At 43.1% G+C, this 144,179-nt stretch overlaps 3 protein-coding genes across 6 annotated transcripts in view; 1 reads left to right on the top strand and 2 right to left on the bottom strand.

The window, feature by feature from the left end:
- The window catches only part of LOC137645944 (BTB/POZ domain-containing protein KCTD9-like), a 131,717-nt gene extending 123,365 nt beyond the window's left edge, over positions 1-8,352 (top strand). Inside the window, exon 9 of the mRNA XM_068379016.1 lies at positions 8,164-8,352. Within this exon, the coding sequence (XP_068235117.1) occupies positions 8,164-8,289 (126 nt within the window). The 3' untranslated portion in view covers positions 8,290-8,352. The remainder of the gene's footprint in view (positions 1-8,163) is intronic.
- A 15,306-nt stretch (positions 8,353-23,658) lies between these two features.
- LOC137645449 (serine/arginine repetitive matrix protein 1-like) lies at positions 23,659-24,543 on the bottom strand. The gene has a single exon (XM_068378253.1). The coding sequence runs from the start codon at positions 24,541-24,543 to the stop codon at positions 23,659-23,661; it is 885 nt and encodes a 294-aa protein (XP_068234354.1).
- Positions 24,544-31,273: 6,730 nt separating this feature from the next.
- On the bottom strand, positions 31,274-135,272 carry LOC137645943 (phosducin-like protein). 4 transcript variants are annotated; one of them, XM_068379012.1, is made up of 9 exons: positions 135,124-135,272; positions 131,466-131,658; positions 118,230-118,355; positions 103,013-103,137; positions 100,325-100,430; positions 66,974-67,087; positions 64,420-64,544; positions 55,875-55,977; positions 31,274-36,610 (listed from the first exon to the last, which is right to left on the bottom strand). In XM_068379012.1, the coding sequence occupies exons 2-8, from the start codon at positions 131,625-131,627 to the stop codon at positions 55,878-55,880; spliced, it is 858 nt and encodes a 285-aa protein (XP_068235113.1). In that variant the 5' UTR covers positions 131,628-131,658; positions 135,124-135,272; the 3' UTR covers positions 31,274-36,610; positions 55,875-55,877. The 4 variants fall into 4 exon arrangements, with proteins under 4 accessions (XP_068235113.1, XP_068235115.1, XP_068235114.1 ...); XM_068379014.1 differs by having other exon boundaries at positions 131,466-131,651; positions 135,124-135,265; XM_068379013.1 differs by having other exon boundaries at positions 131,466-131,664; positions 135,124-135,254.
- Between the last annotated feature and the right edge of the window lie 8,907 nt (positions 135,273-144,179).

Below are 144,179 nucleotides of genomic sequence, written 5' to 3'. Positions count from 1 at the left end.
TTATTAAGGTTACCCGGTGGATCCCCTCCCGGTACCACCCCGGCGAACTTTTCCTTGTTGCAATTAAGCATGGATAACAGCAGATAGAGTAGTTTTGGGTGGGGACTTTGTTACATACTGTATATGTATACTCCTTTTTAGAAAGGAGGGAGGGTCCTTCAGGACGACATGGCCATATCATCCAAAAATAGATTTTTCGCTTTTCTCAAAATCCGTTTTTTGGGGTCAGCCATGTTGTCCTGATGGAAGTTTACTAGAGAATTACTTGAAAGTATTATATCTGTGGGTTTGTATTAGTGCCTTCACTTTGAACGAGTTCCTTATATGTTGTCCTAGACCTTTATATATGACATTACCGTTATATGTCGTATCCACTAAGCTTGGAACTAGCTTAGCGCTTCCTGCCCCCTGCAGGGAAAGTGTCGACTTCGACTATAAGGATTCAAGGTTTGTATCTCCATAGGGATGGACGGTAAATCTTAGAGATTACCCTTTATCCTTTGGAAATCTGTACTCTGATTTCAAGTTGGGCCCTTCTTGGGTTTAATTAAAACTCTAGTATACTTTATTCATCTGTTACTGAGATAGCAGCAATAAGACACAAATACGTTAAGTACTTTACCTTGTAGCTAAATTATCAATTGTAGTTACAATCAGGTATGAATCTGATCTGGCATTGAAAACACATCAGGGTCCATATTTTCTCCTTTTGGGAAAATATGTAATTTCATCGAAATGATGCCACTCAATAGAGATGTGAAACCAAATCTGACTGATTTGTACAGATTTTGGAAATGTATGAACACCGTGACACAACGTTCACTTGGCACTAGTGTTATCGGTCAGATATGCACCTATGTGGAACAGTGTGTTAATCATAGTTGTGATTTGCACTTGAGGGTAATGTACCCATGCACCCGATGCACTGGAAAGTCCCAAAGCAGTTCCCTGTTTGTCGCAGGTTTAAACGACGAGTTCTTTAGAACTACCCGCCGCCACCACAACATGTCTTATCTTATGTACTTGCTTCGAATAGTGTTGGAAGAAGTTCCGAAAAGAAGCAATTTTCTTAGGATCATGAACTGCAGGTGAGCTGTCAGGATCCGCTCTGCGAATAAGTAGGTGAGCATTGCTCTCAGTTATTTTAGGCATAGATTTTGATCCTGAGGTATCGCCTTGGAAGAGGTGTCCCTCCTTGAAGTCTGAAGTTCTACGAAGATAGACCTTAAGACACCCTAATGGGCATAGGGAGACATCCTCCCCCAGTGGGCAGATTCTCCAAGGACCCCACCTTTTGGTGGGCAACCCGTTTTTGGCGAGAAAAGTAAGATCGGGAAAGGATTCAGTTCTCCCTCTTCTGTGAACTGAATATGGCCTACATCCTTGATAGGGCCAATGTTTCATTAACTCCAGCCCCTGAGGCTATTGTGAACAGAAAATTGACTTTCTGTGTTAGCTCCTTTAGAGTACAATCCTCATTGTTTAGGTTCGAAGCATAGTGTAAGACTTTCACCACCGACCATGTAATGAGCTGTAGAGGGGTTGTCGGCTTGGGTCTAGTGTATGCTTTGGTACCTTAAAATAGGTTTCGCTTATAAGGTCTGTCTCAAAGGCGAATAGAAGTCTAGTTAAGGTGGACTTACACGTGGTTATCGCGTAGGTAAAAGAAGAGAGAGGGACAGAAACCGGTTGAAATTTCTGTTGGTCCCCTTGTTTCCACGAGGGCTGCCCCCTTCTTCCAAGACAATTCACATTGTCTCCTGGTTGGACTTGACTTGTACTCTATAATGAAGTCGGCCACATTCTTCGAGATCCCGAACTTTTGTTCGCTGTTAGGGCGAAAAAATCCTGAAATGTAGGTTGTTGGTTCTCGGGGATGAAATGTAAGAGCCGACTTCTGCACCAGTTGTGATAAAGTTGGGTACAGTATAGGAAACAGCTACAGTTTCAATTCTAGAACTAGAGTAAACCAATTGTTTTTGGGCCATTTGGGGGGCCACTACAGGAGCTGTTCCTTTGCTGGATACTAGCTTGTCGAGGACTTTTAGCAGGAGATTGGTTAGTGGAAGCAGATATATTCGATTCCATCCGTTCCAGTTGAAAGACACGACGTCTATCGCTTCTGCTTAAGGTTCTCGTAAAGGGCTACTAGTTCTTGTTGTCACTCGTTGCAAAGAGGTCGATCTACAGTTCCGGGAATTTTATCGAGAATAAAGGAGAATGAGTCTGCGTCTAGGGACCATTCTGTCTCTATTGGCTTTCGCCTGGATAGAGCATCCGCCGTCACATAGCAGAACCCTTGAAGGTGAACTGCTTGATAATGCCATCTACTCTTCCTTGCCAGGCAGAAGATGGCTAACATCACATGGTTGATGTGAGGTGAACTCGAGCCTTGTCGATTAGACATAATACTATCACCTCGTTGTTAAGAGCCAATCTGATGTGGACTGTTATGCGAGGGGATATTCTCCTCAACGTCAGGAGGACTGTCATAGCCTCCAAGATGTTGATGTGAAAGTTTTTGAACTGGAATGATCAATTTCTTGCCCTTTCCTTTCATACGGATGGCCTCCCCGTTTTTTCAGGGAGGCTTCCGTGTGTATCGCCACTGATTTTTGTGGTGGTTGCAAGAAAATTGTCTGTGCTAGGCTCTTATTCATTGACCACGGCCTCAATAGCGTGCGCAATCAGGTCGGTGTTAACCTTGTCAATTATTTTGAGTGTTTGATGCGTATCTTCTCCAGACTCCTGTCGCATCCTTTGGCTGTGCTTCTTAGCACCGGGTCTGTCACTACTGCGAACCGGAGAGAGCCCAGTGCTCTTTCCTGTTGGCATTTTGAAATCCTCTTGTGTTGGATTAATCTCCTGACAGATGCCGCTATTTTTCTCCTCTTCTTTAATAGAATGGAGAGGTGTTGTGACTGCAAGTTCCCATGGATTCCCAACCATTGGAACTTGTGAGCTGGAGAAAAGCGAGACTTTTAGCGACTGGACTAGAGGCCCAGGTGTTCCAGGAACTGGATCACCTTTCCGGCCGATTGCAGACAAGTAGTCTTGGATGCTGCCCGCACCTGCCAATCGTCCAGGTATGCTACTACCTGTACTCCTTCGGAGCATAGGTGCTGGATGATCGAATCCGTCAGTTTTGTGAATACCTTTGGGGCTATATTTAGTAAAGGGCATGGCTGTGAAGGCAAATTTTGTCTTCTGTAGCCTGATTCCTAGGTAGGAGGAGAGGGGGTGACTGACTGGTAGGTACCGGTAAGCATCTGCCAGGTCTATTGAGACTATATATGCCCCTTTTTTTTTGTTAAAAGGGTCCTTATGTGTAGCACTGTAAGTATCCGGAACTTGTTGTTCTCGATGAACTTGTTGAGTAGAGGCAAGTCTAGAATGACTCTGAGTCTGTCCGAGTCCTTCTTGGGAACATAAAACAGCCTTCCCTGGAATTTTGATGGACTTCACTTTCCTCATTACCCTCTTATTCAAGAGTTCTGAGGCATATTCTTCCAATGGGGGGGGGGAGTTGGAAGAATTTTGGGAAGGTGGGGTGGATTTCATTCCATTTCCAACCAAGTCCATTCATAATTTGGCTGTGGACCCAAGGATCGAAGGTCCAACGATCCCAAAAGTGGAAAGTCTGCCTCCTACCTGGAACCTCACATTGTTTAGAGGTTCCTGAGGATATATTTCCGTGACGACGTGCTCCTCCACCCTTGGGGGATTTCCGGAGGATCCTCTTTACGAGCCCTTACCTTGTAGGGCCGAAAGGTGGTCAAGTGCCTTTGAAAGCCTGGATTAAATACAGGTGACTGGCTACCATCTGATGAAAAACCATTTAGAAGGTGGTTTACGGCTGGGCTACCATTTGAGGCACCGTGATCATGGTCACGGTCGGAAATTGTGCAGTTCTATTGATGATTTCCTCTTTGAGGACATGCCCCACTTTTGGAGCAGGTTCCCATTCTCCTTGGTGGCTTTGGTAATGACTTCTTGGACCACTTCCTGTGAGAAAGGGTCTATGCCCCAGATACCTGATGAAATCAGTTTTCTGGGTTCGTGTTTCACCGTTGATGCAGCAAACACATGGTCTCTACCGGTCCTTTTTTGACCTGAGAAAAACCTACAAATCCATCACAAGGGTGGGGCATTAATAAAGGCCTGCACACATTTCTTAAGCGGTTCTGATGAGACAGGGAGGCGACAAGCTTATCTTTTGTCTCCTGTTCCCTTCTCAAAGGATGGTTTGTCAACTTTGGAAGGTTCTCGTTAAACTGCTGACCTGCTATCTTCGGATCCAACTTCAAGATGGAGAAAGTTAGATGTACTTCTTTCCACTTCTCCTCGCAGGTGGGCATAGCTAGAGATTATGGTTTGCCTTTCTCTAGGATTGGGCAGGGTTTGCCCTCTTCGACTGCTCTCCTGACCCTTTCTAGAGCTTTCCCCGAAAGGGGGAAGGCTCATGAGGAAGGAGCAATGATGGTTGGATGCTTCTTGTTTAATGCTGAGACTTTAGAGTTATTATATACTGTATAGAGTTATTATATCCGGCCCCTTTCTGGGTCTTGGTAAGGATGGCTTGGGCCTTGTCATGTTCGAGGACAATGACTTCCTTCGCGGGATATAGGTTCATTTCGTAGTCTCACAAAGCAATCTGGGTGCGCTGAAAGCTGGGTCAGAATAGAAGCTTTTCAAAGGGATTGGGCCCTAACTTCTAGGAGATATAAAGCTTCCTATTCAACCTGGGCATGTGCTCCGTCTACCCACGGGTTGGTTCGGAACAGTGAGGGAGGTCAGATATTTTAAGGGGCTTTTCGGAGCCCCTGGAAGCGCCAGGGCATTTCCTTCCCTGTACCTCTCTTTTCCTCTCTTTGAGATCTTGCTTATTCTCCTCTCGTTCCTTCTGGAACAGTGTCAGCATCTGCTGGATCGACTCTATGAGCGTTTCGCTCCTGCCGAACTGTCTAGCCAGTTGGGGAGTTTGGGGTTGAAGAGGTTGACGGCATAAGTTAATATGCCGGCACAGTGAGCTGAGATGCCTCAGTCATCGTCTAAACAGATCATTCTTTCTCCGTGGGTGGTTGAACCCCTCCTTATTTAGGGCCTTCTTGCAGTAGGTCCTTTCTGGTGTCAATGGATGCCTCTGACATCCGATCTTGGTGGATGTCCAAGCCCTGCAGTGCCTGTTGATATCCGTGTCCACCGTCCATTGGATAGAGGGAGGCTGGACCTGTGCCTGAGGCACAAACGTATTCGATTGAGCCTTAGAGAACAGTAGGTACTTCAAAGATTTGTTAGGTAGGTAAGGTCCCTGAAAGTTCTTCTGGAAGCCTCATACTCACCTTTGTTGGGTTTCCTTTGCTGTATCCCTTGACTCCGTAGTGTCAGGGATGTCTTTTACAAAGCCGTCAGTCAGCAAGGTCAAGCGATTGGAGTGACCTTTCGGGTCCCAGAACCTCAGAGATCCAGATACGATGCGGCAGGGGCATAAGACCTGTACACCGGATGCCCACAAAAGTTCTTACTCTTGTGGTTGCAGAACACCACTGTACACTTCGCCATCGGCTCCTCCTGTAAGGGAGAAAAGGGTGAATGAGTATTAGGTTATTTGTATTATTGATATAATATATGCTAAAAATACGGGTTACAGTACCTCAGGGATCCAAATACGATGCAGCGGGGGCATGAGACCTGCACATCTTGTGGCCACAAAAGGCCCTCCTTTTGCGGTTGCAGAACATGACTGCACACTTCACCTTGCCCTCCTCCTGTAACGAAGGAAAGAGTGAAATGAGTATGGGGTAATTTATCATACTGATAAATATATTCACATGTATTAAATAGTAATCATTACTTTTATAATTATAGCTTAGGATAGTAAGCTAGAAAGGAAATAGGAAGGACACATATCAGTGTTTCCTGTCCAGGCAATTGCTGTGACCTCCCTCAATATTAATATTTTAAATTTCCTTATTAGGGAAATATAGGGTAGCATAGCTCTAATACTTAGAGCTTAAGTCAGTGTATACTAACACTAACTCCTCACAAGTGAAATATTAATACTGTAGGGTAAATATATGTGTTCCAATGATCTAGGATACATCAGAATGTTGAAGGAATGCTTCACCTCAACATTTACTTAGCAGTCTCAACAGTGGACTGTGAAAGGATACGCAGAGTATGTTGGAAAATCATACTATTGTATGTCATATACTGTAGTTTTCTAACTGCTGTATTTGCTATACTGCAGGAATACTGGCTACTGTATAATCTTATACTGTAGATCTGCCGGTGTACTACCGGGCTAGGCTAGTACCTGGCGGCACTAGCCGACAGAAAGAGAGAAAGAATGGAGAGAAGGACTACCGTATTATTATAGTTTAATACAATAATTAGGGTTGTAGGGACTACTGTCTCTACTGCCTTCTTTTCAAAATGAGGATTCAAATGGACGGGGAGAGAATGTATTAATTCTAGCTTCCATCCAGCCACAATATCTGTTGCCGGCTGCACTGCCGGTTACAGGGTTTGTGGATGGCAGTCCAAGGGAGGACTGAAGAATACTCAAAGTTGTAATGGGTCTCCCACCGGCAGCCGTCACGGCCGGCAGAACCTTTCCCGGAGCCTGTAGGAGCCCGGCCGGCATCGTAATCAGCCCGGCTAGCGGGGTGATTGTAGAATACCGGCCACAGGGATCGTGACACTAAAGGACAGATGGGGGAAGGGAAGGGGTCTTATGATTTGCATAGAAGGAAGGCGGCAGGTATGCCTCCTGCTTTCGGCTGCAAATGTTTCCTTGCCGGTGCCGTCTTTTGCGGCAGAGGAATAACGATTCCTTAGTCTAAGACATTGCCAGATATAAGACATGTCTTCTAGTCCACAAGGGAGAAAGGTGGCGGCAATTGTACTACCACTTTCGGTTGTGGACTAGGGAAGCCGGGCTTCCTATGCTGGCAACGGTGTAACCGGCAGGGGAATGACTAGTCCCCCCCCATCGGTAGTGTTTCCGGCAACAAGACTAAATACTCGTGAGTTACTGTCGTATTTCAAAGCCGGGATACTCACCGGCAAAGAGGATGGACAGAAACACTATCTCAGTCAAGCTGGAGTACACTACTCTAAGATAGGGTTGCCGCCTAATGGCGGCACTCGGAGGGAAGGAAGGGTTTATCCTTATATCTCTAAAAGAGAAGAGCATCGAATTGTAATAGTAATTCTAGGAGATGTTCTATCTCCGCTTGAATTAATAAAACGATACGAGAGAATAAACGGGGATAACGTTACTAAAGTATACTAAAACATGTTAGGCTAACCTAACCCGAGTCGGGATCTCGCCTACCTATATCACCGAGGCCCTAACGTATACTATCAAAACGTTTTAACAGAAGAGGAAATATTACATGTGTAAATCTTATCTTCACTAGTATGATTTGCCTAAATAGCTACAATTCATTATAGTTAAATACCGGGAACGTCGTACTACTAACTAAATAAAGCATTTATGGTGTACGACAGCGGTCCAAAGTGGCCGCCTCGGTGATGGCTCTGCTCCACTAAACACATCTAAACTATGCTAATTCAACTGTGAGAAGGGACCCAAAATTTATACACTGGAAAGATTAAATACTCAACTTTCCAGAGGATGAAGATGCTGGAGATTGCATTGTAATAATCCTTTATAATAGTAACAACACCTAGAGCAATTGGGAGAAACACCGTGCTTAATTCGCTACTACTAAAGGAATGGTTGGCTGGGGTGGTACCGGGAGGGGATCCAGCGGGTAACCTTAATAACGGCTCCCCTTCAATTTTGCGACTCTTCCCCCTCAAAGCGATAAATCTTTACGGGGTGAAGATTGCCATGTGTCGTATCAAGTAATACGTCCCTTGATATTATGCGATATCCTTAAGAGTTGTATTAAGGATACTCACGCCAGGAGTTAGAATTCTGGAGACCTATGGTCAATTCTCTGGGAGTATGACTGTAGCCAAATATCCCTTAGAAAGCTGCCTTAAGGAACCTTCCATCAGGACGACATGGCTGAGCCCAAAAATATTTTTTTTTTCTTTATAGAATCATTGTGTAAAGAATTACCATACTTTTTTCCAGTATTTGCAAGTACAGTATGACATTCCCATTAAAACTTTTTTTTTTTTCCACAGAATTGTGATTTATCCGGGAGTGATTTGCAAGAGGCCAATTTACGAGGTGCTAACCTAAAGGATGCTGCTTTTGAATTAATGCTCACTCCTCTTCATATGTCTCAAACTATGACCTGTGACCTTTAATTAATTTTATAGTTTTAAGGTGAATTTAACTTTTTTTAGGTAAATATAAATATGAATGTGTATTATTTTACTATAATTCTCTTTCAAGTGTGTGTTGATATAAGTTCCGTATGATCTATGTTATTCCAGATATTTTTTCAAGGCAAGATTAGTTACACTGTAACAGTAGCTTTGGTTAATTTTTCAGGCAGTACTAAAAGTACTCTAGTACGCTTCAAGATTAAACCAGAAAATATTAAAATTTTGATAATAAAATTTCACATTTCCACACTCACCTGATAATCATATTGCTTCTCCAGAAGCCAAGTTTAATTGACACTTTGCCGTAAAATTTCTAAAATTTAAACATTATCCCATTTTTGTTCACTTCATCAAATAGTAATGCCCTCAAAAAAGAAACAGAGGCCTTTAGCAATAAGTGGTAATACGCCCAGGTTGCTGCGTTGGGTAGTACTGTAAAGTCTTCAATTTTGAAGTCAATATTATCCCTCCTCTTGATATACGAGTTAGTGGGGAGGAGGGCAGACATGTATATGAATATTAGGTAAGTATAGAAATAAGTAATTTTATTATTAGAATTCTTATTTCTGTGAATCTCCCCATACAGGTAGTCGCCGACTTACGACATTTGCGACTTATGACTGTTTGACTGTATGACGACTTTTTTACTGTGATGATGTCACAAGTTTGTCTGAATTAGGACGCTTATAGGAAAAATTTTCTTCCCGCCATTCTTCGTCAATTCGTGCCCACAGCATCTCAGTTGTGACATACTTATCACCACTGTACTCCTTACTATGCTTGCCCTTCTTGTTGCATCATTTTCCAATCTTTCAAACAGTCAACATCATATCTTATTGTGCCAATGCTGAACCCACAGGAGGTGTTTGTTGTTTGCCTCTCTGAGGACTTGATCTGTGAAAACTAGCTATGAGGTCCCAATGATAGTCCCGTAATCCAGCTCATAAGACCAATTAGTACAATACCTATCCTATTAGTAGCTTCAGTGTATCCCCCCAAAAAACACTACTGTTCTAATAGGTCATTATAATCAATCATCTGACTACTGTCGTATATGCATAAGTTTGACACTAGTGTTCAAACAGTTTGTCTTTTGACTTTCGCTTAGAAGTCAAAGTCAGTAATCTGGGGTATCTTTGAAAAAGAAAGAAAAAAAAAAACTGCTTGCAAAATTCAGGAAATGGATGCAGTATATATGTTGACACTGGTGATTTTATTCAAGAGGTAACATTTTGATACTGCTGCCATTAATGGTCTCATATAGTAAAAAGGTCTTTGCCACCAGAAGGGGTTTAGAGTCATCCTCTTGTTCTGAGATTCCCTAAACATTACTGTTAAACAACTGTGTATATCTTTGTTATGGGAGGGAAGGCATCGGCAGTGTTTTGCATTCACTACCTATGTTCTGGGATCTGGTATTAGATAAAAAAGACTTCTAACTTACTTCTGAAACTTGTTGCAGACAAGTTTACATTGGATCTATTCTAAAACTTACACAGATCGAGACTCTCTAAGGAAAGGAAAGATCAGTAGTTTGGAGAAACCAAATTTTTCGTGCTTAGCTGGGTGCATGATAGGGTAGTGGTGTTGTCAAAACTACTACCACTTTGTTACCACCTGTATTTTTCTGAAATAATTTTTATAACTGTTTTGCTAGTAACTAGACAATTGAGGAGGGAGGGAGGAAGGGAAGGAGAGAGTTGGACGGGGTACCGTATTTACATTCTTCCGTACACTACGTCGTGCAACAAACTTAAAATTAACTTAACTGAACTTATGCCTAATGATTTAAAAAAAAAAAAATTATTCATATCTACTTATGTATTCTTATCTTTTTATATTTTTTTTCTTTACTGTTCTTCTCTTGTATTAGATCTTTTTGCCTCACTTTCACTTGCTGCAGGCCTTTAAAAAAAATACCTATCCAAGGACCTTTGTTCCTGTCTTCCTTACCTAGACATGATGGTTAGGACTTTGGAAGGCTTTGTGCTCTTAATAGCATCCTGTTTGAGGATGGTACATATCATTGATGTACTCTCGTAATATCGGGCCAACTCTCTCACTCGGACATCACGTTCATCTTCCCCAACTTAAATATCAAGTATTGCAACACAATCAGGGACTGTATGTGGGAATACAGTCTATATGTTTTAAAGAGCCAATGAGATACGGCCGAGTAAGCAGACTAATTCTGCCTCGATACTAACCTTACCAAGGTTATAACAGATAGGCTAATGTACACTTGGTTGGGATTCTGAAACACTGAGCCAATAGGCATAGGAGGAGATGATGATGGTGATGATTATGAGCCAGAAAATTACTACAGTACAGTACAATTAAACAGTAATACTCACCCTTAACTGATAAGGCAGACTATAATGAGGTTATGCTAGCCTAACCAAGGCATACATCCTCGAACTAAATTATCCCTTTACTGTATATTCATAAGTGTAAGAATTGGAACTTATTGATAATGAATGAAGTTACCCAAAATGGTGCCGGAAGCCTACAACCCCCCTTTATATTACTAAGAGACGAATGTCTAAGATGGTAAAATTACTTGTGAAATATTCGAAATGCAACACTAAACGTTTGGGAAAGCATAAACAAACAAACACAAATAATCGAATGCTGACGCTAACCAAACATGCTCACATCAATAATAATGATTAGAGAAAAATAACTGACTACTATTACATATATTAATAATGTTCTTGGAGATGATCACACATAAAACGGTTTCCTTCGATGGCATTAAATTGAATGATGGTTGTGGGTTTGTTGCGATATACAGTAGGTATGATGGCAAGTACTGGAGCAATGGTTTCTTTCTGGGACGCCGTACATAACGTCACTCATAGCAGACAACCTTCAGCTCTTGAGGTACTGTGTCAAGTTAAAAAAAGGCTGAACTTCTTAGGTCTCCCCTATACACATTGAGGCCATGCCTTGCATGTTGTTACACTGACCCTAGAGCAGGGAGACAATATTTCTTTGGTATTAATGTCATATTGGATTTCATGTTCTAGTTTTTATAGTTTTTGAAGAGTTGAAAGACACAGGCTTACAAAGCTGAGGACTATGAAGTGTGTGAAATAGAAAATGATGAATGGAGAATTATTGATTTAAAAGCTCAAGATAGAGACAACTGGCAAAATTTAATCAAGGTCTTTTGTGTCAATAGGCCTAGGAGGAGATGATGATGATGATGATGGTGAGTCCTTAACAGGACAAGTCCTTGGAGACCACACCGCACTTTAACCCTAAAAATATATAAAAATGAATTAAAAACACAATGAAAATTGCTAAAGTACAACTTTCAGTCTCAAATAAAAAAAAAATCAATATGGAAAAAAAACGCTAGTAAGAGTTTGAAGGACACCCAAGACATTGTTTTAAGTATTAAATCATATGTAAATTTAGCAGGACTTTAAGTCTGGATAGAAAAAAAATTAATCCGATAAAATATAAAAAATAAAAAATATTTTCTCAGTGGTAGTACCAAACCATGTACAGACCTCCATAATGAAAAATAATTGAATAATTTACCCATAGAAATAAAAAGCACTGCCTTGGATATAACATTACTTCTAGATAAACCCTTAAAAATACTACAAGTTCATTAAAACCTTTGGATAGTTTCCAAAGTCTGAAAGAAGGAAGATTTGTAGTAGCTTGAGGTCTTGTTCATGTGGTCATGGACATTAGTCTCGAGGTATAGTACCTAGTAACAACTGGCTCACTTCTTGAGCATTCTGAGCAACTGGAAACTTGAAGATGGGTATGGATGAGTGGCTGGAACCCATTTCGAAGGTGAATACTTATATTTCATTGCAAAATAATTAGATATGAAGAGATCAAATAAATTCAGTATTAAAAGTTATGACATAATTCAGGAATTTATAAAGTTGATTTTTTGGCCTCAAGCCATGTTGTCCTGATGGAAGGTTCCTATAAGTAACTTCCTAAGGGATATTTGACTGCAGTGATATTCCCAGAGAATTTACCTTTAGGTCTCCAGAATTCCAACTCCTGGCGCGAATATCCTTAAAATTTCTCTTAAGGATATCACATAAATCAGGGGACGTATATCTTGATACGACACATGGCAATCTTCACCCCAAATAGCGTTTTTGTTTCGAGGGGGAAAGTGGCAAAATAGAAGGGGAGCCGTTATCAAGGTACCCTTCCTCCCGTACTTCTGAATATCTAGATGGCGCTGTATGTCAACCCAGCGTGCTATTCCTATAGTTGTAGCAGTCTCACACGGTGATTTTCCCTGTTGCTCTTTCGTTACGCTCTGGGTTTTTTATTTATCATGCAATCTCCAGCCTCTTCTGCCTCTGGAAAGTTGAGTATTTGATCTTTACAGTGTATAAATTTTAGCTCCTGCCTCACAGTGAAATTAGATTAATTTTAAGAGTTGGAGCTTCGCCGTCACCGGAGGCGCCATGGGTGCTGTCGTTCATAACGCATGTGTTATTTAGTTAGTCTGAATGACTTTCCCAGTTTTAATAGAATGAATATTTACGAAGCTATTCAGTTATAATATTCTAGGAAGTTATATATTATGTCGATTGTATTCTTTAGAGTTTCGGCGAATTAGGTAACCGAACCTCACCCGCGCTAGGCTTCCTAGCCTATGTGCTTTAGTTTACCTTCATGCATGATATAGAACGACATTCCTAGTTGTAATAGCATTTAAATATGAAGCTATTTAGGCAATTTATACTTGAAAGATTTATTGATTGCATATATTTCCTCTTCCTCATCGATTGTATACGAAAGAGTTTCGGCGATTAAGGTAACCGAATCTCGCCTGGCACTAGGCTACTAGCCTAGGTGCTTTAGTATACTTTCATACATGTTCCCAGTTATCCTCGTGTATCGTTTTATCAATTCGAGCAGAGATAGATATCTCCTAGAATTATTATATAAATCGATACTCGTCTCCAGTGGAGATTTAAGGGTAATCCCTCCTTCCCTCTGAATGCAGCCATAGGCTACAACCCCATCTTGGTCTTGCCATTGAGTAGACACTCCGGCTTGACTAGGCTAGTGTTTTCTGTCTCTTTCCCTTTGCGGCAGATAGCCGACTTTGGGTTTTTGACAGAACCTCAGAGTATTTAGTCTTTTGCCGGTGGCTGGCCAGCAGAGTGAGTAGTCACTCCCCTGCCGTCCTCAGCCACCGGCATAGGAGGCTAGACCTCCCTAGGCTGCACTTAAAGTGGTTGTAAGATGCCGCCACCTTCTCCCCTGCGGTCTAGAAGACTAGTCCTGTGCTGGCAGACCCTAGGCTGAAGAATAGACATTCTTCTGCTGCCTAGGATGGCGCCGGCACTGAAACGATGTTTCTCCCCTGTTGAGAGGGGGCGGCAAGCCTGCCGCATCCTCCTAACTCTATTTCGGCAGACCCTAGGCTGAGGAATAGATATTTCTCTGCCGCCTAGGGCGGCGCCAATATTGAAACAGAGTTTCTTCCTTGTGTGGTAGGGCTGGCAACCCTGCCGCCTCCTTCCACACTTTATACAGGACCCTTTTCCCTACCCCCTCTGTCCTTTAGTGATGGCCTAGCCATCGCAACTCTTGGCCGTCATCCTACAAGCTCACTGCTTGCCGGCGGGTTGTGGGGCCAGCTGGGCCTCCTACATAGCAGCTGTTTAGTTGCTCAGCCTTCCCTTATGGACACAAGGCTCCGGGAAAAGCTGTGCCGGCTGTGGCGGCTGCCGTTGGGAGACCCTTATTCCTGTAGAGTGTTCTTCAGTCCTCTCTTGGACTGCCATCCATATACCCAGGGCCGGCAGTGACCGGCAACAGTTTGTGTGAATGGGTGGAAGTCTGAATGATATATTCTCCCCTTCCATTTGAACCCTCCTTCTGGAGCAAGGCAGTAAGGTTAAGTTCTTACACCTTTATTTATTGTTAACAAACATTCAATAAGGTATCCCTTCACTCCATACTCTCTCTCTCTCTGTCAGCTAGTGCCGCCAGGTACTAACCCAGCCCGCAACATGCTGGCTGGGCCGGTGTCGTCAGATACTAACCCAGGCGGCTTCGGTGCTGCCAGGTACTACCCCATTCGGCGTGGATCGTGCCTCCGGGTGCTAGTTTAGCCGGCAACATGCAGGCTAAACTACAGTATATGATTATACAGTAGCCTGTATGTTTGCAGTATAGATCATACTGCAGACAGAAAACTATAGTATACATTATACAGTAGTTATTTTTCAACATACCCTGTGTATCCTTGCACAGTCTATTGTTGAGACCAGTTATATACTGAAGGAAAAGATTTCTTTCAACAGACTGATAGATGATCAGTTACCATTTACCCACATTATTAAAACCTTGGGAAAGGTCAGTGTTAAGTTACACTTATCTACCCCTAGGAGGAAACCTTCCCTTGGGTTTCGTGAATAGGAAAACTCTAGGTTTTAATTTTGGGGGAGGTAGCAGCACTTGGCTGGACAGGAAACACAAGTATGTGTCTTTCGTAGTTCCTTTCTAGCTTGTCTATCCTAAGCTATAATGTTAAAATATTAATGATAATATTTTATTAGTTTATCAGGCGAGATAAACTACCGCATACTCATTTAATTTTCCTCTCTTTAAAAGGAGTACCATCCAAAGTGCTTGCAAGTCTTCTGCAATGTCAGGAGCAAGGACTTCTGTGGACACGCAGAGTGCAGGGCTCATGCCCCCTACACCACTTCCCAGGAATCTCTCAGGTATTGAGACCCCCAAGATTGTAAGATTTGTAAGGCCTTGGTTACCGAGGCTTTTGATGACCCCAAGATAACGGAGTCAAGGGATGCAGCATGAGAGAAGCTGCACAGATGGGTTCATGGTTTTAAGAAGAACGCCACGGGACCTAACCTTCCTCGTGAACGGATGCGCTCCTTGCTGTTCCCAAAAGCGGGTGTGGAAGCTGTCATACCCCACCCATGACCTGAGATCCCTTGCGTCCAGATTGCCGTAGATACAGATGTCTCTGACGCAATGAAAGACATCCACCTAGACGAGAGGATGTCAGTGTCTAAGGACACCGAGAAGGACCTTTTAGCGGAAGGTCTCGAGAAGGAGTCCACTTTGAATCCTGAAGAAGAAGAAGAGGACAATGTCGAATCGGAGTCCCTTTCGTCAGTTCCAGCTCCAGAGCTGTTACCCTCTACATCTTCTGCCCCTCCATTAGATGATAAGAGACAGGCAATGGCTAGTCTCATGGCAATGATGGAGAGCCTTTGCAAGTAAGGCGAAGAAAGGGAGGCTAAAATGAAAAGGCAAATGGCCCAACTCACCGCCTCCCGTGGGACTCATAAGAAACTTAGGGTACAAGACCTTCCACCTTGCTCTGATATTAATCCCTGGGGGTATGCAGAATACATGCCTATGGCAAGATCTTCATATCAGAGAAGTGTGGGACAGTCCCTATCGAGGAGGTTGAATTCTGGCCCAGACTTCAGGCCTACCCGGACTGCTTCATCCGTCTGAAGACGGAACCATCATCCAAGGAGGAGACAGAACCTAAGAAGGTCATAGTACTTGACCACGATAAAGCTCAGGCTCTCTTGACAAATAGCCTGAAGCAGAAGGGCTTCACTAACTCGAAAGTGTCAGCCCTTAGCAAGAAGTATCCCACCCTTCTTGCTCCAGCTTCGTTAGCCTTTCCCTTTACGTCAAAGGGTTTTAAGGCAGTTATGAAGGCAATAGAGGCAGGCAAACCTTGCCCTACACTCGATGAGTGTAGACCATTATCCTTAGCCCTGCCCACCGAAGATAAGGACTGGCAGGAGGTCCACCTTACCTTCTCAGTTGGGAAGATGGAGGCAGATATCGCTGGACGTCAGTTCAGCGAAAATCTCCCTAAGCTGTCTGACTTTCTCTTGCGTAGGGAGCAAGAGACTAAAGAAAGACTGGCCGCATCTCTATCTCCACAGATTTGTCTAGAGACGATGGGAAGTAATAGTAACACCCCAGATATGAACATGGTTATGGCCAAAACGCATTTGGCTACTGTGGTAAAGGACCTGTATGGCTTTGTCAAAGCCAGACGAGCATGTAGAGAGTTCGTGTTTGCTTCTGCTTCAGTAAAGCACGAACCCAGGAAGCTGATAACTTCCAATATCTGGGGTAAGGACCTCTTCCCGAGCGAAGTGGTCAAAGAAGTCATAGACAAAGCCGCCACGGAAAATAGAAACCTCCGGAAGTGGGGCATGTCGGCGAAGAGGAAGTCTTCCCCGGATGAGGGTCCCCAGCCTAAGAGGAAGACAAAAAGACCCAGATTGCCCTCTCGCCCTGCCAGACAGCAGCAACAACAACAACAACAACAACAACAACAACAACAACAACAACATCCCACAGTTGCCATGACCGCGGTGGCCCAGATGGTGGTTCACCCCCAACCAACTTATCAGATGGTGCCTCAGCAGCTGATTGCCCAGTCACCAGCGTTCGAGAGGCAGACCACTACCTTTCGTCCCAAGGGTAGAAGGTCTAAACGGGCCTCCTCTAGATACCCCCCCAAGAGGTAAAAGGGGGTAAGGAAGGACGCGGTCAAGGAGGTAAATCCTCCGGAAATCAGAAGCAATGAGTTGCTTCAAGTAGGAGAGACACTCCAACAATTTCAGGATTGTTGGACCTTCGATCCTTGGGCCCACAGCCTAATCAAGAATGGACTTAGATGGAGCTGGAGCGAGGCTCCACCACCATTTCCTCAATTCGTCCAACACTCCACCCCCGTACTGAAAGAATACACCCTAGAACTTCTGAGCAAGCGGGTGATAAGGAGGGCAAAGTTCATCAAATTCCAAGGAAGGCTGTTCTGTGTTCCACAGAAGGACTCAGACAAACCGAGTCATTCTGGACTTGTCGCCACTCAACAAGTTCATAGAAAACAACAAGTTCAGGATGTTAACCCTTCAACACGTAAGGACCCTGTTACCAAAAGGGGACCCTGTTACCAAAAGGGGCGTACACAGTCTCGATAGACCAGGCAGATGCCTACTGGCATATTCCAGTCAACCGCCCCCTCTCCTCCTACCTAGGATTCAGGCTACAGAAGAAGAAGTACGCCTTCAGAGCCATGGCCTTCAGACTAAACATAGCCTCAAGGATTTTTACAAAGCTTGCAGACGCAGTCGTTCAACAACTACGCCTAAAAGGTGTCCAGGTAGTAGCGTACCTGGACGACTGGCTGGTGTGGACAGCATCCAGGACGGAATGCATGCAAGCATCCAAGAAAGTGATCCAGTTCCTGGAACATCTGGGATTCAAGATCAACGTCAAGAAGTCTCGATTATCTCCAGCTCAAGAGTTTCAATGGCTTAGAATACATTGGAACTTAAGGTCACACCGTCTCTCCATTCCCCCGGGGAAGAGGAGAGAGATAGCAGAATCTGTCAAGAGACTACTGAAATTCGACAGTATCTCAAGACACCAACAGGAAAGAGTACTGGGCTCTCTCCAGTTCGCATCAGTGACAGACCCAGTGCTAAGAGCACAGCTAAAAGATGCGTCAGGAGTCTGGAGAAAATACGCATCAAACGCTCGAAGGCCAAGACCTTATAGAAGACTGTACCCTTGCAACCAACCACCTCCACCTTCAGTCGCCATCCATACGGACGCCTCGAAGGAAGGATGGGGAGGTCACATTTGATTTCAATAAAAATATATCAGTTTTATTACCCTTTAATAAACTGCATATATTTCTTACGAACAATATGTATAGCTAATGCCTTTGTTCTTATAAGTGTTCCAAACATTATCTGGTAATGCTTGTTCCAAATAGTTATACATACAGCGAGACCTATATGTAGTTGATGCTATGTTTGTTCATATGTTATATGCAAACCTTGAGACTCCTTTCCTACGTCTAGTATGACTCTTCCCTGTAGGGGGCAGGAAGCACTAACATGGTTTATGCTTAGCAGTAATGACGTATAACGGTAAGGTCATATGTCTCAATGGTCTGGATGACCAAGGATAAACTGTCCCGAGGTTAAGGCACTTTAAAAATCCACAAATACAGTACTTTCTAATAATTCTCTGGTAAGCTTCCATCCGGACGACATGGCTTGAGCCCCAAAAACGGGTGAGATAGCCATGTCGTCCTGATGGACCCGCCCTCCTTTTCTGCAAGAAAAGGCCTTGGCAGGAGCCCTCCTGGAATTACTATATCTGTAGCACCATGCTCAACGCTACAAGGAATAGCGCGCTGGGTTGACATACAGCGCCATCTAGATACTCAGTAGTAGTACAGGAGGAAGGGTACCTTGATAACGGCTCCCCTTCTATTTTGCCACTTTTCGCCTCGAAGCGAAAACGCTATTCGGGGTGAAGATTGCTATGTGTCGTATCAAGATATACGTCCCCTGATTTATGCGATATCCTTAAGAAAAATTTTAAGGATATTCGCGCCAGGGGTTAGAATTCTGGAGACTTGAAGGTAAATTCTCTGGGAATATCACTAGTCAAATATCCCTTAGGAAGCTACTTATAGGAACCTTCCATCAGAACGACATGGCTATCTCACCCAAAAATAGATTCAGTTATTTAATGTCATTAGAATTTCAAAGGATTGAATAATTTTCTCACTTTCTTTTGTCCTTTCATTTTATTAAATTGCTTATAATATTCCCTACATTAACCACACTTTCCATTTCCATCACCTTAAAGAATAACAGCAAAGGTGTCATCCTATACTGTTTAAAAATAGAGGCAAAAGTAAGAGAAAAGGTAAAATCAGGGACAGTGACAAGTATAAGAAGGAAAAAAGCAACATACCTACCTTCACCTTATCAATGTGGTTACAATCACAAATTTTAAGTAATTTGTATTTTTCCTAACAGTACTTACCTCAAACTACTTTCTTAGGAGTATCTGGGATCTCCTCCCAACCGACCATAATTTTGTGTAGTTTACCCTATCTCCGTTTTCTATGCCGGGGAACCTCTGGCGGAAGGATACGCGCCATGAGGCGATCCAGGGTCAGAGATCGTGCTAGCTCAGGTCTCGACCTTCAGTAAGTTTTATGATAGATAGGTTTCTAATAGTCCTGTAAGGCACTTGGGGCAGGATGGGTGGGCCATAACCCGAAAGTAGTCCGAGGTAAGTACTGTTAGGAAAAATACAAGTTACTTAAAATTTGTGATTTGTTCCAACACGAAGTACTTACCTCGAACTACTTTCTTAGGAGACTTATACCTTAGGAGGTGGGAGTGGCCTTTCGGACCTAGAGACTGTGATGAAGGGAAAAAACGAACCTAGATAGGAGGCTACGTTCTGCTGACCCAAAAATAGAAACGGGAAATGAGGGAAAACAACGCAAACTATCTTAGTGTCTAAGTAACTCACCTCTGTAATAATCCTCGGAGATGTATTCATTCGCTGACTGTGTATCCCATGGAAGGTGAAGGAATCAAGGGCCACGTAGGGGAAAGGTAAGGAAGGAACCTGTGTCTCTTGGACTTACCGCCCACGGCTTCCCCGGGGCTACACCTTAAATCTTCTGGAGCGCAGAAATGACGGGACCACTCGAGAAACCATCCAAAGATTTCCTAGAACATTCCTTTAGGTAGTGAGCGTAGCCGTAAAAGTGGACTGTCTTGACCAAGTGCCTGCCCTCAGGATCTGGCCCACTGCCATGTTTCTCTCGAAGGCCAAGGAGGTACTCGGGCACCTGATGTCATGAGGTCTCGGTTTTCCCGAAAGGGAGACCCCCCGAACTGCCGTAGGCTCTCATGATAACCTGCCGTAGCCAGAAGGAGATCGTGTTCTTAGAGACCGGCTTCTTCACTAGTCCTGAGGAGACGAACAGACTCTTGATCCCAGGTCGAAGTCTGGCAGTCCTCTCTAGGTACTTACGTACCGCTCTGACCGGGCACAGTAGCAAGTCCCTCGGGTTGTCCGAACGCGGAATCATTGGCACCGTGAACTCTTCAAACCTAGGGTCCCAAACTGCTGGGTTCTGGGTCTTGGCTACAAAGTTAGGTAAGAACCTGAAAGTTGCTTCTTACCACCCCTTCGAGTGTGAGACCTCGTATGACAGCCCATGGATCTCACTTACTCTCTTCGCCGACGCAAGGGCTAACAGGAAGACCGTCTTGAGGGTGAGCTCCTTCTCTAGGATATCCTTGAGGGGTTCGAAGGAAGGCTCCGAAAGCACTTTCAACACTCTAGCCACATCCCACTGGGGCACTCTAATGGCTTGGGGGGAACACGACTGCTTAAAGCTCTTGATGAGCATCGAGATATGTCGGAGGCTCCTAGGTCGATACCCTTCAGTAGGAAGACTTGGCCCAACGCTGCCCGGACTCCCTTGATGGCTGGTATGGACGTGTCCACTTCATCCCTCAGATAGACCAGGAAGTCGGCTATCTCGTGAATGGAGGCCACTAACGGCCTGATGTTCTTCGAGGTGCACCATTTTGTAAAGGAAGCCCACTTTGCTTGGTATACCGCGACCGAGGACCGTCTTAGATAACCTGACATCCTTGACGCGGTCTTCGACGAGTATCCTTCCCTCCTCAGGAGACGCTCGATAACCTCCACGCGTGAAGGTGGAGGGACTGAGAGTTTTCGTGCCACCTTTGGAAGTGAGGTTGCCGGAGGAGGTCTGGAGTGTCTGGAAGGGGCCAAGGTGGAAGGCGCGCCAGTTCCTTTAGGTCCACGAACCATTCTCTCTCCGGCCACCAGGGCGCTACCAAAGTCATCCACAGGTTGTTCGCCCGCCTCACTCTGTTGAGAACTTGTCGGAGCATCCCGAAGGGAGGAAAGGCGTATATGTCGAGATTGTCCCACGGATGTTGAAAGGCGTCCTCGAACGCTGCTGTCGGATCTGGCACAGGAGAACAAAACCCGGGGAGCTGTGCTTTCAGCCTCGTAGCGAAGAGGTCTATTACTGGAGAGCCCCACTTCAGAATGATGGTCTGGGCCACTCCCGGGTGTAGGGACCATTCCGACACTACTACTTGACCCACCCTGCTGAGGCCGTCGGCTAGGACGTTCTTCTTTCCAGGAATGAACCTGGCAGTGATCTTGATCTGTTCCTCCTCCGCCCATTCCAGGAATTCCGTTGTGAGACTGCACAGCTCCTTTGACTTCAGTCCTCCCTGCTTTTTCACGTAGGCCACCACCGTGGTGTTGTCGCACATCAGAGACACGGTGTTTCCCCGGAGTAGATGGGCAAATTCTCGGCATGCCCTTTGCACAGCCATCAGTTCTAGCACGTTTATGTGACGGCTCCTCTCCTCGAAGTCCTATTTTCCTCTCGCTGACTTGTCGAGAAGATGGGCTCCCCAACCTTCCTTGGATGTGTCCGTGAACAGCGAGGGGCATTCCTTTGAGGGTGTTTGTTCTGTCGTACCACCACTTCAGAACTTCCTTCGTCTCCGGGGACACCGGGACTATCTTGTGCGGGAAGTCCCCCTAGTTCCAGAGCTCCTTCAGATTCCATTGAACACCCGAGTTTGAGCCTCCCCTGGGGGACTAACTTCTCCAATGACACTAGGTGGCCTATCAATCTTTGCCAGTCCTTGGCTCTCCTGGGCTGGCCCGCTAGGAAAGGGCCGGAGAATCTGATCTAGGTTGTCTAGTCTCTCCGAGAAGGGGAAGGCTCGCGCCAACCGGGAGTCTAGAACCATCCCTAGGTAGGTCATCCTGGTGGAGGGTATCAGCTGTGACTTCTCCAGGTTGATGGTGATACCCAGGACACTGCAGAACCGCAGAAGCTTCGCGCCTTGCTCCCTCAGTTCTCCCTCTGAGGCTAAAAGCAACAACCAGTCGTCTAGGTACCGAATCAGGCGGATGCCCTCTTCGTGTGCCCAGGCTGAGACTGTTACGAAGACCCTCGTGAAGACTTGAGGAGCTGTCGACATTCCGAAGCAGAGGGTTCTGAATTGTAACGTCTGGGTACCCTATTTTACTCTTAGGAACTTCCTGCTGGAGGCGTGGACAGGGATCTGGAAGTAGGCGTCCTTGAGATCTATGGACATCATGTAGTCTTCTTCTCTCAAGGCCGCCAAGACCGACTTCGGGGTGTCCATCTTGAAGTCGATCTTGCACACGAACTTGTTGAGGGCCGAAAGATCTATGACCGGTCTCCAACCCCCTGTCGCTTTCTCCACTAGGAAGAGTCTGCTGTAGAACCCCGGTCCTGAATACCTGACTGGTTCTACCGCCCCTTTGGCTAGCGTGGCCGATACTTCTTCCTGCAATGCTGTCCTTCTCAAGGGGTTCTTGGACGCCAACCACTCCGCCTGTTGGTCCGCTAGGAAGGGCAACCTGTACCCCTCCTTCAGTACTGCTATGGTCCACGGGTCCGCTCCGTGGTCCCGCCAAGCTTGCCAAGAGTGTTTGAGGCATCCCCCTACCTGAGGCTTCGGCAGGAGTAGGGGGGCTCCCTTCCTATCTCCTTCTAGAGGTGCGGCTGGAACGCCCTCTCCTGGAGTTAGAATAGGAAGACCTGAAGTTTGACGTTGAGGCCGAGGTACCCCTACGGGAGGGCTGCGAGGGCTGGTGCCAAGACACCGACGGGGAGTCTTTTCTAGGCTGAACCGGCGAAGCGGGGGTGGGTGAGGGACATCTGAAGAGGATCTCCTGTGGGCTGGTCGTCTTGCAGGTGGGGGTCTGGGATCTCCCGCTTCCTTGAGCTTCCTGACCCTCTCCATAGTCTCCTCTACTTCCTTCAGGGGGGAACACCGACTCGCCCCACAGAGGTAAGCTCCTCAAGGCTCTCGGCTCTCGGTCGGGCAGTCTTCTAACTAGCTTGCTCAGGATGGTGTCCCTCTTCCGCAGGACCCAGTTGGCTGCCTGAGAGAGGGACTGGTATGAGAGGAACTTGAGTGCTTTCCCGCCCGAACTAATCAGTTCCCTCAGCAAGGACTGATTCTCGGGGACGGAGAGGTCGTGAGATGCCTGAAAGCCCACCAACGTGCAGGCCCAGCAGTCCAACCATGAAGATTCCGGACCATATCCTCCATCATGGAGGTTTCTGACGGGAAAAAACACTGGAGCGGAGGGCATCCTCCGCCGCTCCCTGGTTCAGAATAGCAATCGCTGGCTCAACCATACAGGGACCTCCACGACGCCCCTCCGGGAGATAAAAGCATTTCTGCGTTTTCAGACCCTGGAGGAGTTTGGAGGCACTGATTCCTGGGGGCGTCCACCTGGCTGGCTATGAACCTATCTATGTGGTCCATACCCAGCCTAACATCCCTCGCCAGGGGAAGGGCCAGCGAAGACTGCACCGGACTATCCTCCATCCTGCTAAGTTCCGAGAGCCAGGCTTGTTCTGTCGCGGGTTTCGGCTCATCTAACCTATGATGACGCCTGATGAGGGCTAAGACCTTCCTATAGGAGGAGACCTCGTCCGTCGAGCATTCTCGCCCCCTCCACGAGGCCTTCGGCTATCTGGTCCTCCGCCTGAGTCTCCACGTCGAAGACGGAGGGTTCCGTGTGAGGGGGAGGCACCTTCCTTTCGTGCCGAGCCATTGGCGGGTCGACTCGCTGCATGGGCAGCTCCGCTGGGACGAGAGTAGCCGTCATAGGTCTACTCCCTCCTGCAGGGTTCCATGGAACTGCGGGCTTCCCTGTGCCAGCTGGCTGGTTCTTACGTTCCGGGAGGGCCGTCGAAGGGCCGGAGGCCGGGACAAAGCTGCCAGGCTGAAGGGGTGACTCTCTCCGCTGGGCGGATGAAGTCGGAACCTGCGCGGACTTATGCTTGTCACTCGAGCCTTGGTGCGATGACCTCCGTCGGTGATCGGGTCTGCTGGAGGAGCTGTGTCGTGAGGGTGGTGAAGGAGCTCTAGGGAGCCAGCCAGAGGTACTCGGGGCTGCTGAGGCTCCTAGGAGGTGGCTACGGGGGATGGTGACCCACACCCATTCGCCTTTCGACGAACGGCTCCTCTTGTGCTTCCTCCTGGGTGATCTGGAACGTCTCCTGGCGTAACGGGAACGGGACCTCTTCCTGCGGGACCTCTCCCGTCTCCACCTCGAGTCCCTCGGTTCTTCATCCTCCGAGGAGAAGGAGTCTGACCTGAAAGAGGAGGCTGATGACTGGTAGGAACGCGAATCCGCTGAGTCGTCCGAAGCGTCTGGAGTTGCTGGTGGGGCTTCGTGCCGGTACGCTGACGAAGAAGATTGAAGAAAGATGGGCAGGAGCATTGCTGACGGGGGCGGGGGAGAGCGAGGCACCTTGCGGGCGAACCAGGTGTCAAACTCCTCCTCCAGTCTCATGGGCGACCTGAAGGGCGTCCTCGGAGGTGCCTACGCGAGGGGGTCCGAACTCGCCGAATCTTCCTTCTCAGCGTCTTCCCCCAGTCACTGACGTACCTGAAACACAGATCCAGGATGCAGGGGAAGAGGCTGTAGCGGGGTTCCCCCACATCGGATTGTCGGTAGAGATGGGCCCTGCTGGCACCTGGATCTCGTCTCCCGAACACACTCCCGTCCCTCCCTCAGGCCCCCCACTTGCCTGAACTGACACAACATCCCCATCAACAGACATCACAGACTCCTGGGGAAGAGCAATGGGCCGCTTCCCCGCAACGGACTTACCTCGTCCCCTACTCTGGGTAGGGGAAGGCGGCAGAGAACCCCTCTCCGAAGAGACATCGGGCGACACTAAGGGCGAGGCAAAGCTAGACTTCTTCGGCGATCTCTTGGTCGCCTTCTTCTTCTCAGGGCCGTAGCGCACCCACTGAATTTCGTTCCAGGACTCGCACTCCGGACACGTGGCTGTAGGGGAACACACACTGCCCCTACACGACGAACACAGAGTGGGGATTGACTTCCGGCTTGGAAAGAAAGGCCCCACAAGATTTACCGGCCATGGGCCCAGGGCAACGGCGGGGATGCTCCATAACGCAACACACAAGCACCAATCGACACAGGAACACCGAGGGAAAGGTAGGATAAGGTAAGGTTTGAACACGAGGGTACCACGTGAGACACAAAGGGTCGCACTGGGTGAAGAGAGCGCGGCGTGTAATCACGTCGCGACCAGAAAACTTACTGAAGGTCGAAACCTGAGCGAGCACGCTCTCTGACCCTGGGTCGCCTCATGGCGCGTATCCTTCCGCCAGAGGTTCCTCCGCATAGAAAACGGAGATAGGGTAAACTACACAAAATTCTGGTCGGTTGAGAGGAGATCCCAGATACTCTTAAGAAAGTAGTTCGAGGTAAGTACTCCGTATTGGAACAAAGAAGGATTACTGTACCTTACATATTAAAAGTATTTCTAAGTGAAAATGGAGAAAGGACACTTGTTACAATAATAATAAGTCTGAAAGCTTACCTGTTATTTGTATGATTAATAAGCACATAATCAGGCAAGTTGTCTTTCTATAGACAGGTAATATAATGAATTTATCTTGACAATAGGCATAGCACAGATGTTTTGCTTTTGCTAATGAAATATACAGCATATAAATATGAGCAGCTATACTGTATTGTGATAAAGGCATAGTCCATGACCCAACTGAAATGCTAATCTCTACAGAGACTCAACGGGTGATGTACAGTATCTTGAAAATCTTCTATCTAAATATAATACAAAAATTCTTCTATGTATATAAGACCTTACATCATGGTTGGCCCCGAATACCTTTAAAAACATAAGCTTTTTTTTTTTGACTGATCAAATTGCTATGTCAGGGATCAAGATAATCTGAAAAAGTTTCACTGTCAATAAAAATGACATTAAGTATTTTTTAACCAAACTATTGTACTAAATACAAAGATATTGATTACACCTAGGAGAGTATTCTAAAATTATCCTAATATTAGCTGACAGCTTCAATTACAATGCACTTTAAACTCTCATAGAACAGATATTTATAGTACCAAAATTCCTTACACTATCATAGTAGCATATACAGTATTCAAGTAATTTATACAGTCAAAAACAATGAAAATGCCGTATTTTACAATTGACAGCAATATGAAAAATCTTCAAGTAAAAAGAACAATATCATGCTTAGTGTCAATATTCTTTCCAGTTCATAAGTAAATACACATTTTACTGTTTTCTACAGCTGTTATGTATGCATACAATTAGTGGAAAAAACATGGAACAAAACAAAAATAATTCAGCTGTGCCAAGTAAGTGCAGGAAATGTTCAAATAATTCTTGCTAAAATTACATTGTACAAATCATATAAATATAATGGATGGAGAGCTAAACAAAAAAATATCTGAACAGGTTTTAAAAACAATAGAATGACTAGTGCTCATACAGGTTAGAAAAAGGGGTATACAGTATTATCCACATCAAGCCAAGAAATATCACAAATTTTTAAAGTGATTTGTATTTTTCCTAGCTATACATACCTGAATCCTTTATGTAGGGATATTGTTTTGGTGCAAGCTGCAATTAGTCATTGAAAGTTGGACAAAGAGCAGTTATCCAACTGGGTAGGGAGCAGGGTTAAGAGCCCCGGCCCTCTCCCAGTCTGATACTCTTCACTTTTGTTAGATCTTTCAGCTCAGGTCATAGAGGGGTGGTTGAGGAGGGAAGTTTATATTAAACAACTCAGGTTTGTATAACTAGGGAAGTTAAAAATTACTTTAAAAAAAGATTTTATTTGTCCCTAAGAGACAAACCTTCATCCTTTAATTAGGGAGATTCATTGCTTGGTGGGCTAGAAGTCCCTTGGAACCAAACTACAAGGTTCAATTTCTTTCCTGGAAGTGATCAATGCTCAAGCTGCATGGGTTTAAAGTAAGGTCCCTTGTCAACCCCTATCTGTCTGCCATATGGATGAGAGACTGATAGGTTCTGGGATGTACATAAATATGTACTTGATCAACACTGGAGGACCCTTTTTCTAAAAGGGGATGACAGAGGCAGATATTAAGTACAGTATATGATTAATGAGTCGGCATAATACCATCCTCCGTTTGTTACAGGGGGGATGGAGGTACTTCTCTAAGAATAAAGAATGGTGCTCTTAAGTGTAACTTACACAGCATCTGGTCCGACCAGCTTGTAACGTTTGAAAGCTTTGTCCCCTATGGGGGGAACAGAAAAAAGGAGGAGGGCCAGTTATACTACTGTACCTTTCATTCCAGACTTGCATCTACACGCTACCAAAGACGAGATGCATCTTTGTCCCATGTGGGAGCTGGGCTAGGTACACAAAAATTTAAGCAACCCCCATTGTAGCATAAATACCAGCTCTTATTTAATATAAAAAGAATAAAACTCTGAACTCAAAACTAAAAAGGCTTGTTTCATATGGAAAGACTTATTAAATAACCAAGGGGGTGTCAAGGGACTTGAAGGTACAATCCCACAAGTAAAAGACCACGTAGGTGGTTTGTCTCTTCCAGACACTGACATTCAACACTAGGCCCACTGACAGGTTTCTCCTGGAAGAAAGGGTGGAGCCAATACGTATGACTTCGTGAGCTCTAATCCTGGCTGGCGTCTCGACATCCTTGTCAGCCTAGGCATAAGCTCTACGTATCGTCTCGTGAAGTCAGAAAGAGGCAGTGTTCCTTTACACCTCTTTTTTGGATCTGCCAGTGCTAACGAAAAGTATCCCAATGATCAGGCATAAGGTGTCAGGTCCTTTTTAGATAGCACCGCAGTGCTTTCACGGAGACAAGAGCATCTCTTCTCAGTTGCCACCCGTTGCCTCCCAAGGCGTTGACTGAAGTCCTTCCCATCAGAGGTGTCAAGGGAGCCTCCCCCAGGCCATTGCACTCATGGATGTATGCAAGGACGTTTACGAAAAAACTCTGACTCTGGTAGTCTTCCTCAGTGGGCTCCAGACCGTGGTCCAGAGTCCTCCAGCCATCCTGCCCCCGAGCACCCTCATGCTTCGCTAAGGCCAAGAGTGAGGCAGCATGCTCTGAAGACTCAGCTCCCCCCACGAATACGACCATTCTGTCCCAAGGAAAGAGCCGGGAGTATAATTGGGGGTTGCTAAAGGGCTGCGCTGCCCAACGGCAACCAACAATATCCTGATTTGAGACCTGACTGGAACAGGAAGAGTACCGGCAGGTACTTCTTTACTTGCTGGTTGATTAAGAGGGGCAACCATGGCCCCGTGCCGCAGTCCTTCGCCTACCATTGTATACCAGCTAAAATGTGCATGAGCTTGAGAAAGGTTATGAATTGTACCCTCCTCTCTATCCTCTCCATCAAATCAAGAGACTAAGCTTCAATCGAGAGTGGAGCAGGTGTCTCATGTCCAAAAGGTAAGGGAGATGGAGGTTGACAAAGCTCATTCTTTGACCTTGGAATAGAGAGAGTTAGAGTATGGCGTCGTACATCTGTGTTCCACCCGGCTATTGGGGTTACCCAACCTACATGGGCAGCCGTGACTGCTGGGACCGACTACGGTTGGCCTACCTGAAAGACCAAGCGTTCCTAAGGTCAGACTTATTTAAGCTGAAGGGTTTCCAGTCTCTGGAAGGAAGCGGCCAACACCAGGGGTTCCCCACACTCCAGCAAATGTAAATCAGTCCTACTTGCACTTGTAGCATGCTCCCCGGGGACCAATACAATGGCACAAGCAGAGGCATAACAGCAGCAGCGGCCCCCTGAGGAGACAAAAACGGAGAAAGACTTCCACGGAGTGTTGGGCGTTTCCCAGTTCGACCCTGACGAACGCTTCGCAAGTTTCTTCCCTTTAGTGCATAAACCTGGCATTACACAGGAGGCCATGATCTATACTCGGTACAAGACGATGACTGCCTCTACTAGAGGCATAGAGGGAGTGAATATCAACAGCCGGTTTAGCCATGAATCGTTTGAAGTGTCCTTCCTTTCCTGCCAAACATGAACTTCTTGCTTCCATTCCATCACAACCGATAACAATCACATCCACAAAAAGAAGGAAATTAAGAGAGTTACAGAGCACTATCTGGTATATCCATCCACGACAGTGGTTGAAAAGAGAGTGAAGAATATCCAACTGAAAATGGGGGGGGGGGGGGGGGGGGGGGGCTCCTTGCCCCACTCATTACCCAGTTGGATAACTGCACGTTATCGAACTTCTAACAACTGATTCCAGCTCACATGGATATAATATCCCTAAATAAATTAAGGATGAGGGATTGTATACTGTGTGGGCACAAATATAGAGAAGTAGGCTTTGAGATGACAAAAAAATTGAACTTGGAAAGCTTTCTAATTTTCCCAGTAACTGTCTACATGCATATTCAAAATGAAAATAATTTGTATAAAACCTACTTAATGAAAAAGTAATACAGAAATTAAAATGTACTAACATATTCATCCTAATCTTCTTTCACTGCATTTTCAAATTGTACAGTAATACCTAGAAGATCGAATGCCCAGAACTCAAGCAATTTGGTAATCAAAAAAAATTTTTTCAACATATTTACCTAGGAAATGAAAAAAAAATTAGACATTGAACAACTGAAAGAACCTGTATGGGTCAGGATGCTTTGCTAAGGTAACTGATGCATTCGAGGCAAATGCCTCTGGCCTAGTTTACATGTCTCACCCAATTCAGCACTGCAAAACATTTTGTTGGATTATTTGCTAATTTCCTTTGTTTCAGTGTGTTTAGAGTTTATCCATGACCCCTAAAATTATTATTACTGTATTAGCAATGATTAGCCAAAAAGAAAAGTTTTGAGAGCCACTATAGAACTAAGGAGATACTGTAACTGGGAAGGGAGAAAAAGGTAGCCACTTGACTAACAGTTAGTGAGAGACAGAATTTCAGAGACAATCATGTGCAAAAAGGAGAAGTAAATACAATCAGACATCATTAAAAAAAAGGAAAATTGATGAAGCAGATTCTAGTGAAGTTTCTGGTGCTAGCCAAGGCTGTTTGATAGATTTAAAAAGAGAAGTGGCATTAACAATGTTTTACGGCATGGGAAGGCTGCCAGTTCAGACAAAGCAGCTGTTGAGAGCAATGTTTGGAATTTATTAGTTAGTTTCCCTCAAGTTTTCAACTTTAATAAAAAATCCCTTTTGGAAGAAAATGTCAAGGATATCTTACATCACACAGAAAAAGAAGGCCTTGCCAGGGGATAACTACATGAAAGATGGGCTAACTCTGCTGTGTGGGAATGCAAGAAAGGACTTTAAAGTCAAGCCCCTACTTGTTTACTATTTGGAAAAACTCAGGGTTTTCAAGAAGAACATGATTAAGACAATGTGAGGGTGCTTTGAAGGTCCAACAGAAAAGCCTGAGGACCTAGATAGGTCTTTATAGAATGGATACATAGAAATTTTTGGATCAGTGTGGAAAAATACCTCCAGGAAAAAGTTACCACTCAATGCCCTTCCTGTCATGGACAATACACCTGCTCCCCCTCACTGTCAGGTTTCTGCTCCCTAATAGGACTCCTCTCACAGCTTATGGAGCAACAGGTCATTTCCAACTTTACGAAATCCTACATGACAGCCCTTTTTCAAAGGTGTTTCAATGTTACCTCTGATACACAATCAGCACTTGGAGAATTTTGCAAGAACCACTTTGGAGTTGTGAAGAACCATGGCACTGCAATGACAACAGAGGAACTTCAAGACCTCTACGATGAGCAGTACCATATACAGTAGCAAAAAAGAACAAGTCTTCAGAGGAAATAGAGGGAAGGGATTCTGTAAAGTACTTAGTTCAGCGATAAAGGAAATGATGGCAATAATGACTGAGTTATACTGAGTTGATAGGAAATTTCATCTATATAAAGTTATTAGAGCATGTGATTTTTATAATGACAATGCATTAAATCACTTCAGAAACCTCATGAAAGGGAATGACAGACAAACCTCTTTTGATAAAAGTTTAAAGAAAAGGCCTTAAGTGAATCAGTGCCTGATAAAAGTTGAAAAAGAGAAGAAAAAACCACAGCAAGGCAGTTACCCACTGTGTTAATGAAGAGGGACTCCACTTCCAAGCAAAACTAACAACTCATCCTCCCTACCTTCCATCCTTGCCATCCACTCTTCTTACTACAAGTGAAATGAAGTTCAGTGTTCATTTATCCTATTAATCATAAGTTTTTATTCTTTTTGCTATGTTTTAAGTACTGTATTGTCTTTTAATATCTTAAGCTTTGAGTAAAAATGGCCCTTAATACAAGCATCCTTGGGAGTGTAACCAATTACAATAATACTATTTTCACTTATTATTAAGGGGAAAACTAATTTAATGTTTGCACAATTTGGTGTTTGAACACGATTTTGAAACAAATTATGTTCGATCTCCCAGGTAAAACTATAACTTGGGTGGTGAAAAAATATTTCAAAATAGCTATTTATGATGGAAACAGAAAAGCTTTGTTCTCAAACAAAAAAAGGAAAAAAGCAACAAAAGCTTAGGAATGAAAAATCAGATAGGTCAAAAGAAAGTAAAAAGAAGAATGACTACTAAAAAGATAATTATTCTGGCCTTGAGGAAGGAAAGATGAAAATGAAGGAATTGAAATGGAGTAAGGGATAGATAACCCTCCCCAACCTGTAAATATTCTTTATATTACAAATAAATTGTTGTTGTAACATAGTAGTGATAACAAAAGAACCGATTGTTTATATTGCCTTGTGACTTCATTTTTACTCCTACTTAACTACTACTACCTTAATTTTTCATCTGGCACTCTATTTGTACATTTATACTATAATAGAAAATACAGTATCAGCTTACCTATAATTCTTGATTTTAGTACTAGCAAAGTGATTCTAAACAAAAGTAAAAACTTATTGAAGAAAACAATTTCAATATTTCCAAAAAAACTTTACATATAGAACTTTTCATTATATGAGAGGACAAAAATCAGAACATTCCAAAGCTACAAATTTCCAAAGAAAGCACAGTTGTTACTGGAGTGACGGTGAACTAATCTGGTGGAAAAGGAGCCTGTTGAGATTCTAGATAAATAATTGAGAGTTTTCCCACTAAACAGCTGGTTAATAATACATGCTAGCTTAACCAGATCACTGTAAAAAATTTTGCATGTGCTAGTTGCCACTTAGATTGGCCATCACAACAATTATTCCCTATCTATCATATACAGTCCATTATTTCCTCAAAGGTCTAAATCCTGTAAAGGAAGGCTTACTAATCAAGAAATAATGTAAACACTTGCTTTCCTCCAGAATCGGTCTTCCTTCTGTTTAGCCTTTAACAAAAAAAAAGAAGTCTTTTGTTGTCCACAAATACATTTGCAAATAATAAGTGTATAGAAATTTAAAGCAGCTTCTGTTATTTGATTATTCAAACAATTCTACCAGTAAAAAGAATTTTGATATTCGTTGTTGTTAACCTATGTCTACTACCGAGCAAAAAATTGATATAATACTTAGAAAAAGGAATTTATGCACTAAAAAAAACCTGCTATGCAGTATTAGTTCTACAGGTTCCACTGCCAAAAATCTTTAAAGTAATCCTAAGAATAACCTAACCTGATGTGTTCATCATTTCAGATAGTCAAAAGGCAGAAATAACTTCATGGTAATATATTAACTAACTTTGGCAGTCTAGCATCATGAAAAAACTCCCAGACCAGTCAGGTTATTTCTGAAGGTGCATTGTCTCCCATCCCAATCAGTTTCCACACCAGTATGGTAATAAGGCACCTTTCTGGACTGTGCAGCAGTGAATGGGCCTAGAACAGAAGTGGTTACAAGCACATACTGGCCTACAGCAATAAAGAAGCTAAAGTTCACAAGTCTCTGATACATTAAGAAATATAAAATTTCTGATACATTACAAAATATAAAATTTCTGTTGAGTTCAATTTAGATATTTTACTAGAGCTAAAATGGAACTTCAAGCCTTAAACCTTTTACCCCCAGGCTCTTTGGAAATTTCCAACCCTTAACCCCCAAGGGGTTATTTTTCCCCCAGCACATTGTGCAGTATATTTTCTTTAAATTGCTCTAACAGCCTTAATTTTTGTCATAGAGAGGTCAGGTTGGTGTCATTCTCTTGGAAAATGCCTGAATTTTCTCAAAAAATTATCAAAAATATGAAAAAAAAAAATTTTATAGCATTTTTTTGCGAGGACGTACCGGTACGTCCATGGGGGTAAAGGGATGGCTTTTGTGAAACGTACCAGTACGTCCTTTGGGGGTAAAAGGGTTAAATAATGTATGCACAAAAAGAAAAGTGCTCAAGTATCAGGGAAGGTATCATAGTTTATAGTAAAAGAGCAGGGTATACACGAAGCAAACAATTAACATACTGGTGTTGGTAGAAATTATAACTCTAGCCACAACAGAATAAACATGCATAATAATGCTAATGACTTCTCAAGGATTGCAAATGATGCTGTAGATAATAAATGAAGAAACACTATCTACAGCTTTAATAAGTAATGTCTGCTTCCTTGAAAGACTGGCAGTGAACAAGACTTGGTTGCTATGACCAAGCTGTAACTCCACCTCCACCAAGAAAGCTCACCCCCAAACTAGTAGCCACCACAAATGCTGCTTAGTTAATGTCAACTTTGAATGGTCTTTTATTCATGTTCTTATTTTATAAAAGCACATATAATACAAATTAAATGTTATATTTTAGGCAGAGGGTAACATTAAGGTCAGTTATGCAACGTTCTTCAACCTTTTCCCCATTCATACATTTGGAGTGTGTTAATGACATGATGCTGTAAAGTGATGAAAAACAAGTAAATATGGATTTCTAATCTACTAACGATGATAAATAAAAATTGCTATCAATGAAAATAATTTTAAAAAGGCTTAAATGGTCATTAGTTTTGGCACTTCATACATTCCACATAGTTGGACCTTATTGTTTTTGGGGATTAGGTAACAGACCCACTAGTAAATGTTGAAAATTTGTGAATATATAGTACCTCCTTAATAACACTTCATTTCCAGACTCCTAACTTCCTAATACTGTACTTCAAATTCTCAAGTACTTTATATTATAACATTGTAAGTTACATTATTATGAAGTTCTCAGTGTATCAGCAGAAAGAACTGAGCACATGTCAGACTAATGATAAAGCCTTTTTGCATCTCAGCCTTGAGAAAGAAACATAACTTCAATAGTAATTTTAGTTATTTATACAACACCAAATACAGAAAATACAATCTAGCGCCATCACAGAAAAGACAAAAATCCATTATTGCGCAAGGGCTTCAAAATTCATTTGTATAACAATATCAGCTTCATCAACCTACTCTCCTCTGATACTTTTATATATGTAAGTATGAAAACTATAGCTTTTTATATTTTATTTAAAGATTCGGTTGTTTATTGATACCATATAATCATTATGAGTTGAAAAGCTCTCTTGGAGGAGAGCAAGATTGGGAAGTTAATACTGTTATGTAAGTGAATTTTGTAATAGATTTTTTGTCTTTTAAGTTAAGGCACATTCACACTTATATAATTGTGAATGCTTTCCTGTATTCCCTAATATGTAACTGTGAACCTTACAAATACCCAATATTTGCAAATTACCTAAGGTTAAGGGCCAGCTGTAACTATAGATTAAAAATTCTTCTTTCCCAAAAAATGAATTATATGACCAGGGAAAATTTAAATATTTTAACTTAATATTCTGGATCCTTTTCAATAATTTCATAGTTTCTCCAATATATCGACCTTAAAATCCATAAATTTCTTATAAATCTTAAATCTTCCTATCAGAGATGACCTAAAATCTTACAATGTTAACCCTACTAATTTCATGTACACAAAATGCAATGTTTGTGAAGATACTGATATACAAAAGGCACTTATCTAATTTTAATCTACTAAAATGTTATGACCAAAATGAGCTACATTATTTTTACAGCAATAGCTAACTTTAAATTGCAACTATTTATTGCACAAACCCACACATGTTCACAAGCTTACTGTGTCATTCCCAAAAATAAGCCAACAATTACTTTGGCATATTTTTTTTCCAGTCTTAATGGAAATAAAGAATTTCTTGATATGGGAGAAAAATATATTAATTGTTTATGAAATTTAGGTGCTAGACTTCATATTTATATGATCAATAATTGAATGGCATAAATGCAGTTATCTATTCACAAAAAAATATTAAATGCTGAAAACACCCAAATTTATAATTTCCATATTCTAAAAACGAGAAGCAAAACTTCTTTTTAAAATAATACACTTCTGTTACATGCCAAGCCCTAATTACAGCATTGTTAATTCATTTGATTCTATTTCTAACTGCAATCACCGTAAAAAAGAAATAACTTTCTTAAATTCAGAATTGCACAGGTAAATACTGTACATTGAATAGAATAAACCAGCTTTTCAGAAGCTTGGTCACTGATAAATAGATGAATAAGTTTAGTAAAGCAATAATAAATATTTATGAAAATATAAATTATTCATATTCTAACCAATAATAGTTTAAATAGCACATTTTTTAAATACAAATTCTAGTAGATATTTAAGACAAGTCAAATCAAGATGTCCAATTAAGACAGGTTGACTTTCCTTTATTTATATTTTTGTCCTATTTTCTCTCTTTTACACTCTTAATCTATTTTGTGGAAGATTATTTTATAAGTTAATGACTTTTGAAATTTTTATTCCATGTGAATTTTATTTCTTTACAATAAAAATTATTATAGCAGAAGGCAATTATAATAATAAGAATAATGCATTAATAATACTAATCATATAAAATCTTGGTAATGAAGACTAAAAATATAATACCACAACTAAATGCAAGACTCCCTCATATCTTAAAGATGTGAAAAAATACAAGATATTTTACAAAATACATTAATAACAGGGCATGGACTAAATCATATGTATCTGAGTATTCAATTGTTTTCTATCTTAATTTACAGTATATAGTAATCCCTAAAATTTGTATTTAATATCACTGAAAGCTGTATTTGATAAGGTTTAAGTTACAGCTATCAATTTTTTTTTTTTTTATCTTCAAGAAAGTATGAAAGTATGCAAACCTACAGTCTCTAACAACCGATTTCTTTTGTAAATTTTCCAGAAATCTAAATTAGCATCCAATGGTATTACTAATTTTTATATGTTCAATTGCACTCTCTACCTTTCTTTTCTGCAAACTTTGTTAATATACGTGGATGAGGCAGAAAGTGTTTTTTTCAAATGCTCAGACAGCTGTGATGAAATGTCTTTACATATCAATGTACTAATTATGAGCTTCTCTTGTAGCTGTAGGGGAAGACAGTTTGTAAAAAATAGAAAATGATCTTATATGTATAAACACATTAATACTTAACCATTTTAAATATTTTTGCAAGGTACACAAACCTGTATGAAATTTGGTCACAATTGCCCACTTTCTACTTTGGAAAGGCATCCTCATAACTTGCTTCTTTTAGCACCTCCAAAACCTAGAAATTTTAAACAATTTTACTGTTTCAGAATTTACAAATGGACCTTCTACAAACTTTATAAACTGCCAGTTTTTTATCAATATAGATTACTTAGGTTACTGTGTATCAGATAACAAAAACAATTGTGAACATCCTTCATAACTTTTCTTCAATCCATTATTTTAGATATCTGACTGGCATAATATAGAGGAAGGAGACTGAAACATAATTCATTGCACCAGAAAAACATCATTCACTAAACTGGCAGCTCAAAAGAAAGACATGTAACAAGCAAGCATAAAAAGTTTTCAAAAGTGCCTCATACAATATACTGTACAAATAAATTAAGCTGAAAGGTGACATAACTATATTCTGAAGGTATACTTATTGTCTTTTATCTACAACAATTCTGATGTTATGAGCAAAAAAAGAAATAACAAGTTTTTTATAAAATATGTAGTCTAAACAAACCCGTCAATCCTTTAAAGCCTTCAATCATGGTCTGAATGTCACAATAAAGTACATTCTTCTTTATACAGATTGATGAGAAACAGAAGGAATGGGAGGTAGCCACTTTATTTATAATTGAAAGGTTTGAATGATAGAGCATAACAAATTTTAAAAGTAATTTGTATTTTTCCTAGCCATAGAAACCTGCATTCTGCAATTAGGGATATTACTGGAATCGGTTGTTGAAATGAATAATGAGCAGTCATCAGACTGGAGAAGTTGCGCGGTAAAGCCCTACCCCTCTCCCAGTTGGTTCTCCATTCACTTTTGATACTTTGACCCAGGACTTAAGAAGTAGTTTGAGGAGGGAAATTATATTAAAGGACTCAGGTTTATATGACTAGGAAAAGTACAAATTACTTTTTAAGCTTTCTATTCGTTCCTATGTGACATAGATACCCTCGTCCTTTAATTAGGGAGACTCACTGCTTGGAGGGTTGGAAGTCCCCTTGGAACCAAGACTGGAAGGTTCTGTAACTTACTGGAAAGTGTTCCAGGCTTCATCTGTGGAGAAACAAAGTGAGGACATATCAACTCCTATCTGATTACCATAAGGATGATAAACATAGTTCGTAAAATAAATTGTACCGTATCATTTAAAATGAAACCTTATTCCAGAAGGGGATGTCATTAAGAATCAAATACTAGGTATAATTTACCATCCCTAAGCTCACATGGGAAATGGGGAGATGTACATCTTTGGTTACAAAGAACAGTGCTCTGAAATGTAAGTTATCAGCATCTCATCTGAACAGTTTGTAATGCCTTAACCGCTAACCCCAAGAGGGGGGCAGGAGAATGAAAGAGAAGAGCCAGTTATAATACATTTCATTCCTGACTTAGTCAAAACATTACCACACATGAGATGCAATCTGTCCCAAGCATAAACGTGTCAAAGGACTTGTAGGTACATTCTTGCAGATAGAAGGCTGTGACGGTGGTCTAACTTTTCCATAAGCCTGCCTTCATCACTTAGTTCACCGAAAATGTTATTTTCATTAGTAAAATAAATTTTTGAATATACTTACCCGGTGATCATATAAGCTGTCAGCTCTGCTGCCCGACAGAAAAACCTAAGGACAAAATACGCCAGCGATCGCTATACAGGTGGGGGTGTACATCAACAGCACCATCTGTCGAGCAGGTACTCAAGTACTCCATGTCAACACAGAACCAATTTTCTCCTCGGCCCACTGGGTCTCTATTGGGGAGGAAGGGAGGGTCCTTTAATATATGATCACCGGGTAAGTATATTCAAAAATTTATTTTACTAATGAAAATAACATTTTTCAATATTAAACTTAGCCGGTGATCATATAAGCTGATTCACACCCAGGGGGGTGGGTAGAGACCAGCATTATATGTTTACATTTAAGAGCTAAGTATTTTGTATTTCATTTTAGCAGTTATTCAAAATAACAAACATAAAATAAATAAGTACCTGGTAAGGAAGTCGACTTGAACAATTACTCTGCCTTTTTAAGTACGTCTTCCTTACGGAGCCTCGCGATCCTCTTAGGATGCTGAGCGACCCCTAGGATCTGAAATATCAAGGGTTGCAACCCATACAACAGGACCTCATCAAAACCTCTAATCTAGGCGCTTCTCAAGAAATGACTTTGACCACCCGCCAAATCAAGTAGGATGCGAAAGGCTTCTTAGCCTTCCGGACAACCCAAAAACAATAATAAAACATTTCAAGAGAAAGATTAAAAAGGTTATGGAATTAGGGAATTGTAGTGGTTGAGCCCTCACCCATTACTGCACTCGTTGCTACGAATGGTCCCAGAGTGTAGCAGTTCTCGTAAAGAGACTGGACATTCTTAAGATAAAAAGACGCGAACACTGATTTGCTTTTCCAATCGGTTGCGTCGATTATACTTTGCAGAGATCTATTTTGTTTAAAGGCCACGGAAGTTGCGACAGCTCTAACTTCGTGTGTCCTTACCTTCAGCAAAGCTTGGTCTTCCTCATTCAGATGGGAATGAGCTTCTCGTATTAACAGTCTGATAAAATAGGATAAAGCATTCTTTGACATAGGCAAAGATGGATTCTTAACTGAACACCATAAAGCTTCAGACGGGCCTCGTAAAGGTTTTTAAATAGAACTTAAGAGCTCTTACAGGACATAAGACTCTTTCTAGTTCATTTCCAACCATACGATAAGTTTGGAATATCGAACGATATTGGTCAAGGCCGAGAAGGCAGCTCGTGTTTGGCTAGAAAACCAAGTTGTAGAACATGTAGCCGTTTCGGATGAGAATCCGATGTTCTTGCTGAAGGCATGAATCTCACTGACTCTTTTAGCTGTGGCTAAGCATATCAGGAAAAGAGTCTTTAAGGTGAGATCTTTCAGGGAGGCTGATTGTAGCGGTTCGAACCTGTCTGACATAAGGAATCTTAGTACCACGTCTAAATTCCAACCAGGTGTAACCAAACGACGCTCCTTCGTGGTCTCAAAAGACTTAAGGAGGTCCTGTAGATCTTTATTGTTGGAAAGATCTAAGCCTCTGTGACGGAAGACTGATGCCAACATGCTTCTGTAACCCTTGATAGTGGGAGCTGAAAGAGATCGTTCTTTCCTCAGATATAAGAGAAAGTCAGCTATTCGAGTTACAGAGGTACTGGTCGAGGATACGGATACTGACTTGCACCAGTTTCGGAAGATTTCCCACTTCGAATGGTAGACTCTAAGGGTGGATGTTCTCCTTGCTCTAGCAATCGCTCTGGCTGCCTCCTTCGAAAAGCCTCTAGCTCTCGAGAGTCTTTCGATAGTCTGAAGGCAGTCAGACGAAGAGCGTGGAGGCCTTGGTGTACCTTCTTTACGCGTGGCTGACGTAGAAGGTCCACCCTTAGGGGAAGTGTTCTGGGAACGTCTACTAGCCATCGAAGTACCTCGGTGAGCCATTCTCTCGCGGGCCAGAATGGAAGCAACTAGCGTCAACCTTGTCCCTTCGTGAGAGGCGAACTTCTGCAGTACCTTGTTGACAATCTTGAACGGAGGGAATGCATATAGATCTAGATGTGACCAATCTAGTAGAAAGGCATCTATATGAACTGCTGCTGGGTCCGGGATTGGTGAGCAAAATATTGGGAGCCTCTTGGTCATCGAGGTTGCGAAGAGATCTATGGTTGGCTGGCCCCAGGTGGCCCAAAGTCTCTTGCATACATCCTTGTGGAGGGTCCATTCTGTTGGAATTATTTGTCCCTTCCGACTGAGACAATCTGCCATGACATTCAAGTTGCCTTGGATGAACCTCGTTGTTAGTGAAATGTCTAGACCTTTTGACCAGGTGAGGAGGTCCCTTGCGATCTCGTACAATGTCAGAGAGTAGGTCCCTCCTTGCTTGGAGATGTACGCCAAAGCCGTGGTGTTGTCCGAGTTCACCTCCACCACTTTGCCTTGAAGGAGAGACCTGAAGCTTTTCCAGGTCAGACGTACTGCCAGTAGCTCCTTGCAGTTGAAATGCATTGTCCTTTGACTCGAGTTCCATAATCCCGAGCATTCCCTACCGTCTAATGTCGCACCCCAGCCTACGTCCGATGCGTCCGAGAAGAGAACGTGGTTGGGAGTCTGAACAGTCAGGGGAAGACCCTCTCTAAGGTTGATATAGTCCTTTCACCAAGTCAGACAAGACTTTATCTTTCCGGAAACCGGGATCGAAACCGCTTCTAGCGTCTTGTCCTTTTTCCAGTGAAAAGCTAGATGGTATAGAAGAGGACGGAGGTGTAGTCTTCCTAGTGACACAAATTGATCCACGGATGACAGTGTCCCTACCAGACTCATCCACAGCCTGACTGGGCAGCGTTCCTTCTTCAGCATCTTCTGGATGGATAGCAGGGCTGGGGGTTGATCGTCTTGTTCAGCAACGTCCTCATCAGAGGGTTCCTCATCCGAAACTGATGAGGAAACGGCAACGGAGTGGGCAACGTCTGACTCGCTGAATCCGGTCGCACTGGTGGATGCGTGACGGAGCCGGACGCAATATCATGGCACTGCTGCACAGTCTGTGAACTGTCAACAACCATGGGTGCGCGAGGAAGTACAGCGTCAACCCAAACTGTCTAGACTGTCTGGGTTGTGCAGTCAACACCCTACCGGGTTGCTGAGGTTGACGCACTGCGTCACAACAAGTCACCTCTGCTGGTTGTTGAACGTCTTCCTAGTGACACACTGAACGTCAACAACCACCTCCGAGCGTCGCTTAACGTCAACGTGCGACTGGCCACCCACACTGGGTCGCATCGGTGGAGGAACCACCTCAACTGGCAGACGCGAGTAGGATACCTCAGCGTCAACAGGGCGCACAACCAACCGGTTGGAAGGTTGTTGGCCAGAAGGTTCTTCTCCGCATTTAAGTCCTCTATCAAGGACACAAGCTTGGACTGCATGTCTTGCAGCAAAGCCCATTAGGGTCTACGGGAGCAGGTGTGGCAACAGACGGGGTTAGCGACTGAGGCGGAACCATTTACCATCCCTGGAAGCCTTGTTATGTGTGACATAATAGTACAGCAAAACTTCAAAGGCTCGACAAAAGTGAGAAGTTGACCTGTAAACAACTTGGAGCGTCTCCTGGCTAGGCGCCAGGGCGAGTCTACCAGAATTGAGAAATCCATCTGGGCAGAGGCAAGAACTCCCAAGCCGAGAACTTCTCTCGTGTCCTATCAGACTCTCGCTCTATAAGCCAGTTTAAAAGAAGGGAAATCAAAGGCTGTATCCCTAAAACTCCTCCTGGTGCAAAAACCAGTCGCCTAGCCAACGTAACGCTCTCTAGGAGAGCGAGAGAGCACTAGCTTAACAACAACGGCTTCGAAGTAGCTAGGCCTAGTGTAAGTTCTGACGTTTAGGCGAACGAGGAGCAGCAGTTACAAGATCCGGACGAAGATCCTTAAAAAATCATCATGATTTAATTAAAGTCCATAGGAGGCTAAGCAGCTTAAGGCTCCTCTCCAAATGACAGAGTCCTCAAAGGAATATCAGTAGGAGGGAGAACAGCACTTTCTCATCTACAGGAACCTTGTCCGATAAAAGCTAGGTTATCTCAGTGAGTCTCTCACTGGTGCATTAGTAGCAGACCAGAAGGCAACGTCATGTAACTGCTTGACAGTCTGTGAACTGTCAACAACTGAACTGTCAACCACAACAGGTGCGTGAGGACATACAGCACTGGTGCATTAGTAGCAGACCAGAAGGCAACGTCATGTAACTGCTTGACAGTCTGTGAACTGTCAACAACTGAACTGTCAACCACAACAGGTGCGTGAGGACATACAGTGTTCACTCGAGACTGCTTTGACTGTCTATACTGAGCAGTCAAAACAACTCTAGAATGCGGAGGTTGACGCACCGCGTCAAAACACGGCAACTTAACTCCACCCTCCTGTTGTTGTGGTAACACGCGAACGTCAACGGAGGGTTCCATGCATCGGTGAACGTCAACATGCGTCTGGCAGGGTCGACTGCGCATGGGTGGTGGAACTCTCACAGCTGGAGTGCGGGAGCAGGTAGCCTCAGCGTCTACTGGACGCACAACCGTGGTTGGTTGTAGGCTAACGGGTGCAGCGTCAACCTTCTCCGCACGATACTCCTGCATAAAAGAAGCTAACTGTGTCTGCATAGACTGTAGCAAAGACCACTTAGGGTCTACAGCAGCAGGTGCGGCAACAGACGGTGTTACTGCCTGTTGCGGTACCACTTTGCCTCTCTTAGGAGGTGTGCAGTCGTCGGAAGACTGCAGCGAGTCCGAACTGACCCAGTGGCTACAACTGGGCCGTTGGACTTGCACGGAAGGGACCGACTTGCACTTAATAAGCTGCGAGACCTTGGTCCATGGTTTCTTACGAGAAACCTCTTCCGCAGACGAGAAATAAATGGGCTCTCTCGTCTTTGTGTGGGTGGGGCGATCTTGGGTAGATACGCCCGAAACCACGGAGGGAAAACGTCTGTTCGTTGATCAAGGCCTGACGAACCCATAAGTCGTTCGACATTACTTCTCCCCTGGGCTTGGGAGCTTGCAAGAGGTCCCGGACTAGGTGAACGACAGGCACGAACAGACGAACTCTCGGACGCAACACTGTAACACTTTGCGCATATCACTTTATCACTTTGATTTTCTGTTTTGCACTAATTTCACTGAAATCGAAACTTTTACTGATTTCTACGTGAAACCTGCAATTCTACCCTTCATTAAAAGGTAGTAATTGCGAAATCAGTCGTATAATGCAGCACATTAATACTAGCAAAAAACAGAAAACATATAAAGCTAAAAAATTCAGTGGCTGGGAAAGAGACTAAACACTAGTTCAAATAAACTACGTTTACAATCTCTCACCGCACATAGCCTGGGGACAAGAATAAAACCCTAGAAACGTTTTACCTTCTTCCCCGTACAGTGACTAGGGAGGAGAGTAACACGAGAACAACGTTACCCGCTTGAACGGAACGTTTTCTCTCCTCTCTCTCCCTCCGTCTCTATCTCTCTCTCTCTTTCTCTCTTGATTTCGCACCTAAGAGAAGAGCCCAATTATAAATCGTCAAAAAAACATGTTATTTGACTAAAAGGAACAAACTGAAAGGTTTTCCAAATAAAAAGTTCCTTTAATTTAGAATTTAAAACATTTAAGTTAAGAAAGAATGAACGAAACGTCAGAAACTATTTACTCTTAATGCAAAGTGAAACCGTGATACTCTCTCTCTATCGTAACGATAGAGCGCATGTTGAACGTCCTGAACGTCAACAACTGCGTAGTCTAAAAACTAAACGTTAGTTCATCTTTGAAAACAGTACGAAGACTATCAAAGAGATTCTTTCATAAAACATTAAATTTAAAAAGTTTTAAATTCTTTAAAGGCTAACGGGCTCAACGTTGATTAACTTCGGTTCCAATTTCGGACCGCCTACTATAAGGAAAGGTCGCATATAAACAAAACATAAAAAATTTTTTTCTGGGCTCGAACCTGTGCCGCCCAGTGAATAAGCTCCATTTAGCACTTATTCTTAGGTAAATTACTGCTAAATATACCAGAGAAAAAATGTAAAGGAGTGCTAGGTTAACTAGCTCGCTCACCTATTGGTGTCGGTATAAAATTGGGCGTATATTCCAGAGGTCCCGCACTATTTAGATTAATCCACGACAGAGAACCCCAATAGAGGAGAGCCGTTCAACCTCACTCGGTACTACTACAATGCATCCGCTCAGAACCCAACTCCTTTTAGCACAACGTGCAAAGTAACCCGCATTTTTCTAGTGCTCTCGATTTTTGGATATTTTCTAGTGAATTATGGCTTCTTCGTCGGTTTCCCAGGAGACACCGTCTAAGTTAAGTACCAAGCTGGGTTTTACTGTGTTTTGAGCAACCTAGATCGTTTAATATTTACATTATAGGAGTTTATTCTCTTAGTTCATACCGATCTTGCTTGATTTCACTACAGTTGGTACTCCTGTTTTTGAGAGCTTTTAATTTTCACTTGCGGTGTTACTATGTGTATTATTTTTATTATCAAATATTATTTGTTATTGTGAATATTCATTATTTAGCGTTTAGAATCCTCGTGGTTCAATTTTTGGGCCGATATCATTTACGTATCGCTATGGCTGCCGACCGTGCTAAGGCGGCAATGTTATTTTAGCCATCAGGTGTGTCTTTTGTGATTTAATTATTTATGTTGCATGCCTTGCCCAAAAATTTTCTATGTGTTTATTCATATATTTAACGCTATTATTATTTTTATAATGAATATTTGTGCCATTACTCCGTTTGATCTGTCTGGTTGGGGATCGTCAGTTGGTAGCCCTGCTGCCTCGTATCACGTGATCCTCCCCCACGCTCCCCCTCTAGCTAGGTGGGAGGCTAGGCTTCTCCCCCCTCCACTAAGGGACCGTTGCCTTCCCTCCTTTTAGAGGGGGTAGTTCAGTGTTTATGGACTTTGTCCTCCGGGTGGCCCGGCGGTTTAGTCTCTGTCTAGTCTGGTTGGCCACCGGTCAACAGAGTTGGATCCCGGTGCACCCTATTTTATATTCACTTTTCATTCTGGCTTATGTTATACGAAACCCTCCTGGTTCGATTGGCAGTTCTTAGTTACAGTTCCGCCCCCCTATTATTTTATAACATTTCCTATGATGATTATATATGACAGTTCACTACCCCGGAGTCTCTAAAGGAATTGGTATTGAATATACCTTTATTTCCCGGCCCGGGGTCTACCCCACCCCGGGAAATCAGACACTATGTGTCTTAATTCCTTGTTATTGCATCCTTTTTTATGCTCCCGGCTTGACCGGAATGGATGGCTATACTTTAGTTTCAAGTTAGACTTATGTTTAGGCCCGGGACCCCCGGTCCCGCCCCTATGTAAGAATATTACAGTTAAGCTCTAACCTTGCGTTAGACCTATGTTAGGCCCGGGTCCTCCGGACCCGCCCCTAATTAAAAAAAAAAAAAAAAAAAAAAAAAAAAAAAAAAAAAAAAAAAAAATTTATTTTTATTTTTTACAGTTAAGCTCTAATCTTGTGTTAGACCTATGTTAGGCCCGGGTCCTCCGGACCCGCCCCTACTTAAAAGAATAGTACAGTTAAGCTCTATTCTTGTATTAGACCTATGTTAGGCCACTTAAAGAATAGTACAGTTAAGCTCTAATCTTGTGTTAGATCTATGTTAGGCCCGGGTCCTCCAGACCCGCCCCTAATTAAGAGAATTACAGTTTCTCATATACTATTCTTTTTACAGATGGTGCATTGTCTGACGCCGGCCTGTGCAGCTGTTCTGCACCAGCCTTGTGGCCACTCCGTCTGCCGATCTCACGCCCCTTGTGGGGTTCAACTGGAAGACGTTGTGGTATGGCACCCGGATAACTGTGTGATTTGCTTCGACCTCATCACTACCCTTGGATCTGACTCGGTGAGTCCCGTTGGCTATATTGCCTTCTTATTTTATTTACTATTAGTAAGATATCTATGGTCTTGAAGGACCATTGGGAGTCTCCCTTTTATAATTCCCCCTATTATTTCAGGCATCCCCGGAGCAAAATTCTGCGGCTCGGGCCACACTGAAGGTGTGGATTGGTGGGTTTGCCCGGAATGTAAAGTCTAAGCGGCCGTACGTCCTATCTGAGGACTACTGCACCATGGTTTACCCCAACGCCAAATCTTCAGCTGCTGTGGCTAGGCATGTGGCAGCTCCCATCATTGCCCACATTGATGCCACTATAACGGGTCTCATCGACCCAGAGCAAGATCCATCGGACGCCCCCGGAGGTCTGGAGGACAATGTTGCCTCCATGAACCTGGACGTCGAACCAATGTTGCTAGACGAGCCGGATACAGGTAGGGTGGTAAGTGAGGCAGGTGTGTCCGGCGCTGAGATTCCTATCCTCAGCCCCGCTCTTTCTTCTTCTTCTGATCGCTCTTCCTTTCTTGGATTTTCTGGGGACCGTGATTCGTCTCAACGTTCATACCTGGTTCCCCCTAAGGATAAGTCTACTTCAAGGACCTTACCCAAAGCTCGCAAGCCTCACAAGACTTCTCATGGCTCTAAACATGATACGAACCCATCTTCAAAGACCTCTGGTTCCTCCTCTAAGTCTCACGACCCGGCTCCCTGCTGCTAGCCCGGGCCTTTCTGAATCAGCTATGCTTCGCATCGTGTCGGAGATGCAGGCAAAGTTGGTTTCGGAGACGCAGTCGAGGATGGACACGATGTTCTCTAACTTCGGTCAGAGAATTGGGGCTTTAGAGCAAGGAGCTCCGGAGAGAGTCCAAAGCTCTCTCATACCGGATGCCTCTAAGCTCCCGCCGTTTGCCAAGAACAACCCCTGGCGGATGGCTCTTCATTCCCCGTTCTCAGACGGAATGTTGACTCTGGAGGGCCTTGGCACTCGTCCTCTAGAGGACTTTGAATTCTTTCCTCCGGGTCTGGCATTTCCATTTCATGGTTATGCCAGACTTACCGAGGAAGCTTTAGTCCGATTAGACAAGGTCCCCAAAGAGACGGTCATCTTCCCGAAGGAGCAAGCCCAATCTGTTTGGGCCAGATTTTTGAATGACATCGGCTGCACTAACACCATGCTGACGCCTCATAAAAGCTCCTTTACGATGTTCTTAATGGACAAGACCACCTTGACTCCATGTGTCAATAAGGTGGCAGAGCTTGCCTTTCAATATGCTCTGGAGGAGAAGCCCTTGCCTCCCATCCGAGAGGTGGATCCAATCTCCCTCCTTCTTCCCTCAGGTATTGAGTGTTGGGACAACGTCCATACCACCTTTACCTCCGGCAAGCTTGCAGCAGACTGTGCCTCAGTCTTGTTTAGTGAGAAGCTTCCCCGTCTCCCGGAATCTCTCATTAAACAGGAATATGATTCCCGCCTACGTGTGGGCCGTACTTTAAACCTGGCCACATCCACGGAGTCGATAGCCTTGACTTATGATACGGAGAGTATTTTTAAGTCTCTCAACAAGGCTACGTTACAGTCGTTATATTATGACTTGTATGACTTCGCTACTGCTAAACGCAGATGTCGCAAGCATGTTCTAGCTGAGGCGACGATTAGGCATGAACCTAATAAACTCATCCGGTCCTCCTGTTGGGGTTCAAATCTTTTCCCCGAGGATCTCGTAGAGGAAGTCTTGGCGGAGGCCACTAGGGTTAATCAGAGCCTTAAAGCCCGTTGGGGTTTGACCCCTAAACGCAAGTATGACCCTGCAAATTATCAAGCCCGGGGTAGGAAGAAGCTTAGACCATATACCTCCACCCAGTTCAGGCAACAACAGAGTGCTTCATCCAACTTCCGGCTGCCTCTTCCTCCATCTTCTGTTGCCCCTGCACAGCCTTCCACCTCTCGGGCTCCTTCGGATGACTATGTCACCGTTCTGCTACCTAAGAGCCAGCTTTCTGGTGCCTCCGCCACTTCCCCTGCCTTTAACCAGTCCTTCGAGGCTCATAGCTCTTCCCAGAGTTATGGTAGAGGTAGAGGCTACCACCGTGGCTCTAACCAGAACAAAGGCAGGGGAAGAGCCTTTCGCAGAGGAAAGAACTTCCGAGGCGGACGTGGAGGCAACTCCTCAAATCAATACTGAGGTGCAGCAGGTAGGGGGGAGGCTCTATGCCTTCCGCAACAAATGGAGGTTCAGTCCCTGGGCGTTCAGTATCATCTCCAAGGGACTGGGGTGGAGTTGGATTCAAGGACCTCCTCCTCCGAACAAATTTCGTCAACATTCCACTCCGGACCTGGTCGAATTTGTCCAGGATCTTTTACAAAAGAATGCCATACAAGAAACGAAACATCTGAAGTTTCAAGGTCGGCTGTTCAGTGTCCCGAAGAAGGATTCAGACAAGAGAAGAGTGATTCTAGATCTATCCCTTCTCAACTTGTCCATTCAATGCGACAAGTTTCGAATGCTTACCGTCTCGCAGGTGCGGACCTTACTTCCCCGTGGGGCCGTCACCACCTCTATCGATCTTACAGACGCCTACTATCACGTCCCGATAGCGAGACACTTCCGTCCGTACCTAGGCTTTCGCTTAGGGGACAAAAGTTACTCCTTCAAGGTGATGCCTTTCGGGCTCAACATTGCCCCAAGGATCTTCACAAAGCTAGCAGAAGTCGCTGTTCAGGAACTCAGGAATCAAGGGATTCAAGTAGTAGCCTATCTGGACGACTGGCTCATTTGGTCAGACACCTCCCAAAATTGCCTAAAAGCCACTCACAAAGTCATCCATTATCTTCAATCTCTAGGCTTCCAGATCAACTTCAAGAAGTCCCGTCTTCTTCCAAAATCGAAGTTCCAATGGCTCGGCCTGCAATGGGATCTTATATCTCATACTCTGTTTCTTCCCAGACCCAAGAGGTTAGAGATTGCAAGGAACACCAAACGCTTTCTCAAAGACAAAGTAAGTTCCAGACGGCTTCAAGAGAAGATTCTGGGGTCCCTTCAGTTTGCCTCAGTGACGGATCTTCTTCTGAAGGCAAAATTGAAAGATATCAATCGTGTCTGGCGTTCGAGGGCGAACCGGAAGCTCCGGGACAGGAAAGTCCGCCTTCCTCCCATTCTACGGGAAAGACTTCTTCCTTGGACAAGAGCAAACAGTCTGTCAAAGTCAGTTCCCCTTCGATTTCCGCCCCCGGAATTAATCATTCACACAGACGCATCCCTATCAGGTTGGGGCGGCTATTCTCAGCTCAAGAAAGTTCAAGGTCTTTGGACTCCCTTGTTCCGCCATTTTCACATCAATGTGCTAGAGGCCATGGCAGTTCTTCTAACCCTGAAACGTCTCGCTCTTCCCAAGAAACAACACCTTCGTCTGGTCCTCGACAGCGAAGTGGTGGTCCGCTGCCTCAACAGAGGCGGGTCAAAGTCAGGGCCTCTGAACCATGTTCTAGTAGCCATATTCTCCTTAGCAGCCTCGAACCGTTGGCATCTTTCAGCTGTCCACCTGGCGGGAGTCCGGAATGTAGTGGCAGACGCCCTGTCCCGGACCTCCCCTCTAGAATCGGAATGGTCACTCGATCTAAAGTCATTTCGGTGGATTCTCTCTCAGGTTCCCGGTCTCCAAGTGGACCTCTTCGCCACGGAATCCAACCACAAATTGAGAGTATATGTGGCTCCCAATCTAGACCCTCAGGCTTACGCCACAGACGCCATGTCACAGAATTGGGACAACTGGGAAAAGATTTATCTCTTTCCCCCGGTGAATCTTTTGCTGAAAGTTCTAGACAAACTGAGATCCTTCAAGGGACAAGTAGCCTTGGTCGCACCCAACTGGCCCAAGAGCAACTGGTATCCTCTCCTGCGGGAGTTGAGATTATACCCTCACCCGATACCCAATCCGGTTCTGTCTCAGATAGTACAAACACGCGTTGTGTACGCTTTCTCAAACATTCAGAGTGCCCTAACTTTATGGACTTTATGAAGTTTGCGGCTATGCATGGTGCCAATATTGATCCTCAAAACACCTTGTTCCTAGAATCGGATAAACGGGATTCCACCATCCGTCAGTATGACTCTGCAGTTAAAAAGTTGGCAAAATTTTTAATAGACTTAGACGTGAACTGTATGAACTTGAACCTTACAGTCACTTTCTTTAGATCTTTATTAGAATCAGGTCTGGCAGCCAATACTATCACCACTATTAAATCGGCTCTGAAAAAGATCTTCCTAGTGGGTTTTAACATAGACTTAACCGACTCTTTGTTAGCTTCAATTCCGAAAGCTTGTGCCAGACTGAAACCGGTTACTCGTCCTACCCCGGTGACCTGGTTCCTTAATGACGTACTCAAATTGGCTTCTGATACCATTAACAGTTCTTGTGATTACATGCCCCTTCTCAGGAAAACACTTTTTCTAGTGAGCTTGGCTTCCGGGGCAAGAATTTCTGAATTGGCAGCCTTGTCGAGAGACCCGGGTCATATTGACTTTCTGCCTTCAGGAGAGGTCCTTCTTTCTCCTAACAAATTCTTTTTGGCTAAGAATGAAGACCCTCAAAACAGATGGACCTCCTGGAAAATTGTTCCCCTCACGCAAGATCCGTCGCTGTGCCCTGTCACTACTCTTAGGTCTTATCTATCCCGGACCTCCTCTAACTCCTCAGGGCCTCTATTCGTTAGAGAACAAGGCGGTACCATTACTATTAAAGGGATCAGGCAACAAATTTTGTATTTTATTAAACAAGCTAACCCTGACTCTTTTCCTCTTGCACATGATATCAGGGCGGTTGCCACCTCGGTGAACTTCTTTCACCACATGAATTTTACAGACCTTTCCAGGTATACAGGGTGGAAATCACCGTCAGTGTTCAAGAAACACTACCTTAAACATTTGGAAGCCCTAAAATTTTCTACAGTAGCCGCAGGGAGCGTAGTTACTCACGAGTAACTCAGGTTAATGCCTTGACTCTTTATCTCTCCCTCTTACCTGCCTCATTTATACCCTATTGTATTCGTTGGTCTCGCACCTGAATACTGTTGTTATATTTGTAAATTTTATGCTCCTGAGTATCTGTATATATTATCACTCACGGCATTATTATACCTACCTTATTGGATTTATGTTCATATTTAAGATACCCTTATAATTGTTTTTTGGTACTCATCTGATTAAAGCATCCTGTATTTCTCTTACGCTTATGTTTTTTCCTTTATTTTGCAAGTTTGGTGACATTTTTCTCTTGTATAGATTCACTGGGCGGCACAGGTTCGAGCCCAGAAAAGGGATTTTGACGTAGGAAAAATCTATTTCTGGGCGAAGGACCTGTGCCGCCCAGTGAACCCTCCCAGCTCCTCTCCCTTGGAGTCCCCAAACTTTGGGTGCTAAGGAGTTGGGTTCTGAGCGGATGCATTGTAGTAGTACCGAGTGAGGTTGAACGGCTCTCCTCTATTGGGGTTCTCTGTCGTGGATTAATCTAAATAGTGCGGGACCTCTGGAATATACGCCCAATTTTATACCGACACCAATAGGTGAGCGAGCTAGTTAACCTAGCACTCCTTTACATTTTTTCTCTGGTATATTTAGCAGTAAATTACCTAAGAATAAGTGCTAAATGGAGCTTATTCACTGGGCGGCACAGGTCCTTTGCCCAGAAATAGATTTTTCCTACGTCAAAATCCCTTTTTATATGTTTATAATAAATGGAAAGTTAATCGAAGAGGCCTAATAAAGGCGGAGAGATATAAAATATGTGGATCTATAACGTGTTAAGCAAAATTACTAAAAACCTAAACACACTTCCTTCTAAGGGAAGGGTCGGCCATTTAAAAGTGAAAGAGAGACCATACTCTCTTTGTCACCATAATTAAATCTATCCATAACGAGTTCAAGTTTTGAGATGAAGATAAAACACCTGCATAGCGAAAGCTCAAAACTAGAATAGTGTACTTCACCAAATAGTTGTGAAAACAAATCCAGTTAGTAACAGCGTATTTAGTAGGTCTTGCCAGTGGCACGACAGAGAGAAAATTGGTTCTGTGTTGACATGGAGTACTTGAGTACCTGTTCGACAGATGGCGCTGTTGATGTACACCCCCACCTGTATAGCGATCGCTGGCGTATTTTGTCCTTAGGTTTTTCTGTCGGGCAGCAGAGCTGACAGCTTATATGATCACCGGCTAAGTTTAATATTGAAAATGTTTCTTTTAAAAACATGAGTGGGGGCAATACCCCTTACTCTGTGATCCCTGATCCTGGCTAGCACCTCGATTCTTTGTCAGCCTTTACAGATCATCTCATGAAGCCAGAAAGAGACAATGCTCTTTGTTACCTTTTTCTGGACCTGCTAGTGATAACTAAAAGTCTCCTACACTCAGGTTTGAGGTGTAAGGTCCTTTTCAGATAGCACCACAGAGCCCTCACAAGAAAAGAGCATCTCATCTCGATCACCTTCCAACGCCTCACAGGGAGAGGGTATGGAAAAGGATTCGAATCTGGAGTAATGCACCGTCGGATTCTGAGTCTTAGCCATGAAATCCGGGACACAACTGAAGGAAATCTCCTTCCACACCTGTGTGGGTGACTACATGAGAGAGACCATGCAACTCGCTCTCTTCCCCGATGCTAAGGCTAGTAGAAAGACTGTTTTGAAAGTCTGATATCTGTCTGACAACCTTCTCAAAGCTAGGTTCGAATGATGTATGCACCAGACCCCTGAGGATTAAGGTCACACCCCACTCCGGGGGCCTGAGATCCCGGGGTGGACAAGACTACTTAAAGCTTCTCAGGAGCATAGAAAACTCTCAGGCACCAGAGAGATCCAAGCTCTTCAGCCAATAGACCATACCCAAGGCTGAGCAGTAGCCTTTGATGGCCACCATTGAGAGAGACTTCTCTCAGAGAGGAAAGACAAAGAAATACGAGAACTGTGGTAAAGACGCTCTGACTGGAGAAATACCTCTTCTATAACAACAATCGCAGAAGATGGCCAACTTAATCAGCTAGACATCTGCACCAGAGATATCCAGACATCTTCTGTGCAGTGCTTTACAAAAGGCCTTTTGCTCTGAGGAAATGCTAGCTAGTAGCCACTAGTGAAGAGCTATGAGTCCACGGATTGGTGGTACCTCTGTGGGTGTTGCTGACAGAGAAAAGTGGGCCACAGGGGTAGTTCTCTCAGAACTTCAACAAGAAGTGCAAGTAAATTGAGATACCACTCGGTGTTTGGCCATCTTGGAGCCACCAGGGTCATCCTTATACCTGGCATAATCAACATTGTTGATTACTGGCCAGATCAGGCTGAAGTGGAGAAAGGCGTACACATTATATACACTGCAATTCATGCAGGAACTATGGGTACTATATGGGATATTTCTCAGGTATTGTAAGCTCTACTTACATGTTAGAGCACAATAACTTTTGAGACCGCTTTGTAAATTACTGCACCATTTATGCTCATATATTAAGGAATCTCTCATATGCAACCCTTAAAATTTTCTTTCAAAAAATAAACCTTTAAATTAAACATTTTTGTTATACAGTAACATCGAATATTCATTGCTATTTCTTCAATTTCTTGTTATAATATCATATATTCATTGCTATTTCTTCAAAGAAGTTTGAAAAGTTCTACAATCATGAAAATAAAAAGTTTTCCCTTACCTGGCACAGTAGTTGCCCCAGTGAAGAGTTAAGTCATTATCATAAAACATGAATGTCCTCACCCAACTCACAAATAAATCCTTTATAGTAAGTAACATGAACAACCAATAAGAAAATATCAATAAAAATGAAGAGACGTGGGAGAGAGCCCTATAGGTATCAAAAATAACAAATTTAAGTAATTTATTTTATCCCAGCTATACAAACCTATATCCTTTAAAATAGGAACTGGAACAGTAATTGAATTTGTTAACAAGGTAGTTAACAATAGATGGTTTGCTTGATCAAATAGCCTCTTCCCTCATTTTGTGTAAAGCACTTCACTTTTGACCTTAAACTCAGGACTGAAAGGGGTGGTTGAGTTGGGAAACTTTAATGAACTTACATTTGTATAGCTAAGGTAAATACAAATTACTTTTTAAAATTGTCTTCAACAAGAGTTTGAGTGGTACATGCAGAAGCTAGGGTTAGATTTCAAGGCCCTGCTAACTGTTGACAACGCTCCTGGACATCTATAATCTGAGTAGGTTCTGCATGACAATGTAGATGTGGTATTCTTTCTTCACAATACCGCATCACTTATCTAGCCCATGGACTAGGGAGTTACTAAAATTTTTAAAGCTCATAATAGAATACATGTGATGGCCAAACTCCAAACAGCTATGGAATATTAGAAGAATTTCATTATTTCCAACTACCTTTCTGTGGTCGAGAAATCCTTCAAGAATGTGGAGCCGCAGACAGTAAATTCCTGCTAGAAATGTGTGGCCCAAATATGTGAAAGACTTAAAGGGCTTTGGTCTTGATAATTCCTGGCCAATCAAATACACCAATAAATACTGATAAAGAGTTACTGGGTTCTTTGACTGGCCAGATAGTACTGCATTGGATCATTCTCTGTTTTTGGCTATTTTTTACTTTTCCTACACATACACTGAATAGTTTGGCCTATTCTTTACACATTCATCTCTTTCTTCATACACTTAGCTACACTAAGATAACTGAAAAATTCTTCTACACTAAAGAGGTTAACCACTGCACTATAATTTTTCAATTTTTCTGTGGCTATTTTCCACTTGGTAAGCGTAGAGGAGACTCCTTAGCTATGATATGCAGCTCTTCTAGGAGAAGGACACTCCAAAATCCAACCATTACTCTCTAGTCTTGGGTAGTGCAATAGCCTCTGTACCATGTCTTCCTCTGTGTTGGGTTAGAATTCTCTTGCCTGAGGGTACTATTATTATTATTATTATTATTACTTACTAAGCTACAACCCTAGTTGGAAAAGCAGTATGCTATAAGCCCTGGGCCTCCAACAGGGAAAATAGCTCAGTGAGGAAAGGAAAAAAGGAAAATAAAATATTCTAAGAAGAGTAACAATAAATATCTCCTATATAAACTATAAAAACTTTAACAAAACAAAAGGAAGAGAAATAAGATAGGAGAGTGTGCTCGAGTGTACCCTCAAGCAAGAGAACTCTAACCCAAGACAGTGAAAGGCCATGGTACAGAGGCTATGGCACTACCCAAGACTAGAGAACAGTGGTTTGATTTTGGAGTGTCCTTCTCCTAGAAGAGCTGCTTACCATAGCTAAAGAGTCTCTTCTACCCTTACCAAGAGGAAAGTGGCACTGAACAATTACAGTGCGACAACCCCTTGGGTGATGAAGAATTGTTTGGTAATCTGTGTTGTCAGGTGTATGAGGATAGAGGAGAATATGTAAAGAATATGCCAGACTATTCAGTGTGTATGTAGGCAAAGGGAAAATGAACCGTAACCAGAGAGGAGGATCCAATGTAGTACTGTCTGGCCAGTCAAAAGACCCCATAACTCTCTAGCGGTAGTATCTCAACGGGTGGCTGGTGCCCTGGCCAACCTACTACGCTCAGCTACACTATTCTATATTCCTTATTTCCTTTTTCCCTGTTGGAGCCATTGGGCTTATAATATCCTGCTTTTCCAACTAGGGTTGGTTGTAGCCTAGTTAATAATAATAATGAAACCATGAAGATGGTGGAACTTACAGAGAGTGACCATCGAAGGCTTCATAGCATAATGGTATTAGAATAAGTAACAAGGTTTTAACTCTCAAGAACATATACTAGTATTGTCATTACCAAAGATCAATGCAGAGTCCATTTTATTGGTCATAAAAATTAATTAGAAAATGGAAACTAGTTTTCACAGAACCTGTTAATCATCCAAGCTGAAGTCACTGTCATCATCATTGTCTGGTATTGAAGGTCCTCTGATGCCTGGTGGAACTAGTGAACGATCCATTAGCATACCATGCCTAAAAAAGAAGAAAAGAAAATACAGTGAATATAATCTGCAGAATTTCTCAACAAATATACAACACAATCACAAATTTGACAATATACAGTATGTATTTGGTATTTAGTAAACTATTTAAAGACATCTATCATATCTTCAGTGTGGATAATACTGAATTAGCCACAAACTACTAATAGTAACATCCACCTTCTTTAATACAGCACATTTGTTGTTAAGTAATTTGTGAAAGTGAACCAGTAATAATCACTCTTAAAGAGGAGACATATTCTCAAAATGTTGGTGAATTATACTTTAATCACTAAACTGCTGTATTTCTTTTACTTATTACTATTTAATGACGAGCTTCAGATATCAATTGCAAAATATCCTTCCTTTCTATGTGATATACATTAGATAATTTTTTGGATAATATATGAATAAAAGAAAACTATAAAAACATGTGACGGAACTATAAATTTTCAGTTGAAAAATCCAAGTTAAATGCTATGAGCCATAAAAGATTAGGAATGATAAATTATGAGGATTCTTTTTGGGGTTTACTTTTCTTTTCAAAAGACAATGAACTTCATACCTGAATTTTCTACTATAATCTTAATTCTGAACAAGATAAGCCTGGAATGTAATTTCCTCTAACAAAGGCAAAGAAAGTAGACAATTTTAAACAGATATAAATTACAAGCAAGTTACTAAGATGATTACCGAGCGAAGGTAAGCTACGGCGGAGAGGAGGGTAGACACTTCACGATCAACTACAACCTTCTACCATAGCAAGGTCAGACTCCAGTCATCCCTTCCCAACTCTTTCTCTGACTTCTATTAGATATGAGCAAAGGAAGACATTAAACCATTGTTACTTTGGCCTATTGAATTAATAATACAGAGGCAATGATATGAGGATCCCTGCCTGTGACCTCAGCAGCAAATAATTGCAAAACACCAATGGAAAGATATCCCAATATTAAAAACCAATACTTATGTACTGCAATTTAATATTTTCTAATTTCAACATTCTTATTTAACATAAAGTTGATAGGAAATATGAGATAAATTTACTTCATATGGGGGGAGAGTGCACCTTCAATACATTAAAATATCATAGTTATTAAAGAAAATTTTTCAAACAATACCTACTGTTTCATTTTAAACTTACCCAAGAATCTATAACTTCCAAGCTTAAGCTTGTACACAGAAATTAAAATTTGTTTAAAAAGTAACTTATTTTTCCAAGCTATCAAACCTCAGTCCTTTAAAATAAGGATATGTCTTTAATGGCACTGGAGCAGCCACTGAATCGTCAATAAGGTAATTGGTTGGGTAAGCCGAACGAACTGGTTGCCACAGAATAGTCCCTTTTGTCCTTAGGCTTAGGACTGACAGGAGTAGTTGAGGTTAATTTTTATTTAAAAGACTCAAGTTGGTTATTATTAAGGCAAATGGCAGAAAGAGGCATTACCTACTCTATGCAGTTAAGTATAAAATCCAGAAAAATTATATTTTAATTATAAAATAAATTTTTGAATATACTTACCCGGTGAATATATAATAGCTGCAACTCTGTTGCTCGACAGACAAAAAACAGTAAAAACTCGCCAGCGATCGCTATACAGGTTGCGGGTGTGCCCACCAGCGCCAACTGTCGGCCAGATACCACTCTCTCGATGTAAACAAAGACTCAATTTCTTCTCATCCCACTGCGTCTCTATTGGGGAGGAAGGGAGGGTCGTTTAATTATATATTCACCGGGTAAGTATATTCAAAAATTTATTTTATAATTAAAATATCATTTTTAAATATTTAACTTAGCCGGTGAATATATAATAGCTGATTCACACCCAGGGTGGTGGGTAGAGACCAGTTAAATATGTTTACATCGTATAAGCTAAGAGTTTTTTATTTCATTTTGACAGTTATCAATATAACAAAACCAAAATAAATAGGTACCTGGTAAGGAAGTCGACTTAGACGATTACTCTGCCTTGTAAGTACGTCTTCCTTACGGAGCCCCGCGATCCTCTTAGGATGCTGACAGACCCCCAGGAGCTGAAGTATCAAGGGCTGCAACCCATACAACAGGACCTCATCAAATCCCTAATCTGGGCGCTCTCAAGAAATGACTTTGACCACCCGCCAAATCAATCAGGATGCGAAAGGCTTCTTAGCCTTCCGGACAACCCATAAAAACATTAAAACATTTCAAGAGACAGATTAAAAGGATATGGAATTAGGGAATTGTAGTGGTTGAGCCCTCACCCACTACTGCACTCGCTGCTACGAATGGTCCCAGTGTGTAGCAGTTCTCGTAAAGAGACTGGACATCTTTTAAGTAACATGACGCGAACACTGACTTGCTTCTCCAATAGGTTGCGTCCATGATACTTTGCAGAGATCTATTTTGCTTAAAGGCCACGGAAGTTGCTACAGCTCTAACCTCGTGCGTCTTAACCTTAAGCAAAGATCGGTCTTCCTCACTCAAGTGTGAATGAGCTTCTCGTATTAACAATCTGATAAAACATGACAAAGCATTCTTTGACATAGGCAAGGATGGTTTCTTAACCGAACACCATAACGCTTCAGATTGGCCTCGTAAAGGTTTAGTACGAGCTAAGTAGAACTTAAGAGCTCTAAGAGGGCATAAGACTCTTTCTAGTTCATTGCCTACGATCTCCGATAAGCTGGGAATATCGAAAGATTTAGGCCAAGGACGAGAAGTTAGCTCATTTTTGGCTAGAAAACCAAGTTGCAGAGAACAAGTGGCTTTTTCTGACGAAAATCCGATGTTCTTGCTGAAGGCATGAATCTCACTGACTTTTAGCTGAGGCTAAGCATACCAGGAAAAGAGTCTTAAGAGTGAGATCTTTCAGGGAGGCTGACTGTAAAGGCTCAAACCTGTCTGACATGAGGAATCTTAGGACCACGTCTAAATTCCACCCAGGAGTAGCCAAACGACGCTCCTTAGTGGTCTCGAAAGACTTAAGGAGGTCTTGCAGATCTTTATTGTTGGAAAGATCTAAGCCTCTATGCCGGAAGACCGATGCCAACATGCTTCTGTAGCCCTTGATAGTGGGAGCTGAAAGGGATCGTCCTTTTCTCAGGTATAAGAGAAAAACAGCTATTTGGGCTACAGAGGTACTGGTCGAGGATACAGAAACTGACTTGCACCAGTCTCGGGAGACTTCCCACTTCGATTGGTAGACTCTAATGGTAGAAGCTCTCCTTGCTCTAGCAATCGCACTGGCTGCCTCCTTCGAAAAGCCTCTAGCTCTCGAGAGTCTTTCGATAGTCTGAAGGCAGTCAGACGAAGAGCGTGGAGGCTTTGGTGTACCTTCTTTACGTGTGGCTGACGTAGAAGGTCTACTCTTAGAGGAAGACTTCTGGGAACGTCTACTAACCATCGAAGTACCTCGGTGAACCATTCTCTCGCGGGCCAGAGGGGAGCAACTAACGTCAACCTTGTCCCTTCGTGAGAGGCGAACTTCTGCAGTACCTTGTTGACAATCTTGAATGGTGGGAATGCGTAAAGATCCAGATGTAACCAATCTAGGAGGAAGGCATCTATATGTATTGCTGCTGGGTCCGGGACTGGAGAGCAATAGATTGGAAGCCTCTTGGTCAGCGAGGTTGCAAAGAGATCTATGGTGGGTTGACCCCAAGTTGCCCAAAGTCTCTTGCACACATCCTTGTGGGGGGTCCATTCGATTGGAATTACTTGACCTTTCCGACTGAGACAATCTGCTAGGACGTTCAAGTCGCCCTGGATGAACCTCGTTACTAGGGAGATGCCTCGATCTTTTGACCAGATGAGCAGGTCCCTTGCGACCTCGTACAAAGTCAGTGAGTGGGTACCTCCCTGTTTGTAAATGTACGCCAAGGCCGTGGTGTTGTCCGAGTTTACCTCCACCACCTTGCCTCGAAGCTTATCAAGGCCAGATGAACCGCCAAAAGCTCCTTGCTGTTGATATGCATGCTCCTCTGACTCGAGTTCCACAGACCTGAGCATTCCCGACCGTCCAGCGTCGCGCCCCAGCCCAAGTCCGATGCGTCCGAGAAGAGAACGTGGTTGGGTATCTGAACTGCCAGGGGAAGACCCTCTCGTAGGCTGATATTGTCCTTCCACCAAGTCAGACAAGACTTTATCTTTTCGGAAATCGGGATCGAGACCGCTTCTAGCGTCTTGTCCTTTTTCCAGTGAAAAGCCAGATGGAATTGAAGAGGACGGAGGAGTAGCCTTCCTAGCGAGACAAAATGCTCCAGGGATGACAGCGTCCCTACCAGACTCATCCACAGCCTGACTGAGCAGCGTTCTTTCTTCAGCATCTTCTGGATGGAGAGCAGGGCTTGATCTATTCTGGGGGCCGACGGAAAAGCCCGAAAAACTTGACTGTGAATCTCCATCCCTAAATACAGAATAGTTTGGGATGGGACCAGCTGTGACTTTTCCAAATTGACTAGGAATCCCAATTCCTTGGCCAGATCTAGAGTCCAATTGAGATCCTTCAGACAGCGATGACTGGAAGAGGCTCTGAGAAGCCAGTCGTCCAAGTACAGGGAGGCTCTGATCTCCGATAGCTCGAAACTGGTACCCCACATTCCTGTAAACAAACCTCAGAAACGGTTGGGAATCCGGGTGTATAGGAATGTGGAAGTATGCCTCCTGAAGGTCGAGAGAGACCATCCAGTCGCCTTCCATAAATGCTGTCAAGACAGCCTGGTAGACTTCATCGTGAAGTTTGTCTTGACAATGAACACATTGAGCGCACTTGCCTCTTACGTACTCTTGCAGTGAACATGGCTGCCAAATCATGGAGCCATCCCTGAGGGACTTATCCCTGCAGAGAACATGGCTGTCAGATCATTGGAGCCATCCCTGAAAGCCTTGTTTATGCATGACATAATTGTACAGCACAACTTCAAAGGCTCGAAAACAGCTGTGAAGTTGACCTGTAAAATCTTGGAGCGTCTCCTGGCCAGGCGCCAGGGAGAGTCTACGAGATTTGAGAAGTCTATCTGGGCAGAGGCAGGAACTCCCAAGCCGAGAACTTCTCTCGTGTCATATCAGACTCTCGCTCTATAAGCCAGTTTAAAAGAAGGGAAAGCAAAGGCTGTATCCCCCAAACTCCTCCTGGTGATAAACCAGTCGCCTAGCAAACATAAAGCTCTCTAGGAGAGCGAGAGAGCACTAGCTTATAAAACAACGGCTTTGAAGTAGCTAGGCCTAGTGTAAGCTCTGACGTTTAGGCGAACGAGGAGCAGCAGTTACAAAAAGATCCGGACAAAGATCCTTAAAAATCAGCATGATTTATTTAAAGTCCATAGAGGGCTAAGCAGCTTTAGGCTCCTCTCCGTCTGACAGAGTCCTCAAGGGAATATCAGTAGGAGGGGGAACAGCAACTTCCTCATCTAAAGGAACCTTGTCCGATAATAGCTGAGTCTCAAGCAAGGGAGAGACCTACCGTGGTGGCAATGCTTTACAAGCAGAGTCCACACGCACTGGTGCATTAGTAGCGGACCAGGACGCAACGTCATGTAACTGCTTGACAGTCTGTGAACTGTCAACAACAACAGGTGCGTGAGGACGCACAGCGTCCACTCGAGACTGCTTTGACCGCCTAGACTGAGCAGTCAAAACAACTCTAGAATGCGGAGGTTGACGCACAGCGTCAACTCCGATTGTTAGCGAAGGTCCTGAACGTCAACAGGAGCATCAGCAAGTGGCCTAACGTCCAAATGTGGCTGAAAATCCACACGAGACCGCATCGAGTGTGGTTCTAAACAACCTGACTGACGTAACTTAGCTACGACAACGTCAACAGGACGCACAAAGGAACGTTAGGTTGGCTGAAAGCCAGGATCTCGATGAGATAAACGGCTAGGCTCAACGGACTAATCGGCAGAATAGTCTTCCATAAGGGAGGCAAGCTTATTCTGCATGTCTTGCCGTACAACCCATTTAGGATCAACGGAAATGGTTGCGGTAAGAGACGAGGGTAACGTCTGTGACCGCAACACTTTGCCAACAAAAAGACTCTCGGAGTCTGTGTTACGCTTTTGTTAGGCGGCGAGCAGTTATCCGATGACTGCATAGGGTCAGAGCAGTCCTAATGGCTGCAACCAGGACGCTGGACCTGTCCTGAAAGGACTGACTTTCGCTTAAGGGCCTCGAAACCTTGTTTCAGGTTTCTTATGCGAAAAGCCTTCGGATGACGAGGAGAAAATTGTCTCTCTCGCCTTATGGTAGGGGAGATCTTGGTAAGATACACCCGATACCATAGAGGGAAAACGTCTGTTCGCTGATCAAGGCCTCTCGAACCCATAAGTCGTACGACATTACTTCTCCCCTGGGCTTGGGAGCTTGCAAGAGGTCCCGGACTAGGTGAACGACAGGCACGAACAGACAAACCCTCGGACGCAACACTGTAACACTTTGCGCAATATCACTTTATCACTACGATTTTCTGTTTTGCACTTATTTCACTGAAATCGAAACTTTCACTGATTTCTACCTGAAGCACGCAATTCTACCCTCATCAAAAGGTAGTAAATGCGAAATCAGTCGTATAATGCAAGCACATTAATACCAGCAAAAAAACAGTAAACATCTTTTAAGATAAAAATTCAGTGGTTGGGGAAGAGAATAAACACTAGTTCATTCAAAACTACGTTTTCAATCTCTCACCGTACATTGCCTGGGGACGAGAATAAAACTAAAAACGTTTTATCCTTTCTCCCCGTACAGAGACTAGGGACGAGAGTAACTCGAGAACAACGTTACCCGCTTGAACGGAACGTTTTCTCTCCTCTCTCTCCCTCCATCTCTATCTCTCTCTCTCTCTCTCTTGATTTTGCACCTAAGAGAAGAGCCCAATTACGTTTCATCAAAAAAACATGTTATTTGACCAAAGGAAAAAACTGAAAGGTTTTTCAATTAAAAAGTTCCTTTAAAATAGAATTTAAAACATTTAAGCTTTGAAAGAAGAATGAACAAAACGTCAGAATCGATTTACTCTTTCTGCAAAGTGAAACCGTGATACTCTCTCTCTCTATCGTAACGATAGAGCGCAAACTGCGTAGCATAAATAAACTAAACGTTAGTTCATCTTTGAAAACAGTACGAAGACTATTCAAAGAAAATCTTTCATAAAATATTTATTAAAAATATTCATTTAAAAAGTTTTGAATCATTAGCTCTTTAAAAGCTATTTACAATTGAAAGGGCTCAACGTTGTTTAACTTCGGTTTCCAAGTTAGGACCGCCTACTCTCAGGAAAGGTCGCATATAAACAAAACATTAAAATTTATTTTTTATGTTTATTATAAATGGAAAGTTAATCGAAGAGGCCTAATAAAGGCGGTGAGATATAAAATATATAGAGGAAAATCTATAATTAATTTATAACGTGATATTACTAAAAGCCTAAACACACTTCCGTCTAAGGGAAGGGTCGGCCATTTAAAAGTCAAAGAAAGTCCATACTCTCTTTGTCACCAAAAATTAAATCTATCCAAAACGAGTTCAAGATTTAAGATGAAGATAAAACACCTGCACTGCGAAAGCTCAAACCAAAATGAAGTACTTCACCAAATATGTTGAGAAAACTCCAGGTTCTACAGCGAGTAAAAGTACGTCTTGTCGACACGTCGACAGAGAAGAAATTGAGTCTTTGTTTACATCGAGAGAGTGGTATCTGGCCGACAGTTGGCGCTGGTGGGCACACCCGCAACCTGTATAGCGATCGCTGGCGAGTTTTTACTGTTTTTTGTCTGTCGAGCAACAGAGTTGCAGCTATTATATATTCACCGGCTAAGTTAAATATTTAAAAACTTGTATTTTTTCTACTTTCTGTTGAAAATTTTACACTTGGAAGCATACAGTATTTGAATAAAAGGGGACATATTAAAATAATATGGATTAGAAAGGTTGCTTTACAATATTGCAGGATGTTTCTGATCTGTAAGGAAGAAGTTACCTTAAGTGAGGTTGTACAATGAGAAGATTAAAAGAATTTTCATTCATCAGAATAAAAAATATGACAACAATAATGGAAAATGCATGATAAATACAATACATTTAAGGGAAATTTCAAAAAAATTAATTTACACTCCACCAAAAATTGGAGTTAAAATCTTACTGAAGCTAATACTACATCACTCTAGGGTAACTTATTCTCTCAATGTAACAAGCAATTATATCACACGTAGTTTATTGCCCAAGAAATAGATTATATATCTATTTATGTTAAAATACTGTAGATAGTGCAGTACCTAGTAAAATTTTGGTGATTGCTTACCAATTTAAAAAAAATGAATAAATAAAGATTTAAGATTAAAAAACTCCTGGATGAAAACTAACTTACATGGGTTATTATAAATTAAAAGTCAATCAAAATATACAGATACAGGAACAGCTACAAGGAATAATTGAAAAAATCAATTATACACTTACTCTATTAAGAAGGATTCCACATCAGTTGCATAGAAATCATCACCTAGTTCATCTGTGAGACGTACAAAATTACCCATCAGAGTCCCTTCTTTATACACTAGTAAGGCTGGCAATCCTGTTACTTTCTACGGAAGATACCAAAATGAAAGAAAGCTGTATAAAATCATTTTCATTATGAAAATAATAATTTTACTCGTATATACACTTTAAAAGACCCTTTGATTTCATATTGATTGTTAGTGACATACAAATTATTAAAAACATTTAAGTACAGTATACACACAAAATTACTTTATTTCACCTAAAACTCATTACAATTAATCATCTAGTTTCCTTGGTCCCTTGATACTTTACTGTAGAAGCTGCAGTCTTCCTTTTATAAGTAAATACTGTAGCATTCAGTCAGTAGACATACATTTGACTATCTCACTTCTTTTGAGTTTGTTCAACAACACACTGTAAATGAAAAGTCTCCTGACTAACTTATTCCATTCTTTTCATTTCCTTCATTAGAGTTTTTGTGTTAATGCAACAAAGAATTGATTGAAATTTGGGTTTCATCGGTTGATAAATAATTCTGCAGGCTAAAGACTATTCCTACTTGGGTGAGGGTAGTTAATGACATATATTGTCGTCAACAATATTTCAAGCTTGTTTCAGAGGCAGAATACTTTGTTCATTATAAAAATATAACTTATAATTCCAGGTAGTCTTTTCTTTTGAAAAGGAATCCTGGATGCTTTAATCCCTCATATAAAGATTAAAGATAGCAGCAGTCAGCAGCAAATCTTGTTCTCCCATTAGAGGGCCAACAAACCTGAGATAAAACAATCCCTCACTCTCCATTTGTCCATGCAAGTTTTCACAGTAAATTCTATATATATTAGGTGAGATCTATTAGTTAGACGATTGATTGGACAGTAGTCTACTACAGGTGTAAAAAAGTACTAACATTCTTCAGTTTTGAGGTTCCAGACAAGATTTTTTTCATTAGTTAAGATTGCATCAATTACATTACTTTTTTAATGCTATTAGGACTTTGTTTTAGAGGTAACCTCATTTGGCATTATAGAAGATGCTAAGGAAGTCACCACAACTGATGCTATAACATTACTATAGCTTCTGTTCAGGAATAAAAAACAGGAAAGCGAACCAAATCTTCGTAATGGCTGGGCTCTAGTTTCCTTTTGGCAACTTTAGTAAAATGGAAAAAAAAATACTGCTTTATCATGAGAATCAGAGCTTAGAACACCTCCAGCAAGACTAGACACTTTAATATTTACAGGGTGTGATTGAATCATGAATTTGATGTGCTGATGTGAAGATGGGTTTAAAAGGTAATACTATACTTAATAAAATGGAATTTTCAGATTAAAACCAATATCAATAATACTTACTGGATAATTCACCTGCCCCTACCTAGCTTTTGCCACATATGTCATGCCAAAACTGATTTTCAAGGTGAATGGACAGCAAACAGTGTTGCCAATAGGAGGACATAACAAGAAGTAGTAGGGTTAACAATGAGGCTAAAATTTAGTCAGTTTTTTAGGTAAGTATAATTAATATTTTTATCATGAAAATTCCATATAACCAGAAGAAGTGTTGTCAAGCCTTTATGGGATATGTCATCTACTTTTGGTGTACCTAACAGGAGCTGCAGACTGCAGGATTAGCATGAGTAAACTGATTTATTTGCATAAAAAATAAATTTTATTTAAAATAAATCATACTGTACTTTAAAAGTAAAGCTTATATAATGAAGCTATGGATGTTGAAAGTTCTCAATAGCCCTGCCCATCTCTACTTAATCACCTTTGACAAACAATACTTTAGAGAATACCATATAAATTGCAATAAAAAACTACCTCAAGGATCACAATTTTAAAAGATCTTAAAAAAAAAGAAATATTACTTCTACCACACACTGTATGGTGCCATCATCCTCAGTGTTCATGATTTAATGTTAAGATATATATATATATATATATATATATATATATATATATATATATATATATATATATATATATATATATATATATATATATATATATATATATATATATAATTAAACTTATAAAACACTTTAATAAGATACTACATATCTGGCAAAATCAACATGACATACATACAAAATATCATGCTGAGTACATTTAATTCATGATACAGAATAACAAAACATGACAATATCAAAATAATTAAGACCTAATCTATGAAATTAGTCACTGGCAGCAATAAAGTTTAGCAATAGACACAAAATATAGAAAGAAGAAATGGCAAAGGGGAAGTAGACATGCTTAATAATAAAATAATACAATTTTAAGTGTTATGGATCAGAGCAATCCATGTCCAGCTAGTGGCAGGTAATGATAATGCTCTCAATTAACCAGTATGAACTATAATAATAGCTTTATTCTCCATGAAGTAAGAATATCAAGAAAAACTACACGTATATTTCTACTAATTCAGACAACTTATTCATGATGATACTAATAAACTATTTTCCTCCAACATCTGTTTCATCAAAATTAAAATCAATTCTAATACTTACAAAATGACTGCTAACACCAGCTGCTGATGCTGGCAATTTACAGAATTTGACATATGGGTAATCCTGTGCTAGGCATGATAAGCAACCATTCATAGCTTCACAACCCAAAGCTTCCTGGAGATATAATAAAGAATAAAATAGGGTAAATTCAATTTCTAACATGATAAAATTTATTTCTGGATGTATATCAGGATAATGTCCCTCCATCCAGTGCAACATTAAGTATATAACTATATTGATCATGACTGCAATCATTTTCAACATATTTCAGGGTTATTTACTAAGCAGTGATAAGCTAATTCCCTCAAATCCAGAAATATATACGCTACATATACCAAATGCCAACAGACTAGTAAGACATTGCAAGTACAACATACTCTCATTAGCATACTTTCTGGGCAAATTTTATGCTTTATTCATATTTAGTTATTGTCTCTGAAACTTTATGCATCTTTCACCATAACCATAACATAAAAAATATAAATTTCTGGGCTCGAACCTGTGCCGCCCAGTGAATAAGCTCCATTTAAGCACTTATTCTTAGGTAATTTACTGCTAAATATACCAGAGAAAAAATGTAAAGGAGTGCTAGGTTAACTAGCTCGCTCACCTATTGGTGTCGGTATAAAATTGGGCGTATATTCCAGAGGTCCCGCACTATTTAGATTAATCCACGACAGAGACCCCAATAGAGGAGAGCCGTTCAACCTCACTCGGTACTACTACAATGCATCCGCTCAGAACCCAACTCCTTTTAGCACAACGTTCAAAGTAACCCGCTTTTTTTCTGGTGCTCTCGCTTTTGGATATTTTCTAGTGAATTATGGCTTCTTCGTCGGTTTCCCAGGAGACACCGTCTAAGTTAAGTACCAAGCTGGATTTTACTGTGTTTTGAGCAACCTAGATCGTTTAATATTTATATTATAGGAGTTTATTCTCTTCGTTCATACCGATCTTGCTTGATTTCACTACAGTTGGTACTCCTGTTTTTGAGAGCTTTTAATTTTCACTTGCGGTGTTACTATGTGTATTATTTTTATTATCAAATATTATTTGTTATTGTGAATATTCATTATTTAGCGTTTAGAATCCTCGTGGTTCAATTTTTGGGCCGATATCATTTACGTATCGCTATGGCTGCCGACCGTGCTAAGGCGGCAATGTTATTTTAGCCATCAGGTGTGTCTTTTGTGATTTAATTATTTATGTTGCATGCCTTGCCCAAAAATTTTCAATGTGTTTATTCATATATTTAACGCTATTATTATTATTATAATGAATATTTGTGCCATTACTCCGTTTGATCTGTCTGATTGGGGATCGTCAGTTGGTAGCCCTGCTGCCTCGTATCACGTGATCCTCCCCCACGCTCCCCCTCTAGCTAGGTGGGCGGCTAGGCTTCTCCCCCCTCCACTAAGGGACCGTTGCCTTCCCTCCTTTTAGAGGGGGTAGTTAAGTGTTTATGGACTTTGTCCTCCGGGTGGCCCGGCGGTTTAGTCTCTGTCTAGTCTGGTTGGCCACCGGTCTACAGAGTTGGATCCCGGTGTACCCTATTTTATATTCACTTTTCATTCTGGCTTATGTTATACGAAACCCTCCGGGTTCGATTGGCAGTTCTTAGTTACAGTTCCGCCCCCCTATTATTTTATAACATTTCCTATGATGATTATATATGACAGATCACTACCCCGGAGTCCCTAAAGGAATTGGTATTGAATATACCTTTATTTCCCGGCCCGGGGTCTACCCCACCCCGGGAAATCAGACACTATGTGTCTTAATTCCTTGTTTTTGCATCCTTTTTTATGCTCCCGGCTTGACCGGAATGGATGGCTATACTTTAGTTTCAAGTTAGACTTATGTTTAGGCCCGGGACCCCCGGTCCCGCCCCTATGTAAGAATATTATAGTTAAGCTCTAACCTTGCGTTAGACCTATGTTAGGCCCGGGTCCTCCGGACCCGCCCCTAAAAAAAAAAAAAAAAAAAAAAAAAAAAAAAAAAAAAAAAAAAAAAAAAAAAAAAAAAATTTATTTTATTTTTTACAGTCTAATCTTGTGTTAGACCTATTTTAGGCCCTACTTAAAAGAATAGTATAGTTAAACTCTATTCTTGTGTTAGACCTATGTTAGGCCACTTATAGAATAGTAGTTAGGCTCTAATCTTGTGTTAGACCTATGTTAGGCCCGGGTCCTCCAGACCCGCCCCTAATTAAGAGAATTACAGTTTCTCATATACTATTCTTTTTACAGATGGTGCATTGTCTGACGCCGGCCTGTGCAGCTGTTCTGCACCAGCCTTGTGGCCACTCCGTCTGCCGATCTCACGCCCCTTGTGGGGTTCAACTGGAAGACGTTGTGGTATGGCACCCGGATAACTGTGTGATTTGCTTCGACCTCATCACTACCCTTGGTTCTGACTCGGTGAGTCCCGTTGGCTATATTGCCTTCTTATTTTATTTACTATTAGTAAGATATCTATGGTCTTGAAGGACCATTGGGAGTTTCCCTTTTATAATTCCCACTATTATTTCAGGCATCCCCGGAGCAAAAGTCTGCGGCTCGGGCCACACTGAAGGTGTGGGTTGGTGGTTTTGCCCGGAATGTAAAGTCTAAGCGGCCGTACGTCCTATCTGAGGACTACTGCACCATGGTTTACCCCAACGCCAAGTCTTCAGCTGCTGTGGCTAGGCATGTGGCAGCTCCCATCATTGCCCACATTGATGCCACTATAACGGGTCTCATCGACCCAGAGCAAGATCCATCGGACGCCCCCGGAGGTCTGGAGGACAATGTTGCCTCCATGAACCTGGACGTCGAACCAATGTTGCTAGACGAGCCGGATACAGGTAGGGTGGTAAGTGAGGCAGGTGTGTCCGGCGCTGAGATTCCTATCCTCAGCCCCGCTCTTTCTTCTTCTTCTGATCGCTCTTCCTTTCTTGGATTTTCTGGGGACCGTGATTCGTCTCAACGTTCATACCCGGTTCCCCCTAAGGATAAGTCTACTTCAAGGACCTTACCCAAAGCTCGCAAGCCTCACAAGACTTCTCATGGCTCTAAACCTGGTACAAACCCGTCTTCAAAGACCTCTGGTTCCTCCTCTAAGTCTCACGACCCGGGAGTTCCTTCCGCCCCTCCTGCTGCTAGCCCGGGCCTTTCCGAATCAGCTATGCTTCGCATCGTGTCGGAGATGCAGGAAAAGTTGGTTTCGGAGATGCAGTCGAGGATGGACATGATGTTCTCTAACTTCGGTCAGAGAATTGGGGCTTTAGAGCAAGGAGCTCCGGAGAGAGTCCAAAGCTCTCTCATACCGGATGCCTCTAAGCTCCCGCCGTTTGCCAAGAACAACCCCTGGCGGATGGCTCTTCATTCCCCGTTCTCAGACGGAATGTTGACTCTGGAGGGCCTTGGCACTCGCCCTCTAGAGGACTTTGAATTCTTTCCTCCGGGTCTGGCATTTCCATTTCATGGTTATGCCAGACTTACCGAGGAAGCTTTAGTCCGATTAGACAAGGTCCCCAAAGAGATGGTCATCTTCCCGAAGGAGCAAGCCCAATCTGTTTGGGCCAGATTTTTGAATGACATCGGCTGCACTAACACCATGCTGACGCCTCATAAAAGCTCCTTTACGATGTTCTTAATGGACAAGAACACCTTGACTCCATGCGTCAATAAGGTGGCAGAGCTTGCCTTTCAATATGCTCTGGAGGAGAAGCCCTTGCCTCCCATCCGAGAGGTGGATCCAATCTCCCTCCTTCTTCCCTCAGGTATTGAGTGTTGGGACAACGTCCATACCACCTTTACCTCCGGCAAGCTTGCAGCAGACTGTGCCTCAGTCTTGTTTAGTGAGAAGCTTCCCCGTCTCCCGGAATCTCTCATTAAACAGGAATATGATTCCCGCCTACGTGTGGGCCGTACTCTAAACCTGGCCACATCCACGGAGTCGATAGCCTTGACTTACGATACGGAGAGTATTTTTAAGTCTCTCAACAAGGCTACGCTACAGTCGTTATATTATGACTTATATGACTTTGCTACTGCTAAACGCAGATGTCGCAAGCATGTTCTAGCTGAGGCGACGATTAGGCATGAACCTAATAAACTCATCCGGTCCTCCTGTTGGGGTTCAAATCTCTTCCCCGAGGATCTCGTAGAGGAAGTCTTGGCGGAGGCCACTAGGGTTAATCAGAGCCTTAAAGCCCGTTGGGGTTTGACCCCTAAACGCAAGTATGACCCCGCAAATTATCAAGCCCGGGGTAGGAAGAAGCTTAGACCATATACCTCCACCCAGTTCAGGCAACAACAGAGTGCTTCATCCAACTTCCGGCTGCCTCTTCCTCCATCTTCTGTTGCCCCTGCACAGCCTTCCACCTCTCGGGCTCCTTCGGATGACTATGTCACCGTTCTGCTACCTAAGAGCCAGCTTTCTGGTGCCTCCGCCACTTCCCCTGCCTTTAACCAGTCCTACGAGGCTCATAGCTCTTCCCAGAGTTATGGTAGAGGTAGAGGCTACCACCGTGGCTCTAACCAGAACAAAGGCAGGGGAAGAGCCTTTCGCAGAGGAAAGAACTTCCGAGGCGGACGTGGAGGCAACTCCTCAAACCAATACTGAGGTGCAGCAGGTAGGGGGGAGGCTCTATGCCTTCCGCAACAAATGGAGGTTCAGTCCCTGGGCGTTCAGTATCATCTCCAAGGGACTAGGGTGGAGTTGGATTCAAGGACCTCCTCCTCCGAACAAATTTCGTCAACATTCCACTCCGGACCTGGTCGAATTTGTCCAGGAACTTTTACAAAAGAATGCCATACAAGAAACGAAACATCTGAAGTTTCAAGGTCGGCTGTTCAGTGTTCCGAAGAAGGATTCAGACAAGAGAAGAGTGATTCTAGATCTATCCCTTCTCAACTTGTCCATTCAATGCGACAAGTTTCGAATGCTTACCGTCTCGCAGGTGCGGACCTTACTTCCCCGTGGGGCCGTCACCACCTCTATCGATCTTACAGACGCCTACTATCACGTCCCGATAGCGAGACACTTCCGTCCGTACCTAGGCTTTCGCTTAGGGGACAAAAGTTACTCCTTCAAGGTGATGCCGTTCGGGCTCAACATTGCCCCAAGGATCTTCACAAAGCTAGCAGAAGTCGCTGTTCAGGAACTCAGGAATCAAGGGATTCAAGTAGTAGCCTATCTGGACGACTGGCTCATTTGGTCAGACACCTCCCAAAATTGCCTAAAAGCCACTCACAAAGTCATCCATTATCTTCAATCTCTAGGCTTCCAGATCAACTTCAAGAAGTCCCGTCTTCTTCCAAAATCGAAGTTCCAATGGCTCGGCCTGCAATGGGATCTTATATCTCATACTCTGTGTCTTCCCAGACCCAAGAGGTTAGAGATTGCAAGAAACACCAAACGCTTTCTCAAAGACAAAGTAAGTTCCAGACGGCTTCAAGAGAAGATTCTGGGTTCCCTTCAGTTTGCCTCAGTGACGGATCTTCTTCTGAAGGCAAAATTGAAAGATATCAATCGTGTCTGGCGTTCGAGGGCGAACCGGAAGCTCCGGGACAGGAAAGTCCGCCTTCCTCCCATTCTACGGGAAAGACTTCTTCCTTGGACAAGAGCAAACAGTCTGTCAAAGTCAGTTCCCCTTCGATTTCCGCCCCCGGAATTAATCATTCACACAGACGCATCCCTATCAGGTTGGGGCGGCTATTCTCAGCTCAAGAAAGTTCAAGGTCTTTGGACTCCCTTGTTCCGCCATTTTCACATCAATGTGCTAGAGGCCATGGCAGTTCTTCTAACCCTGAAACGTCTCGCTCTTCACAAGAAACAACACCTTCGTCTGGTCCTCGACAGCGAAGTGGTGGTCCGCTGCCTCAACAGAGGCGGGTCAAAGTCAGGGCCTCTGAACCATGTTCTAATAGCCATATTCTCCCTAGCAGCCTCGAACCGTTGGCATCTTTCAGCTGTCCACCTGGCGGGAGTCCGGAATGTAGTGGCAGACGCCCTGTCCCGGACCTCCCCTCTAGAATCGGAATGGTCACTCGATCTAAAGTCATTTCGGTGGATTCTCTCTCAGGTTCCCGGTCTCCAAGTGGACCTCTTCGCCACGGAATCCAACCACAAATTGAGAGTATATGTGGCTCCCAATCTAGACCCTCAGGCTTACGCCACAGACGCCATGTCACAGAATTGGGACAACTGGGAAAAGATTTATCTCTTTCCCCCGGTGAATCTTTTGCTGAAAGTTCTAGACAAACTGAGATCCTTCAAGGGACAAGTAGCCTTGGTCGCACCCAACTGGCCCAAGAGCAACTGGTATCCTCTCCTGCGGGAGTTGAGACTATACCCTCACCCGATACCCAATCCGGTTCTGTCTCAGATAGTACAAACACGCGTTGTGTACGCTTTCTCAAACATTCAGAGCGCCCTAACTTTATGGACTTTATGAAGTTTGCGGCTATGCATGGTGCCAATATTGATCCTCAAAACACCTTGTTCCTAGAATCAGATAAACGGGATTCCACCATCCGTCAGTATGACTCTGCAGTTAAAAAGTTGGCAAAATTTTTAATAGACTCAGACGTGAACTGTATGAACTTGAACCTTACAGTCACTTTCTTTAGATCTTTATTAGAATCAGGTCTGGCAGCCAATACTATCACCACTATTAAATCGGCTCTGAAAAAGATCTTCCTAGTGGGTTTTAACATAGACTTAACCGACTCTTTGTTAGCTTCAATTCCGAAAGCTTGTGCCAGACTGAAACCGGTTACTCGTCCTACCCCGGTGACCTGGTTCCTTAATGACGTACTCAAATTGGCTTCTGATACCATTAACAGTTCTTGTGATTACATGCCCCTTCTCAGGAAAACACTTTTCCTAGTGAGCTTGGCTTCCGGGGCAAGAATTTCTGAATTGGCAGCCTTGTCGAGAGACCCGGGTCATATTGACTTTCTGCCTTCAGGAGAGGTCCTTCTTTCTCCTAACAAATTCTTTTTGGCTAAGAATGAAGACCCTCAAAACAGATGGACCTCCTGGAAAATTGTTCCCCTCACGCAAGATCCGTCGCTGTGCCCTGTCACTACTCTTAGGTCTTATCTATCCCGGACCTCCTCTAACTCCTCGGGGCCTCTATTCGTTAGAGAACAAGGCGGTACCATTACTATTAAAGGGATCAGGCAACAAATTTTGTATTTTATTAAACAAGCTAACCCTGACTCTTTTCCTCTTGCACATGATATCAGGGCGGTTGCCACCTCGGTGAACTTCTTTCACCACATGAATTTTACAGACCTTTCCAGGTATACAGGGTGGAAATCACCGTCAGTGTTCAAGAAACACTACCTTAAACATTTGGAAGCCCTAAAATTTTCTACAGTAGCCGCAGGGAGCGTAGTTACTCCCGAGTAACTCACAGGTTAATGCCTTGACTCTTTATCTCTCCCTCTTACCTGCCTCATTTATACCCTATTGTATTCGTTGGTCTCGCACCTGAATACTGTTATTATATTTGTAAATTTTTATGCTCCTGAGTATCTGTATATATTATCACTCACGGCATTATTATACCTACCTTATTGGATTTATGTTCATATTTAAGATACCCTTATAATTGTTTTTTGGTACTCATCTCTGATTAAAGCATCCTGTATTTCTCTTACGCTTATGTTTTTTCCTTTATTTTGCAAGTTTGGTGACATTTTTCTCTTGTATAGATTCACTGGGCGGCACAGGTTCGAGCCCAGAAAAGGGATTTTGACGTAGGAAAAATCTATTTCTGGGCGAGGGACCTGTGCCGCCCAGTGAACCCTCCCAGCTCCTCTCCCTTGGAGTCCCCAAACTTTGGGTGCTAAGGAGTTGGGTTCTGAGCGGATGCATTGTAGTAGTACCGAGTGAGGTTGAACGGCTCTCCTCTATTGGGGTCTCTGTCGTGGATTAATCTAAATAGTGCCGGACCTCTGGAATATACGCCCAATTTTATACCGACACCAATAGGTGAGCGAGCTAGTTAACCTAGCACTCCTTTACATTTTTTCTCTGGTATATTTAGCAGTAAATTACCTAAGAATAAGTGCTTAAATGGAGCTTATTCACTGGGCGGCACAGGTCCCTCGCCCAGAAATAGATTTTTCCTACGTCAAAATCCCTTATTTAAGAGCAGAAAGAGATATGGGCTTCAAAGTTGTTTTTTGTAGATTGGTTGAAATTACCTTAGAATGCATAAGTATGGCAATTAGCAGTAATTTTATTCAACACTGGGGACCATAAAGACATAATCCTAATATTTCAATGATATTTACTAAACAGTGGTGAGTCACTCCCTCAAATCCAGAAAAAAGGGATTTTGACGTAGGAAAAATCTATTTCTGGGCGAAGGACCTGTGCCGCCCAGTGAATAAGCTCCATTTAGCACTTATTCTTAGGTAATTTACTGCTAAATATACCAGAGAAAAAATGTAAAGGAGTGCTAGGTTAACTAGCTCGCTCACCTATTGGTGTCGGTATAAAATTGGGCGTATAATCCAGAGGTCCCGCACTATTTAGATTCATCCACGACAGAAACCCCAATAGAGGAGAGCCGTTCAACCTCACTCGGTACTACTAACAATGCATCCGCTCAGAACCCAACTCCTTAGCACCCAAAGTTTGGGGACTCCAAGGGAGAGGAGCTGGGAGGGTTCACTGGGCGGCACAGGTCCTTCGCCCAGAAATAGATTTTTCCTACGTCAAAATCCCTTTTCTGGGCTCGAACCTGTGCCGCCCAGTGAATCTATACAAGAGAAAAATGTCACCAAACTTGCAAAATAAAGGAAAAAACATAAGCATAAGGGAAATACAGGATGCTTTTAATCAGAGATGAGTACCAAAAAACAATTATAAGGGTATCTTAAATATGAACATAAATCCAATAAGGTAGGTATAATAATGCCGTGAGTGATAATATATACAGATACTCGGGAGTATAAAAATTTACAAATATAATAACAGTATTCAGGTGCGAGACCAACGAATACAATAGGGTATAAATGAGGCAGGTAAGAGGGAGAGATAAAGAGACAAGGCATTAACCTGTGAGTTACCTGGGAGTAACTACGCTCCCTGCGGCTACTGTAGAAAATTTTAGGGCTTCCAAATGTTTAAAGTAGTGTTTCTTGAACACTGACTGTGATTTCCACCCTGTATACCTGGAAAGGTCTGTAAAATTCATGTGGTGAAAGAAGTTCACCGAGGTAGCAACCGCCCTGATATCATGTGCAAGAGGAAAAGAGTCAGGGTTAGCTTGTTTAATAAAATACAAAATTTGTTGCCTGATCCCTTTAATAGTAATAGTACCGCCTTGTTCTCTAACGAATAGAGGCCCCGAGGAGTTAGAGGAGGTCCGGGATAAATAAGACCTAAGAGTAGTAACAGGGCACAGAGACGGATCTTGCGTGAGGGGAACAATTTTCCAGGAGGACCATCTGTTTTGAGGGTCTTCGTTCTTAGCCAAAAAGAATTTGTTAGGAGAAAGAAGGACCTCTCCCGAAGGCAGGAAGTCAATATGACCCGGGTCTCTCGACAAGGCTGCCAATTCAGAAATTCTTGCCCCGGAAGCCAAGCTCACCAGGAAAAGTGTTTTCCTGAGAAGGGGAATGTAATCACAAGAACTGTCAATGGTATCAGAAGCCAATTTGAGTACGTCATTAAGGAACCAGGTCACCGGGGTAGGACGAGTAACCGGTTTCAGTCTGGCACAAGCTTTCGGAATTGAAGCTAACAAAGAGTCGGTTAAGTCTATGTTAAAACCCACTAGGAAGATCTTTTTCAGAGCCGATTTAATAGTGGTGATAGTATTGGCTGCCAGACCTGATTCTAATAAAGATCTAAAGAAAGTGACTGTAAGGTTCAAGTTCATACAGTTCACGTCTGAGTCTATTAAAAATTTTGCCAACTTTTTAACTGCAGAGTCATACTGGCGGATGGTGGAATCCCGTTTATCCAATTCTAGGAACAAGGTGTTTTGAGGATCAATATTGGCACCATGCATAGCCGCAAACTTCATAAAGTCCTTCCCCTTAACACTCATTACTTTCTTGGGACTCATTATGAAAGCTAAAAAAGCAATTAAAAGCACTGAAAATCACTAAATCACAACGAATGCTGATCGCGCGTTGTCTGAGTGACGCTCTCGAGAGAACTGATGCTTCCCGAACAAGCGAGAGTGGCCGAGATGGCGCGATCATCACAAAGCCCATGCGGTCGTCACGTGTTCGGCTGGTCGAGTACCGAATTTTTGGTCGAGCACCGCAGCAAAAATTTCTCGAAAATTTTGGTCGAACTCCGAATTGTTCGAGTATAGAGTCGTTCGACTACCGAGGTATCACTGTAAATCTTTTCCCAGGTGTCCCAATTCTGTGACATGGCGTCTGTGGCGTAAGCCTGAGGGTCTAGATTGGGAGCCACATATACTCTCAATTTGTGGTTGGATTCCGTGGCGAAGAGGTCCACTTGGAGACCGGGAACCTGAGAGAGAATCCACCGAAATGACTTTAGATCGAGTGACCATTCCGATTCTAGAGGGGAGGTCCGGGACAGGGCGTCTGCCACTACATTCCGGACTCCCGCCAGGTGGACAGCTGAAAGATGCCAACGGTTCAAGGCTGCTAGGGAGAATATGGCTACTAGAACATGGTTCAGAGGCCCTGACTTTGACCCGCCTCTGTTGAGGCAGCGGACCACCACTTCGCTGTCGAGGACCAGACGAAGGTGTTGTTTCTTGGGAAGAGCGAGACGTTTCAGGGTTAGAAGAACTGCCATGGCCTCTAGCACATTGATGTGAAATTGGCGGAACAAGGGAGTCCAAAGACCTTGAACTTTCTTGAGCTGAGAATAGCCGCCCCAACCTGATAAGGATGCGTCCGTGTGAATGATTAATTTCGGAGGCGGAAATCGAAGGGGAACTGACTTTGACAGACTGTTTGCTCTTGTCCAAGGAAGAAGTCTTTCCCGTAGAATGGGAGGAAGGCGGACTTTCCTGTCCCGGAGCTTCCGGTTCGCCCTCGAACGCCAGACACGATTGATATCTTTCAATTTTGCCTTCAGAAGAAGATCCGTCACTGAGGCAAACTGAAGGGACCCCAGAATCCTCTCTTGGAGTCGTCTGGAACTTACTTTGTCTTTGAGAAAGCGTTTGGTGTTCCTTGCAATCTCTAACCTCTTGGGTCTGGGAAGACACAGAGTATGAGATATAAGATCCCATTGCAGGCCGAGCCATTGGAACTTCGATTTTGGAAGAAGACGGGACTTCTTGAAGTTGATCTGGAAGCCTAGAGATTGAAGATAATGGATGACTTTGTGAGTGGCTTTTAGGCAATTTTGGGAGGTGTCTGACCAAATGAGCCAGTCGTCCAGATAGGCTACTACTTGAATCCCTTGATTCCTGAGTTCCTGAACAGCGACTTCTGCTAACTTTGTGAAGATCCTTGGGGCGATGTTGAGCCCGAAAGGCATCACCTTGAAGGAGTAACTTTTGTCCCCTAAGCGAAAGCCTAGGTACGGACGGAAGTGTCTCGCTATCGGGACGTGATAATAGGCGTCTGTAAGATCGATAGAGGTGGTGACGGCCCCACGGGGAAGTAAGGTCCGCACCTGCGAGACGGTAAGCATTCGAAACTTGTCGCACTGAATGGACAAGTTGAGAAGGGATAGGTCTAGAATCACTCTTCTCTTGTCCGAATCCTTCTTCGGGACACTGAACAGCCGACCTTGAAACTTCAGGTGTTTCGTTTCTTGTATGGCGTTCTTTTGTAAAAGATCCTGGACAAATTCGACCAGGTCCGGAGTGGAATGTTGACGAAATTTGTTCGGAGGAGGAGGTCCTTGAATCCAACTCCACCCCAGTCCCTTGGAGATGATACTGAACGCCCAGGGACTGAACCTCCATTTGTTGCGGAAGGCATAGAGCCTCCCCCCTACCTGCTGCACCTCAGTATTGGTTTGAGGAGTTGCCTCCACGTCCGCCTCGGAAATTCTTTCCTCTGCGAAAGGCTCCTCCCCTGCCTTTGTTCTGGTTAGAACCACGGTGGTAGCCTCTACCTCTACCATAACTCTGGGAAGAGCTACGAGCCTCGTAAGACTGGTTAAAGGCAGGAGAAGTGGAGGAGGCACCAGAAAGCTGGCTCTTAGGGAGCAGAACGGTGACATAGTCATCCGAAGGAGCCTGAGAGGTGGAAGGCTGTGCAGGGACAACAGGAGATGGGGGAAGAGGCAGCCGGAAGTTGGACGAACCACTCTGCTGTTGCCTGAACTGGGTGGAGGTATATGGACGAAGCTTCTTCCTACCCCGGGCTTGATAATTTGCGGGGTCATATTTGCGTTTCGGGGTCAAACCCCAACGGGCTTTAAGGCTCTGATTAACTCTAGTGGCCTCCGCCAAGACTTCCTCTACGAGATCCTCGGGGAAGAGATTTGAACCCCAACAGGAGGACCGGATGAGCTTATTAGGTTCATGCCTAATCGTCGCCTCAGCTAGGACATGCTTGCGACATCTGTGTTTAGCAGTAGCGAAGTCATACAGGTCATAATATAAAGACTGTAATGTAGCCTTGTTGAGAGACTTAAAAATACTCTCCGTATCGTAAGTCAAGGCTATCGACTCCGTGAATGTGGCCAAGTTTAGAGTACGGCCCACACGTAGGCGGGAATCATATTCCTGTTTAATGAGGGATTCCGGGAGACGGGGAAGCCTCTCACTAAACAAAACTGAGGCACAGTCTGCTGCTAGCTTGCCAGAGGTAAAGGTGGTATGGACGTTGTCCCAACACTCAATGCCTGAAGGAAGAAGGAGGGAGATTGGATCCACCTCTCGGATGGGAGGCAAGGGCTTCTCCTCCAGAGCATATTGGAAGGCAAGCTCTGCCACCTTATTGACGCATGGAGTCAAGGTGTTCTTGTCCATTAAGAACATCGTAAAAGAGCTTTTATAAGGCGTCAGCATGGTGTTAGTGCAGCCGATGTCGTTCAAAAATCTGGCCCAAACAGATTGGGCTTGCTCTTTAGGGAAGATGACCGTCTCTTTGGGGACCTTGTCTAACCGAACTAAAGCTTCCTCGGTAAGCCTGGCATAACCATGAAATGGAAATGCCAGACCAGGAGGAAAGAATTCAAAGTCCTCTAGAGGACGAGTGCCAAGGCCCTCCAAAGTCAACATTCCATCTGAGAACGGGGAATGAAGAGCCATACGCCAAGGGTTGTTCTTGGCAAACGGCGGGAGCTTAGAGGCATCCGGGATGCGAGAGCTTTGGACTCTCTCCGGAGCTCCTTGCTCTAAAGCCCCAAGTCTCTGACCGATGTTAGAGAACATCGTGTCCATCTTAGAGTGCATCTCCGAAACCAACTTTGCCTGCATCTCCGACACGATGCGAAGCATGGCTGATTCGGAAAGGCCCGGGCTAGCAGCAGGAGGGGCGGAATGAACTCCCGGGTCGTGAGACTTAGAGGAGGAACCAGAGGCCTTTGATGACAGGTCTGTACCTTGTTTAGAGCTATGGGAAGTCTTGTGGGGCTTGCGAGCTTTGGGTAAGGTTCTTGATGTAGACTTATCCTTAGGGGGGACCGGGTATGATCGTTGAGACGAATCACGGTCCCCAGAAAATCCATGAAAAGAAGAGCGATCAGAAGAAGAAGAAAGAGCGGGGCTGAGGATAGGAATCTCAGCGCCGGAAACACTTGCCTCACTTACCACCCTACCTGTATCCGGCTCGTCTAGTAACATTGGTTCGACGTCCAGGTTCATGGAGGCAACATTGTCCTCCAGACCTCCGGGGGCGTCCGATGGATCTTGCTCTGGGTCGATGAGACCCGTTATGGTGGCATCAATGTGGGCAATGATGGGAGCTGCCACATGCCTAGCCACAGCGGCTGAAGACTTAGCGTTGGGGTAAACCATGGAGCAGTAGTCCTCAGATAGGACGTACGGCCGCTTAGACTTCACATTCCGGGCAAAACCACCAACCCACACCTTCAGTGTGGCCCGAGCCGCAGACTTTTGCTCCGGGGATGCCTGAAATAATAGTGGGAATTATAAAAGGGAAGACTCCCAATGGTCCTTCAAGACCATAGAGATCTTACTAATAGTAAAATAAGAAGGCAACATAGCCAACGGGACTCACCGAGTCAGATCCAAGGGTAGTGATGAGGTCGAAGCAAATCACACAGTTATCCGGGTGCCATACCACAACGTCTTCCAGTTGAACCCCACAAGGGGCATGAGATCGGCAGACGGAGTGGCCACAAGGCTGGTGCATAACAGCTGCACAGGCCGGCGTCAGACAATGCACCATCTATAAAAAGAATAGTATATGAGAAACTGTAATTCCCTTAAGTAGGGGCGGGTCCGGAGGACCCGGGCCTAACAAAGGTCTAACACAAGATTAGAGCTTAACTGTAATATTCTTAAGTAGGGGCGGGTCCGGAGGACCCGGGCCTAACATAGATCTAATACAAGACTAGAGCTTAACTGTAATATTCTTAAGTAGGGGCGGGTCCGAAGGACCCGGGCCTAACAAAGGTCTAACACAAGATTAGAGCTTAACTGTAATATTCTTAAGTAGGGGCGGGTCCGGAGGACCCGGGCCTAACATAGATCTAACACAAGATTAGAGCTTAACTGTAATATTCTTAAGTAGGGGCGGGTCCGGAGGACCCGGGCCTAACATAGATCTACTGTAATACAAGATTAGAGCTTAACTGTAATATTCTTAAGTAGGGGCGAGTCCGGAGGACCCGGGCCTAACATAGGTCTAACAAGATTAGAGCTTAACTGTAATATTCTTAAGTAGGGGCGGGTCCGGAGGACCCGGGCCTAAACATAAGTCTAACTTAAACTAAAGTATAGCAATCCATTCCGGTCGAGCCGGGAGCATAAAAAAGGATGCAATAACAAGGAATTAAGACACATGGTGTCTGATTTCCTGGGGCGGGGTAGGCCCCGGGCCGGGAAATAAAAGTATATCCAAAACCAATTCATATAGGGACTCCGGGGTAGTGATCTGTCATATATAATCATCATATATAATCATAGGAAATGTTATAAAATAATAGGGGGGGCGGAACTGTAGCTAAGAACCGCCAACCGAACCCAGAGGGTTTCGTATAACATAAGCCAGAATGAAAAGTGAATATAAAATAGGATGCCCCGGGATCCAACTCTGTTGACCGGTGGCCAACCAGACTAGACAGAGACGAACCCGCCGGGACACCCGGAGGACAAAGTCCATAAACACTGAACTACCCCCTCTAAAAGGAGGGAAGGCAACGGTCCCCTAGTGGAGGGGGAAGAAGCCTAGCCGCCCACCTAGCGAGAGGGGGAGCGTGGGGGAGGATCACGTGATACGAGGCAGCAGGGCTACCAACTGACGATCCCCAACCAGACAGATCAAACGGAGTAATGGCACAAATATTCATTATAATAATAATAGCGTTAAAAATTATATAAATAAACACATAGAAATTTTTTTTGGGCAAGGCATGCAACATAATAATTAAATCACAAAAGACACACCTGATGGCTTAAAAATAACATTGCCGCCTAGCAACGAAGGTCGGCAGCCATAACGATACGTAAATGATATCGGCCCTAAAATTGAACCACGAGGATTCTAAACGCTAAATAATGAATATTCACAATAACAAATGATATTTAATAATACACATAGTAACACCGCGAGTGAAACTAAAAGCTCTCAAAAACAGGAGTACCAACTGTAGTGAAATCAAGCAAGATCGATATGACGAAGAGAATAAACTCCTATAATATAAATATTAAACGATCTAGGTTGCTCAAAACACAGTAAAACCAAGCTTGGTACTTAACTTAGACGGTGTCTCCTGAGAAACCGACGAAGATGCCATAATCCAATGGAAAATAATCCAAAACGAGAGCACAACAAAAATGCGGGTTACTGCACAAGGCGTGCTAAAAGGAGTTGGGTTCTGAGCGGATGCATTGTTAGTAGTACCGAGTGAGGTTGAACGGCTCTCCTCTATTGGGGTTTCTGTCGTGGATGAATCTAAATAGTGCGGGACCTCTGGATTATACGCCCAATTTTATACCGACACCAATAGGTGAGCGAGCTAGTTAACCTAGCACTCCTTTACATTTTTTCTCTGGTATATTTAGCAGTAAATTACCTAAGAATAAGTGCTAAATGGAGCTTATTCACTGGGCGGCACAGGTTCGAGCCCAGAAATATGCTCTCTATGCACCAAATGCCCACATATGAGGAAGACGTGACTAGTACGTTTAACATAAATGAATCACAGATCACCAAATCCTTCCCATAAGAAGTTTAGAAAAACAAGCCAGGCGAGAAGTACGACACAGTTACTGAGAACTATCCGTTCTTGACCTTAATATTCATAGCATCATTAATAATAAAGGTGACCTCAGAATGGAACCAGTATTGGTCCTCATTCAAATTAAGAGTCCAGTGCATGAAGGAGAATCCAGCACCTCAATAACTGGAGAGGTTAAGATTGAGGTAGCACAGAACTACCCCAATACCTTCCAGAGAATCTAGCAGAGGAGAAATCCAGATGTATTCCAATCCCTAAGAACTAAGGTAGGGAAGCCTGAAAATGACAAACTGGAGCCCTCAAGGAGTTCAAGGTGGCTTTTACTCGTGGGAAGAGTTTACCAGAGGTAGATTATCTTCTCAGGTACCTTGAATCCCAAGTGAGATTGAGGAACCAAACAAGTTCATAACACAAGCATAAGAAGGGTCCCTTGGACTCACACCAACCAAGCCAAATGTTTACAGGCTAAGACAAGAAAAGCAAGGAGAAAATTCAGGAGACCTACTGATTCCTTCCTGTGGATGACATAACCCCCTGATTAGGATGAACCAAAAATATCCTAGATGTCCTAAGAAGAGGGTGAATCCAGAGTTTAGTAGAAGCAAGAAATAACTAATTCCTTTATGACAAAAGAGTTCTTAATTTGAATCCAGGAAGACATCAAGAGCTATTAACTTCAGCTGACCAGATTTGGAAAAGCAAAATACTGTATGAGACATTCCAGGTATCATTCCAAGAAAATAAAACCACCCATTCCGTATAAGCAGCAGAGAAGCTTGAAAGGCAGCTGGAAGACATGGAATATCTCATAAAAATCCAGAGAGTTTCTCCTCTAGATGCCTTCACATTACAAGTAAATTAAACAAAATATTTTGTGAAAGGTGGGAACCTTTGATGCTATGAGGAAGAGTTGTGGCTTTTTCAAGATTATCAGGATCAAGGACATGAGGTCTTGACTACCTACTTCACTCAAGCAGATAGGTCAGAAGGTGGTCTCCTAGCTATAATCACCAATATGCTACGTATTAGAAAAGGAAATAAAATCATCAAATAAAAAATAGATTTCTTATACCACAAAACACCAAATCAACTTTATATCTAAAAGCCAAGATGTATGGTACAGAGAGAAGGATATTGACTGAGGTTATTCATTGTGCAGAATAATAGTTCTAAAGGAAAGCCAAACTTGGATATAAATATATAGTGTGTAGAACCAAGCGCTTGAGAGTGTGGACAACAGTAATCTAATTCAGAAACAGAGCAGCAACATTCAATGGAGACTAGGGCACTGAATACTGCAATGGACATGTAATGAGAAATACTATTAATAAGTATGTGTTAATAATTGGGGATCAAGAAATTGAGTAACTGATACTAGAACATAACAAAGGAATGACATTAAGCAACGAACAGCAACAGCAACTGCAGTACTGTGACTGTAACCATGACAGCCATACAAGAACTTGAGATGGACGATACAGTGTTGATAAACCAAATGAGTCTCATATCAGCCTGAACACCATAAGAGTGTAAGAACAAACATGCACAAACCACATATTCACCAATAAAATATCTCTAATGCATTCTAAGATGACAAATTCGTAGATAATTTGTATTTTTCCTAACCATACAAACCTTAGCTATTTAAATAGGGTATTACTTTCAGCGTAGCTGAAATGACGAGCCATTAGAATTTTAACGAGGGTTTACTACCCCCTCGCTAGTTAGCGAGGGGGTAGGGGAGGGGTAGCTAGCTACCCCTCCCCCCTCACACCGGTGAACTAGTTCACTTTGCTTAGAGGTAGGGCTTCCCGGGGCACAGGGCTGGCGGTCAAGTTTGATTAAATAGCTAAGGTTTGTATGGTTAGGAAAAATAAAAATTATCTACGAATTTGTCATTTGTTCCGTAACCGAAATACAAACCACGCTATTTAAATAGGGTGACTTAACCCTTAGGAAGGGTGGTAAGTCCCAGCCGTTACGGGCTTTTGGCTTTTAACCGGGGACTCCGTATCTGAGTGTGTAGAACTCGAGATAAGGAGTCCCTGCACCTCGCAAGTACCTTGCTCTGTAAGGACCGCGGCCTACGTAAGCGTGTGTGAAGGAATGAAGTGTGACTCGTCCTAGGAAGTTGACCTGGAGTCCATTAGATTGAATTCTAGGTTAGGACGTTCCCAATACCACCTCGTAAGGGTATGGGGGACACGACCATATTATCTTAATACTAGGAACACAAGGAAGCATGGTTTACCTGCAGTGGTTTGAGGTCAGCTGTGAAGAGAACCCAGGATGCTGCTTTCCCCAAGAGAGGGGAGGATGAAGAAAAGAATAAGGGCCAGGGATATCTTTTCATTCATGCAGACTAAAACCGGGTAGCAATGACCTCAATCTTCTGCTGCTTGTCCATTAAGGAGCCTGAGGTTTAAACCAGCTGTTGTGCAGCCACCACAGGGCCGATAGAGAACGTATCGAGCCTCCTGTGGGTCACGTCCTGCAGGTAGTGGGCTGTGAAGGTCGTTTGATGCTTCCAAACCCCTGCTTGTAGAACCTGCGTCACTGAGTAGTTTCTCTTGAATGCCAGGGACGAAGCGATGCCTCTGACATCATGTGCTCTAGGGCGACGTGACGGAGGAGGGTCTGGATTCAGGGAATGGTGGATGACCCTGCGAATCCATGCTGAGATAGTGTTCTTAGTGACCCTCCTCTTCGTCCTTCCTGTGCTCACAAACAATGCTTGCACTCGAGGACGAATTGCAGCTGTTCTCTTTAGATAGAGCCTCAGACTCCTTACTGGGGCACAGTAGGAGATGGTCTGGGTCATCTGTTACAGAACGGAGATTCGAAAACCAGAAAGAGTCGAACCAGGGGTCCGGTACTCCCGGATTCTGAGTCTTAGCAACAAACTCAGGGACGAATCTGAACGTTACCTCCCCTCATCCCCTTGAATGGGCGATGTCATACGAGAGACCATGAAGTTCACCGACTCTCTTGGCCGAAGCCAAAGCAAGTAGGAGCACCGTCTTCCAAGTCAGGTGGCGATCAGAAGCCTGGCGTAAGGGTTCGAACGGAGGTCTCTTAAGAGACCTGAGGACTCGAACCACGCTCCCTGGAGGAGGTCTCACTTCCGACTGAGGGCAGGTAAGTTCATAGCTTCGTATGAGTAGAGAAAGTTCCAGCGAGGAGGAAATGTCCATTCCTTTTAGCCTGAAGGCAAGACTTAAGGCTGAGCGATAGCCTTTCACTGCTGAGACTGAAAGGTGCATCTCTTCCCGCAAATACACGAGAAACTCCGCTATTGCTGGAATAGTGGCATCGAGTGGAGAGATACCCCTTCCACGACACCAACCACAGAAGACTCTCAACTTTGCCAGGTAGACTCCTGCGGATGACTTTAGCAGCTGTCGAGACATCCTTTCTGCAACTTGTTGCAAAAAGCCTCTCTCTGTGAGGAGATGTTGGATAGTCTCCAGGCGTGAAGCCGCAGCGATGCTACGGCTTTGTGGGAGATGTTGGAGTGTGGTTGCTTGAGTAGCACGTGACGAGGAGGGAGTTCTCTCGGGAGTTTCGTCAGGAGCTGCAGAAGGTACGGGAACCACTCTGCATGATGCCGTAGCGGAGCTACTAAGGTCGTTGACCGGTCGACCGATATTCTGGTCTTGTTGAGCGCCCTTCTCATCAGACAGAATGGGGGAAAGGCGTACAAATCGATGTTAACCCACCGTTGTTGGAAGGCATTTTGCCAGAGTGCCTTGGGGTCCGGGACTGGGGAGCAGTATAGCGGAAGCTTGAAATTCAAGGCTGTCGCGAACAGATCCACTATCGGGGAACCCCACAAAGTCAGGACTTTGTTGGCTACTAGAGGATCCCAAGACCACTCAGTATTCACTATCTGGGATGCCCTGCTCAGACTGTCGGCGAGCACATTCCTTTTGCCCAGAGTGAAGCGAGCCGATAGTGGAAAAGAGTGGACTTCGGTCCATCTCAGTATCTTTACTGCAAGATGGGATAGCTATTGTGAAAAGGTACCTCCCTGCTTGTTGATGTAAGCCACTACCGTGGTGTTGTCGCTCCTCACCACCACGGAGTGACCTGCTAGGTACCGTTGGAACTGTTGAAGTGCCAGGTATACGGCCTTCATCTCTAGCAGGTTTATGTGGAGGCACTTTTCTGATTATGACCATAGGCCTGAGGTCCTGTGGTTCAGAACGTGGGCCCCCCCACCCTCCTTTTGAGGCGTCCAAGAACAGCATCAAATCCGGGGGGAGGACGAGAAGATCCACTCCCTTTCGGAGGTTTTCGTCTGTAACCCACCACTGAAGGTCCGTCCGTTCCGCAGTACCCATAGGGACCAAAACGTCCGGGGAATCGTGACCTTGATTCCACCGGGACTTGGGCCGCCATTGCAGGGATCTCATCCTGAGGCGCCCATTTGGAACTAGACGGGCTAGGGAGGAAAGGTGACCGAGAAGATGTAACAAAGATTGGGCTGGGAGTTCTTCTCGTCTGAGGAAAGGATCTGCGACCCTCCTCAGCCTTGCTATCCTGTTGTCTGATGGAAAGGCTTTGTGGAGATTGGTGTCCAAGATCATGCCTAGATATACCAGTCGTTGAGATGGAAGCAGAGAAGACTTCTCGAGATTTACCATGATCCCTAGATCTTGGCAAAGTCTCAGAAGCTTGTCCCGGTGTCGAAGAAGGGTCGACTCCGAGTCTGCCAGGATCAGCTAGTCGTCCAGATAGCAGAGGAGACGGATGCCAATCCTGTGTGCCCACGAAGAGATCAGGGTGAACACTCTGGTGAATACCTGAGGTGCTGTGGAGAGGCCGAAACGCAGTACCTTGAACTGGTAGATCTTGTTGTCTAGGCTGGATCTTAAGCACTTCCTTGAAGACGGATGGATTGGGATCTGGAAGTACGCGTCCTTCAGATCCAGTGTACACATGAAGTATTGTGGTCTCACTGCAAGTCTGACTGTGTCTGCTGTCTCCATCCTGAACGGAGTTTGTTTGACAAACCTGTTCAGAGCTGAGAGGTCGATGACTGGTCTCCAGCCTCCAGACGCCTTCTTTACAAGAAAGAGTTGACTAAAGAAGCCTTGGGGAACCGTCGACGATCTCTTGGAGAGCATCCTTCTTTAGCATGGTCTCGACTTCTGCCTGTAGGGCTAGCCCCTTTGCCGATCCCATGGCATAGGAGCTCAACAACACTGGATTCGCTGTCAAGGGAGGTAGAGATGTTGTGAACGGGACGCGATATCCCTGACTGATTACGGAAATCGTCCAGGAATTGGCCCCGAGTTGCTGCTACCTGAATGCGCAACTTTGTAGGCATCGCCCCACTGGTGGACATGCAGGGGGATTGCCAATCCTAGCGTTTGCGGCCTCGGCCACTGCCTCTAGGATTCTTGCCTCCCCCAGAGGACTTTTTGCCCTTCTTGTCTTTGACAGGAAAGGGCTGCTGTTTGGACACCGTCGTCTTTGCTGCCACTGCCAGTTTCGTCGTCTTGGACGGGTGAGGTTGTTGAGGTGCTAGAGGTTTGTAGGGCTACGTTGTGAGAGCCCTTTGGAGGAGAGAGTCCTGATTGGATTTCCTCCACCTCTCAGCTGCCTGTTCCACATCTTTGGGGTCAAACAGACTTTTGCCCATAAGGGAAGAGTGTCTGAGCTTGCAGACTTCAAGATCGAATTGGCGCACAAGTTCGAGGCTTGGTGGGCCAGAAACTCAATGGTGCGGGTGCTCGAAAGAAGGAAGGTCTCCAGTGCCTTCCTGTGCTTTTTTTGCGCAGATCCTCGGATCGCAACAGGATGCCAAGACCCCAACCAGACGTCCAGCCACGGAGTACCCTGCATGACACACTTCGCGATCTTCTCCTGGCTTAGGATCTCTGTCGCCGAGAAAGTCACTTGCCGGCTAGAGAGTCTCTTGAGAGGGACTCCCTTGGTAAGCTCTTCCACAGAGTGCAACGGAAGAGCTAAGCCAGACTCCTCCATGATCTCAAAATACCTCCTCTGGTGGAGGTGGGAGAAGCTTGTTGCCAGCAGTGGAACGGCTGGAGGAGGCGAGCTCGGAGAGCTGGCCCTCAACCTTATCCCTGGCACTCTTCGCCCCTTGGGACCAGGGCAAAGCCGCACTGGCCTTAGCGGGTGAGAAAGCCCCTTTTGCCCCGAAGGGACCGGTGCCCGTTGGATAACGGGGTGCGTGGGCGCCCACAGCGTTAGCAGCCAGCACGGAGACGGCAGGTGAGCAGGTCTAGGAGATGGTGAACAATTCTGCGGAGAGGTCCCGAACAGCAAGCTGAACACTTCGTAGAGGAGACTAGAAGACACTGGTGATGGCGTCCCTTAGGGCCGTTGGATCAGCAAGCTGACCTATAAGGAGCAATCCTCCGAAGAGGAGTCCTTATGAGTGGCCACTAGAGAGGTCACAAGACTGATCCTGCTGCTGCTCAGCCCCTTGAACATAGCTGCAGGTGCAACCTCTCAGCCCCAAAAGCATAGCCACCTGAAGTTTCCATGCGACCGGCCTTGCAACCGCTCAGCTCCTTGAGCATGGTTACAAGTGCGGTCGCTCAGCACCAAGAGCATAACCTCCTGAGGACCAGGAAAACCCATCCAGGAATTATTAAGGTATGAGAAGTTTCCCCTCTGCAGGGGAAAAAACTCACACCTGGGAAGGGAACCTCCCTCGGAAGGGAAGTTACCTATCCCTGGAGGCAAACCTCCTTAGTGTTCTAAGATGAACTAAAGAGCTGAAAGTTGTCACGGGAGAACTTCTAAGAGCAGGGATCACGCCCCTGACGATGTCCTAGAGAGACGGCAGCAACAGCAGACTCCCCTGGCACAAACAGGACAGCTCTGCTTCGTTGGCACACTTTAAGCAAACGAAGAAAAACTGCATCATTAACTGGGAAAATAAAATAAATAATTAGTTAACAGAAATTCCCCCAGGAGGAACTCGGAAGAGAAACCCCGAGGGAATAGAAAACATAAGAATTACAAATTAAGTATGCACCCTCCTCCCCCACTGACATTCACGGGAGAAGGGGGAGGGCGGAGAACTGTAACAAAAACAGAATTATAACAGAATTATAATTATGTAATTCATCTAAGAATGTTCACAAATAGTAAGAACCACTGACCCCTGAAGGGAAGTGTTCTCCCAGAATGCTGACAAGTTAAAAAATACAATTAGATTTCATTAAAAATAATTGAGACAAATAAACGGAAAAGCAACCCAACCCGCACGGGAAAGAAGCTTCCGTAATAGTACGTAGTACTGTAGTAGTAAAAGGTGAACGACCTCGAGTAGAGAGAGACTGTAGTCAATCTAAACTCCCACATTCCCTTTGCTGAGAATCCAAGTTCCCCGTAGGAAATGAGGAACAGCGAAGAAAACAGATGAATGAAGAGTCTCCAGCGATGACGATACCCCACGGCGGCCGAATATCGGAAGCCGAAGGAACGACCGAAGGACCAAGGGAGAGGCCGCACCTCATCACGTGAAACCGTGGTGGCCTGGTACTACGCTGGTGACAATGTCATACACTACACACACAGCACAAACACTGAAAAGGAAACTTACTATATTTCTATACACAAATATATGCATACAGTGAACCCTCGCTACTTCGCGGTTCGACCATCACGGATTCATCACTTCGCGGGTTTTTTCCATAACCCATATATATATACATATCGCGGATTTTCCGGAAATTTCGAAAATACCGCGATATCTGAAGACCCCAAATACGATATTTCGTTACCTGTAATTCCATTAATACTGTAATTAGTAATATCTGCTCTTACTGATTGTTCATTGCATTACATATGATATAATTCAGCACAGAAAGAAATAAAACACGAAAAGAGAATGTGATCATACGATAATTCAGTACTCTATACAGTACGTAGTAAAATTAAATCGAACATGAAACGCAAATCAGATGCAGTCATACCATATTAGAATGGTGTAAGGCTGCTGATGGCTACTACTGTACTACAAATGTAATGGATGTGCTTCTTTTCCATGAATCTTTTGTATGTATACGTACGTAGTACTGCATCCAATAATATTCTTTGTTGCAAAAATCACATTTCGAATAAGCGTACGAGAGAGATAGAGAGAGAGAGTGACACACATCCTACAAAAGAATAAAATAGCATACGTAAAGCTATTATTATTATTGTTATTATTATTATTATTCTTGTTATTAATAAAATTATTATTATTATTATTATTATTATCATTATTATTATTATTATTACTGTATTATTATCATTATTTATTATTATTATTATTAATACTGTACGTACAGTATACGCATCATATAAGACAGGTTGTGATTGGTCCAAGCGCTGATAGATGACGAATCAGAACTCAAGTTTTGTTATCTAGCCTGTGATTGGTGTTTTGCCCACATCTCCCGCTTCCAGCCTCTGTTCGCAGCCACTTTCTCTTACGCCGTATCGCTGAGTAGACGTTCTTAAGTTTGTGAACTTTAATCTGTGCTGTGTGCGACTGTTTTAAGTTGAACTTTTTGTTGAACTTTCTGTTAAATCCTACTGTACAATGGCTCCCAAGCATTCTGCTTCTACTAAGGCTGGCAGTGAGCCTAAACGCCACCGAAGGATGATGACGATTGCTGGGAAGGTGACGCTTCTCGATATGTTGAAAGACGGTAGAAGCTACGCGGCCGCAGCGCGCCATTTTGGAATCAACGAATCCACTGTTCGCTATATCAAGAAGGACGAGGGCAAACATTAGAAAGACGGCTGCAATCACCTTTAGCAGATCAGCGAAGCGAGTCGTTACCACGCGTAATAAAACGATCGTACGCATGGAAGGTGCTTTAGCTGTGTGGATTGCCGACTGCCGGAAGAAGAACATAGCCTTGGATACGAACACCATCCGAACAAAGGCTTTGAGCTTGTATGAGAATTTTGCTGCAAAGGAACCTCAAGACGACGACGGCAACCATGCTGAAGAAGATGATGCAGATGAACCTCAACCAGGGACATCCACTGATTCCCAGCCTCAGAAACGTTTTTCCGCCAGCAAAGGATGGTTTCGCGAAGTTTCAGAAACGCTTCGCCCTGAAAAGCGTTTCCCTGCATGGTGAGGCTGCTTCGGCTGACACTGCCGCTGCTGAAACTTACGTGAACCAGACGTTCAAGAATATTATCGCCGAAGGTGGATACAAGCCGGAACAAGTGTTTAAGGGGACCGTCCGCCATGGGGTATTGACATAACTTTCAGAAATCGAAAATCGTTTTTATTGCTTCTATGTATGCGTAAACATGTCGTACATACTCCCCAGAAGTTTCAGCCAATTATTTTTACAAATAACGAAGATATAGAGGTTTTTAAATGATGATGTCACCCTTACTGTGTCGTCTGCATGACTGAGTTTGACAGAATCGTCTTTGTGTTAATTTTGCATATCTATAGCGATTTTTCATTTATATTTCGAGCTATCGTACGTCTGGCAGAAATGGAAGGCATTGGTAGAGTGTAGATGAACGAAATCTACTCTTACAATAACAGAAGCCAAAGTTGCCAAAGATGTATAGAAATTATAATGCATGCGTTTGTTTACTTGATGTTCGTATGTACATTGTGTTTCCACAACGCCTTCGGGAACATTATAGCAAGGCCAATGTTACCCAAGGTTGTAGAAAGAACAAATAGTCAATCATTTTTCCAAACAATGAAAATATAGCAGTCTTTATATGATGACGTCATCCTTATGGCGTCGTCTGTATGACTGAGTTTGACAGGTGCGCAGTTCTCTCTCTCTCTCTCTCTCTCTCTCTCTCTCTCTCTCGAATTATTTACCACTGCCATTTATACAAATACTTTTATTCTCTCTCTCTCTCTCTCTCTCTCTCTCTCTCTCTCTCTCTCTCTCGAATTATTTACCACTGCCATTTATACAAATACTTTTATTCTCTCTCTCTCTCCTCTCTCTCTCTCTCTCTCTCTCTCTCAAATTATTTAAAACTCCCATTTATAGAAATACTATAATAACAATGTTTAACTCTCTCTCTCTCTCTCTCTCTCTCTCTCTCTCTCTCTCTCTCTCATGTTTCGAAATCTCGTACCTCTGGCAGAAATGAAAGGCATTGGTAGAGGGTAGGTGAATGAAAACTACCAGCTACGAAAACATCACAAAGTTTCCAAAGACATATAGAAATTATAATGCATGACTGAGTTTGACAAAATCGTCTTTGTGTGTTAATTTTGCATATCTATAGCGATTTTTCATTTATATTTCGAGCTATCGTACGTCTGGCAGAAATAGAAGGCATTGGTAGAGTGTAGATGAACGAAATCTACTCTTACAATAACAGAAGCCAAAGTTGCCAAAGATGTATAGAAATTATAATGCATGCGTTTGTTTACTTGATGTTCGTATGTACATTGTGTTTCCACAACGCCTTCGAGAACATTATAGCAAGGCCAATGTTACCAAAGGTTGTAGAAAGAACAAATAGTCAATCATTTTTCCAAACAATGAAAATATAGCAGTCTTTATATGATGACGTCATCCTTATGGCGTCGTCAGTATGACTGAGTTTGACAGGTGCGCAGTTCTCTCTCTCTCTCTCTCTCTCTCTCTCTCTCGAATTATTTACCACTGCCATTTATACAAATACTTTTATTCTCTCTCTCTCTCTCTCCTCTCTCTCTCTCTCTCTCTCGAATTATTTAAAACTCCCATTTATACAAATACTATAATAATGTTTAACTCTCTCTCTCTCTCTCTCTCTCTCTCTCTCTCTCTCTCTCTCTTTCTCTCTCTCCTCTCTTTCTCTCTCTCTCTCTCTCTCTCTCGTTTCAAAATCTCGTACCTCTGGCAGAAATGAAAGGCATTGGTAGAGGGTAGGTGAATGAAAACTACCAGCTACGAAAACATCACAAAGTTTCCAAAGACATATAGAAATTATAATGCATGTGTTTATTTACTTGAAGTTTGTATGTTGATTGTGCTCTCACAACGTCCTCTGGAATTTTATAGAAATGATAATGTTACATAAGGTGATAGAAAGAACAAAAAGTAAGTGGAGAACAAGAAAACAGAAGCCAAAGATGTATAGAAGTTATAATGTATGCGTTTGTTTACTTGAAGTTCGTATGTACATTGTGTTTCCACAACGCCCTCTGGAACATTATAGCAAGGCCAATGTTACCTAAGGTTGTAGAAAGAACAAATAGTCAATCATTTTTCCAAACAATGAAAATAGCGGTCTTTAAATGATGACGTCATCCTTATGGCGTCGTCTGTATGACTGAGTTTGACAGATGCGTAGTTCTCTCTCTCTCTCTCTCTCTCTCCTCTCTCTCTCTCTCTCGAATTATATACCACTGCCATTTATACAAATACTTTTATTCTCTCTCTCTCTCTCCAATTATTAAAAACTCCCATTTATACAAATACTATAATAACAACGTTCAACTCTCTCTCTCTCTCTCTCTCTCTCTCTCTCTCTAAATTTGAACTGTCATCTATATCAGCCAAAGGCTCTCTCTCTCTCTCTCTCTCTCTCTCTCTCTCTCTCTCTCTCTCTCTCTCTCATGTTTCGAAATCTCGTACCTCTGGCAGAAATGAAAGGCATTGGTAGAGGGTAGGTGAATGAAAACTACCAGCTACGAAAAAATCACAAAGTTTCCAAAGACATATAGAAATTATAATGCATGTGTTTATTTACTTGAAGTTCGTATGTTGATTGTGCTTTCACAACGTCCTCTGGAATTTCATAGCAATGCCAATGTTATATAAGGTGATAGAAAGAACAAAAAGTAAGTGGAGAACAAGAAAAAAGAACCAAGAAAGAGGGAAACATGGATAAGAGTACAAAGGTGAAACCTGCTAACTAAAACACTGGCAACAATTAGAGATCGCTGGCAACTCATAACATAGGAATAGTAAACTGAGGGTTCAAATACCTCCTTTAGGGTGCATTTATGTAGGAATGAACAAGTTATCATAATAATATTATCTTGATTTCTTCTAGAAAAGAAGCGAAAGCTTGCTGCAAATCTTTGGGAGCTCATAACTCAAAAACATACTTATTCCCACTTAAGTACATTTTCTCACTTATTTGTTGTTCGATATTAGAGAAAAAGATATCGTTGAAAAGAAGAATAAAAATCCCACAATTCTGTCAGACAAAATTTTGATTCTCGTTTTACATTTTTTTTCACGATTATTTTCCGTCTAGACGAGGAAAAAAAAATAAAAATTCATTAAAAAAAACAGAAAGGAAAATCAAAATTCTGTCTGACAGAATTGTTCGGTTGTTAGAGTAGTTTTTATGGTATAAGTTTCAATACAATTGGTATTATAGTAGTGGGGAAAAATGTACCTAAATATTTTTTTAAAATCATGATTTTTGCTCATAAATCCAAAAGTTTTTGATCAAATTACTTGAAATTCTTATATGATGAAGGTATTATATATGTCTAAAACATATATAGAAATTGTGTAATTTGGATCATTAGAAAAAAAAATGGCGGACAGTCCCCTTAACATGGATGAGACCGGCTTGTTTTGGAAGAGAATGCCGTCGCGAACTTTCCTGTTCAAAGAGGAAGCCAAAGCCTCTGGCTTTAAAGCATTCAAGGATCGCGTTACCCTCGTGATGTGTGGCAATGCTGCTGGATTTTTGCTAAAGCCGGGGCTTATTTATAAGTCGAAAAATCCTCGCGCTTTGAAAAATAAGAATAAGAATCTCCTTCCCCGTGTACTGGATGCATAATCCAAAAGCATGGATTAAAAAGATGCTGACCTCCAACTGGTTCCACCAGTGTTTCATCCCGCAAGTCAATGAATATCTCGTAGAGAAGGGCTTGCCATTCAAGATCCTTCTCCTTATGGATAACGCTGGTGGACACGCAACTGACCTGTCGCGTGAGGGCGTTCAGGTTGAGTTCCTGCCACCCAACACCACGTCATTAATTCAACCGATGGACCAGGGGGTTATCAGGGCGTTCAAGGCCCTCTACACGAAGAATACCTTGGCGGACCTCGTTGCGTGTGTGGATGCTGCCCAAGATGATGAGGATGAAGATTTTAACTTGAAGGCGTACTGGCGGCAGTACACCATAGCCATGTGCCTGAAGAATATTCAGAAGGCACTGCAAGAGATGAAACCTGCAACTGTGAATGCGAGCTGGAAGAAGTTGTGGCCCCAGATTGTTTACGACGACGAGGGATTTACACCTGCTGAGATTCAACACTCTGCAATACGGAAATCTGTGCAGTTGGCTGCCATAATTGGAGGTGACGGGTTTGGCGACATGACGACTGAAGACGTCGACGAGTTGTTGGACTGCCATTCCCAGCCGCTAACTGACGCAGACCTAGAAGACCTGACGAAATCGGCAAGCGAAGAAGAGAGTGAAACCCAGGAAGAGACCCAAGAAAATGTTGAAGAAACGGGCTTACCACTAGAACGGCTTGCCAAGGTCTGCAACCATATAAAGGAGGTGAAAGAAATGTTGCAAGAGTGGGACGAGGATATGGTTCGTTCTATGCAATTCTCCAACAAGGTCAATGACATCATAACTCCCTACAGGATGCTCTTAGATCGAAAAAAGAAGCAGCGGCAGCAACTTCCGATCACAATGTTCTTCCAGCCTTGCAAAAAAGAGCCAGTTCCTCCTGCTAGTACGCCTTCGGAAGAAATTGAAGAAGTTGAAGAGGTGTCCCAGGAAAAGACACCTCCGTCTGAAGACGTAAAATACTATCATTGGCTGCACAGTAGAAGACATCATCAGCTTCATCATCATCATTTCTACTGTGCAGCAAATTCATCGCCATCATCATTCAAGTTTTTCTTGAACTTCTTTCGTGGTGAGTACAGTAACAATCTTTATTTTTTACTTTAATATTCTAACATTTTAATATTTGTGCCTGTTTTATAGTTTAGTACTGTATGCATTAAGTTAAAGGGAAGGTTTTAAAAGTCTACAAGTTGTAACCTATCATATTTTTTTTGTTTAAAATTTACATTTACAGTACGTACGTAAAACAATCTCTCTCTCTCTCTCTCTCTCTCTCTCTCTCTCTCTCTCTCTCTCTCTCTCTCTCTCTCTCTCTCTCTCTCTCTCTCTCTCTCTCTCTCTCTCGTAAATTGATTTTTTTTTGTTTAAAATTTACATTTACAGTACATACGTAAAACAATCTCTCTCTCTCTCTCTCTCTCTCTCTCTCTCTCTCTCTCACTCTCTCTCTCTCTCTCTCGTAAATTGTTTTCCTGCTTTGCTACGTACAATATGTACTGTACTGTATGATTTTATATAGATACGGTAAATTATATTTGTAATAACATATTTTGTAAATGCTTTTACTGTAAATATCATTATTTATCACTTTCATCATGCGTGTTAAATGCCTTGTTTGTTCTGAGCGTGGTTGTTTACTGAGCGTACAGTACTTTATGACGCCGTCGTTTCAGGCGGCGTCATAAAGAAAAACATTTCATTTGGAAGTCCTACGAAAAATTAAGTAAAACATTGGTAATAACAAAATCAACATACTGTATAATCAATATAATCGATGCAAAAACTAACCTATACATATATGTGTACACTAAATGAGTTTGTTTCTTCATTATGATCAGAGATGAACGTAAACAAAACATTGGTTGCCATTTTTTATCGTGCTTTTTAGCGTGTTTAGGAAACGCATGATATAAAATCGCCTTTAATATTTGTGCCTGTTTTAGTTTAGGGTACTGTAGTACATGCATTGTGTTCTGTACATTAAAGGGTAGTTTGTTAACAGTACTACGTACAAGGGAAGGTTTTAAAAGTCCGAATATACATGTTAAATAAATAGGTAAATATGGTGTCACTACTTCGCGGATTTTCACCTATCGCGGCCGGGTCTGGAACCTATCTACCGCGATAAACGAGGGTTCACTGTAAACATAAAGTATGTTTTACATATATATAAAGTATAAGAAAAAGTAAGTAAAAGACAAAAAGCATTAATGGCTGTCAAAGCGAGGGTGGAAGCAGACACGTCTGCTCATCACCCGAGCCAAAAGCAAAGTGAACTAGTTCACCGGTGTGTGAGGGGGGAGGAGTAGCTAGCTACCCGTCCCCTACCACTCGCTAACTAGCGAGGGGGTAGTAAACCCTCGTTAAAATTCTAATGGTTTGTCATTTCAGCTACGCCGAAAGTAATACCCTATTTAAATAGCGTGGCTTGTATTTCGGTTGCGGAACAAACAAAATTTTAGACCATGAAAATTTTGATATTTTAGCCTTCTGGAAGCTTGCCAGAAGGCTAAAATCACTGGATACAATTATTATTATTATCAGAATCATTATAGTGGTTGGATGGAGTCTCACGAGTTTTACGTATTTTGTGTATGTGTTGCAAATGGGCCGGAGTGACAAGAGTTACTTTAGCCCTTAACAAAAGTTGTAGTCGGCAATATTGGATCGTTATAAACCCTGAGTCATAATCCCAAGTACAACAAGAACCATATTAATCAGCATTCTCAGAACCAGTTTAAGCAATTAAGTCTGATATCAGCCTAAACACCAAAAGAGGGTAAGAGCAAACATGCATAGACCACATATTCACCAATAAAACATCTTTGAAGCATTCTAAGACAAAATGTGAGACTGAAAATTTTAAGATTTTAGCCTTCTGGAGAGCTTACCAGAAGGCTAAAATTACTGGCTACAATTATTATCACTATTAAAATCATTATAGTGGTTGGATGGAGTCGCAAGAGTTTCACGTATTTTGTGTATGTGTAAAACTATTGTCAAACTTAACCATGGCTTGGCAGCTGTAAGTCGTGACTCAGTTGCGAATGAGCCAGAGTGACAAGAGTTACTTTAGCCTTTAACAGAAGCTGTAGTCAGTAATATTGTTTCATTATAAACTCTGAGTCATAGACCCAAGTAAAACGAGAACCATGTTAATCAGCACTCTCAGCACCAGTCTAAGTAACCTATGACCAAAGCCTAAATGTTTAAGGACCAATGTCAGGCACAAAAGGAAATAGTAACATGGTCTCTGTAACAATATTACCCTGCTAGTTAGCCAGAAAAACTGGATGGCAAGATCCACCCTTCCAATCATACTCTCTCAAGGAAGGAATGAACCAGACATGCAGCTGAGTAAAGGGTAATAACAGATAACAAGCACACTTAAAATAAGAATGTGAGCATTCTTCCAGTGCTCAGCTCCTGTACAGGGACTAGAGACAAGTGTCTCTCCCAGGCATTTATAGAAAATCCAATAGAAATTATCTAAAAGAAACTCCGACACCATTACCCATCTCTTAACTACCTCTTGAATCGATAAAAAAAACTTAAAGTTCATGAAGAAGAGGCAGAACTTGAAAACATCTATCCTTCCCACGTCTCAATTAGGCCTTCGTTATCGTTTCCTCAGCAGCAGCTGTATTATTAGAGGGCTCTGACAGCATTAGGAATAAAAAAAAGAATAACTCAAAACAATAATAATTCCTTCACAATCACAGACAACATCCATGACTAATAGAGAAGCAACCAAGATGTCTTTATTTAATACCAGCCAAAGAAATAGGGAGGGGACAACAAGGCGAGTGGAAGGTATTCCCCTTCACTCAGTTAAAAAACTTTAATAACCACAATCTAGATGTTGTCAGAGATACTCGTAAAATGATGGAAATGTTTATATCCCAATCTTGATAATTTATTCAGTAAAATAGTTTGCACAACAAGAAAATAATGCAGCACTATAACTATTGTACTGTTTTCAAATACATTATGTCCAAAAATATGAGACACCTGCTCTGAATTCATATAAAATTAATATTATAGTAATACAGTATTCAAAGATGCAAAGAAACATGCACAGTAATTGGTCTTATAATTCAGAAAAAGTTATGTTAACATGGACAGTATTGACAAGCTAACATTTTTTCATAGTCCAACCACCCATTTTCCCATCTTAAGTAAAGTCCAAAAATATATGGGCAAAATCTTTTGAAAACATTTGAAGATTTCAGTACCTGGTCATATAGATGAACAATAACAGTCACGCCCTTGTCTTCTTTGTCAATTGCATCCAAAAATGAGTTTCCATCTTCAAGAGATATCAGACGACCAAATTGGGTTCTGAAAAAAAGAAGGCATCTGTCATTGAAGTCAAGATCACAGAGAATTACAAGATTTAAAATCGGGACCATAATCTAGTTTGGCTAGAGCAGTTTTGAAGAGAGTATCAAAAAATGAAAGAGATTCTACCTAAACATCAACATAATCATTATTTACCACTTACATTTCGAAGTAATATTTTCCTAACATGGTTATATTTAAATTGAATTCTCTCCATTACCTTCTGTCTTATGCACTTCCTAACAGAATTCCCATCTGGTAAAAGTTTTCTTTTACGCCTTTTCTTAATTGATTATCGGGGCCTTACTAGTGGTCTTTTTCCAGCTATGTCAATATTCATACCTTCTGATGAACTGTTCCTCACTTATCACATATTAAAACTTCTTAATCTTTGATTTTTCAATCTGATTTCCAGTAACTGGAAAAGAAACTTCTTGGCAAATTTCTAATTTATGTAATGGTTTTTGATGCATGCTCTATCCATGAATCTCAGTACTCTATAGTCAGATTTTTTTTTTAAATATTCTATTTTTTTAGCGTTAGTACCCATGACCCTGTCTAAAGAGTAGTACAGACATATATGCATGCTGTATATTTTGGCAGTCAGTCACCTTGAGATAAAATCAGGCCATAAATTTTGGTTAATTTCTATAGCTTCGTTTTATACAAAATAATCTAAGGGACTTTCCAAATAAAAAAGCTCAATACTGTACAGTATAACATACAGTATTCATATCAATCTCTATAGAACTACAATACATAGATGAGACCATTTCCCTTATCCAAGACTTTTACCATATATAAATCATGAGATAAGTACAAATGCTCAAACTGTTTAGAACAGTTCCAATAACTAATGGAATAGCAGTCCATCATCACTGATGACTATATGTAAAGTTCATCAATATATGATAAATGTAGTGAGAATATTTCTCAGACTTGATGCCAATACTCCCGATGTCTGTGAGTATCAACATGGTTCACCAGGCCAATCTTGATCTTGCATACCTTGCCTCATATCAAACATCAGATGAGGATTTAGGAAAATTTTTAAGGTGAGGTGTGCACACAACCCAACCCATTGTTAACATTCATTCCCCAGACCATAAGTTGCAAGCAAGGTTTCCAGGTCAGCAGGTGGAATTTTGTATTTCTTTAAGGTTAACTTGAACCGGTAGTTGTATTTCTTTTTCAGTCTGCTCGGTCTTAGGTGGCCACTTTTAAGTTGTATGTATAAAATTAATTTTGGGAGCCATTCTCCATGCATACGGATCACATGACCAAGCCAGCGTAATTGAAGTTTGGTGAACATGATCTCTATGCTTGTGCATTCCCTTCATTCTAGAATATGTGTATTGATTACGATCTTTCTAGTGAGGCCCATAATTTTCTGCATACAGGAAATGTGAAAATGTTCTAGCTGATTGAAAATGCATCAGTATAGACTCCAGACCTCTACACTATAGAGAACAATTGAGACACATATTGCTCTATACTCTTGAATTTTAGTGGTCAGTCTTGGGTGTTTGTTCTGGAAAACCCTGGTCCTTAGCAACCTAAAAGCAAGTGATGCCCTGTTTATCTTATCTAGTATGTCTTCATTGATCTCAGTAACTGATGAACAACACTAACAAGGGACTTGAAAAAAGGCACCATCTGTAGTTGTATACTTCTGTATTCCTTATGTAATTATCCAAAAAGGCTAAAAGGTTTCTTACATTTTTCCCTCTTTACCTATTTCATTTTTTATTTTACTGTTCATTTCAGTCAATGTTTACTCAATGCTGTATAGCATTACTCCCATCTTTACTCAGTATTATATTTATTTCTTTTATTATTCTTTATCAATCTTGCTCCCTTTTCATCAGTATTTCTCACTATATTCTATCTGTATTAATCATGTTCCATGCATATTCTATGTAGATAAATTTACTGGATTAATTTTTTTAATAAATTTATCTCCTCATCTTTCCCTTATAGCATACTATATGAGAGAGAGAGAGAGAGAGAGAGAGAGAGAGAGAGAGAGAGAGAGAATGGTACTGAGTAGCATTCTATCCACCCATAACTGGTGAGACTAAGTGTCATTTTACATAGGATAATACACCTAATAATCAATGGATTGTAATGAACAAACTTTCAGAAAGGTAGTTAGTTGTAAAGGTTAGGGAACTTTCAAATTTATATATGAAACAACCCTCATTTATTATAGCAAATTACTATCTGATAAGGAAAGATGATTGAAACTATAAGCAGTGAGTTTGGGTGTTGAAGCTTTGAGTCTTTTTTTTTTTTTTTTTTCCTGACTTCCCCGTGGCAGAGAACTTGATACGAAGTAATTATAAAAAGTTAAACATGAAAAACATAAGTAGCGTAAGGATACTGATAATCGATCAGTGATCACAGGGTCGTTTGTATGAGGAATCTAAAAAGGATAAAATATTACCGGTTACATAAGGCCATTTCAGCCAGAAGCCTACTAACTTCAAAAATAATTATGTAATTACGAACAATTAAATCTAGCATAAAATGTACCATATGACAATCTTAATATTTGGCAATGGAAAATCATTGTAACTTACTTCATTGATGTGTTAGCCATCATTTCTTCCATTCGCTTGGATATATACTGATGTAAGAATTCATCATCGATAAGGGCATCTACATCATCCTCCTCTTTCTTGTCTTTTTCTTTTTCATCATCAAGCTGAGAAATTAAAAAAAAAAAATTGATGTGTCACATCAGGAAACATGAATAAATGTATACAATGATCAAAAAGTATATATTTATAACACAAACTAAGTTTTTCCTATACAAACCTATTGGCCATATTGCAGACCCAAAGTCTCTCAAAAACACTGTTTGTCAGTCAGACGTAACAAGAACATAGTGTCATCACACACAAAACTAAAGTTAAATATTAAAGAATAATAACCTCATTTTCTATGGAAACTAATCTACAGTACCAAGATTTGAGGGATAGGGAAAAGGCCATTCGTTTTATGACTGATGGAATAAAAAAATCTGTAATTCTTAAAGTAAATTACTTTTTTCCAAGATATAAAATCTTGAAAGTCTGCTAAATCATAAACTGTTACTCATGCAACCTAGTTTGGATATTGCAGCATGTTAACAACTTATATGTAGTTTCAAGAGGGAAGTGTGTGAGCGGGATAAGTAATTATCCACTCACCTCTCTATACACCTGTTTTTTCCTCTGGTAATTTATGATTGGAGGTGAAATTATGAAATTATGATAAATGACTTTAGGTTTATACTTCCCAGAAAAATTCAATTTACTTAAAATCACAAATAAAGATCTTGATTTTTCATACATGAGACTGACTCCCTTCATGGGAAGGTTTTTCTTGTGGAGCTTATGGTTGTTGATCTAATAATATTAAAAATAGCAAGCTTCTAATTTATGTGCCTAAGCAAGATAAATGGGACTCCTGTAACTACCTACACAGACTGGAATATGAAAAGCAGATACAGTACAGCAATGCACTGTTCAAGAGTTTGTTATAAATAGACAGTTTCATGGTAACTATATCCCCTCTCAAACCTATCCCTTCTATCTGTGTACAGGCTATCTAAGTAATTAAGTAAAAATTATCATTGTGATTAAATCCAAATGACAATAAAAGCAGTTACACTGCCACCCGTGGAAGAATTAATTTTCAAAAAATAGCCCTTGGATAGGTGCTCTAATATGTTATTCATCTCAATCTGGCAAGAAACAGCGAATAAATGTGTGGGCTGTTTAGAGTTTTGAATAGAAATACCACATGGAGAAAAGTAAGCTCTCCAACTATTCACTCCACTATGGTGAATTTGAAGAGAGATGCCTTTTTTTATAGACCTCAGGCAGCTAATTAATGACATGAGCAGCTACCACAAGTCTGCCAGGGACCAGACTCCAGGCCCTGGTACCTTATTCACTGATAAGTTCCTCCTGAAACTGATGAAAGATGCAATTCCAAGAACTTAGTGAACTCATTTGGGTTATAGACTAGTCCTCCTTGCCTGATTACTAATAATCTTTTATTTTATCACCTCACAAAACCAAAATGAAATACTGTTCTTGGACACCTCTCCTTTTTCCTGCCAATGCTAACAAACATCCACACTTTACACTTGAGTTCTGTTTAGACAACACAGAAAAACTCACACTGGGAGCAAAAGCACCTTTGTCTCAATCATTGATCATGAAGCCCAAGAGAGATGTGATACAGAAACTCTTAAACTCAACTGATGGGTTCTGAGTTTTTTTCTAAACTTAGAAAATGGAAAGAGAATGAGTGTACTCCTTCTTCTAAATTGCGAACTTTGAATATGAGACCACGAAGCTTGCCCTTCAACTTTATTTATCTCTTTGTTTCCTTTCATCACTAGGCTAGTTTTCCCTGTTGAAGCTCTTAGGCTTATAGCATCTTGCTTTTCCATCTAGGGTTGCAGTTTAGCTAGTAATCATAAAAATAATAATAATAATATGATATTTTAATTATAAAATAAATTTTTGAATATACTTACCCGGTGAATATATAATAGCTGCTACTCAGCGGCTCGACAGAAAAAATACTCAAAAAACTCGCGAGCGATCGCTATGAAGGTTGCGGGTGTGCCCACCAGCGCCAACTACCGGCCAGATACCACTCTTGCATGTAAACAAACCCTTCAATTCTTCTCGTCCCGCTGCGTCTCTATTGGGGAGGAAGGGAGGGCCTTTAATATGTTATTTTCATTAGTAAAATAAATTTTTGAATATACTTACCCGATGATCATGTAGCTGTCAACTCTGTTGCCCGACAGAAATCTACGGTCGGGATACGCCAGCGATCGCTATACAGGTGGGGGTGTACACAACAGCGCCATCTGTGGTCAGGTACTCCAGTACTTCTTGTCAACACCACCTCAATTTTTTCCTCGGTCCACTGGTTCTCTATGGGGAGGAAGGGTGGGTCAATTAAATCATGATCATCGGGTAAGTATATTCAAAAATTTATTTTACTAATGAAAATAACATTTTTCAATATCAATCTTACCCGATGATCATGTAGCTGATTCACACCCAGGGTGGTGGGTGGAGACCAGCATACATGTTAACAAAGAAGCTAAGTATCCCGTATTTCATTTTATTAGTTATTCAAAAATAACATAAAATAAATAAGTACCTGGTAAGGAAGACGACTTGAACCATTACTCTGCCTTTATTAAGTACGTCTTCCTTACTGAGCGTAGCGGTCCTCTTAGGATGCTGAACGACTCTTAGGTGCTGAAGTATAAAGGGCTGCAACCCATACTAAAGGACCTCATCACAACCTTTAACCTCGGCGCTTCTCAAGAAAGAATTGACCACCCGCCAAATCAACAAGGATGTGGAAGGCTTCTTAGCCGACCGTACAACCCATAAAAAGTATTCAAGAGAAAGGTTAAAAAGGTTATGGGATTATGGGAATGTAGTGGCTGAGCCCCCGCCTACTACTGCATTCGTTGCTACGAATGGTCCCAGGGTGTAGCAGTTCTCGTAAAGAGACTGGACATCTTTGAGATAGAATGATGCGAACACTGACTTGCTTCTCCAATAGGTTGCATCCATAACACTCTGCAGAGAACGGTTCTGTTTGAAGGCCACTGAAGTAGCCACAGCTCTCACTTCATGTGTCCTTACCTTCAGCAAAGCAAGGTCTTCTTCCTTCAGATGAGAATGTGCTTCCCTAATCAGAAGCCTGATTTAGTAAGAAACTGAGTTCTTAGACCTTGGAAGAGAAGGCTTCTTGATAGCACACCATAAGGCTTCTGATTGTCCTCGTAAAGGTTATGACCTTTTTAGATAGTACCTAAGAGCTCTAACTGGGCAAAGTACTCTCTCCAGTTCGTTCCCCACCAAGTTGGACAGGCTTGGGATCTCGAACGACTTAGGCCAAGGACGTGAAGGAAGCTCGTTTTAGCAAAAACCCGAGCTGCAAGGAACATGTAGCCGTTTCAGATGTGAAAACTATGTTCCTGCTGAAGGCGTGGATCTCACTGACTCTTTTAGCTGTTGTCAAGCACACGAGGAAAAGAGTTTTTAATGTGAGGTCCTTAAAAGAGGCTGATTGGAGAGGTTCAAATCTTGATGACATAAGGAACCTTAGGACCACGTCTAGATTCCAGCCTGGAGTGGACAAACGACGTTCCTTTGAGGTCTCAAAAGACCTAGGGAGGTCCTGTAGATCTTTGTTGGTGGAAGATCCAAGCCTCTGTGGCGGAAAACCGCTGCCAACATACTTCTGTAACCCTTGATCGTAGGAGCTGAAAGGGATCTTACGTTCCTTAGATGTAACAGGAAGTCAGCAATCTGGGTTACAGTGGTACTGGTTGAGGAAACTGCATTGGCCTTGTACCAGCTTCGGAAGACTTCCCCTTTAGACTGATAGACTCTGAGAGCGGATGTCCTCCTTGCTCTGGCAATCGCTCTGGCTGCCTCCTTCGAAAAGCCCCTAGCTCTTGAGAGTCTTTCGAAAGTCTGAAGGCAGTCAGACGAAGAGCGTGGAGGTTTGGGTGTACCTTCTTTACGTGAGGTTGACGTAGAAGGTCCACTCCTAGAGGAAGAGTCCTGGGAATGTCGACCAGCCATTGCAGTACCTCTATGAACCATTCTCTCGCGGGCCAGAGGGGAGCAACCAACGTCAGCCGTGTCCCTTTGCTAGAGGCGAACTTCTGAAGTACCCTGTTGACAATCTTGAACGGCGGGAATGCATACAGGTCGAGATGGGACCAATCCCGCAGAAAAGCATCCACGTGAACTGCTGCTGGGTCTGGAATCGGAGAACAATACAACGGGAGCCTCTAGGTTATCGAGGTAGCGAACAGATCTATGGTTGGCTGACCCCACAGGGCCCAAAGTCTGCTGCAAACATTCTTGTGAAGGGTCCACTCTGTGGGGATGACCTGACCCTTCCGGCTGAGGCGATCTGCCATGACATTCATATCGCCCTGAATGAACCTCGTTACCAGCGTGAGCTTTCGATCTTTTGACCAGATGAGGAGGTCCCTTGCGATCTAGAACAACTTCCACGAATGAGTCCCTCCCTGCTTGGAGAAGTAAGCCAAGGCTGTGGTGTTGTCAGAGTCCACCTCCACCACTTTGTTAAGCTGGAGGGATGGAGGTACTTGAAGTTTATAAAGGCCAGATGAACCGCCAACAGCTCCTTGCAATTGATGTGAAGTGTCCTTTGCTCATGATTCCATGTTCCCGAGCATTCCTGTCCGTCCAAAGTCGCACCCCAGCCCGTGTCTGATGCGTCAGAGAAGAGACGGCGGTCGGGTTTCTGAACAGCCAAAGGTAGAGTTCCTTGAGAAGAAAGCTGTTCTTTCACCACGTTAGAGTAGACCCCCTCTCTTCGGAAACAGGAACTGAGACCGTCTCTAGCGTCATGTCCTTTATCCAGTGAGCAGCTAGATGATACTGAAGGGGGCGGAGGTGGAGTCTCCCTAACTCGATGAACAGGGCCAGCGATGAAAGTGTCCCTGTTAGACTCATCCACTACCTGACTGAGCATCGGTTCCTTCTCAGCATGCTCTGGATGCATTCTAGGGCTTGGTAGATCCTTGGGGCCGACGGAAAAGCCCGAAAAGCTCGACTCTGAACCTCCATACCCAGGTAGACAATGGTCTGGGATGGGACGAGCTGGGACTCCTCTAAATTGACCAGGAGGCCCAGTTCCTTGGTCAGATCCATAGTCCATCTGAGAATCTCCAGACAGCGACGACTTGTGGGAGCTCTTAAAAGCCAGTCGTCTGACGGAGCCGGACACAAGATCATGGTACTGCTGCACAGTCTGTGAACTGTCAACCATGGGGAAGCGAGGAAGTACAGCGACAACCCGAAACTGTCTAGACTGACTGGGTAGTACAGACAATTCCTTATCGGGTTGCTGAGGTTGCCGCACTGCGTCACAACAAGTCACTTCTGCTGGTTGTTGAACGTCTTCCCAGTGACACACTGACTCCGTAAACAAAAAATCCTCTAACAAGGACTAAGCTTGGACTGCATGTCTTGCAACAAAGCTCAAGGTCTATGGGAGCAGGCGTGGCAACAGACGGGGTTAGCGACTGAAGCGGAACCATTACCCTCCCTGGAAGCATGTTATGCTTAAATAAAAGTCCATAGGAGGCTAAGCAGCTTAAGGCTCCTCTCCAAATGACAGAGTCCTCAAGGGAATATCAGAAGGAGGGAGAATAGCACTTTCTCATCTACAGGAACCATATCCGAGAAAAGCTAAGTTCTCTCAGTGAGGGTTTCACTGGTGAAAAAGCAGCAGACCAGAAGGCAACGTTATGAAACTGCTTGACAGTCTTGTGAGTTGGCAACAACCAAAGATGTGTGACTGAGGAGCATGCGGTAAGGTATGCAGAGCATGCTGTAAGGTATGCACATGCTGTAAGGTATGCAGAGCATGCTGTATGTAGAGCATGCTGTAAGGTCTGCAGAGCATGTTGCATGGCATGCGGCTTATGCTGCATGGGATGAGGCTCATGCTGCATGGGATGAGGCTCATGCTGCATGGTATGAGGCTCATGCTGCATGGGATGAGGCTCATGCTGCAAGGGATGAGGCTCATGCCGCATGGGTTGAGGAGGATGCCGCATAGTATGAGGCTCCTGCCTCATGGGTTGAGGAGGTTGCCGCATAGCATGAGGCTCCTCATAGCATGAGGCTCCTGCCTCATGGGTTGAGGAGGATGCCGCATAGCATGAGGCTCCTGCCTCATGGGTTGAGGAGGATGCCGCATAGCATGAGGCTCCTGCCTCATGGGTAGAGGAGGTTGCCTCATAGCATGAGGCTCCTGCCTCATGGGTTGAGGAGGATGCCGCATAGCATGAGGCTCCTCATAGCATGAGGCTCCTGCCTCATGGGTTGAGGAGGATGCCGCATAGCATGAGGCTCCTCATAGCATGAGGCTCCTGCCTCATGGGTTGAGGAGGATGCCGCCTAGCATGAGGCTCCTGCCTCATGGGTTGAGGAGGATGCCGCATAGCATGAGGCTCCTGCCTCATGGGTAGAGGAGGTTGCCGCATAGCATGAGGCTCCTGCCTCATGGGTTGAGGAGGATGCCGCATAGCATGAGGCTCCTCATAGCATGAGGCTACTGCCTCATGGGTAGAGGAGGTTGCCGCATAGCATGAGGCTCCTGCCTCATGGGTTGAGGAGGTTGCCTCATAGTGCTGGAACCCGGCAACTCCCGATGCGGCAACTCACGCATGCAAGCAGGAGGCGCAGCAAGAACATGCGTCTGGCAGGGTGGACTGCGCATCGGAGGTGGAGCTCTCACAGGTGGAGGGTGGGAGCAGGCAGCCGCAGTATCTGCTGAGCGCACAACCTCGGCGGGTTGTAGGTTAACAGGCTACATTGTCAACCTTCCAGCATGATACTCCTGTATGAAGGAGCAAGCTGAGACTGTATAGTCTGCAGCATGGACCACTAGGGTCTATGAAAGACAACAACAAACGGAGCTACTGTCCGTTGAGACTGAGGGTCTAAAACAGCTGGTGCGGCAACAGACGGAGTTACTGCCTGTTGCGGTACCACCTTGCCTCTCTGGGAGGTGTGCAGTTGTCGTACTGCAGCAAGTCCGAACTGACCCAGTGGCAGTGGCTACACCTAGGAGTTGGACTTGCGCGGAAGGGACCGACTTGCACTTAAAAGCTGCAAGATTTGGTCCATGGTTTCTGCGAGAAACCTCTTCCGCAGACGAGGAATAAATGGGCTCTCTCGTCTTTGTGTGGGTGGGGTGATCACGTCGGCTACGTGAGTTGGGTACACCCGAAACCACGGAGGGAAACGTCTGTTCGTCGATCAAGGCCTGATGAACCCATAAGTCCTTCGACGTTACTTCTCCCCTGGGCTTGGGAGCTTGTAAGAGGTCCCAGACTAGGCGAACAACTGGCACGAACAGACGAACCCTCGAACGCAACACTGTAACACTTTGCGCTTATCACTTTATCACTTTTGATTTTCTGTTTGCACTTATTTCACTGAACTCGAAACTTTAAGTGGATTGTACCTGAAACACGCAATTCTATCCTTCATTAAAAGTTAGTAATTGCGAAAACAGTATTACAATGTAACAGAAAAACATAATGAAAGATAAATAATTCAGTGGCTGGAAAAGAGACTAAACACTAGATCAAATAAACTACGTTTAAAATCTCTCACCGCATAAAGCCTGGGAACAAGAATAAAACTCTAGAAACGTTTACCTTCTTCCCCTAAAGAGACTAGGGAGAAGAGCAAAAACGATAACAACGTTACCCGCTTGAACGAAACGTTTATCCTCCTCTCTCTCCCTCCGTCTCTATCTCTCTCTCTCTCTCTCTTGACTTAGAACCTGAGAGATGAGCCCAATTATATATATCGTTAAAACATATTATTGTTAAAGGAAAAAAACTGAAAGATTTCCCAAATAAAAAGTTCCTTTATTAGAATTAAAACCATTTAAGCTAAGAAAGAATGAACAAAACGCTAGAATCGGTTTACTCTTACTGCAACGTGAAACCGTGAATACTCTCTCTCTATCGTAACGATAGAGCGCAAGTTGAACGTTCTGAACGTCAACAACTGCAGAGACAAAACAAAACGTTAGTTCAACTTTGAAAACAGTACGAGACTATCAAAGAAATTCTTTCAAAAACATTAAAATAGCATAAAATCTTAACAGGTAAAAACGAAATGACGGGCTCAATGTTAATTAACTTCGGTTCCAAGAAAAGACCGCCTACTATTAGGAAAGGTCGCATATAAACATAAAAATTAATTTTAATAAGTTTATAATAAAAGGAAGTTAATCGAAGAGGCCTATAAAAGGCGGAGAGATATAAAATAAATCTATAACTTTGTTAAGCAAAATTAAGAAAGAGAGTCTATACTCTCTTCGACACCAACACTTCCGTCTAAGGGAAGGGTCGGCCATTTAAAAGTGAAAGAGAGTTCATACTCTCTTCGTCACCAAAATTAAATCAAATTAATTCCAAAAACTTGCTAAGCTAATGATAAAGCTTCCTGAATAGCGAAGGCTAAACTCTAGAGCAAATACATCACCAAATCGTGAACAATAACTCCAGAATCAACAGCGTATCCATGTAGGTCTAGCCGGTGGCACGACAGAGGAAAAAATTGAGGTGGTGTTGACAAGAAGTACTGGAGTACCTGACCACAGATGGCGCTGTTGTGTACACCCCCACCTGTATAGCGATCGCTGGCGTATCCCGACCGTAGATTTCTGTCGGGCAACAGAGTTGACAGCTACATGATCATCGGGTAAGATTAATATTGAAAATTATATATTCACCGGGTAAGTATATTCAAAAATTTATTTTATAATTAAAATATCATTTTTAAATATTTAACTTAGCCGGTGAATATATAATAGCTGATTCACACCCAAGGCGGTGGGTAGAGACCAGAGTTAATTAAGTTTACAGCGTATAAGCTAAGAGTTTTTTTTTTTTTTTTTGACAGTTATCAATATAACAAAACCAAAATATATAGGTACCTGGTAAGGAAGCTGACTTAAACGATTACTCTGCCTTGTAAGTCTGTCTTCCTCACGGAGCCCAGCGATCCTCTTAGGATGCTGAAAGACTCCCAGGAGCTGAAGTATCAAGGGCTGCAACCCATACAACAGGACCTCATTAAACCCCTAATCTGGGCGCTCTCAAGAAATGACTTTGACCACCAGCCAAATCAACCAGGATGCGAAAGGCTTTTTAGCCTTCCGTACAACCCAAAAAACAATATTAAAAACATTTCAAGAGACAGATTAAAAAGGGTATTGGAATTAGGGTAATGTAGTGGTAGAACCCTCACCCACTACTGCACTCGCTGCAACGAATGGACCCAGTGTGTAGCAGTCCTCGTAAAGAGTCTGGACATCTTTTAAGTAAAATGACGCGAACACTGACTTGCTTCTCCAAAAAGTCGCGTCCATAATACTTTGCAGAGATTTATTTTGCTTGAAGGCCATGGAGGTTGCTATATCTCTAACTTCGTGCGTCTTAACCTTAAGCAAACATCGGTCTTTCTCATTCAAGTGAGAATGAGCTTCTCGTATTAAAAAAATCTGATAAAATATGACAAAGCATTCTTTGACATAGGCAATGAAGGTTTCTTAACTGAGCACCATAATGCCTCAGATTTACCTCGTAATGACTTAGTACGAGCTAAATAGAACTTAAGAGCTCTAACAGGACATAATACTCTTTCCAGTTCGTTGCCTACGATCTCTGATAAGCAAGGAATATCAAAAGATTTAGGCCAAGGACGAGAAGGCAGTTCATTTTTGGCCAGGAAACCAAGTTGAAGTGAACAAGTGGCTTTTTTCTGTAGAAAAGCCGATGTTCTTACTGAAGGCATGAAGTTCACTGACCCTTTTAGCCGAAGCCAAGCACACTAGGTAAAGTGTCTTGAGGGTGAGATCCTTCAGGGAGGCTGAATGTAATGGCTCAAACCTGTCTGACATGAGGAACCTTAGGACCACGTCTAAGTTCCATCCAGGAGTTGCCAAACGACGTTCCTTAGAGGTCTCGAAAGACTTAAGGAGAACTTGGAGATCTTTATTGTTGGAAAGATCTAAGCCTCTATGTCGAAAGACCGAAGCCAACATGCTCCTGTAGCCCTTAATCGTGGGAGCTGAAAGGGAGCGAACCTTTCTCAGATGTAAAAGAAAATCTGCGATTTGGGCTACAGAGGTACTGGACGAGGACACAGATGCTGACTTGCACCAGTCTCGAAAGACTTCCCACTTCGACTGGTATACTCTAATGGTAGAAGCTCTCCTAGCTCTTGCAATCGCACTGGCTGTGTCCTTCGAAAAGCCTCGAGCTCTTGAGAGTCTTTCGATAGTCTGAAGGAAGTCAGACGAAGAGCGGGGAGGCTTTGATGGACATTCTTTACGTGGGGCTGACGTAACAGATCTACCCTTAGAGGAAGACTTCTTGGAAAGTCTACCAGCCATTGAAGTACCTCGGTGAACCACTCTCTCGCGGGCCAGAGGGTAGCAACCAACGTCAACCTTGTCCCTTCGTGAGAGGCGAACTTCTGCAGTACCTTGTTGACTATCTTGAATGGTGGGAATGCATATAAGTCCAGAAAAGACCAATCCAGTAGAAACGCGTCTATGTAGATTGCTTCTGTATCTAGGACTGGAGAGCAATATATTGGTAACCTTTTGGTCAACGAGGAGGCAAAGAGGTCTATGGTGGGTTGACCCCAAGTAGCCCAAAGACTCTTGCCCACGTCCTTGTGGAGGGTCCATTCCGTGGGTATCACCTGACCCCTCCGACTGAGACAGTCTGCCAAGACGTTCAAGTCCCCCTGGATGAATCTCGTCAACAGGGAGATGCCTCGAATTCTTGACCATAAGAGAAGGTCCCTTGTGATCTCGAGCAGCGTGAAGGAGTGTGTGCCTCCTTGCTTGGAGATGTACGCCAAAGCTGTGGTGTTGTCTGAGTTGACCTCTACCACTTAGTTTCGAAGAAGCTTTCGAATATCATCAAGGCCAAGTGGACTGCTAATAGCTCCTTGCCGTTGATGTGCATGCTCTTCTGACTTGAGATCCACAGACCCGAGCATTCCCGACCGTCCAGGGTCGCAACCCCAACCCAAATCCGACGCGTCGGAGAACAACGCGTGGTTTGGGTTCTTGACTGCTAGGGATAGTCCCTCTCTCAGACTGATATTGCTGTCCCACCATTTAGGGCATGCCTTCACTGGTTCAAAGACTGGGATGATACCGTCTCTAACGTCTTGTCCTAGTTCTAGTGAGAGGCTAGATGGAACCAGAGAGGCAGAAGGTGTAGTCTCCCTAGTGAGACAAACTGCTCCAGGGATGAGAGAGTCCCTACGAGACTGTTCCAACTCCTGACTGAACAAACGTTATCTTTTCAGCATTAGTTGGACTTCGAGCAGGGCTTGTTCTAATCGGTGGCAGACGGAAAAGCCCGAAAAAAACTGGACTGCGAATCTCCATCCCCAAATATAGAATAATCTGGGATCAGTAGGGACTTTTAGGTTGACCAAAAGTCCCAACTCCCTGGCCAGACTCAACGTCCAATGTAGATCCTGCAGACAGCGAAGACTGGACGATGCTCTGAGAAGTCAGTCGTCCAAGTACAGGGAGGCTCGGATCCCCGATAGATGGAGGGATTTTGCCACATTCCTCATGAGCCTTGTAAACACGAGAGGAGCAGGACTGAGGCCAAAGCACAGGGCTCGAAACTGGTACCCCACATTCCTGTAAACAAACCTCAGAAACGATTGGGAATCCGGGTGAATAGGAATGTGGAAGTATGCCTCCTGAAGGTCGAGAGAGACCATCCAGCCGCCTTCCATTAATGCTGTCAAGACAGCCTGGTAGACTTCATCGTGAAGTTTGTCTTGACAATGAACACATTGAGCGCACTTGCCTCTTACGTACTCCTGCAGTGAACATGGCTGCCAGATCCTTCGAGCCATCCCTGAGGAACTTGTTCCTGCAGAGAACGTGGCTGTCAGATCATTGGAGCCATCCCAGAAAGCCTTGTTTATGCATGACATAATTGTACAGCAAAACTTCAAACGCTCAAAAAAAGACTCCTAACAGGAGATGGTCTAGCTCTGAAGTCGACCATAAAATCTAGGAGCGTCTCATGGCCAGGTGCCAGGGAGAGTCTATGAGTGTCATATCAGACTCTCGCTCTATAAGCCAGCTTAAAAGTAGGGAAAGCAAAGGCTGTCTCCCCCAAACTCCTCCTGGTGATAAACCAGACGCCTAGCAAACGTAAAGCTCTCTTAGAAGAGCTAGAGAGCACTAGCTTATAAAAACAACGGCTTCGAAGTAGCTAGGTCTAGTGCAAACTCTGACGTTTAAGCGAACGAGGAGCAGCAGTTACAAAAAGATCCGGACAAAGATCCTTAAAAATCATCTAAAATTAAATCTATCTAAAACGAGTTCAAGATTTAAGTTAAAGATAAAACACCTGCACTGCGAAAGCTCAAACCAAAATGAAGTACTTCACCAAATATGTTGAGAAAACTCCAGGTTCTAAAGCGAGGAATGATACGTCTTGTCGTCAACGTCGACAGAGAAGAATTGAAGGGTTTGTTTACATGCAAGAGTGGTATCTGGCCGGTAGTTGGCGCTGGTGGGCACACCCGCAACCTTCATAGCGATCGCTCGCGAGTTTTTTGAGTATGTTTTCTGTCGAGCCGCTGAGTAGCAGCTATTATATATTCACCGGCTAAGTTAAATATTTAAAAAATAATAATAATAATAATAAAGAGGGTAAGAAAACAATATCCAGAGTGGGATCTCTATCTGACATTTTGCTGAAGAGCTCAAAGGACACCTAAGGGAGACTCCAAAGAACAGGACACTTACCACTCTAGAGCCCTGATTTCATGAAGTGGCTAGACTGCTCAAAGCTCCTTATGACCATGAAGACCTCTTCAAAAGAAGATAGATCAATTAAAGAATCTAGTTTAGGATTGGACAATAACCCTTCAACATAGATAGTGATCTGCTGAAGAGAGGCTTTGACCAGAGGGAGATCAATTCCAAATCAACAACAGAAGATTGTTGTTTCACCTCTTACAATATGATATCAGCTAAGGACCTCCTACGATATAGTATCTGCTAAGAACCACTTACAATGTGACATCTACCAAGAACCCCTTACAATATATCTACTAAGAACCCCTTACAATATGACATGTGCTAAGAACCCTTTACAATATGGCATCTGCTAAGAACCCCTTACATTATGACATCTGCTAAGAACCCCTTACAATATGACATCAGCTAAGAACCCCTTATAATATGACATCTACTAACAACCCCTTACAATATGACATCTACTAACAACCCCTTACAATATGACGTCTGTTAAGAACCCCTACAATATGATATCTGCTAAGAGCCTCTTACAATATGGTATATGAAAAAACTTACAATACGATATCTGCTAAGAACCTCTTACAAGATGTTATCTGCTAAAAACTTTCAATATAATATCTGCTATAAACCTCTTACATTATGATAACTGCCAAAAACTTCTTACAATATATCTTCTAAAAACTCTTACAATATGATATCTGCTAAAATTCTTACAATATGATACCTGCTAAAAACCTCTTAAAATATAACCTCTGCTAAAACCCTCTTACAATAAGACCTCTGCTATAAACCTCTTACAATATGATATCTGCTAGGAACCTCTTACAATATGAAGTTTGGGTTAATGCAACAAGATGTCTTGTCCCTAAGAATGGGTACACATGCCTTCCACACTGGCTAGTGTTGCCTAAAGTAGGAAGACCTTTTACTACCGATCAAATAAGTAATGTTGGTAGTCATCAAGTAAGTAATGTTGGTAGTCAAGAAGCCTATCCCCTAGATATAAACAAGAAAATCCCGGTCTGGAGGTTCTGGGTCACGATTGATTGATGATTTAAGGTTTTCTGGCATCCTGACGAGGGAGTCAAGGTGGAGTGACTCCCTACTTTCTGGTACATCTGTACAATTGAAGAGGATGTGACTTTGGTCTCAGATGCTGAAGGAGTGCAAGTCATTAACTTTCGACCTCAGATGAGCCAAGAGCACAGCTATCCCTGTGGGTTTTTTTAAGGTCTTCAAAACCTTCAAAACTAAAATTGTAGTAAGTAAACAGATAGATCTTCCAGTCGAAGTTCGAGGCTTCTTTTGGAACTACATGAGAACCCACATTTATAGCTAGGTTGAACGAAGGTTTGTGGCTCAATGCTGCTGCAAAAAAGTGCATTTAGTGATCTGGAACAATTCTGAAGATTTTGTGGAAGGATCTCTGGTCTAAGATCCACTCTGTGTTCAAGACCTTCTGCCTAGGCAGAGCATCTCCCATCACATTGCGGGAGTCTAGCAAGGAGATAGAGGAGAGAAACAGATTCCTCCATTAAAGGAATTTCATGATCAGCAGTATTACAGAGTTTGTGGTTCTCAAACTAGACCCTCTTTGAGGAAACAACAATCAGCTGTCTGATTGTAGACAAAGATCTTGATGTAAAAGTACTTGCTTAGACTGAACTTCTTCAGAGTCAGAAAGACTGCCAATAAATCTAAAATAAATTTATGTGAAATATTGCAAACTGAGTGAACTTGGCATAAATATAGTGTTGCATCAGTATACACATTACTGTCAAATTTAAAGCAAGATATGAGGATAAAAATAAAATGTCTGTATACCAACATACACAGTACTAACATAATCAAAGCAAGAGCAGAAGTTAACAAATCGTAACTAAACTCACTAAGAGTATAGATTAGATTGGATTTATGAATTTGGGCTATATAACCTGGCACTGGGGCCTAATGGACAATTAAGAAGAAAACTCTGCAGTTACACTATAAAATAAAAATTATACGATGGACAGCAACACTGAAGAATGGAAGTGGAAAGAGAACTCTGTCTCTGATGGACAATGAAACCATTACCTACTTGAGACCCTGGATCTGTCCATACTTGTACATTATTAACATCTTTGTCTTTATCTAGGGTGAACTATAGCACCTAGGATGATTCTGGTGGCATAAAAACAGGCTAATTACAAAGAATGGGTTTCATGGGAAAGGAATTATCATTATAACATCAGTGAATATTATCAACATAAACAAGAACAAGTATATAAACAAACTACACAAAATATGATAAAGCACTTCCTCCCAATTATTTACTCATATAACAATATCAGTTAGATAACCACCAAAAAATGGTATCAGTCAGAAATATAAAGTCCAACTTACATGAGATCTACAAGTCAGGGCCAACTTCTTCGCCAAAAGAACCTTCTCTCTTTCTTGTTCTTTCCGATTCTCTATCTCAAGTTGCTTGAATCTTTGCCAGTCTTTTAAAACACCTTTTGGACCAGTCTATTGGAGAAAAATAAATCTATATTAGGTACGTTATCAAGGTGTGCTGTAAATAGTACTAAAGTCAATAAAAGTTATACTACCCTTTCATTACCATAAATAAGTAGATACTGATCAGTAGCAAAATTCTTGTAAAAAAAACCTAAGGAACTTACAAATTGCAAATAAGTATTGACCAGTCCATGCAAAATATGACAAATTTGGAGGTAATTTGTATTTTTCCTAACGATATAAACTTGTAGCTATTTAATAGGAATTATCTGTGGCTGCGGGGGCATAAAAACAATTAGAATAGCGCCAACGTTATCCCTGCGTGTCGTAAGAGGCGACTAAAAGGGACGGGACGAGGGGGCTGGGAACCCCCTCTCCTGTATAAAAATCCTGTGAGACATTATCAAAGAGATGGAGCTGGGGGGAGAGTGACTGCTCCCCGCACTCTAGTTTTGGGGTATTTGAATATGCGTGGATGTAGTACGATAGAGAGTAAAAGATGTGAGCTTGGAAGTATGTTTAGAAGTAGAAGGATGGATGTATTGGCCTTGTGTGAGACAAAGATGAAAGGAAAGGGTGAAGTGATGTTTGGTGAAATGTCTGGAAGAGTGTCTGGGATTGAAAGGGGAAGAGCGAGAGAGGGTGTGGCTTTATTGCTGAGTGAATGGATGACAGGTAAAGTAGTGGAATGGAAGAAGATATCATCTAGGTTAATGTGGGTAAGGGTTACGTTGGGTAGGAAATGTTGGGCGTTTGTCAGTGCGTATGGGCCATGTAGTGAGAAAAGTGAAGAAGAGCGGAATGAGTTCTGGAATGAATTAACTAGGTGTGTAGAAGGACTGGGTAGAAGGAATTATGTAGTTGTCATGTTACCTGCTGCTTCCTCCGGTGCCTTAGATGACCGCGGAGGTAGCAGCAGTAGGGGATTCAGCATTATGAAGCTTCATCTGTGGTGGATAATGTGGGAGGTTGGGCTGTGGCACCCTAGCAGTACCAGCTGAACTCGGCTGAGTCCCTGGTTAGGCTGGAGGAACGTAGAGAGTAGAGGTCCCCTTTTATGTTCTGTTTCATTGTTGATGTTGGCTACCCCCCAAAATTGGGGGAAGTGCCTTTGGTATATGTATGTATGATCTTTTGGCAAAGCTGGAAGACTAGCCATAAAGACTTTAATGTGAGGTGGAAACCACAAGTTGGTGGGAGGGTGGAGGGGGTAGCCGTGGTAACCCCACTCTCTCACTTTTGATTGCAGGCAGGACTTACAGAGGACAAGTGATGGTGGAACAATTTATATAAATAGCTACAGGTTTGTATCGTTAGGAAAAATACAAATTACTCCCAAATTTGGCATTTGTTCTGACACTAAACAAACCTTACACTATTCAATAGGGATGACTCACCCACCCATTAGGGGGGTGGCAATTCGACCTCTGGCGTAGACATTGACCTGCGTTTTTATCTGTACAGTCTTAGACTGTAACTGGAAAAAATCTTGACACCTCGCTAAAAGGAGACATTGTGTAATGCGCCAGTAGCAGCCTGAGCAACCTGTGTGGTTGTGAGGAACTAGCAATGTGACTGTCTAGGTAAGAGTATTCAGAGTTTAAAAATAGGAATGTCAATTCAAATATAGACGTTCCCAATACCTACCTCGCGGGGGGTATCGGGGACGTGTACATGTATGAAAAATATACTAGGATACACAAGGGAAATGGTTATTACCTGCAGATAGGTGAGGCCAGTGTGAAAAGGACCCTTGGTGCTTTTTTCCAAGAGAGGGGAAGATGAAAGAAAAGAAACGAGCCAGTCATTCTTATCATTTATACAGACTAATCCCAGGTAACCAATGCCCTCAACCACCTGCTACTTGTCCATCAAGGAGCTTGAGGTATTTTTAAACCACCTATTGTGCAGCCACCACAGGACCAATGGAAAATGTATCCATGTTCCTGTGGGTCACGTCTTGCAGGTAGTGGGCAGTGAAGGTTGTTTGACGCTTCCACACACCCGCTTGCAATACCTGCGCCACAGAGTGGTTACGTTTAAATGCCATGGACATGCTTACGATCCTAATTTCATGAGCTCTAAGGCTTCGAGTAGATGGTATTTTTCCTGACCCTCCTCTTGACCCTACCTGTGCTAACGAAAAGCGCTTGCACAAAGGGACGCCGAAAAGTCCCAAATCTAGGATCCGTGACCACTGGATTTTGAGTCTTGGCAATAAACTCAGCGACAAAGCCAAGTGTCACCTCCCCCCATCCCCTTGAATGGGTGAATCGTAGGATAGACCATGAAGTTCACCAACTCTCTTTGCAGAAGATAAAGTGAGAAGGAACACAATATTCAATGTTAGATGGCAATCTGTCGCCTGGCGTACTTGTTCGTAGGGAGCGCACTTCAGGGATCGAAAGACACGAACCATGTTCCACGGAGGAGGTCTAACTTTCAATTGGGGCAAGTGATCTCATAGCTTTGTATAAGGAGAGATAATTCCAACGAAGAGGAGAGATCAACTCCTTTCAGTCTAAAGACCATGCTTAAGGCTGAGCAGTAGCCTTTCACTGCCGACACCAAGAGGAGATGTCCTCTAGAGGGTATACAAGGAACTCTGCTATTACTGGAATAGTGGCATCAAGCGGAGAGATACCCCTTCCACGACACCAACCATGGTAAACTCTCTATTTTGTCAGGTAGACTGACACAAAGGATCTTCAGAGATATGCAGACATCCTTCTTGTAACTCGTTGCGAAAAGCCTCTCTGAGAGAGGAGATGCTGGATAGTCTCCAGGCGTGAAGACACAGAGAAGCTACTGCTTTGTGAAAGATGTTCACCTGTGGTTGCCTGAGTAGATCTGGTCGAGGAGGGAGTTCCTTTGGGAACTCTATCAGGAGCTGCAGAGGGTACGGAAACCATTCCGTGTGATGCCATAGCGGAGCTATGAGCGTCAAGAATAGGTTGCTGGATGCTCTGGTCTTGTTGAGCACACTTCTCATCAGACAGAACAGAGGAAAGGCGTACACATCGATGTTGTCCCACCGTTGTTGGAATGCATTATGCTAGAGAGCCTGAGGGTTCAGGACTGGGGAACAGTAAACTAGGAGCCTGAAGATCAGGAACGTCACAAACAGGTCCACAGTTGGGGAACACCAAAAAGTCAGGACTTTGTTGGCTATCAGACGATTCAAACTTTTCGGAGCCTACTATCCGAGTCGCTCTGCTCAGATTGTCAGCAAGTACATTCCCTTAGCCTGGAACGAAGTGAGCTGATAGGGACATTGAATGCTCTTCTGTCCTGTCCATCGTAGAGTCTCTACGGCAAGATGGCTGCAAAAAGGTAGAACCTTGTTTGTTTATGTACGCCACTACTGTGGTGTTGTTGCTCATCAACACCACCGAGTGACCTACCAGGAACTGTTGGAACTGTTGAAGAACTAGAAAGGCTGCTCTCATCTCTAAGAGATTTATGTACCTTTCAGACTCAGACCATAGCCCGGAGGCCGTGTGGTGCAGCATGTGGGCCTCCCACCCTTCTTTTGATGCGTCTGTATTGTGCATCAATTCTGGGGGCGAGATGAAAAGGTCTATCCCTCTGCGGAGGTTCTTCTCTGTCACCTGCCACTGAAGATCTGTCCTCTGCTCCTGTCCAATAGGAACAAGAGTATCCGGGGAGCCAGTGTGTTGGCTCCACCTAGATTTCAGTTGCCACTGAAGATCTGTCCTCTGCTCCTGTCCAATGGGAACAAGAGTATCCGGGGAGCCAGTGTGCTGGCTCCACCTGGATTTCAGTTGCCACTGGAGAGATTGAACCCTGAGGCAACCGTTGGGAACTAGACGGACCAGGGATGCTAGGTGACCTAGGAGACACAACCACTGTTGGGCTGGAAGCTCTTGTCTGAGGAAAAGGTTTGCCACCACCCTCAGCCTGTGTACTTTGTCATCTCATGGAAAGATTTTCTGAAAATTGGTGTCGATTATCATACCCATGTATACCAGTATACCAGTCTTTGAGAGGGATGCAGTGGTAACTTCTTGAGATTTATTCTGATCCCCAGATCCTTGAAAAACTCGAGTAGTCTGTCTCGTTGTTGAAGAAGAGTCACCACTAAGTCTGCCAGAATCAGTCAATCGTCGTGGTGATCGTGGGCCGACAGTCCATCATAAGCTGACGGAAGATCGCGAGATGACAGGTGATCGCAAGCTGACGAGTGATCACGGGCTGACAAGCAATCATGAGCTGATGGGCTATCACAAGCTGTAGCAGAGCTGGGCAAGGAAACAGGAGAAGGCAAGTCAGCTGGGCAATACAAGCTAGGAGTAAAGGTGGACAGAAGAGTCAAAATTGCAGGGAGCGAGCAACATCATCTTCATGCTTTGACGGGCCACACTCCGAGGGATTAGAGAAAGGCATGGACGATTTCATAACCCCCTCTCAATCCCGCGTGGTGAAGACTACTATGGGAGGACCAACCCTGTGTATGGGAAAGGTGTCCACCATCACCATGAAAAGCAGGATCAAGCTTTGAACTTTGCCCTTCCTCTGCTGACTGAGCAAGCTCAGAACGAGGGAGAGCGCCGTCGTCAACGCAACGATCAAGAACTGCCACAGGCGCAGGCGAAGAAGGCGGTGACAGTGCAAGAGTAGAAACTTCCACAGGAACATGAACATACATCGGACTTTGCAATCCCTCTGCCAGCTACCATCGCAGAATGAGGGAGTGTCAGCGTTGGAGAAAACGACTCGGGAGAAAACCCAACCCGGAAATGGAAAAGGTGACCCTTCAGAGGTGCAGGAGCATGCTTCCAGCTTTTAATTCCTAATGCTGGCTGCATTACCCAAACGATGGCATGCAATGTCATTAGCACAGAAGAAAACCACTTGGAAGAAAACCTAACCTGTGAATGGGAAAGGTGACCTCAGAGAGGCACAGAAACATGCTTCAGACGTTGCACTCCCTTTGCCGGCTGCCATTGTAGAATGAGGAAGTGCGGCATCATCAGAGCTGAAGAATACCACTCGGGAGAAAACCTTACCCATGAGCAGGAAAGGTGTCCCTAGAGAGATGCAGGAACATGCTTCAGACTTTGCAATCCCTCTGCCGGCTGCCATCACATTATGAGGGAGTGGGTCGTCGTCAGCTCTGAAGAAAACAACTCAGGAGACAACCTAACCCGTGAAAGGGAAAGGTGCCCCCGGGAGGCACAGAAACAAGCTTCAGACTTTGCACTCCCTCAGCCTACTGCCATTACAAAACGAGGGAGTGCCTTGTCGTCAGCATAGAGGAGCAAGACTGAAATCAAGCTCTGGGTCGGCCGCAAGCGGCCTTCCCGCCGTGGAACTCACAGGGAGTGAGCAACATCTACTTCATACGGTGAAGGAGCATCCACATGGACAACGACCACCCTGCGGTGGAGGACCAAGCCGCTGCACTAGGGGAAGTAGGGGAGTACTCCAGCCTAACGGTTGTCCAGCATAAAAGGGGAAGAGATTATAAGAAAAGATTTCTCCACCCTTGAGAAAAACCATGCACTATGAAGTTTCTGAACAGCAATACTCACTCCTGCGAAAAATAAACAAAAACTAAAAGAACAAATTTGTCAAAAGCCAGTCAAAGCGGGTTGGGCGGTAGAGAGACTAATGTCCACTCTCCACTGACCCAAAAATAAAAGTGGCGATAGAACACAGGTGTGTGTGTGTGAGAGTAGGGTAGTCGGTACTACCCTTTACCCCAACTAACTAGCGGTGGAGTAGTTACACCTCACTAAAAGTCTTATAGCTAGTCTTGCAGCTTCGCTGAAAGTATAATCCCTAATAAAGAGCAAAAGGATTTGTATGTAATGTAGGAATAAACAAAAGGGAAGGATTTCACTAAATAAGTGTGTGAGCCAGGTGGTCGATCTACACCCTGTTACTTCCACTAACTAGTGGAAACCTCATGCAAAAGTTTATGGCTAGATTCCAGTTTGTACTAAAACATACAGTATATCCATAGAAAAGAACAAAGGTTTTGAATCTGTGTAAGAACAATTACCATTTATGAGTCAAAAACTAATACTGTATGTACATTTGAAACACAATCTATAAACATGAAATATCATACCAGAGAAGTAGAGATGAAGAAAAATGTTATTTTTATTAGTAAAATAAATTTTTGAATATACTTACCCGATAATCATGTAGCTGTCAACTCCGTTGCCCGACAGAATTCTATGGAGGGATACGCCAGCTATCACAATACTAGAAGGGGGTGTACTTACCAGCGCCACCTGTGGCCAGGTACTCAAGTACTTCTTGTTGACACCTCCTCAATTATTCCTCGGTCCACTGGTTCTCTATGGGGAGGAAGGGAGGGTCGATTAAATCATGATTATCGGGTAAGTATATTCAAAAATTTATTTTACTAATAAAAATAACATTTTTCAATATTAAACTTACCCGATAATCATGTAGCTGATTCACACCCAGGGGGGTGGGTGAAAAACCAGTGTACAAGACTAAAGGATAGCTAAGTATCCCGTATTTCATATAATCAGTTATCCACAATAACAATGAAATAATAAGTACCTGGTAAGGAAGTCGACTTGAACCGTTACTCTGCCTTTAATAAGATCGTCTTCCTTACTGAGCGCAGCGTTCCTCTTGGGAGGCTGAATCAACTCAAAGGTGCTAAAGTATACAGGGCTGCAACCCATACTAAAGGACCTCATCACAACCTTTAACCTCGGCGCTTCTCAAGAAAGAATTGACCACCCGCCAAATCAACAAGGATGTGGAAGGCTTCTTAGCCGACCGTACAACCCATAAAAAGTATTCAAGAGAAAGGTTAAAAGGTTATGGGATTATGGGAATGTAGTGGCTGAGCCCTCGCCTACTACTGCATTCGTTGCCACGAATGGTCCCAGGGTGTAGCAGTACTCGTAAAGAGACTGGACATCTTTGAGATAGAATGATGCGAACACTGACTTGCTTCTCCAATAGGTTGCATCCATAACACTCTGCAGAGAATGGTTCTGTTTGAAGGCCACTGAAGTAGCCACAGCTCCCACTTCATGTGTCCTTACCTTCAGCAAAGCAAGGTCTTCTTCCTTCAGATGAGAATGTGTTTCTCTAATCAGAAGCCTGAATAGTAAGAAACTGAGTTCTTAGAACTTGGAAAAGAAGGTTTCTTGATAGCACACTATAAGGCTTCTGATTGTCCTTGTAAAGGTTAAGACCTTTTTAGATAGTACCTAAGAGCTCTAACTGGGCAAAGTACTCTCTTCAGATCATTCCCCACCAAGTTGGACAGGCTTGGGATCTCGAACGACTTAGGCCAAGGACGTGAAGGAAGCTCGTTTAGCAAAAACCGAGCTGCAAGGAACATGTAGCCGTTTCAGATGTGAAAACAATGATCCTGCTGAAGGCGTGGATCTCACTTACTCTTTTAGCTGTTGTCAAGCACACGAGGAAAAGAGTTTTTAATGTGAGGTCCTAAAATGAGGCTGATTGGAGAGGTTCAAATCTTGGTGACATAAGGAGCCTTAGGACCACGTCTAGATTCCAGCCTGGAGTGGACAACCGACGTTCCTTTGAGGTCTCAAAAGACCTAGGGAGGTCCTGTAGATCTTTGTTGGTGGAAAGATCCAAGCCTCTGTGGCGGAAAACCGCTGCCAACATACTTCTGTAACCCTTGATCGTAGGAGCTGAAAGGGATCTTACTTTCCTTAGATATAACAGGAAGTCAGCAATCTGGGTTACAGTGGTACTGGTTGAGGAAACTGCATTGGTCTTGTACCAGCTACGGAAGACTTCCCCTTGAGACTGATAGATTCTGAGAGTGGATGTTCTCCTTGCTTTGGCAATCGCTCTGGCTGCCTCCTTCGAAAAGCCCCTAGCTCTTGAGAGTCTTTCGAAAGTCTGAAGGCAGTCAGACGAAGAGCGTGGAGGATTGGGTGTACCTTCTTTACGTGAGGTAGACTTAGAAGGTTCACTCCTAGAGGAAGAGTCCTGGGAATGTCGACCAGCCATTGCAGTACCTCTAAGAACCATTCTCTCGCGGACCAGAGCAGAGCCAACCAACGTCAGCCGTGTCCCTTTGTGAGAGGAGAACTTCTGAAGTATCCTGTTGACAATCTTGAACGGCGGGAATGCATACAGGTCGAGATGGAACCAATCCAGCAGAAAAGCATCCACGTGAACTGCTGCTGGGTCTGGAATCGGAGAACAATACAACAGGAGTCTCTAGGTTATCGAGGTAGTGAACAGATCTATGGTTGGCTGACCCCACAGGGCCCAAAGTCTGTTGCAAACATTCTTGAGAAGGGTCCACTCTGTGGGGATGACCTGACCCTTCCGTCTGAGGTGATCTGCCATGACATTCATACCGCCCTGAATGAACCTCGTTACCAGTTAGCTTTCGATCTTTAGACCAGATGAGTAGGTCCCTTGCGATCTAGAACAACTTCCACGAAAGAGTCCCTCCCTGCTTGAAGATGTAAGCCAGGGCTGTGGTGTTGTCAGAGTCCACCTCCACCACTTTGTTAAGCTGGAGGGACTTGAAGTTTATCAAGGCCAGAATAACCGCCAACAACTCCTTGCAATTGATGTGAAGTGTCCTTTGCTCATGATTCCATGTTCCCGAGCATTCTTGTCCGTCCAAAGTCGCACCCCAGCCCGTGTCTGATGCGTCCGAGAGGAGACGGCGGTCGTGTTTCTGAACAGCCAAAGGTAGACTTCCTTGAGAAGAAAGCTGTTCTTACACCACGCGAGAGAAGACCTCCTCTCTTCGGAAACAGGAACTGAGACCGTCTCTAGCGTCATGTCCTTTATCCAGTGAGCAGCTAGATGATACTGAAGGGGGGGGAGGTGGAGTCTCCCTAACACGATGAACAGGGCCAGCGATGAAAGTGTCCCTGTTAGACTCATCCACTACCTGACTGAGCATCGGTTCCTTCTCAGCATGCTCTGGATGCATTCTAGGGCTTGGAAGATCCTTGGGGCCGACGGAAAAGTCCGAAAAGCTCGACTCTGAAGATCCATACCCAAGGAGACAATGGTCTGGGATGGAACGAGCTGAGACTCCTCAAAATTGACCAGGAGGCCCAGTTCCTTGGTCAGATCCATAGTCCATTTGAAAATCTCCAGACAGCGACGACTTGTGGGAGCTCTTAAAAGCCAGTCGTCTGACGGAGCCGGACACAAGATCATGGTACTGCTGCACAGTCTGTGAACTGTCAATCATGGGCAAGCGAGGAAGTACAGTGACAACCCGAATCTGTCTAGACTGTCTGGGTCGTACAGACAACTCCTTATCGGGTTGCTGAGGTTGCCGCACTGCGTCACAACAAGTCACTTCTGTTGGTTGTTGAACGTCTTCCCCGTGACACATTGACTCCGTAAACAAAAAATCCTCTAACAAGGACTAAGCTTGGACTGCATGTCTTGCAACACAGCTCAAGGTCTATGGGAGCAGGTGTGGTAACAGACGGGATTAGCCACTGAAGTGGAACCATTACCTTCCCTGGAAGCATGTTACGCTTAAATAAAAGACCATAGGAGGCTATGCAGCTAAAGGCTCCCTCCAAATGACAGAGTCCTCAAGGGAATATCAGAAGGAGGGAGAAAAGAACTTTCTCATCTACAGGGACCATATCCTAGAAAAGCTAAGTTCTCTCAGTGAGGGTTCACTGGTGCAAAAGCAGCAGACTAGAAGGCAACGTTATGAAACTGCTTGACAGTCTAGTGAGTTGGCAACAACCAAAGATGTGTGACTGAGAAGCATGCGGTAAGGTATGCAGAGCATGTTGTATGCAGAGTATGCTGTATGCAGAGCATGCTGAATGTAGAGCATGTTGTATGCAGAGCATGCTGAATGCAGAGCATGCTGTATGCAGAGCATGTTGTATGCAGAGCATGCTGAATGCAGAGCATGCTGTATGCAGAGCATGTTGTATGCAGAGCATGCTGTATGCAGAGCATGCTGTATGTAGAGCATGTTGTATGCAGAGCATGCTGAATGCAGAGCATGCTGTATGCAGAGCATGTAGTATGCAGAGCATGCTGTAAGCAGAGCATGCTGTATGTAGAGCATGCTGTAAGGTAAGCAGAGCGTGTGCATGGCGTTTAACATTTCTCAGAAATTCCATGACCAGTGCTAGAGTGCTTTATGCATGCTTGCATGGGTTTAAATATCAACATAATATTTACCTTACATTCATAACTCATGATTCATTTTTTGCCATATTCTGCGATATTGTTAAAAATATATTGCAAGTAATACAAATATATTTTTATAAGTAATACAAATAACCTCCATTATCATAAGGTTTGAAAATGGAGGTAAGGTATGCTGAACAGCAGAGTCAGAACGAGCTGGAACAACAATAGTTGTGGTTTCCTCTTCAAGACTCTGTTGAGGGAACACCTGAGGCTCAGTCTGCAAAGGCTGATCAAAGGAAGTAGCAGAAGGTAGGCGCATGGGTGGAGGAGGCTGACTCCTGGCATGAGTGGCTGAACCCAAGGGTTGCGCTTGCTGAGCGGTTGGCGGAAGCGGAGTAGCAAGTTCCTGTTCCTGTGGTGTGAGCGGAGCGCGATGAGGTAGAGGCTGCGCAGAACAAGGTAAATGTCTCGCAAGCTGAGGCTCCTGAGGCGCAAGGCTAAGGTATAGTGGTGCTTGCCTTGTGGAGGGTTGAGCTCGCTGCAGCGAGAGCTGAGGAGACTGACTCAAGGACGGGAGAGGTTGTTGTACCTCAACCGAGTGTTGCATCACTGGTGGAGCAGCAAGTGGAGGCGGAGGAAGAGAGGTATAATCCTCCTGATCCCATTGTAAAGGTTGCCTTAAAGAAGGCGAAGGCTGAGCACCACTGGGAACAGCCAACTCAGAACGTGGCTCAACATCGTACGCCTGGCAGGTGGTACTGCGATCAGGCGGAGCGAGCGCAGGCGGAGCGAGCGCAGGCGGAGGGAGTGTAGGCGGAGGCGGAGGCGCAACACTCTCAGCCCGACACTCACGCATCAAGACCGAAAGTTGTGACTGCATGGACTGCAGTAGAGTCAACTTGGGGTCGGCAGACACTAAGGTCTGCTGAGGTAAAGCCTTAACAGCAGAGATCTGTTGCGGCAGAACCTTACTCCTCTTAGGCGGAGTGCATTCAACTGATGACTGAGGAGAGTCAGAGCTAACCCAATGACTGCATCCGGGTTGTTGAACTCTAACTTCGTACGTCTGGCATAGGTCTGGACTTTATGTTTAAGAGGTCTTGAGACCTGAGACCAGCGTTTTCTCCCCTAAATTTCTTCTGCAGACGAGCAAAATAAGGGCTCAATCGTCTGCGGGTGGGAGTGACGGTCTCGGTAAGACACGCCCACAACCACCGAGGATACTTCTGTGCGCCGATCAAGGCCTGCTGAACCCTTTTGTCCTTCGACATTGCTTCTCCCCTGGGCTTGGGAGCTTGCAAGAGGTCCCGGACTGGGAGAACGACTGGCGCGCACAGAAGTACCCTCACGCACAACACTGACACACTTTGCGCTAATCCTTTATCACTTTGATTTTCTGTTTGCACTTATTTCACTGAACTCGAAACTTTAAGTGGTTTGTACCTGAAACACGCAATTCTATCCTTTCTCAAAAGTTAGTAATTGCGAAAACAGAATTACAATGTAACAGAAAAATCTAATGAAAGATAAATAATTCAGTGGCTGGAAAGAGACTAAACACTAGATCACTCTAGAAACGTTTACTTTCTTCCCCTAAAGAGACTAGGGAGAAGAGCAAAAACGATAACAACGTTACTCGTACGCCTGGCAGGCTTGAATGAAACGTTTATCCTCCTCTTTCTCCCTCCGTCTCTATCTCTCTCTCTCTCTCTCTCTCTCTTGACTTAGAACCTGAGAGAAGAGCCCAATCATATATATCGTTAAAACATATTATTGTTAAAGGAAAAAACTGAAATATTTCCCAAAATGAAAAGTTCCTTTATTAGGATTAAAACCATTAAGTTAAGAAAGAATGAACAAAACGCTAGACACGGTTACTCTTACAGCAATGTGAAACCGTGAAAATTCTTTCTCTATCGTAACGATAGAGTGCAAGTTGAACGTTCTGAACGTCAACAACTGCAGAGACAAAACAAAACGTTAGTTCAACTTTGAAAACAGTACTAGACTATCAAAGAAATTCTTTCAAAGACATTAAAATAGCATAATATGTTAACAGGTAAAACCGAAATGACGGGCTCAATGTTAATTACCTTCGGTACCAAGAAAAGACCGCCTACTATTAGGAAGGTCGAATATAAACAAATATAAAAATTAATTTTAATAAGTTTATAAAAAAAGGAAGTTAATCGAAGAGGCCTATAAGAGGCGGAGAGATATAAAATAAATCTATAACTTTTGTTAAGCAAAATTAAGAAAGAGAGTCTATACTCTCTTAGACACCAACACTTCCGTCTAAGGGAAGGGTCGGCCATTTAAAGGTGAAAGAGAGTTCATACTCTCTTCGTCACCATAATTAATCAAATTAATTCCAAAAGCTAACTAAGCTAATATAGAAGTTTCCAGTAAAGCGACAGCCGAAATCAAAGAGAAATACTTCACCAAAGTCGTGAAAATACTCCAAGAACATAAGCGTATCCCAGAACGTCTTGCCGGAAGCACGACAGAGGAATAATTGAGGAGGTGTCAACAAGAAGTACTTGAGTACCTGGCCACAGGTGGCGCTGGTAAGTACACCCCCTTCTAGTATTGTGATAGCTGGCGTATCCCTCCATAGAATTCTGTCGGGCAACGGAGTTGACAGCTACATGATTATCGGGTAAGTTTAATATTGAAAATTTGCGGTTCTATGATTAACAGAACAGCAACAGACATACTGTGTAAATCAACCAAAGAAAAATATATACTGTACTATATATGGAGTCTAGTGAGTGAGTACTTTCCCTCAGGCACACTCCCTAACTACCTTGTTATCAGGCTTCAAGTTGAGGACTAGATCAACTTGGAACAAAGTACAGTACTTCTAAAAAAAGAGATGAGTATTTGTATTCTTCTGAAAAAAAAAATAAAAATAATAAGAAAACCAAAGTACATAGCTCTCAATACAAATTGAATTTAATGCAAAAAAAAAAAAAAAATCCTTACATTAGTAGAGTATCCTTCCCAATTATTGCTTTCAGGTGGTGGAGCTGGTCCTTCCTTATATTCCTTGGCCCCATCTTTTTCATTTTCATCATCTTCATCTTCCGAACTGCTGCAATAGTAATGTAGTTTTTCTCCAAGAAGTCTATCGTCTAAGGTAGCCATAACTTCTTACCAATTATTTCTCACCTGAAATCTAAAACTATTGTACATTTAGATATTTTAGGCAACCAAATCATAGTATAGTAAACTGATAATCATTTATAATCTACAGTATACTGAAAACTTGTCGTGGATAGATCCAATAACAGTAAAGGAATGTATATGAATAAGAAAACCTAATCTCTTTTCCAAGAGAAGAATCCTGTTGGTGTTTAGTCTAAAGACTGCATCGCCTTTATCATCACCAACAGTATTTCAGGAACAATCAGTTTCAATACAAACCCTTTCGTTTCTGGAAGCGTAGCCCCACATGGCTTTCCTATGCCATGTTTTTGTTATTGCCACTACATTAGGTCTAGATTGTTCCACAAGATTTGCTCTAAAAGCTTCTATGGTTTCACTGAAGTTGCCGTCATCAAGGAAATCAATCAGATTGCAGAATATCAAAAACTCCCTATATACCAATGTTGTAATTAGCTCCACTCATAAACAGGTACATAAGCAAAAAGGAACAACAAAGGAACAAGATGGGAAACAAAGCCAGAGGTAAAACAAACTTAGTATCCAATGCGAGTCTCCCCTTCACTCTTCACCCCACAAATAACAACAGTAATGCCTCACAAAACGAAATTAATTAGTTCTGGAGTGGCTTTGGTTTCGTGAGAATTTTGTGTTATACGTCAAATTTTACATGTAAATAGCCTAATTCGTTCCAAAACTTACATAAAAACACCACATTAAATCTTATAATAAAGCTACAGTATACAGTAACCACAATGAAATACTGTACAGCCAAATACATTTGAACCATTAAATATACCTGAACTAACTGTTAATACCTGTAAATCAAGTAGTTATTAGAACATAATGCAATAATAAATAGAAAATAATACAATACACACAATAATGACTATTGAAGAATGACTTACCTTTATGAAGACGACGACGAAACTTGCGGGTCACGGGAGGGTGAGACTGACGGCTTAACTCCTAACCACAACGACGTTTCTTTTAGGTTTTAGGTATCTTGGTTTCGGTATTACAATAAAACATGTGAATGTCTTTCCTGTAAGATAGGAGGGAACGGCACTTGGGGCACTGGAAACGTTGAGGAATTACATTGTGTGCTTTCGGGAAATTATCAACATTGGCTGAAGAATCATAAAATTCACCATGGAATTTAGCAAATGCTTTTAGGTACGGAATACAGTACTGCAGCCGTTACAAATATCTATAACTTCCTCCATCGCAAAATACAAAAAAATAAATCTCACTTGAAATGACGGACACCTTACTAGGTCAAAGGTTTCAAGGGAAAAGGATTTGGTGGAAGGGGTATGAACAGACCACTTAAAGAGATAAAGGCAGGGGGTAGGGAAATATCAGTTGACAACCCCCTTGTGTAAACTTTGAATACGTATCGTTTGTCACACCCCGATTTCACATACAGTAAATACTTGCTCTAAACAAGTTTCCCTTTCCAGTTCATTCATGTTTACCCTCTAGACTCTGTTGTTTCCCCGTTAACCAATCACGAACCTATAAGTATTCAAAGTTTACACAAGGGCGTTGTCAGTTAATATTTCCCTACCCCCTTCCTTTATCTCTTTAAGTGGTCTATTCATACCCCTTCCACCAAATCCCCTGGAAACCTTTGCCCTAGTAAGGTGTCCGTCATTTCAAGTGAGATTTATTTTTTCGTATTTTGCGATGGAGGAAGTTATAGAAACTTGTAACGGCTGCAGTATTCCATACCTAAAAGCATCTGCTAAATTCCATGGTGATTTTTATGATTCTTCATCCAATGTTGATAATTTCCTTACAGCACACAATGCAATTCCTCAAGGTTTACTGTGCCCCAAGTGCCGTTCCCTCCTATCTTGCAGGAAAGACATTCACGTGTTTTATTGTAATACCGAAACCAAGATACCTAAAACCAAAAAGTAACGTCGTTGTGGTTATACCGTTACTTCTTATAAAAGTACATTTTTGGGAAAAAGTCGCCTACCCCCATGGAAGATAATATAATTTAAAGTTAAGCCATCAGTCTCACCCTCCTGTGTCCCGCAGGTTTCGACATCCCCTTCATAAAGGTAAGTCATTCAACAAAAGTCATTATATGTGTTTTGTGACCTGTTATCTTCTGGGTTAGGTTAGGTGGGTTTGTTAGGTTCTGTACCATTTTTGTACCTTTTTATATATCGTGTAAAGTGTATATGGAACAATTCATTAAAATACACATGATAATATTACCGTAGCATAGCTACCATTAGCAATGCCTTTGTAACGTTGTTAACACTATCATTGGTAACGTTGCTTACTTTAACATTCCTAGTACATACGTGAGTTTTATGACATGGGAACTCCTAGGTTAGGTTAGGTGGGTTTGTTAGGTTCTGTACCCTTTTTGTACTTTTTATATATTGTGTAAAATATGGAAAAATTATTTAAAATACGTATGGAAATATCTAACATTACTATCGCTAGTAATGTCACCGTACCGTTGGTAACGCTGTGTATTATTCGTATTGTGGCTAATTTTACCGTTTTGAGTAAATACCTGAGGTTTGTGATCTGTCAACTACTAGGTTAGGTTAGGTGGGTTTGTTAGGTTCTGTACCCTTTTAGTACTTTTTATATATTGTGTAACCGGTAATATTACCGTAACAATCCCAGACATCGTTGGTAACGTTGCTAATGTCATTGTTCACAGTACATTCGTGAGTGAAGTGAAACCGTTGAACAAGTGCTTATATTTAAATATTCTAACACAACATATATGACAACAGTGATTATATTTAGCCATTTTAACAGAAAATGTATGTTCTCCTGTAGAAAATAACGTGAGTGATCTAACCAGTTTTCACCTTCATTTCATTTCATCCGTAATAACAGCAATCAATTCGGCAACTTAAGTTAGTCGAATTGGTTGATCTGTTTGTTTGTGGTTGAAATGAAGGTCTAATTCGGTTAAATCACACTATTTACTGTAAGAAAACATATATTTTCTGTTCGAAATCACACCCTGTAATACAATACAACTTTACCTGGGTCGTTAGGTAAGCAGGTAAAGGCACAGCTTGGGGAGGTTAGGTGGGGAAGTTTAGGTTAGATGGTGTGCTATGAATGTGTTTCTGTCCGTCTTTATACGAAGGTTACCAAACATCTATGCAATTATACGATTTTCTATGTTCTAACTAATATTGCACTGTTCTATGATGAAACCGAGGTGCTCTAGGCTAAATTTCATCTAAAATTCAAATAAAATATAAGTTGTTCGATTAAATAGATACACCACATCTGAAACCATAAAATCATAAGATCAAACTTGTGCTCATAAGTACAGTACAAAGCCCAAACAATCAATAATAAGGGGCTCTTGTTTACGGAAGCTGCAGATATTTGTTCTATGATTTATAAGGTTTCCTCCTTTGAAAACACTCAAAGAACGAGTAAAAGAATTGCAGGTTTGCATATAAATATAAAAACAATGACCTACCTAGTTCTATTTAGTGTCTCCAATTGTTTGTTCGCTTTATAGTAATGAAGCCTAGGAAAATGGACTCACTGAGTAATAATGTAAACAAGTGGGGAATTGTCAAAATCACAGTAGTAGTAGATTACATTCCCTGCAACGGCCTATGTATTCAACCGTTCACCCTAAACTTCTTTTATACTTAATGTCAATGTTCATAATTTTTTTCCCTCCTTTCAACGACCGCAAAAAAAAAAAAAAAAAATAAGTTATTCTTCTTATTTTAAAGTTGTTAATCTTTTAAAATTATTACGAAATTAGCTAAGTTTTTTTTTATTCATATATGTTTTAATAATTTAATAGTTTCACTATCACTTGATGGATGAGTGATTATGAGTTAAAGGAGAATCAGTTGTTATTTGAGGATGATATTGTATTGGTTGAAGACTCAGAGAAGTTGGGTCAAATAGTGACATAATTTGGAAGGGTATGTTAGAGAAGGAAGTTACGAGTAAATGTAGGCAAGAGTAAGGCTATGGGGGTACACAAGGTATGAGGGTAATGCAAACAATATATTCATGTTGCAACATATCATATTGAAGAATCATATTGAGAGACAGCAATTATTCGTCATTTCGGTACACTTCAATAAAATATGGACATGAAACCGCACAAAATGCACGGGTAACTAACTTCTTTGGTTGGTTATTCTTCTTTCCCTAATTCTATGTTACTGCTTCTAAATTTTCTTAGTTCTTTACAGCCCTGCCTCTGAGTAACTCACTAAAGCCATTAAATTTCATTCCTGTTTTCATAATTTTCTTTTAACTCTTATCATAATCACCCTTGTTTTCATTACTATTTCTGGTAGAAGGTTGGCCAGAGCACCAGCCACCCGTTGAGATACTACAGCCAGAGAGTTATGGGGTGTTTTGACTGGCCAGAGTACTACATTGGATCCTTCTCTTTGGTTATGGTTCACTTTCCCTTTGCCTACACAAACACTGAATAGTTTGGCCTATTCTTTGCAGATTCTCCTCTGTCTTCATACACCTAACAACAATGAGATTACCAAACAATTCTTCTTCACCAAATGGGGTAACTACTGTACTGTAATTGCTCAGTGGCTACTTTCCTCTTGGTGAGGGTAGGAGAGTCTCTAGCTATAAGGCAGCTTTTCTAGAAGGACACTCTAAAATCTAACCATTGTTCTTTAGTCTTGGGTAGTACCATAGCCTCTATACCATGGTCTTCCACTGTCATGAGTTAGTTTTCTTGCTTGAGGGTACACTTGGGGGGGGGAACTATTTCTCTTTCTTGTTTCCTTAAAGTTTTTGTAGTTTAAATGGGAAATGTTTATTTTAATGTTACGGTTCTTAAAATATTTCATTTTTCCTTTCCTCACCGGGCTATTTTCCCTATTGGGGCTCCGGGCATATAGTGTCCTGCTTTTCCAACTAGGGTTGTAGCTTAGCAAGTAATAATAATACAGTAATACTACTGATGCTAATAATAATAATACAGCTTCCTCGGTGTTAAGTGTACCTTTGTATTCTCTTCCTTCATTAGCAGTTAGCCTACAAACCTCAACTTGGGAATTTCTACTTTCTTTTCATTTCTTTTGCCACTTTACTTTGTATTTCTTCTTCCATTCCAATGTCATATTTTTTGCGTAGTTCTATAATGCACTTTGCTCCTACATTCCCTTATTTGGTATTCCATTTCCCTGTTAAGCATTTATCACTTGATGTAATATTATGAAACATCACCTTTTAAGCTTATCTGATTATATTTGTATTTCTGCTAATCCCAATAAGGTGAAGTTGCAAGTTCAAACATTCCTTTCACAATCTTGTACTGTACTGTGTACCTTTCATCTCTTCCATTAATTTTCCTTTATTACACCTCATACATCAAGGAGTGCAGATCACCATAAACTGAATATAAAGAGATTAATCAGAGAGATAATTGAAGATCAACTGCAGAACCCCTCTTGAAAGTGCTGGAGTAGCGGCCTTGAAGAAATTTGTTGTAAACATAAAATTGAAATAGGAGAAATAATTGACTGGCTTAAAAGAAACTGAAAAAAAATCAAGAAAAAAATTATGAAAAAGATCATCTCCTCTCACACCTATTGACACAAAGAGCCTCGGTTAGATTTCGCCAGTCGTTTCTACCTTGAGCTTTTAATTCAATACTACTTACATTCATATTCTCCAACTAAACAATTCAAAGTCCTCAGACATGTAAGCCTGGGACTTCCAACTCTTTTAGTGCCCTGTGGAGCCCAGTTGAAAGTTTAGTGAGCTAATCTCTCGTGGGGAGTGCGAAGAGCATGCCCAAACCATCTCCATCTGCCTTCACTATGATCTCACCCATATATGGCACTCAAGTAATCTCTCTTATAGTTTCATTCCTAATCCTGTCCAGTCATTTAACCCACAATATGTTCTCAAATCTTACAAATCTGTTTGAGATAGTTTCATTGTCATAACATGACTCATGTCCATACAGTAACACAGATCTCACTAAACTGATATATAGCCTGATTTTTATATGTAATTTAAGGTGATTTGATTTCCAAAGTTTACTTAACCGAAGCATTGTCTGATTTGCTTGTTTTCAATCTTTCATTCAACTCAAATTCTCAAAATCCATTATCAGTTATCAGTGATCAGTTCCCAAATATTCAAATGAATTGTGCCTCATTAATCCTTTCTCCATCTAAGGATATTTCATCTTCCATTTTCATCATCTCTATTATTCTTCTATTTATCTTGAGCCCAAATTCATGTAATATTTCATGCATTCTGGTGAGCAAGGATCGCAAATACAGTACTGTGGTGTTCTGTTAATAAGGACAGCATCAACAGAATACTGTAGGTCAGCTAATTACCTATTACCAATCCAGTTCAATCCTTCTCCACCATCTCCAACTGTTCTTCGCATTACAAAATCCATAAGGAGGATAAATAACAATGGTGACAACACATTCTCTTGGTGTACTCCGCTGTTCACTGGAAATTCATTTGATAGGACTCCACTATCATTAACTTTGCACTTGTTATGCTCATGGACAGACTTAAGCAAATTCAAATTTACATATTTAAGAGGAATTCCATAATAACGTAGGATTCTCAACAAAATTGGCCAGTGCATACTAAAAAAAGCTTTTTCATAGTACACAAATACCATCAAAAGTGGATTTCTATATTCTACACATTGTTGTACACGTCTTAAAATGAAAATTTGGTCTGCGCAACTTCTACCTTTTCTAAATCTTGCGCGTTCATCTCTCAGCTTTTCATCAATCTTTCTCTCTAGCTTCTTTAGAATAAGCATGCTATGTATTTTCATGACAACTGATGTAAGCGAGATCCCTCTGTAATTATTGCAATCAGTCAAGTCTCCTTTTTTTGCCATTCTCACCAACACTCCTAATTTCCATTCTTCATGCAAAAGATAAACTATTGAAGAAAATGAGAAGGGGATGAAAAATTTAGATTCAAAGAAGGAAATGGCCCACAGTCTTACATTAGAGAAATGGATAATGGGAATCCTCAAAATCAAGGCAAGGTTAAACATGCTCAAACTAAAACAAAATTTCAGGGTAAAATGCACAGATAATGTGTTTGACCTGTGCAAAGATGAAGAAGATAATACAGAACATTGATTTTCATGCCAAAAATAAGGAAAGTTAAAAAAAAATACAAGCGTGCGTGTTACAAAATCTAAGCGTGGGTGTTACAAAATCTTAGCATGGAGCTGATGGTATACTGTACACAAATCGGGCCATGAATATGAAAGAAGAGTTTAAGATACTAAATTTACCACCATAGGTTGCCAAAACTGATAACAAGGTATCCCAACTGATTTCAAAGTAGAATGGGAGAAAAGTAAAGTAAGATTTTCATTAAGACTTATTTGTAGTTATTGTACATAAATCAATAACAAGATCAGCATAAGCTTAGAAGCTTTGCACCTATCTAAAATCTACTAACTCATAGTGCCTGCAAACTTATTTTTTGGAGTGAGCAGTTAGGAACCAAGAACCATAAAGTGTCCTACTATTTACTTAATTGATTTGTACATTTTATATACGTCTTTCCATTTGTACCATATAGATCACTATCCTGTTATGACGACATGGCACATTTTGTATAATATGTTATTTTCATTAGTAAAATAAATTTTTGAATATACTTACCCGATGATCATGTAGCTGTCAACTCCGTTGCCCGACAGAAATCTACGGTCGGGATACGCCAGCGATCGCTATCCAGGTGGGGGTGTACACAACAGCGCCATCTGTGAGTAGGTACTCAAGTACTTCTTGTCAACAAGAACTCAATTTTCTCCTCGGTCCACTGGTTCTCTATGGGGAGGAAGGGAGGGTCCTTAAATTCATGATCATCGGGTAAGTATATTCAAAAATTTATTTTACTAATGAAAATAACATTTTTCAATATTAATCTTACCCGATGATCATGTAGCTGATTCACACCCAGGGTGGTGGGTGGAGACCAGCATACATGTTAACAAAAGAAGCTAAGTATCCCGTATTTCATTTTATCAGTTATTCAAAATAACAAACATAAAATAAATAAGTACCTGGTAAGGAAGTCGACTTGAACTATTACTCTGCCTTTTTTAAGTACGTCTTCCTTACTGAGCCTAGCGGTCCTCTTAGGATGCTGAACGACTCCTAGGTGCTGAAGTATAAAGGGCTGCAACCCATACTAAAGGACCTCATCACAACCTCTAACCTAGGCGCTTCTCAAGAAAGAATTTGACCACCCGCCAAATCAACCAGGATGCGGAAGGCTTCTTAGCCTTCCGTACAACCCAAAAAACAACAATAAAAAGTATTCAAGAGAAAGATTAAAAAGGTTATGGGATTATGGGAATGTAGTGGCTGAGCCCTCACCTACTACTGCACTCGCTGCTACGAATGGTCCCAGGGTGTAGCAGTTCTCGTAAAGAGACTGGACATCTTTGAGATAGAATGATGCGAACACTGACTTGCTTCTCCAATAGGTTGCATCCATAACACTCTGCAGAGAACGGTTCTGTTTGAAGGCCACTGAAGTAGCAACAGCTCTCACTTCATGTGTCCTTACCTTCAGCAAAGCAAGGTCTTCTTCCTTCAGATGAGAATGTGCCTCTCTAATCAGAAGCCTGATGTAGTAAGAAACTGCGTTCTTAGACATCGGTAGAGTAGGCTTCTTGATAGAACACCATAAAGCTTCTGATTGTCCTCGTAATGGCTTTGACCTTCTTAAATAGTACCTAAGAGCTCTTACTGGGCAAAGTACTCTCTCTAGTTCGTTCCCCACCAAGTTGGACAGGCTTGGGATGTCGAACGACTTAGGCCAAGGACGGGAAGGAAGCTCGTTTTTAGCCAAAAAACCGAGCTGCAAGGAACATGTAGCCGTTTCAGATGTAAAACCTATGTTCCTGCTGAAGGCGTGGATCTCACTGACTCTTTTAGCTGTTCCTAAGCAAACGAGGAAAAGAGTTTTTAATGTGAGGTCCTTAAAAGAGGCTGATTGGAGCGGTTCAAATCTTGATGACATAAGGAACCTTAAAACCACGTCTAGATTCCAGCCTGGTGTGGACAACCGACGTTCCTTTGAGGTCTCAAAAGACCTAAGGAGGTCCTGTAGATCTTTGTTGGTGGAAAGATCCAAGCCTCTGTGGCGGAATACCGCTGCCAACATACTTCTGTAACCCTTGATCGTAGGAGCTGATAGGGATCTTACGTTCCTTAGATGTAACAGGAAGTCAGCAATCTGGGTTACAGTGGTACTGGTTGAGGAAACTGCATTCGCCCTGCACCAGCTTCGGAAGACTTCCCATTTAGACTGATAGACTCTGAGAGTGGATGTCCTCCTTGCTCTGGCAATCGCTCTGGCTGCCTCCTTCGAAAAGCCTCTAGCTCTTGAGAGTCTTTCGATAGTCTGAAGGCAGTCAGACGAAGAGCTTGGAGGTTTGGGTGTACCTTCTTTACGTGAGGTTGACGCAAAAGGTCCACTCTTAGAGGAAGAGTCCTGGGAACGTCCACTAGCCATTGCAGTACCTCGGTGAACCATTCTCTCGCGGGCCAGAGGGGAGCAACCAACGTCAGCCGTGTCCCTTTGTGAGAGGCGAACTTCTGAAGTACCCTGTTGACAATCTTGAACGGCGGGAACGCATACAGGTCGAGATGGGACCAATCCAGCAGAAAAGCATCCACGTGAACTGCTGCTGGGTCTGGAATCGGAGAACAATACATCGGGAGCCTCTTGGTCATCGAGGTAGCGAATAGATCTATGGTGGGCTGACCCCACAGGGCCCATAGTCTGCTGCAAACATTCTTGTGAAGGGTCCACTCTGTGGGGATGACCTGACCCTTCCGGCTGAGGCGATCTGCCATGACATTCATATCGCCCTGAATGAACCTCGTTACCAGCGAAAGCTTTCGATCTTTTGACCAAATGAGGAGGTCCCTTGCGATCTCGAACAACTTCCTCGAATGAGTCCCTCCCTGCTTGGAGATGTAAGCCAAGGCTGTGGTGTTGTCGGAGTTCACCTCCACCACCTTGTTTAGCTGGAGGGACTTGAAGTTTATCAAGGCCAGATGAACCGCCAACAACTCCTTGCAATTGATGTGAAGTGTCCTTTGCTCTTGATTCCATGTGCCCGAGCATTCCTGTCCGTCCAGTGTCGCACCCCAGCCCGTGTCCGATGCGTCCGAGAAGAGACGGTGGTCGGGGGTCTGAACAGCCAATGGTAGACCTTCCTTGAGAAGAATGCTGTTCTTCCACCACGTTAGCGTAAACCTCATCTCTTCGGAAACAGGCACTGAGACCGCCTCTAGCGTCATGTCCTTTCTCCAGTGAGCAGCTAGATGATACTGAAGGGGGCGGAGGTGGAGTCTCCCTAACTCGATGAACTGGGCCAGCGATGAAAGTGTCCCTGTTAGACTCATCCACTGCCTGACTGAACATCGGTTCCTTCTCAGCATGCTCTGGATGCATTCTAGGGCTTGATAGATCCTTGGGGCCGACGGAAAAGCCCGAAAAGCTCGACTCTGAATCTCCATACCTAGATAGACAATGGTCTGGGATGGGACGAGCTGGGACTTCTCTAAATTGACCAGGAGGCCCAATTCCTTGGTCAGATCCATAGTCCATCTGAGATTCTCCAGACAGCGACGACTTGTTGGAGCTCTTAAAAGCCAGTCGTCCAAATAGAGGGAGGCTCTGATGTCTGCCAAGTGAAGGAATTTCGCAATATTCCTCATCAGTCTGGTAAACACAAGAGGTGCCATGCTTAGGCCAAAGCACAGGGCTTGGAACTGGTACACAACCTTTCCAAAGACGAACCTTAGGAAAGGTTGGGAGTCTGGATGGATGGGGACGTGAAAGTACGCGTCTTTCAGGTCTAACGAGACCATCCAGTCCTCCTGCCTGACCGCTGCTAGGACCGACTTCGTCGTCTCCATCGTGAACGTCTGCTCGGTGACAAAAGCATTGAGAGCACTGACGTCCAGCACCGGTCTCCAACCTCCTGTCTTCTTCGCTACCAGGAAGAGACAGTTGTAGAAGCCCGGGGATTGATGGTCCCGGACTATGACTACCGCTTCCTTTTGTAGCAAGAGCAACACCTCTTGTTGCAACGCTAGCCTCTTGTCCTTCTCCTTGTAGATGGGAGAGAGGTTGATGGGAGATGTAGCTAGAGGGGGACTGCGGCAGAACGGAATTCTGTATCCCTCCCTTAGCCACTTCACAGACTGAGCGTCTGCACCTCTGCTCTCCCAAGCTTGCCAGAAGGTCTTGAGTCTGGCTCCCACTGCTGTCTGGAGAGGAAGGCAGTCAGAACTTGCCTTTTGCGGACTTGGAACCCTTCTTGGATTTGCCACGGTGACTGTCGGCATGGGTACCTCCTCTGCTGGAGGTTCTGCCACGAAAGGGCGGGATGAACCTAGTTGCAGGAGTGTCTACTGCTGCAGGGCGGAAGGGTCTAGGCACGGAAGGTAAGGTTTTAGCCTTACGTGCGGAAGATGCCATCAGATCATGGGTATCCTTCTGGATAAGAGAGGCAGCCATCCCCTTGATCAGCTCCTCCGGAAACAGACACTTGGAGAGAGGAGCAAACAACAACTCTGACTTCTGACAAGGGGTGATACCAGCCGATAAGAAGGAGCAAAGATGTTCTCTCTTCTTAAGCACTCCCGACACGTACGAAGCCGCAAGCTCACCAGACCCATCCCGAATGGCTTTGTCCATGCTAGACATGATCAGCATGGCAGAGTCCTTATCCGAAGGGGAAGTCTTTCTGCTTAAAGCTCCCAAACACCAATCGAGGAAGTTGAAGATCTCGAAGGCACGAAAGACTCCCTTCAACAGATGATCCATGTCAGAAAAGGACCAGCAGATCTTCGATCGTCTCATAGCCAACCTGCGGGGAGAGTCAACCAGACTTGAGAAGTCGCCCTGGGCAGAGGCAGGAACTCCCAAGCCGGGTTCCTCTCCCGTGGCATACCAGACGCTCGACTTAGAAGCAAGCTTGGTGGGCGGAAAGATGAAAGCAGTCTTTCCCAGTTGCTTCTTGGACTGCAACCACTCTCCCATAACCCTCAAAGCTCTCTTGGATGAGCGTGCGAGAACAAGCTTGGTGAAGGCAGGAGCAGCAGACTGCATGCCCAGAGCAAACTCGGAGGGAGGAGAGCGAGGGGTTGCAGACACAAACTGCTCTGGATACAAGTCCCTGAACAAGGCAAGGACTTTACGAAAGTCTAAGGAGGGAGGCGTAGACTTGGGCCCTTCAAAGTCGGAGTGCGGTTCATCCAAATGAGCAGCTTCGTCATCTGATACTCCATCATCCGAAAGCTGAGTAGAAAGTGGCAAAGGCAGAGCAGAAAGCTGAACGGCTGAATCCGGCAGTACGGGTGCATGCGTAGCTGCTGCGGATCCAACATCATGCCGCTGCTGGTCAGTCTGCGAGCTGGCAACAACAAAAGCAGAGTGTTGGTGCGTGGGAGGGGTTGCCGTGGGTTGCGGAGCATGCTGTATGGTATGCGGAGCATGCCGCATGGG

The sequence above is a fragment of the Palaemon carinicauda genome, chromosome 8, assembly GCF_036898095.1.
Source record: "Palaemon carinicauda isolate YSFRI2023 chromosome 8, ASM3689809v2, whole genome shotgun sequence".
NCBI classification, from domain to species: domain Eukaryota; kingdom Metazoa; phylum Arthropoda; class Malacostraca; order Decapoda; family Palaemonidae; genus Palaemon; species Palaemon carinicauda.
The sequence above is the reverse complement of the archived record's forward strand: the minus strand, read 5'-3'. Positions and strand labels throughout refer to the sequence as shown.

What these genes read in the sequence shown, in the direction of transcription:
- LOC137645943 (XM_068379012.1), bottom strand. Translation starts at nt 131,627, where the DNA reads ATGGCTACCTTAGACGATAGACTTCTTGGAGAAAAACTACATTACTAT. An exon ending in TTGTTCATCTATATGACCAG is followed by an intron (nt 67,088 to 100,324) that starts GTACTGAAATCT and finishes TTATATCTCCAG; the next exon opens with GAAGCTTTGGGTTGTGAAGC. An exon ending in CTGGTGTTAGCAGTCATTTT is followed by an intron (nt 64,545 to 66,973) that starts GTAAGTATTAGA and finishes TATCTTCCGTAG; the next exon opens with AAAGTAACAGGATTGCCAGC.
- LOC137645449 (XM_068378253.1), bottom strand. Translation starts at nt 24,543, where the DNA reads ATGAGACTGGAGGAGGAGTTTGACACCTGGTTCGCCCGCAAGGTGCCT.